At 38.8% G+C, this 144,179-nt stretch overlaps 3 protein-coding genes across 9 annotated transcripts in view; all 3 read right to left on the bottom strand.

Annotated features, from left to right (window-relative positions):
• Positions 1-270, bottom strand: part of TMEM174 (transmembrane protein 174) — a 2,041-nt gene extending 1,771 nt beyond the window's left edge. The window contains exon 1 of the mRNA XM_037372618.1: positions 1-270. This exon is cut by the window's left edge and continues 377 nt beyond it. Within this exon, the coding sequence (XP_037228515.1) occupies positions 1-255 (255 nt within the window). The 5' untranslated portion in view covers positions 256-270.
• A 6,635-nt stretch (positions 271-6,905) lies between these two features.
• TMEM171 (transmembrane protein 171) lies at positions 6,906-20,618 on the bottom strand. 4 transcript variants are annotated; one of them, XM_037374472.1, is made up of 6 exons: positions 20,489-20,618; positions 19,039-19,300; positions 14,660-14,788; positions 13,466-14,185; positions 11,616-11,757; positions 6,906-7,230 (listed from the first exon to the last, which is right to left on the bottom strand). In XM_037374472.1, the coding sequence occupies exons 4-6, from the start codon at positions 14,094-14,096 to the stop codon at positions 7,002-7,004; spliced, it is 1,002 nt and encodes a 333-aa protein (XP_037230369.1). In that variant the 5' UTR covers positions 14,097-14,185; positions 14,660-14,788; positions 19,039-19,300; positions 20,489-20,618; the 3' UTR covers positions 6,906-7,001. The 4 variants fall into 4 exon arrangements, with proteins under 4 accessions (XP_037230369.1, XP_037230371.1, XP_037230372.1 ...); XM_037374474.1 differs by having other exon boundaries at positions 14,660-14,784; XM_037374475.1 differs by lacking the exon at positions 19,039-19,300 and having other exon boundaries at positions 14,660-14,784.
• A 16,875-nt stretch (positions 20,619-37,493) lies between these two features.
• On the bottom strand, positions 37,494-137,188 carry FCHO2 (FCH and mu domain containing endocytic adaptor 2). Of its 4 annotated transcripts, none has more exons than XM_037372991.1 (27): positions 137,011-137,188; positions 126,380-126,471; positions 119,943-120,017; positions 118,447-118,588; positions 118,203-118,355; positions 114,030-114,134; positions 106,189-106,287; positions 104,977-105,073; positions 83,432-83,476; positions 81,566-81,638; positions 77,351-77,375; positions 69,313-69,367; positions 66,554-66,732; positions 65,982-65,996; positions 65,546-65,570; positions 64,791-64,833; positions 64,012-64,106; positions 56,873-56,976; positions 54,780-54,909; positions 53,163-53,222; positions 50,813-50,924; positions 50,060-50,215; positions 47,837-47,969; positions 44,908-45,107; positions 42,708-42,772; positions 40,034-40,198; positions 37,494-39,790 (listed from the first exon to the last, which is right to left on the bottom strand). In XM_037372991.1, exons 1-27 carry the CDS (start codon positions 137,038-137,040, stop codon positions 39,768-39,770), a joined length of 2,496 nt encoding a protein of 831 aa, XP_037228888.1. In that variant the 5' UTR covers positions 137,041-137,188; the 3' UTR covers positions 37,494-39,767. The 4 variants fall into 4 exon arrangements, with proteins under 4 accessions (XP_037228888.1, XP_037228889.1, XP_037228890.1 ...); XM_037372992.1 differs by having other exon boundaries at positions 65,982-65,993; XM_037372993.1 differs by lacking the exon at positions 53,163-53,222.
• Positions 137,189-144,179: the final 6,991 nt, after the last annotated feature.

Here is a 144,179-nt window from a genome sequence, read left to right as displayed (position 1 = left end):
AAAAGTTACTCCAACAGACAGCAGAATAGGCCCTAGTAACTGAGTCCACTCCAGGTGAGTAATGCCGTCGTATTTTATCCATCCCATCACAGTGAAAGTGATCCCCACCAGTCCCAAAAACACACCTGAAAAGAGCAAAGTGGCACCAGCTTTATCCCCATCTGACACCAGGGCATCGGATCTGTTTGGCTGATAAGGAGTGACAGAAAAGACATTCAAGGAGAAATCTTCTACATTGTTGTTGTTCTGCTCCATTACTGAGTGTAATGTATCTTCTGCCTCAAGAGAAAGGGAGCTTGTAAGGGACTTGGCAGAGCTTTGAAAGTCAAAGGTTCAAGTTAGTTATACAAGAACTGTGTGTGTGTATGGTTAACAGAGTCCATCATGTGAAAGAATAAACTTTGCTTAGAAGAATAAAGGTCTGAGAAGTGAAGCCTGAAGTGATCACTAAAGACTCCTTGAATTACCACCGTTGCTTCCAAAATGGCTTCATCCTTGCCTGGCTGCTTATCTCTTTGTTTGTCCTCTTCTTTAATTTGGCACCCACAGATACTTCCTCGCTGTGCCCATGCCAGATGGGAGAGAAAGGAAGCTGCAGCCACCGCAGCTTTTCCTAGGCCCCCTGCCAGCTGACGCATCCAACATATGGACAGCATACGTTTAGTCAACAGCAGTGTGGTGACTCTCGCTGTCCTTTGGCCACCACATCCAGCTCCATTTTCTGCAGGAAAATGTGTGGCCATTGCTGGGGGTGCTTTGCAGTGCTCTGAAGTGTGACATTTATAGCCATGCCTGGACCCCTGTTGCAGCTTGTTCTGCAGCCCAGAGCTTCCGTGGTTTAAAAAATATCAAAGTAGGTTTTCTGATACTTTGCCAAGGGGGAGCAGTAGGTGGGTGGGAGGGTAAGCGGCAACAGGGTGGTGAGTGCTGAACAGCTTGGGAGAGCTGCTGGTTGTGGGAGAAGTTATTTCAAGCCAGCCAAAGCTTTCCAGCTGTTTGAAGGTAGCGTAACTGCTCTGTAATTTCCCCTTAATTATGGACATTTTTTGTTGTGGGGTCTCCACCCCTTCCTTAAAGTTTACACTGAATGAAGCCCACATACACTGAATAGCACACTATTGCAGACATGAGAAAGCATCTTCCGTAATCTTAAACCTGGTGCAGTGAGGGACCTTACACTGTACTCAGAAGTACCTAGAATGTTTTTTTACATCACAATGAATCGGTCTGTTGAACATATGTCCCATATATTAAACAGACAGATTAATTGAATGTTGAGATCTTCTCTCTCCTAACAGTTTCAGACTAAAGTAACTGCTGCCAGAGGGTTCTGGTAGAATGCCTGTATAATTCCTTAAGGAGGAAAAATCTCCCAACTACTCGATCTGTTTTGACTAGCATAGCAGGGGAGTACACGCAGGACAGAGATTACTACTCGGGTGGTAGAACATATAGTGCTATTTCCTGCTACCAGCGGCTCTGGGGAAGCAAGCTTATCCTCAGATTTGTAAGATAAAAATAGCTCTAGAACTAGAAAATCCACCTTTCAGACTGCTTCTTCAAAATCAGTAAAGGTGCCTTTTTAGTCTACTGTGCGTTCGTTCATAGCACAATGTGTGACAACAGCTCACTTCTGAAAGGGGCTGCTCACCAAATTTGGCACCTTTAGCTGAAGCATCAACTGCTGCTGAATGCAATTGCAGATGTGTTTTTCTCATTTGTTAGCAGATAGACCTTGAGGGATTATTAGTGGTGGACTCCTTCAAAAAACATCTGGGAAGTTTCCGAAGTCAGTATTACGTGTTTTCTATCACCAAGGGTGCCAACAAATTCTCTAACCAGCCTTTCCCAGAGCACCAAGTCTAGTCAGGACAGTCCGCACCACTTGAGCAGTGTTAGGGCTTGCAATGCAGTGGGTTCCTATGATGACAACTACATCAGAAAGTGCTGAAATACTAGATAAGCTGTCCTTATATTAGTAATTATAGCTAAAATGTAAGTCACCTTTAGCCTTGCATTTGGTAAACTGAATGGAATGACTTGTGTTACTGCTCCCCACAAGTCAGGTTTTTCCATACCATGAATCACTCTTGTCACTGAATGCTGAATCTTCCAGGCTTTCCAACATCCTTTTGAAAGCAGCACTGTATCACCATAGCTGGGTAACTAATGGTATGTACAGATGTAGTATCACCTTCCTCCCCTCATTCATTCAAGAACTCTGCAACTGCTATTTGCAACAAGCTTGTGCTGGAGTGCTTCCTTGGTCCTACACAATGGTCCTTAGATGCTGGCTGGAGTCAGAGTTTTCCAAATTGGGTGTTGCATCATCCCATGGCTGATGCTCTTTGCCTCTGGCCTAGGACATGACTTCATGGCTGTTAAGCAAGCCCGCAGCACAGCTGGAGAATACAGGTGGTTTCTTCCAAGGCTACTTGTCTCTTGAACTTTGAAAATGGGATGGAAAACACCTTCTGTTTGGTGCAGCAGGATCTAAATTGAAATTACACCTTTCCCTGTAAACTGCCCCTCTTTGTAAGATACAATTTATTCTAAGCCTCCCAAGATTTCTCCCATTATTTCCAGACACGGTGGCAATGCTGCATTCAGGCAATCTTAAGAGATCACTGGATCACATTGAGTTTTTAAGGCCAGTACTTTTCTTTGCCAAGTAAGCGTACGCTCTGGGAATTCACTTAAACATGCTGATTTACTAAATGCATCCCCTTTTACCTGAAATAACTCTTAAACAAAGGAAAATACATTTGTGAAACCTTAAGGAATTGGTCAGAGCAAGGTTTTCAGAATGGGTGCCATTTTGAGATCTCACTACAGTTTTGCTCCCATCTGTTTCAGTGACCTTACCCCTGAACACAAGTGCTTCTTTGCTTTCTGTTCCTCTACACAATTTTCTGTCACCAATGCAGTCTTCCCCTGCAGTACTTGCTGTCAGAAGCAGGTTTCCTGCAAGGCTCTGCACCTCCTCAGTTCTCTAACCTGTTTCAAGAGTCATCCTAGTAAACACTGACAGGCCTACACTTAATCCTTTTCTCCTGTCCTTCTGCTATTTATTTTTACATAGTTGTTCACATTATCAGCCTGTTGTAGTGAAGTTTTATTTTCTTACATGCCTATAATATAGTCAGGGACTCAGTCACAGAACATGCAAAAGATGTTGTATAAAAGAAAATTATACCATGCTATCACATACTGATTGGCTTTAAAAAGAGTAGGTACAAGGTATACTCCATATTGAAACATTCAGTTGAAGGAAGATTAAGGAGTCAATGATTTGACTAAGAGAGACTTTTTCCTAGAGAAAGGCAACTGTACATGGCAACTCCAGTGGAAAACATGCATTACGTGTGTAAGAGCAGAACCTAAATAACCATCACAAGTGGGCCTTGCACTCCTGCCCTGTACCAGCACAGTGCCAGCCTCAAAGCATAAATAAGCTGTGAGGAGCAGGTTCAGCCAGCTGCCCGCAACTGCATCTGCCTGCAAGGTAGTTTTGTATGCTCCCAGGAAATGTTGTCTTGTGAGCAGGCACACCAAATTGAAGGTATTCCCATACCTAATGATCCACATACACACGTGTGATAGAGGGAGGAGCACCATGCTAGATGAAGGTTGACATGTTCGCTGCAGAAATGTGGAGATATTGACAAAAATGTCTGCCTGGACACAGAAGTGCTCCACGAACCATGACTCTGAAGAGGCAGGATAGAAAAGGGATAGATGGATACAGCGCTACTAACCACAAGGGCCAAGGATGGGGTGGGTGCAATCCAGCAAGTGCTGCTGTCCTAAAACCAGCATCATTGCAGAGATCTGTGCAATCTCAAGTTTTTCAGATGAGTTAGCTTTCTATTTATTTTTAGCTGCTGGTGATGCAAGAAGAAAGATTTCTGCCAGAGAAGAGGTATCCATTTATATTTTAGTAAATCCTTCTCATATCCAAAGGATTGCAGTGTTGCAGTTAGAAGCAGAGCAATGTCAGTGCAGGCAGCAAGGAAGAGAGACTTTAACTTCACTTACAAATGCTAAGCAATCCTTACCTCCCACTTTGCCTGTTTAAGTAAGTGTGAATCAGTAACCAACTTGATTTGCACCCTAGCATTTGTATGTCAAGCACTTAAGCTAACCTTAGGGCAGAAAGGGGGTTATAGCACCATTAGTGTGACAGTAAAGTATCTCACTTCCTCAATAAAAATGCTATTCTGTATTATTTTAAGCTACTTTTATAGTTTTACAAGGTGTTGCTTCCTTTCTAATACAGACATTTCACCCCTACTCCCCACATCAAAAATTCCTCCCACTAATGCTGTTCGACCAGTGGTAGCCTTCAGTGGTGGAGGCAGATCTGCTAGCCTCTTATATTTTCTGACCTTGCTGAAACAGATTTTGACAGCACAGTAAGCAAATACTGTTGCCCTGGCTATGTTAGCTCTCTCTGTGCTGAGCAGGTTATGGAAATGCAACCAGCTCACCCACCAAGTTTTCAAGGAAAGATTCTCCAAGTCAGAAATGGGAGATACTAATACAGCCATAACTTGAACTATTTCTTAAGCATCTTATCAAGATGACACAGAGAGAACCAGTTTTCAATCCTCTTTTTCAGAGGTAAGTTAGCACCTACCCTTCCCAGGAAATTCAGGTACTGACTCCAAAGAGTCAGGTCAGCAGCTCTCTAGAGCATGCTTTCCATGAAGACTGCTTTTTCAGAAATAAGGTGATCTGCACTGGAGACTCTGCAGTAGAAGATCAAAACACAATAACCCTGAAGAAAAACAAGATCATGTTTCAGTTCCAGAGGACTCAGCTTAGAGTCAACATACTTGATTTGTCTGGTCTCCTGGGTACATCTTGGGAACAACTGATTGAGCAAAGTGCAGGCAGCACAAAAGGTTAATACCTTTACAGTTAGCAATCAGACATGACTGTAGGTTTTTTTTTGAAGACGGTACCATATTTCAAGATTTATTTGTTTAGAGTAAATGCTTTTTGATGTTTAACCTTTTCAGCAAATGAGTGTTCACTTGTAATTCAAATAACAGAACAAACCCAACATTGATCTTTGCACAGGTAAAATACCCCAGCTTCTGTACTTGCTATATAACAGCATGATAAATCCAGAGACAGAAAGAAGCTTCTTTGACATGTGCAAGGCCTTGTAAGCATGAACCATGCAGGGCAGTGGGCACCACTGCTTCAGGTTACAAACAAAAGCTTAAAAAAAAATAATGAAAGAGATTGTACACCATAGCTTGGATTACAGAAGGCATTCAAGGAATAGCATCCTTGAAAAACTCACTAGGTAAAAAACACTTGAGAAAAGAGGACAAAATACCTGCTGGCTTTTGTGGATCCCCTTTCTTCATACAGACATTTCCCATGGCTAAGCCATGCCAGTTTAATCAGCTCCCACACACTAAATCCCTCTCTATGCTGTGTTTGCTTATTACTCTGCACGCTTAAACCCCTGAGCTCTGTTGATGGCTAAATATACCTCCCTTGACTGGCTGGTTTGTTTTTGTGTGCCTGCACAAAGAGCTGCCCTAGCATGACTCAGGGAACAACACAGAGGTAGAATTAAATGGCCAAATGCAGGACCTGAACATCTCTCCGAAGAACTCTGCAGGTGAAAGGCATGGTCATAGAAAGATGACACAAGGCAATCACCTTTCCCCAGGCACAGGAAGGAACTTCAGTGCTTGATTCAAAGCTTGGCATTCTGCTGCAGCCAGGTTCCCTGAAATTCAGCATGGCAGAAGACTAAGTCAAGCTGTAGCTGAGGTCCCAGAGCACACAGGTGTTCAGAGACTCAGATGATTAAGACATAGATCGCTCTTGCAAGATGTTTTAACGCCAGTAAGTTCACCACACTGAACCAAGCCCAAACGGTAGCTCTGCCACCTTCTGGTTTTGGACACAGCATCAGGTTCAGAGCAAGTTGTAAAGCATTAGACAGCAGCAACTCAGTTGCTGCTAATTGTCCTTACCTACTACAAGCAAATCGTTCAGTTTGGGAATGGGTGCAAACAATCACAAAGTCAAACTAAAGTCTGTTGTCACCCCATTGTGAAGGCAGGCAGCTACTGCTAACTTAGGGTTAGCATAGGGACAGAGGAGCTGAGAGGGCTGTATTTCTGAAGGGTCTGTCAAGTTCTGTGTCAGTTAAAAACGCCTGTTGCATGGATTTCCGTGAAACTGCATCTCTTGCATTTGCTGGTAATGTCTGCACCTGGAAGATAACATCGCTGAGTGGCACTCACTCTCACAAAACAAGCTCTCCTTGTATAAAACATGAATGATGATATATAACAGTAGCTTAATCCCCCTGAAACAGTCATTGCCACAGTTAAACTGTTAGCCTATTAACTATCCTCAGTGCTGCCTTAGGGCTCTTAACTGCTGGCTAAAACTGATTTTCATAGGGATTATACTTACATAACGACCAGAGAGGGTCTAAATTAAGCTATGGAGTGTTTGTTACTAGGCAGACCAAAAAGTAACCATTTAAGTTCTCCACAATATACTTGGTCCCAATATTCAACACCCTATTTGTAATGCTCTCAGAGCACATATAAAGTCAGTAACTTTGCAAACAAGTATTTTCCATAAAAGTCATACAGAAATAAAACCACTTCCTAATTATTTCTTTTTTGAAGCTCCAAATGGATTTAAATAAAATAAGCAAAAAAAGTTGGTCTCTACTTAGCACCTCCCATTATATAAAGCACAACTAAAAATAGAAACTGAAGCTGTAATAGAAGATGAGCATTTAATATTCTTGCAGGGAACTGAATCCCTTCAGACTGCTGGCTCAGGAGACCAACATTACCTAATACTTCTTGAAACCCAGATTCATCATTTATGCTTTTTAATGAAAAATGAGACACATCCAACATTATTGGTTTTATTACAAAATGTAAATAAATTCAAAAATTCTAAATCTGAGTGTACAATTTAATTTAAAATTAAATCTAACTGACAGTTCTCTATGAGCTGGTGTCAGTTGTGGCTAAGGAAATAGATGATGAAGATGAAGAAGAACATGGAGAATAGTCATTACTTGTTATTGATGCTTTTTCTTCATATTTTGGAGGTGATTCAGAGGAGAGGTAAAGCATCGGTAAAATGTCTGAAGGCGAGCTGCTTCCAGAAATTGTATATATGGTTTCATAGTCTCTAACAGCAACTGTTCTTTCATCATCTGCAAGCTGTGCTCTATAAAACACAAAACTGCATATTAGCATAATTCATTTCTCTACAGCGAGTGAAATGCTACTTGACTTATATAAACATGTATGTAGGCACACACTCTCTCTAAAAATCCCTGAAGCAAGGAACTTGCATAAGCATTAGGATTTCATTCTGTGGGCTACATTATGACTCATAGGACAACTCTTTCTTCAGAGGGGAAGGGCAAACATGCTCCCTTCTAACCTTTCACATCACTAGTCACAGCCTGGCTTATGGGTATCAGCTGCTTCTGGCAGGGCTGTCTCACAATCTTATTAAATCTCTTGATCCTCAGCTCCTAATGTATCTTTCCTTCTGTAGTCGTATCACAGACACAGTCCCCCTCCCTTATGAAAGACAGTTACCAGACTTAGAATTGTATCTCAAAAATCACAATCCTTGGCCATTTGAGATCTTCCAGGAAAGGCAACTTGAAACTTTTATTAGGCTTTCCAGCAACCCACGACAGACATAAGGAGTAGCAGTCCTGCTCAGAACTAGAGAAACAGAAGCAACTGGGCATGACCAGAATGCTAAGTTCCAAATGACAGTCAAGGAGGGCAGCAAAGTATTCACTGCTCTCCTCTGACCATCATAACTGGATCCCAATCGGTTGCACCCGCATGGTTCCGGTACCCTGCTCATCTCGCCCTGGAGTTAGCTCTCAGCATACCGCTTCAGCTGCTTCCTAAGGGAAGGGAAGACCTCCTCATTTCTCACGACTCACTCTGAGAGCTGACTCTTGCTTTTGTGCATACATCTGTAATCCCACTAACATTCTGTGAGGAGCAGGAATACAGAGCATAGTTAATTCATTTTCAGTGCTGTTACTGGTGTGTGAGTGTGTGTGTTTAAAGGAGAGAGAGAATATACAAGAAAAATGCTGAAACACTATATAATAGATTGCAGGAAAAAACCCAACCACTTCTGGGATCAGACCATGACTCAGCTTCCTACAAGCTCTCTCATGCAGCACTGCCTCCACCACAGCACTTGTTGACAGAACATGGAGCAATGCACTTAAGAGCAAATTATATTTGCCTGTAACCATCCACATATAAAATGGGTATTCCCTTCCACCTTTGGGATCTTCAAGCATGGCATTACATTATGAGGAATGAGGCAACTGCTTCTCAACGAAAGGTCTTGGGAACCAATCTGCACTAGTCAAGATGCTGTGGCTGCTACCAAGTGCTGAGCCATGGGAGAGTATGATTGATTGAAATAGCCAGAGGTGGTATCAACTCACAGGGTCTCTGTGAGGACCCTGGGGAGCATGGATGGGCACAAAGCATGCGCACCCCCAGCCACAGAACACCAAAGCAGGAGGTCAGGGTTTCTGCATCCAAGTTTGAGGTGTTTTGTCCACTCTACTAGAAACTGCCCCAACAAGCTGGGCTACAGCTGCCTCTTTGTGTACATATGCTCACAAGACGGAGAAGTCCAGACAGACAATCAACAATGATTGAGTTGATGGGATCACACACACAAGTTTGGCGCACCAGAACTGGACGTTTGTGGGTTGAGGCAGCTGATCCAGCTGCAGGGGATTTTGTAGCAGAATGGATGAGGGAAAGAGGGGTCCTCTGGTATGTGTGCCTGCAGGGAAAGCCCACAAGAAGTCTGATGAACTAGCTTTTGTGTCGTTTTCCCACTGCCCTTTATTTCTTCTTTTTCAGTGCAGGATGCACTCACTGTATTCTTTAACTCCATTTGATAATCCACACATTTTACCAAGCACATGGGCAGGCAGCCCACATCTGAACTCAGGGCCTGAAATACAGGGTAGAAAGGAGCTGTGGCCCTCAGTTTTTTGCATCGTACTTTTACAGAGTGGTGGTACATGAATCACTGTCTTTCAGCTGCTTGCAAGGCTACAGGAGAACATGCATATTCCTGTATTTCTTCCAGTCATCCACTCCAGCCTGGTCTTCTAATTGTGTTCAAACTGAAATGGTTTTTGAGGGTGCTCATGGACTGTATTTGAATTGGCTGTTGCAGAGCTACCAGAGGTCCAGGTTCACAGTCAGGGCAAGTAATTTCTCCACACACATCCATTTGCTTTGTATGTACATCTGGGATGTACATGCCAGAAGGGAATACAGCACATGCTGGAGTTGTAGCACAGACAGGCTCAGTGTGGTGCCTAACTCCAGGACTAGCAGCAGCTGGTATGAAACACCTTCCAGCTGTGGACACCTTCACCCAGCCTAGTTAGAACACAGAGACCTCATGTAAATTCCTTCTTTCAGCAGCAGGAGTTTATTTTCTCTCCTGCTTGCTCTGTGTATAGCTCTGAGAGCTGGTAGATTTCACTTACAATTTGAGAACAGGCAAATACATTTATACTTAAAATAAAATATTTCTTCACACAATGATTTGTGCCAGGTCATAAGAGCCACTGCTCTCTGGAAAGCACTTTTTCTTTATCAGTCCTGACATCTTCCCATCCCTGCATCTGCCCTTGTCATCCTGAATTGGCAGGTGTTTAGGGCAAGGAATAATCAACAGATTCTCACAAGCTTTGTAGAAAAAGTACTTGGTCTGAAAATTTAAGTGCAAAAACAGCAGACTGCATGAATTATGGGTGTAGCTCAGGTTTATTAGACATTGCATCCTTCAGCACAGGTCATCAACCTTAAGCTGAACCTCAGTCAGTGGGAAGCAAACACTGAGCGTCTCCCTTCCCTAGGTGGTATATACATGATCGGTTTTTCTGTTTGGGAGCCAGTTCCTCTGTGCACTAGAGAGTGTTGCACTAGTAGCAAGTAAGAGTGAGTAGGGTTTTTGATAGAGGTGTTTATTTTATGTTAAAAAATAAAGATATTTTGACAGGAGGCAGAAGGACATTCTGGCTTGTGATAAAAGCAACAAAAGGAGGCATCTGCTGTGTCCAACAAACACGGGGAGAAAATGTTTGAAGGAGGGCACTAGGAAATGGAAGACAACATGAGTAGTTGTTGATGGTGACTGCCTACAGAACAGAATGCTTTGCAAGCTGGGGCTGAGCCTCAAGAATCCACCAGGTATACTTCAAATTATGACTAAAAACCCACAGACATGGCTGCTCACAGCATAGTAATAAGTACCACTGCGAACACAAGTATCTTCCTCCTGTGTCATGTAGGTCTTCGAGCAGGAAGAGGGTTCGTGCTTGCTTGCTTGCTTCAAAAGGAAGATTAGTACTTGAATTTTGAAGAAGTACACAGCATCAGGCACACAGCTGGTACAGCTGGTCATGAAACACACTGCCTCAAGAGAGCAGAGAAGTCTGGAGTATAGCAGAAAGCTATTAAAGCAATGGCACAACAAGTACTACAATGGAATACAGCCAGGCAGGCTGGGGCTTTTGTTGCAGTGATGGTGCTTAGGATGCTGCAGGTACAGTCTTGTAAAATAAAGTCATCCAATGAAAAAAATACCACACCACCTACTGACTCACAGATCAAAAACAAGCTGACATAGGATCTACCAGAAGATAAACCCAAGTCAATTCTGAATCATTACCGGCCTGAAAAGTATTTGGGGGCTCTAGGCATGTGGCATCTAGCTCTCCTGGCCAGACCTACTCTCGGCTCCTAGTATGGCCCTTGCAGTGGCAAGTTAGCAGCCCACTGGTGGTAACCCACAGGGGCTAAATAACCCTGCAAGTTCTTGTGGTGCAGACAACTCTGTCAGTTGGCAGCTCTTCCTCCCTGAGCTTGGTGGTGGCGGCATCTAGCAAATCAGCTGTACTCGTGTATGGAAAAGTGGCTGCATGTGTCATGTACAACATCCTGAGATGAAGCTGGCATTGCAACCTTCCCTTCAAGCTCTCTGAAGACTCCTGCAGTATCAAGGTATCCTTTTATCTTGACACAGCAACAAGACAAACCAGCATGGCAGGTCTCATTTCCTCACGGTGGAGAGATAAGGGTCACAGGGAGCACAGAACACACTAAAGTGGCATTCCCAGGGTCACAGGGCCTGTAGATAGTATCATGTAGGGCTTGCTGCACTGGTTCTACAGAGGCTTCCTAAAATCTGGCAGTGTGAATATTATGCCACTGGAGCATTGCTGTCAGAGGCACCTTCTCTTGGACAATCTGCGTAAGTGTTTAAATAAGGCTTTGTTTTCACTTCAGAAGTTTTCAGTCATAAACTGGTAAGAATTTAACCTTCATAAAGGACACACAGTGGCTTGTGATTTCCCTTTTATACTAGAATATTTTAATGCCATTTCAAGTAAGGTATGTGAGGTAAGTTGAGTGATGCACTAGAAAACTTTGCAGCACCTAGTAAAGTTAATTCACAATGATTATTTAAGAACATTGTCTCTGATACCTTAAGAAATAGTTCAGATTTCCAAAGACAGAGAAGAAAAGTCTTACCCATTACTGAAGATAGAGTGGTATGGTGGAGGACTTTCACTTGTAGGCAAGCCGCTTGACATAAGACAATGTGTCACAGTTGGTGACACAGGGTCAGCAAAATAAGGAGGCGGTGGAGGTGGGAATACCATTACAGTATCACCTAGGGAAAAAAAACCCCAGCGATTACTACCTCTGAAACATTAGGCACCACTGTTTATTCTAACTGTATCCTAGAATATTTTCTGTCTTTGGAATGACAGTATTTGTACTTGTCTGCCATTTAGGATAAAGTGCAATGATCCCACATACAGAACTCTTATATTCTGCGCTGTTAAGAATACATGGAGGTATGTTCAAAACCAAAAAACAAAACATGCAGCATATTGATAAACGGAAGATTTCATTTAGGAAATACAGCTAGGGCAGGGGAGTGTTCCATCTAGGGAAGAGACATAAACCTCTCGTTGCTGTCTGTCTTCAGAAACTGAAAGTGCAAAGCATACAGTTGTTGTTGGCTCATTTTAAGGGTAGCCAAGTATTTAATTTTCCTCACATAGCCAAAACAGGACAGTTTAAGTTTCTCCACATCTACTGCAGTGTTATAACAAAAGTCATTAATGGTTCTGATGACTGATTGTGTGCCTTGACAGTTTCCCTACTAAATTACTTGTAGCTGAAGGCACACTATTAACATTAGTACCACAACACTGATCTATAACTCACTATCGTACTGTGCAGCATATATCTGCCAATTTCAACTTCGTTATTGCGGAGTTTCACACTTATTTTTTCTTTAAGCAGAAAGTTCCTGTTGGCCACTGAGCTTGCATAATTTATATAAATATTCACAGCTGGTTGGCACTTTTTTTCCTTTGTAAATTGTGTGCAGGGACAGGTCAGGGAGCATCAAGAGTGCTGAGTGAGGAAGGGGTGTTTTCTAGCTGAGTCACCACTGTTCCAGAACGTCACTATGCCAACCAGACCTCAGCCTTTCAGTTTTACTTTTCCTGATGGAAGTATAAAAGGAATCCACTGATTTTGCTTTCTTGCCTTTAAAGACAATCCAAATTCCTTTCTCTGACCCTGTGATTTATCCTGGTGGCTGGAAAGCTGACTTTAAATCCTCGCATTTTCTAAGGATTACCAGGCTACAGGTCTGTACATTGGTTTGACAGGCAGAACAAAAAAAGCTTTGCATAATGTATTCCAAGTCCAGTTAGTCAGATGATAGTCAAGCAACACTACGATTGACTCAAACCTTTCTGAGAGCTAGAAAGTTATCAGAATAATCTATGCATAAAATGTATTCATGGGGTATTAAAAGTAGCACTATATGCAGGGGAGCATTCCCTGCTAACTTACATTTATCCAAATAACTGTGCAATTAACAGAAACATTTTGTAATTACACCTCTGAGTGATGGAAGATGTGGCCATGATTAAAAAGAAATACAATACAATGCTTATGAGTCAGATTCTTCTGTTTAAGGGGTCAGAGCTCAGGACTAAAATAAATCTTAAATATAGTCACAGAAGTCATTAGACCTGTGATTTGCAGTGTCAGCTATACCCTTTGGGAAAGGAAGTGGGATTGGACCCATTTGTGTCAGATTACATGGCTTCTTTTGCACAGACCATGAGACCTTTCCTTTTTATGCCAAAGGAGAGGTTCTGTCTTTAATAGAAAGGTAACCCAGCTGACCATACAGAAAACTTAAGTGACAAAGCAACATTTTTCAGTTTTGGATAGTCTGACATGCCAGAACGGACACATTTAGAGCTCAAACAAGTAATATTCAGAGGCAAATCATGAGTGGGAAAAAACCCCTACTAACTCTTAAATGTAAAGTTCACACATTTTTTACCCACCTACTGTAACCTGAAAAGATTCAGGGCTCTGAGGATGTTCTTCACTTTCGCAGGATTCTTGGTTGAGATTTAAGGTTTGTTTCTTTTTAACATGAGCTATCACGAAGAAACACAACCCAGTGAGCACAATCAAAGGTCCCATGATTTGAAGTGACAGGAATCCACAGCCCTGGAGGTCCACATCAGAACTGCCGGTGTGGTTGAGCTGTATGGTGTGCCAACCGGGGCTGCAGCCAGGAACCCAAATGCCCAGGATGCTAATTAGCATACCACTAGTTAAAAACAGGAATCCAAATATGAGAAACTGGGCAAACTGACAGCTCCCTTGACAAAAAACAAGGCTGTACACCTGCTCATTTTGCAATTGTCTTTGTCTTATATACAACCTGGCCCTTGATCGTGCCAGTAAAACACAAACCAGTCCAGTTACAGCCAGCACAGGCCCAGCAGCCTTAAGGACCTCATTACAGTCACTGAAGGTTCCAGATGGGCATGACTGGAGAATAAAGACTGAAAGCAGGAATCCAGCACAAAGCAACACAGCTCCAAAAACAAAAAGGAAAAAAATAAGTTTCCCATGTTGTCCATTATTTCCTTCATCTCCTGATGCAGGAACAGCCACTGGATACATTACAAGAGAATCTCCTCAAGCAGATGAGTTGGTTTTTTTTGGATTTTTTTCCCCCCGTTACCATTAAGTGGCAGAAAACTACAGTAGATCTGTGAACATGAAAATACACGAATCAAAAGAAGAAAAAACAATCAGTGGAATTAGCTACATTATAGTATTTACTTCTGCATTTGCTACTCTCCTTGTATTGTACACTCGTGGTGTATTTTCTGTTTTGTATTACCTCCATTATGGATTTAAGGGCCTAACCAATTTTGCTGCCATTGAATGCTGATGAAACGACAGAATTTGCTTTACAGTTAGACTGGAAACAACTGTAAATGCTGTTTCACACCTAAATGATTTGTTTCTTCAGATAACAGTCTTACTATTAAGGGTACGTAATTTTCAAAGTCTGAATTTTAGAAACAAGGACAGGGTAGCTTTCCCCTTGAAAACAGAAAGCTATGGAAAATTTCTGTAGTGAATGGCAGGAAGTGACAGCTCTTGAGAGAAAGAACCTTACTGCAAATGAGTACTGCTGACTATTGGACTTATAACCAAGTAAATCTTCTAATACATACCTTTTCAAAGCATATAAATCTTGCTTCTCCTTCCACCGGCTATGAAGACTTTTCTGTTTCTCTCCTTAAATCAGTTTCCTGTCCTATACAGCTGCAAGAGCTAGTACACAGAAGATTTTGGGCTTCTCTCTTGAAAAGACAGAAAAAAAAAAGGAAAAAAACATACTAAGGACCATATACTTTAAGTCTCACAGATTCCACAGTTAGACTTGGTAAGCATACTGCTCCCACACTTCCTTTCAACTTCTTCTAATTCTGAATCCTGTCTATGCTCCAAGAAAGCTTTAAAAAGAAATACCAAAGGTGGCTCCCAGAATGCCCATAGGAGTCTAGATTCAGAAGTAAAACAAAAGAAAATAGTGCTGAGGCAAATAACAGTCCATATGGTAGTATGGATGAGAAATGCACTGGATGTGGACAAACTGTGGCAGTGAAAGCCTGACTGAAAGTTAGGACAGAGTGCCATTCAGTGAGCTGTAGGGGGAAAAAAAAGTAATAAATTCTGCCATTACCCACAAGGAAGTTTGTGGGATCCTGACCTAAAGGACTCAAGACAGCCACCTGTACTCCATACCACAGTGACTAGCAACTACAGACATCTCTGCCCCAGTGGCTACCATCCACCAAAAGCCAACCTGAAACCTGCGGAATTTCAGACTATGGAAAATAACAAGTCTGAAGAGACCATGAGAAAGCTGTTCCCTACCAAGTGTAAGAGGTACTTCAGTGTACTCATCTTGCAGCATTTTAGCATGACCTTCTTCCCCTCACTAGTCGCCTCCCATGACAGGCAACTTCATCTGTGATTTGGATATATCTGGAAGGATATATAGGGACTGCAGGAGTCTGTCACAGATGCAAGTAGAGAATTGGTTTGGTCGCTGCTGTTTGTTGGTTAACCTTCAGCCTTTCCTCTACCAGCTTTCACTGCCCTGCCACTAATTCAGATGACTGTAAGCTAAAAGTCAGGTTATACTGCTTCCTCCTTACGTACGCCCCAACAGTTAATCCACAAGAAATACAAAGTATTATGTAATTTCTGGAAACAAACTGTTGAACATGTGTCAGCCACAACAAGCTTTGCATGACTCCCCTGTAACTGCAGTGCCCCACTGAGATAAAAACAAAACACATCCATAAAACCCACTAGTCACTCAAATACATAATTATCTGTCTGCAACGCAAGGCAATCTATTGAGTCACTTTACTTAGCCACTTGTAAGTGTAGGACCCAATTAAAGAATTGGCTGAGCAGACACACGAATGATGAAGTTATTAGATGTTTTACTGCTGAACATCAAACCAGACCCCCAGCAACAAGGGAGAAGGCAGAGAGCTGCATGCTGGTAAAAGGCACAATAAGCATAAGACTTGACGGGCAAGGAAAGAGCAGCACCACTCAAAAAGATGGCCACTGCAGGAAGCAACAAAATCTCCCAGCTAGCCATCTCAAATATCAAAACTGAGGGACCTCCCTTAACGCACTCCATTACTATGGTCAGTTAATTTGTAAACTATGTCTGCTAAGTGTTTCTTCCCTGTTCTGAATTCAGTCTACCCCTTTACTAACACTGGTTTGAAAAACTGCTAAGGCGCCCTTGGTAGAAGAGTCATAGTCTGGAAAAAAAAAAAAAGGTTACGAAGAGCACTAAAGATAGGACAGTATGTCACAAAACCCCCATATATTAGACATTCTGGTAGACTTCAAACTGAAGACCTTTAGCCAAGTACACTTTCAATATTGTGTGAGCTCGAGTCAGTCTGAAGGCACTACCAAGCACAGAAAGTGGGATTAGGCTGATTACTCCTCCTTCCTCAATTTTACTGGTCTTTCCTAAATTAATAACATAGTTTCTCATAACTGCATATGCTCCTTCATATTGAAAAATTTCTGTTTTCATAATTCATCTGAGGTGGCTCAGATTTTCTGACCTACCAACAAAGGCCCAAAACTGAGTAAGGGTCACCCGAAATACAAAAAAACCCCAACCCCAGCAAAGCCCAGTTTCAAACACAACTGTCTTGAGGTATTTTTCTGCTAAGGCACATTAACTGTTATAACAGCAATACACTATAATTAGAAAGAACTCTGAATCCTTTCTTTGCCGTTCCCTCTAGGGAAGAAAATATGGACATAAGTACAAGTAAATGAGGACAAAAGGAAATAATGTGAAGGAAAAAATTTTCAAACAATTAGCCCTTAAGAAGAAAAAAACTAGAGATCTGTTCTTATTACTCCAACAGTGCCCGCTTCTCTTCCACCAATCTTGTCATGAGATTAAATTAAAACACACATTAGAAATGAAGCATGTGCATTTTTTCTTAATTCTTTCAGGCCACAGAAGAAGGAACATTCAGAACAGTCTGTTGTGGCTTTGAAGATGAAAGCCACAGATTTTATGCTGCAAAGTCTAAGGGAGGACTACTTTTCATTTACACTATCACTAAATTTTAATGGAAAGCCCAATGCAAGATTAAGCTTTATTTCTTGTGTTTCAAGAAAAAATATTTTAAGAAAGCAGCCAGCCTTATATTGAGCATGTGCTTGAAACAATTCCATTAGATCTGGTATCTCCTCTGGAATATTGATATAAGAGAATTTGCCTTTCATATTGACCCCAAGTCTGAGACCAGACATGGAAATACCAGGTCAGAAACTGCTTAGAACAAAATCCAGTGGTGTAGAGGCAGCTAAGTATGAGAGAAGAGGGAATTGGAAACATAGCTTGTAAAGGAAGTCTGGTTATGAGCTTAACTTAGATGATATAGTGCTTTACCCTTTTGTAAGTTTGGCCCATGCCAGGTATATAAAACAGGAAATAACATCACAATTCCTTGTCATTTTTCTGTGTAACACTTGTATTACAACTTTCATATTATGAACAACTCCAAGGGTTTTAAAATAAAAGTTTTAATGATGAAACTGAGACTTCTTGCTTTCTGCTTGAACCTTCAGAGAGTTCATATTGTCCAGTATTTCCACTGCAAACTGCAGGGCTATAAATCTACTCCCCCCTACTCATATGAAATTTGATAGCCTCATGCAACCATATGAATTCAGGAACTGAGCATTAAAAGAAAAAAGCACTGGAAGAACGAAACCACTGCTGTCCCTCTGTTTTATGCTTCCCAGAGTAGGCCCCATTCCTGTTCTTTCACTTGCAAAAGGACCCAAATGATTTCACGTAGAAGGACCAGGTCTGGTCTGTGTTATTATTTCAAGAACTACAATACCTTGCCAGTTGTAGTCCACAATGGAAACCCCCTTAGAAGTTACAAGCCACCCTTGTCAAGAGTTTTCCTTTTAGGTGTTTTCACCCATACTTCCAAGTTTTGAGCTGCTACTGGGAACCACCACCACCACCATTGTGTGATTATTTTTTTATTAAATTTTTGATTCCCCAGCACTGCCCCCTGCCCCCCCCCCCCCCCCCCCAGGTTCACTTTAAACCATGACTCTTGACAGGACAAGCTACCTGGAAGGAAAAAGTCCTCACAACTTCATTCACTTTAACTTCCATGTCAAAACATAATGGCTCTCCACTTCCCCTCACTCCTTATATCCCATTTTCTCCTCCATTCACATCTGCCTCTGTACCTGTGCCATTTTTCCGGTCTTTATCATATCACAATTCCCCCCTGGATTGCACTCTTCACTTGACATTCAGCAGAAGCACCCAGCCATGAGCATAGCTGGTTAAATTAAACTAAATTGGAGCTTGCCACCTTCATTCTCACACGCTGCCCTCCCCACAGTGTTTTTAATCACTTATGTGAAGAGCTAAGGCGAAATGCTCAACAGGATGTACTTCTAAGTTTTCTACTTTCAAGCAACGTTAAGTCTACAAGCACTAACAAGTTTTGAGATGCCAAATACCCAACCTGACCTCTTGTGTATGCAGTCTCTAATTAGTGCCTGACAGTGCTCTCATCTCACTGAGCATAAACTCTGATATCCCAGGGAGAAGGACTTCCAAGATTTGGATGCTGCTGTGCAAGAAGATTCCTATGCAGGGAGCAGATGCCACAGAGGGAAACTCTGCCCATATCGGTTGAGAAAATGATTATGTTAGCTCACAGTATAAGAAGGGTAATGTTATGCTGTTGTTTACAACCACTGCAGGTGGGGCAGGAATCAATGTCTGGAGAAGTGCTGGAAAGCAGCTAGGGTAGGAGTTTCCAGAAACTGGGATGAATCCTGCCAGTCTCCAGGCACATGTGCACCAGGGATCCTCCTTAACACAAACCAGCAGAGTCAGGGATTCTGACCTGTGCCAGACAGAACTGTGCTCTGAAGAAGCTGCCAACTACTATCCCTGTGGGCTACAAGAGAAAAACAGCTAGAGTAAAAAGCTGGTCCACAAATGTTTCCCACTCACTTTGGCAGGGGGAAGAGTCCTGATGCCACAGTTGGATGCGAGGACACCAAAAGCGTGTCTGGACACAAAGAAAAGCTTGCAAAGCAAAGTCTGGTAACTCATTGGTTGGATGCCATGCAGGCAACTAAGACAGCATGTAGCTTCAACAACAGGCTGTGAAGGGTCCCACACATGTGGGTGAGATGCTTTGTACACAACACACTGGTGGTATAGAAGAGCCAGGACAAAGCAGCTCCTATTTTCTGTAGTACCTGCAGGGAGACTGGGGAAAAGGTAAACAGACACAGTTAAAGCCAGAGTTGACTTTCTTCAAAAAGCTAAATCAGGACAGAGCAACTTGAAGCCTGTCCCATGGGGCTGATGCACGTCAAAGCAGCAAAAGGCAAGTGGCAGAGAGACTTACACAAGTCTTTGAGACAGATATGACTCAAGATGATGTAGGACCCCAAAAGCTACCCAAAGCCTTCCTGTCCCAGTTTCTTGGGGTTGGTCTGGGGCATTAAACCACTGCTAACTCATGAGCAAGCAAGTAAGCTCTGCTCCATGTGGAAAATGCAGCATCCCATGTCACACCCCTCCTCATGCACCAGCCTGTCAGGCACGCTCTCTTCTAAGTCACTAAGCCTTCCCAGTCACCCTATGATCTTCACAGGATGGACTATGCCCCAAGCGCACATGCTGCAGGGAGACAGGGCAGCCTGTCCACCGGCTCCCGTGGGGGAGAGGGGCCCGGCCCGTGCGGCGCCAGCCCACCGCCCCAGCGAGAGAGAGCCTGCCCACCAGCGCCTGCTCTGAGGCACGCCACCAGCAGCAACCGGGGCGTTACACAGCAACGGAATGGTCTGTAGAGGCCCCTTCAGCCACATCCCATCCTCCACAGGGATGGCATAAAGGTCACTGCGGGGACGCAGCGTGGGGAGCGGTGGACTCTCCAGGGAGGAGATAAACTGGCTTTTCTAACCCCACAGCATTCGTGCCTTAGGTCAGTGCCACGCAGGGGCGCAGCCCTAGCCTCCGCCCTTGCGGGCAGCGACAGGGGCTGAGCCGACGCCAGCCGCTGGGACACACGGCACAAGCCCACCCGCCCGCCGCGGCCCCGCCACGGGGCGGCCGGAGGACGAGCCGCCCCCCCGGCAGCAGGCCTGCCCGCCCTCCCACCGCGCTCTGCCTCCTCGCACCCGCGCTTCCCTCACCGACCCCCGGAGGAGCGGCCGGCGCCGCCCGCTACTGCTGCGCCCGCGCGGCGGCTTTCCTCAGCCCACGGCGGGCGCTGCGCCGGCCCCGGCGCCGAGGGGCGGCGTCCCGCCATGGCGGCGGGCAGCGGGGCGGCCACCCCGCAGTGCGGCGCGACACGGCCCGGCCTCGGGACCCGGGCTGGCCGGGGGCGGGCGGAGCGCAGCAGGTGCGGCAATCGGTCGCCGGCGAAGGGCGCCTAGCGCCCGCCCCTTACCTGGCTGCGGCGCGAAGGACTGTGGCGGCGCGGCCGGCGCCGCTATTTAAGCACCTGCGCCAGGCGGCGCGCACCTGGGCGGCGGCGGCGCGAGGCAGGACTGAGCCGCGCCCAGCCGAGCCGCCCCGCCCCGGGGGGTCATGGGCGCGGCGATGGCTGCTGCGGCGCCGCCTCCCCCGGTGCCCGGCGCCCTGCCCGGCGGTGCCTCGGCCGCCTGGCGGCGCCCCTCCGCCCCGGCGGGGACGGCTACGTTGTCTCTCGCCCGCAGGCCCGACCGGCCTCGGGGGGCCGTGCTGGCGGCCGGCTCCGCGTTGGAGCCGTGCCCGCTGCCCTGGCGGGTGAGGCGGAGGAGGCGGTGGGGGGCGACGCCATGTTTGTCACCCTCCTCGAGGCGCTGAGGCAACTGACCGCCCCTGGGCGCTGAAGGCCAGGAGAGGGCCAGCCGGCTCCGCGGCGGGGTGGGTTTGCCGCCCGGCTGGGAGGCTGTCAGGCCGATGGGCTGGACTGGCAGGAACAGCCGGGCCATTGTAGGCGTCTCTGGAGGTGTGTGTACGTGGCCGAGGTCTAGTGTGCCCCTGAAATACCGGTGGCTTCGAGGTGATGGGGGTTAGCAGCCTGCTCAGGGAGGCTGTGCCACGTCTTCTTATAGTCACTTTGGGCTTACCAGCGTGAGACAATTCGGCACAATTGGGAATTAAAGACAGGCCAAGCCTAGATGTGAGTGATTTCCTTGAGTGGTGAGCCAGTTCAGTCACTGGAAATGGGAGAAGATGCTTTTTCTCTTGCTTGCTAGGTGCTGGCAGTGTGGAGGAAGAAGCTGGCTTTGGTGGTGGAGATGAGAGAGCTGCGAAGTGCAGGAAGCAGCTGATGAGGAGCCGGGAAGGAAGGTCTGGATGTGCCATTCGGATGTGTGTGCAGCAGCGGTAGGACCTGACTGACAGTGGGACTAAAGCTGCCCCACTGGTTAGGCACAAAGCCAGTGAGGTGTGAGGGAAACAAGTTTATGTGAGTTGAGAGGAGCGGTAACAGGGGTGAAAGGTGGTGTGGTGCACAGGAAATAGATGGCAGAAGGGAAAGGAGTGGGTTAAAGTGTGGTTTGGTAAGAGAATGATATTGGGGGGGAAGTGGGATATGTAGGATTGGGGGGATCCGGGTTTGAGTAGAGAACTAGGGAAGACTTGGAATTCAATGAAGAAACAAAAAGTGTATGAAAATACATATGGGGTGTAGGAAGGAGCTTGTGATTGGGGTAGAAGGCTTCAGGCTTGCCAGAGTTGTGGATTCCTGGATGTTAGTGACCCTTTGCTGTCTTGATTGTTTTATATCGCAGCTCAGCTATCACTAACTGGAAGGTGGGCTTCAGTTGTGAAACACTTGGATACTGTTGTGAAGAGTCACATGGTAAGGAGAGACTGGGAAGTAATGATTCCTGTATTCTGTGAAGAGTGAGGTGTTTCAGCAAAGAAAAAAAGCAGAGAATTAGAAAAAAAGCCTGAAGAGAACAAAAGTTGAGCATCATTACAAACACAAGCTGAAGTCAAGCAAAAAGTGAAAGAGCATCAAAATGTATAACCACACTACTTTGTGGAGTGTGACAACAGTGACACAAGAAGATTTAATTTTGTTTATATACCAGGTTTCTATTATCTGATTCTGTTTCTGTTGTTCTTTCAACGTAGGTCGTTAAAAATAATAATAAAAAAACCCCAACCAAACAAAATCCCCATTTTCCTTGATGCTCCTTTCTGTACGAAGTATTTTGTCAGGCTAAACTTTCTCCAGTTGTCTGATACCATGAAATGATTGGACCACTGCTGTGATATACATTCTCTCTCTTTTCCAGTTACCTAAATACTTTGTTTCTTTTTGTGGAAGTACTTTTTTTAAACAAAAAGTCAGTCATGAAAAAAGTTAACAAGCTTGTTGACTTGCGTCTACATGCAAATGATGTCTCTCCCCAAAGCTTGCAATCAGTTTTTCCCCTCCATCTACTACTTGGTTTTCTTGTAGTGTTGGGCTTCAAGATTTGACACCAATGATGAAAGAAGGGGTTTCAGGAATGTCATTCTTCAGGTTGTGAGATTCTGACTCAGCCTGGTATGAGTTTTCAGTGGATTAAGTGGATAATGGTTCCTGTCATATGACTGTAGTCATAAAACTAATCTTGAGCCATATCTTGTGACTTAAGATAAGAAGTATTTTTTAACTTTTTTTTTTTTACTTTTAACATAGTAACTGTTTAACTGTGAGCAATGCATATTTTAATTCCAGACCCTAAGTGGTAATATTTGGCAAAAATGGAGCTAAAGTGTTTTTTGCCATACAGGAGAGTACTGAGAGGGTTGTTTGTGTTAAGTCTGGACATAGTTGTATGACACTGTTTTTTGGACGTTTATGCTAAGAAAGAAAACAGCGTGTTTTGAACTGGCATGGAGAGCAATCCTAGAGCTATGGAAAACCACAGTGCTTTGCACCTGGAGTATGACGAGGGACCCAGACCTACCAGAAAGTCAATGCTTTTGAGATTATTTCTGGAGTCACAGTAATGCTTGTGAAGACACTGACAAGAAGAGTACCATTTGGGATGATGTGCAGAGAAATACGGTTGTTGATACTTTATTGGTTGGGTATTAGTTGAAGCTGTTTTGATGGAAACCACTAATTACAGCAGTAGTCTGATGAAATATAAATGAAGTTGATTAACTTTGCATTCCTCTTTTTCTTTAAATTGTCAAACATGCTTATAAACAGCAAAGCCAACTACGTGGTTTGGATTGTTTGCCTAACGATGATGGTGTCTAGAAATGAGGGCAAAAGTGCAGTAGGACTAAATGCTGGTCACTTCTGCAATAAAACTCCACTGTGTGGAAGAGGTGTTAATCTGTTATGGGCAATATGAAACTGGTCAATAGAATCACAGATGTTAGAGTAATATTTCTGTTTTGAGATTAGACATGCAAAATACTGGATGTCCCTGAGATTGTGCTTCAGTTCAAAACACTGAATATGATCTGCAGAACTTGTTCACATGTTTGAAAACACAGTGAGAGAATCCAGATGTGCTAAACTGTCCTGATGAGAGTGTAACCACTAGAGAAATAGCTAGTGTTTATAATTCACAGCACACTTGCAAGATTTTCCAGTCTATTTTTCTGAAATTGTACAAGATCCCTGAGTCAAGGCTGGTGCTACTTGTTTTGTTTCAGTGAGAGCTGACCTTTAGTTAGTATACTTTGAAGCAAGAGCTGCTGAAGAATGCATGGAGGTAACACATTGAAGATTTTACTTTATAAATTGCAACTTGCTTGCTGTGATGGTGTGGACAAAATGAGATGATGGTGCAGAAGTCAAGAGTGACCCAATTCTCCAACTTCCATTAAGTTATGTATGACCAGTTCACAGCAAGTGTGCATAGAAACTGCAAGGCTCAGTTGGGTAGCTAAGAACTGTGTGTTTTGGTTAATTTAAGTTCTGGTAGACTCAAAAGAGCTGTATTTAGAAATAAGAGGATATAAAAATGTTTGTTTTATTAGAATTGTCAATTCATAGGCCCAGAAATGACAAAAGCATTGCTGCCAACTTTCAGTAAGCTTTTGAACCAAATTTAATTAACCCTGAAATAGTTGTTCCTTGCAGTTTGGCAGATAGCTACAAAAGAACCACAGAAAAGAGTATCACGCTGGCTGTGCTGGAAGGGAGGGTGAACGTTGACAACCTCCCCGCCCCCAAACCAGTAGCCCCCTGGGTCTGTGGGGTGTACTCATGCAGTGTACCCTAGTGACCTGTGAAGGTCCCTCCTCTAGGAGGAACTGAGAAAACCCCAATAGCAAAACCAAGATCACTGCTCTCTTCAGGGCCTGGGCATGCCAGGAGTGTTCATGACTTGGCTGGCAGTGACTGCCTCCTCTTCATAAACCTTCTTCCCCACCTGCCCCACCTTCCTTCTAGAAACTGTGTGAATGCAACAGACTCCTTCAGTATTTCTGTTAGTAGATCATAGAATCACAGAATGTTTTGTGTTGAAATGGACCTTTAAAGCTCATCTAGTCCAACTGCCCTGCAATGAGCAGGAACATCTTCAGCTAGAGCAGGTCGCTTAGAGCCCTGTCCAGCCTGACCCTGAATGTTTCCAGGGATCGGGTGGGGCACCTACCACCTCTCTAGGCAACCTGTGCCAGTGTTTCAACACACTCATTGTAAAATATGTCTTTATTATACATATCCTGAATCTACCCTCTTTCTGGTTTAAAGTCATTACCCCTTGTCCTATCACTACAGGCCCTACTAAAAAGTCTGTCCCTATCTTTCTTATAAGCTCCCTCTAAGTACTGAGAGGAAACTGAGATGTTTAGAGAGAAGTGATTAATGATTCAATTTATGATTCATTATTAATGATTCAAAATTAACGATTCAAAGAGATCATGCATTAACCCTAATAAAAATCAAATAGCTTTGTTTTGGCCAGGAGAGTTAGAACCGTATCTCACATCTGTATCTTAATTTGTTGGGTTTGCTTATCGTGCGTGCATTTGATTTTTAAGAGGAAGGTGGGACAGATACCTCAGGTGGTGGCGCTGGTAACCCTTAACCTGTTGCACTGCACTGTGATGGCACCGGGATCAGGAAATGGAGGTGGGCCCTGTGAGTGCTCCTACATGCTGCACCCACCAGCGCAGGGGCTGGTGGCAGACACCCCTTCCATGGCTGAAAGCTGTGCTGCCTCTTGTGGTCAGGAGTTGAAGCCTGGAGAAGGGCAGCTTGAGTGTGCTGGGGAAGGAAGCAAAGAAGGATGCAAAGCAGGATGCAAAGCTCCTCCATTTCTTCTCATCCGGGCCACATGGAGACCCCATCTGGACTTGAGGAAATCTTTCCCTGTGTAAGCTGCAAGCTTCTAAAGCAGTCTGAAAAAAGCTGTGATTTTCTGTTTAGGCGTTTATCATCAGTGCCCTTATTTAAAAGGAACACATACACTTAACCAGGAGAAAATACACATTGATGGTGTGTCATTGATTGAGTTCAATTAACTTTTAAATGTAGATGAGTAAGTGGCTCCTGGCCAGGAGAAAGGACATGCTACAGTGAGGCCTTTCCAGGAGAAACCCCTCACTACAAGGAAGACATTGAGGTGCTGCAGCGTGCCCAGAGAAGGGCAATGGGGCTGGGGAAGGGTCTGGAGCACAAGGCTTGTGAGGAGCAGCTGAGGGAACTGGGGTTGTTTAGCCTGGAGAGGAGAAGGCTCAGGGGGGACCTTATTGCTCTCTACAGCTGCCTGAAAGGAGGTTATAGTGAGGTGTCAATCTCTTCTCCCAAGTGACAAGTGATAGGACACGAGAAAAACAGTCTTAAGTTGCTCCAGGGGAGGTTTAGATTGAATGTTAGGAAGACTTTCTTCACTGAAAGGGTGGTCAAGCATTGAAAGAGGCTGCCCGGGGTGGAATCACCATCCCTGGAGGTATTTAAAAAACTGATAGAAGTGACGCTTAGGGACATGGTTTAGTGGTGGACTTGGCAGTGCTAGGGTAAGGGTTGGACTTGATGATCTTAAAGGCCTTTTTTAACCTAAAGAGTTCTATGATTCTATGACTCGGAAGGCTGAGTGTTCATTTCTAGGCTACAAGGTCCGACTGCTTACTTTCTGTGACCTGGGAGTACTGTATTTCGATTTGCCAGAGGTCTGCATCCACGTGTTTTTGTCTCCCATCCTATTATATTTTCCAGAGTTGTAGGTGCTGGTTTTGCCCTTGCCCAAATTACAGCAGAGTTTGAGTAGAGGAGAAACCTTGAACTTCTCAAGACTGAGGGTAGGTCCCAGTTGTGAGATTATTTGCAGGAGAGGATCTGTTTGGAAGTATACAATGAGTTCTGCCATTTAGAGGTGTGCACTGTCCCAAGTGCTTGAGTTGAGTGGCCAAAATGTACTGGTTTACCTCTGTCTTAGTGAAAAGATGAATGTTTATATGAGAAAGATGGTAACCCTGTATCACCAGTGTGTGATACCAGAGCTAAGGATGCTATACTTAGCCCTTATGGATTGACACGTGTTGAATGGGAAATAAAATTTCTTAAGGTTATAGAGCAGAACCTTACCAGGTTGTGTGCCAAATGTTATTGGCTTGATAAATATTTTAAGCATTCCTTTAATTAATCTTCTGTGGTTAATATTAACCACAATTACCTCCTGAGTACAGTTTTGGAAAATACTTTTTAAATTCAGATGTGCAAGTGGTGGTGCATAGCTGCTCATTTTGTACTTTGTGTCTTCTCCTGTCAGTAAGAGCATTGAAATTATTATTAACCTTTTGACTAGATAAATTTATCTCTGTAACATATACCTGTAGAGCTTTTTGGCTGGAAAACCATTTGCAAAGGTAAAATTTTGTGTTGTAGTATGAACAGTACTGAACTTACTGTTTATAATGTATTGAAGGCTTTTCACGCATCTGACTCATTTCTTAGCTAAGACTAAATAATCGTCTGTCATCTGATACAAAAAATTAGAGCATTTAATTTGATGTTGTGACACTGCAACTTGAGGAAGGACAAACTTCCTGGAATATGAAAATTTTTTCCCGGGGGAGGGGAATAACAAGTCTTAATGAACTGTGATTATTTTAGCAGTCTTATTTGGATTTTTTCTTAATACTTCTAATGAAATCTAATTTATTTTAAGGCAGAAATTACTAGGCTATTAGATCATCAGCTTTAACTACTTTCACCATAGCAGCCTGTACATTTTCCATCTAGATTCTATTTCAGGGTCTAATCAGTTCTTACACTTTCTAAGTAACTTTTATGTTCTGAGCTTCCAAGGTGATATTTAGCTTTGTTTTGATAGTTTCACTCATATAGGGGAAAGTCCTCTTTGAATTTGGTTTCATTTCTCTCAAAGACTGGGGCTTGGATATATTTGAAAACATAAACGTGGCTAACCAGTGAACTGTGGCTGGGCAGGATAACCAGGTTGTTGTTGCTGTTGAAGCTGCATCTCCCTTCCCTCTCCCTGTGCTGAAGCAGGTGCCGTTTAGGTGCCTAGTGATTGTAACAGCCAGGTAATTCAAAGAAAGATTTAGGTCCTGCCAGACATACAGCATGCAAGTGGGACTTGAAGGAGATGCTTTTTGATTTATGAACATTTTTTTCTCTAGTTCTTTACTGGACTACTCCTTTTTTAAGCGAATCCTGAATATTCAGAGAGACACTTTTAAGTAGAACATACAGAATGTGTTAGAGGCATGCCAGTGCACGTTGTGATTGCAGAGGTCTTTTGCCTCCAGCTGTTAATATTTATGAAGTTCCTGAGATTACAGGCTTTTGCATGGGATTCACTGCTTCGTGAACTAACCAAACAGTTGCATGAGTGATGTGTGTAGGTGGATTGCTCTCAAACAACAGAAATTTCCTCTTAATAAGTCTACTTAGTATTTAGAGAGGAGGACTTCTGTAGTGAATTTCAGATTTCACTGTGTTTCATTGAGCAAGATTAACCGATCCTTGTGGGTAAATGAAACGAGCCATATAAAGTTCAGTTTGCCTGCTGATATCACCAGGCCACACAGTAAATGAAGGTGTCATCACACTGGGCATGCTTTCATGTAGAGCATATCCCTGAGAAGGTTTAATGATGCCTTTAATTAAATATATAGAGAGCTGAAGGAAAAGTAAGAATTCTGTAACTAAAGTACAGTTTACTGTCTGTTAGTAATGCTATTTTGACATGCTATGTCTTTCTCTTCAACATTTTTTTCTTGATTAATTTTATCTAAAGCAGACATGTGCATGGAGTGTAATGTGTTTTTGTTGTATAGGTGATCAGTCCAAACTTAGGATGATGCTTTCTAATACTGTTTGTCTCAGCTTGCAAGTTCTCGTTTTGGGGTAATATTTGAAGGATAGGCATCTTCAGTTTCAAAATAAGGATGGAACTCCATTCTGATGGATCCACAAGTTAAAAAATAAAGTAAAAAAAAAAAAAGGGAAAAAATCTACAAGCATTTGTTTTCTCATCCTTCAACACAGAGATTATAGACCTAGAAGACCTGTTTATTGGAATTGCATTTAAGGCAATTCCCAAGATTTGTTGTTCAAACTCACAACTTTCAAAGCACTGCAATTTTCTAGTACAGCCGGTAAAGTGCAGGCCATGGAATATTTCTATGTGATCTCCTTAAATTAGAGCAGATGTCTTAAAAAGTTACACAGTCTTTGTTTTAAAATTCAAACTAAAGGATCTAGCATAAGCCCTGTTAGTCATACCTAAGTTCAGTTCACCTTTCCTGTACAGTGCTGTTTTTCTACCTGTGTTCATATCATCTGTAATGAAGTCACTCCTTAGACTTTGACAGTATAAAATAGACTCAAATCATTGGTGTCCTGTTCCGCTGATTTTGCAAGTCCCATGGCTTTTTATTTTTATTTTAAGACTCTCAATATTGGCTTTAAAGTAAGTTAAATGGAATAATACTATTTTTAGTGTCTCTGCCTCTGGATTTTACACTTTAGTACATCTTGTTTAAAAATAAAAATTGAGAAGCAAGGAGTGGTAGCTTAATCACAGCCAGTACTTTCACATGTAATTATAAGGTTTTATCTATTACATTTTTTTGTTTTTTAGAGGGACCTTGCCTGAGCTGATTTTTTGGTGATGTTTTGCTTGCTTTATCTGATTATTTTGCCATTATAAATTATGAGAGTTAATTTCCATGCAATCTCAAAGTTTGTTCTCCTGTATTGAAATTAATCATCACAGAAGAAAGGCAGATTACAGGTTTTTCTGAGTGTTGTAAGTACATGCCTATGCGTGGATGCATCCAGGCACTGAAGCCGAAAGCCTTTTTCTAATTAATGGTATCTATGGGATACCACTGTCACACACCTAAGCTACTTGTCTCCCAATGCGGAAAGTGATTTAAATGGCTGTGCAGCACCACAGATAGTTGGATTCTCTGACAGTTGGATTCTCTCAAACTTGTATTTCTCTTACTTATTCAGGAAACTCAGAGCTAGAGGTAATTTTGAAAACCTTGAGATAGAGAGAAAGGGAAAGGGCTGGGTTATGTGCCGTGAAGAAGAATTTCTGAATACAGATCGTATCTTTTTTCTGACATGTGGTCTACAGGCCTTTTCATACCATGAGTGACTCCAAGCAGGTAGTCACTGATAAACCTTGAATTATCTGGATAAAGATTCCAGAAACCAGTGACTAGGAGAGTGCTCCCCCAAGCTTCGTGTCTTCTCTGCACGGTACCTGACTATCCTATAGTGCATAGAATTTAGATCAGCTTTGTGGGTACAGCTCTTATTTAAGGGATAAGAACATTTGACTTGGTCCCATAATATGTGCTTGAATCATATCAGACAGCTTAATTGCCTTTAAGGGCCTGGTAGGGTCTGACATGGACACTGGAAAAACATGGGTGGAGATTGCAGGAAGATCCTTGGAGAAAGCAACAACAGCAATGTATTCTGTCCAAATAAAGAAAATCTGAGCATGTAGTATGAGGGTAGAGAGTGTTGCTTTTGTCTTGGATCAACAAGACTTAGGACAGGATTCAGGGAGGGGTAGTTGCTCTAGGTGAGCTCAGAAATTATCCTCTGGTAGGAACTTTACATCAGTCTGAAGTGAACTTTGCCTCCAAAACTCCTTTGTATAGGCAGATCTGTCACACTGGCCTATGTCTTTTCCAGTTGCTAAAGTAGAAGATGCCAGGTATCAAGTTTTATTGAGGTGGAAAAGAATAAATAGAAACAAAGGCTTACCTCACTATTCCTTTGAGATCAAGAGAGTAAAATCGAGCTCTCTTCAGGGAACTTGTTTCTTTATTGAAAGAAAAACTCAAAGGAGGGTGTTGAGCATGGAGCTTCAGTCAAGTGGGGTAAAATGAGGAAAAGAGTAAGGCGAGAGTGATACTTAAATAGATGTTCACTGAACTAATGGAAGGTCCAGAAAGCCAGTATCACCTGGAGGAGGTTGTACTGGTAAATGAGGGAACAATTGGTTCCACAGTAATCACTCTTTTTTGGACCTTTTTGTTGTTAAAACCCACATTTTAATTTCAGAAGAGTTCATTAATTTTGTAAGACTCCAGGTCTTTGTCCTGCTTGGAGCAAGGGAAATGGCTAGATGATCTCCAGAGTTTCCTTCTAGCCTCAGCTTTTCTGTGATCCCATGAAGATCTGCAGATTTGTCAGCAGTTCTAGCCCTGGATGTCTTTTAAGAATAAGTTCAGAAAAGTCCTTAGTTATCCAAAAGTGCTATGTTATTTTGTCTTTATTTATTTGATCCTAAAGTCTCTTCCTACTATTTTGTGTGATGATTAAGTGGTAAAAATGGCTTATACATGAGTTGTAGCTTATTAGTTTTCTCCCCCAGTTTTTTGTCATCTGTAAAACTTCAGTATTTTCAACATCAGGTAACTGGAAAGATAGTAAATATTATGAAGTCTGCAGGAATCTACAAGAAAAGTGCTTAAAGTTGTTTTCCTGTTTAGATACATCTTAAGACTAATTTTTAAATGCATCATGTTCTTGCATTGCTCTAGTTACAGCCCAAAATGTCATGTACTGCTATATTGGGTATCTTACATAAATCTTGTTTTCTTTTTACCCTATTACTCTTATGATCCAGATTTTCAACCTAATCCCAAGTTAGTTTAAGACCTATATTCAGTACATCCATGACTGACACTAATTGTCTTAACTGTATTTTAGTTTTCTTACCAAGTTCTATATTACAGTTATTTGGATTGTTACCTTTTCTTCTCTTTGTGGTGGTACAGTGTTAGCTTTCTCCTAATCTTCTAATACTTTCCAGCATTTTAGGACTCACTGAAGTAAAAATTAATGGTCCATAGTATGGCTTATTCAGCTTCCTAAATTCTTGGATGTTGTTTATCTGATCTGGTGGTTTAAAAATATTTAGCTTTAGATGTGTTAACATCTCTGTTTACATACTGCTGGATTGCAAAGCATTTTCACCATGGGACTACATAAGCTAGGTATCCTTTAAGAAATGTGACAAAATATTAATTGAACATATTTCTTTCTTTCTGTTTTGTGTTCTTACTGATTCTGGCATTTTCAGCTAGTATGGGTCCAGTAACACAGTAGAAGTTAAGTATTTTTGTTGTTGTTTTTCAGAACAGACTCCTTTATATCACCCTCAGTTAAACTATCTAAATGAACTTTCCTACCTCCTGTGTTTATTTGCTTTTCTTATCAATCTCTCACAGTTTATGACTTCAGGGTTTATAGCCACTATTAAGAGAAGTCTTCCATTATGTCATTGGAGCCAGCTGCTTTCAGTTCCCCTCTCTGGCTGCAGTTTAGTGAACAGCTGAGCTGGGTTGATGGTGTGTTCCTGCCAAAATTCCCTACCCCTTCCTGCTCTTGAGTTGGGAATTCCTGTGCCTGATGTTTGCAGCTGCAAGCTGGTTCAGTTGGCTTAACTTAGCACAAATATTTTTTTTCCTCCCCACTGGGTTCGATGTGTGTCTGGTTGGTGAGTTGACTCATAAACAGACATGATGCATGGCCAGAACTGGTACAAGGTGTGGTGGGTGAAGATGGAGAGCGTGGCCCATGTCTTTTGGCAGTATTGGACTGTTCAGCTGGCTCATCATGAAGCTGCAGCCTAAGCCTGTTTGGCTGGTTTTAATTAGTGTAGGCAACACAGTCATTGATTATTGCTTTATGAGCATCTAGAAAATCTAAAAGCTGACCTTTTCAAGTACCACCTGCTCATACTTATTTGAACCTGATTATAAACAACAAATGCAATCAAGTTATGGTGACCTGGTTGTCACTAATACTTGGTTGTGCAGTCCAGCCAGGCAGCTTAAGATGAGGTATAATTTATGATTCTTTGTTTGGCAACTGCATCAGAGAGTGTTTAATTTATGTTCAATTCTTTTCACAACTTCTATTCTCCAACCTTCAGTTTTGAGCCCAGTTTGGAGCACTACAAATGAGTTGCTCATAATCTACTCACAGCCAGCAAGCATGCAAGTTTCTGCAGAGTTTAGGACACTCCTACAGGAAAGCAGTTGTGCAGCATTTCTTAACTCAGGAAGGTGACAAGCCGAAGGGGGTCTCCAAGATTAGATGTGGCTGACAGCAGATCACTTGAATCCTAACAGTATCTCTCAAAGTCAAAGTGTGATCAGGCTGTAAGTAGTTCTAATATGGTCCTTACCAGCAGCCCTGCACGTCCTGATTTGAAAGTACATCTTGACTACAGCAACGTTTCTCGAATCTTGGTGCAGTGTGCTTTATTCTGGAAGGATGGCATCAGTTTATTCCCTACAGAAATACTCCCACATTGTTTTTAACAAATTCCTTGTCTTGACCCAGTCGCTACAATTACCATAGTTGGGTTACAGAGATGACAGTGGAGTTCATGCAAGATGCTGAGAGTATTCTCTGTAGAGCCAGTAAAGTCTGGGGAGAACACTGAAAGACATACCTGATGTGACCTGACGTTCATTTGAATCATTATTTGCAAATGTCTGGTTAGATCTGGTTGTGTATCTACTGTGAACATGACAATTCATGTGTGTCTTTAAATATAGCTAATGGCAGCAGTAACAGTAAAAAACCCTGCCTTGCTGGGAGAGAGGTGAAGGCGGCTTTGCTAAACATTCATGGCAGAGATACAGAGGCAAGTACAAAATGCTCTACAAAGTCTAAGAGAATAGAAGATCCTTTAACTAAAGGGAAGTGTCCAGAAGAGACTTAACAAGAATTTTAATGCAGTTGGATAACCCATCTTTGGACTGGACAGATGGGTGATGGCAGATACTGATGTTCATTATGAATACTAATCAAGTTCTTAAAAATATTCTGTTTTCTTAATTCCAGAAAAAAACAATAGAAGAGATCACAGGGTTTCAAATATAGCAGCAGGAGATGCCCAGTGTTACCAGTTAACTTTTACAAGGTTGATGTAGTAATCTGTCTTGTGTTCAAAGTGTGTTGTATATGGCACAGTATGCTGTGAATACAGCTTCTACGAGGAGGATGTAGCAGGCTACTGGTGCTGCTGGACATTGGAGCAAGGTCTTAAGATTTGCTCCAGATGCTAAAATAATGGCTTGTAGATTGTTGTGAGTAGCTGAAATAGTGAACATGTCTTCTAGATACTACTGCACACTTACCTTTACTGATGACCTGAACAGGAGGTATAGCCGAGTCTATGCTCCCCTGGGCTGGGAATGGCTCTTCAAGGGTGAAACTTGGCACAATTTTTGCTTACACACTGGTGTTGAGGTAATACTCACCACTTTAAGAAAGATGCATCATTTTTTGAAAGTTTGTTTTCAACTTGTGACAACTGTAGTCTTTTCCTAACCATCAGCAGCATGAAAAGCAGGAGACTGCACTGTTGGTGCCTAAACAGGGGATGAACCACTTCCTGAAACACAAATTATGGTTTTACTCTTTGACCAAACCCAGGTTATTGTAGGACTGTTTTAAGATGGATGATCCCTTGGATGAAATGCTAGAAGATGCTATTTGCCAAAACCCTCTGAATTCTTAATGCCTGTTTTTGTGGCATCTCCTGGGGATCAGCTGGCAAAAGTGCTGCCACCTTGAGCAATCTGGAAAGGTCAGGGAAATGGGGGTACTTGTTCCCCACTTCTCCCTCTTGTTGCCTGGAAGCAAAGGCAGATGCTTAGATGAACTGTGCTCCCCATGTTCAGTCAGCGGAGTGCAGTAATGCCAAGTTTTAGCTCACAGCTCTGTGGACAGAACAGCACTTCTTGCAAGGGAAGACATCCTGCATGCTCTCCCACAGTATTAAAGGTACAACTTCAGTTTTGAGAAGGCTGAGGGCCACAAATAAATTGCAGAACACCAAAAGAATAGCTGTAATGGCCCATCACCCTGACTTTTTAAAAATTTTCAACTCCTTTATGGGGAAGTTATGTCAAATACCTCTTCTACCCCTTAATCTAAAGAGAACACTGGAGCCCACATTTGTTTTTCCATGTAATTTCCTTATTCTGTCTCCTGTGAGAGCAGTGTTTGCTCTGTATTAACTAGAGAAATTACAGCAAAGTAACAGTGTGTTTGCCTGAGGCTGTTTCTTGTCCTAGGTGTGCAAGATGCAGTTCTTAAATTGAGAAATCTTCTGCATTTTAGACCTTAAACAAAACTAAATTCAATCTATCTTCTCAGTAGAAGTGGACATCCAGCTTACTGTGTTATCAAGTGACTCAGAACATGGAAACGTGATTTGAGCAGGAGAAAAACTGCAGCAGCATTTGGTCTGTACATGGGAACAGGCTGGTGAGACTTTGGAGAGATGTCAGCTGCAGAGATGGCAGATCAGAGACTGTGACACTCCTGTGCTCACATACTCAAGTACTTGGTGTGTGATGTAATCTAGGAACTGCTCAGAAGCAAGAAGAGACTTATACACAGAGGCTGAGGGATACTGGCGTGTGGAGGACAAGCTTGTGTTCAGGAGCGAGGTGAGGTGCTTAGTCAGAGGCTGAAAGCTCTGTCTGTTTGGACTTTAGTTCTCTGTCAAAACCCACAGTCCTGTAAGGCTCCAGAGAAATTCGGTGCAACAGAAGTAGAAGGTAAGTAAGTAACAGTTTCTGAGCTCTGGTGGTTGTGTTTTGTTTTTTTGTGGGTTTTTTTCCTTCCCAAGTTGTATTGGTGCATCTTGCCTGGATGCAATGTCTTCTCAGTACTAACACTGGGGCAGCTTTAGTATTTCTGTATTAGTGATGACTATTCATATAACCTACTGATGACAGTAGCGTGAAGTGGAAAGGAAGGCTGTGGGGATTATATAAGGAGTTAATCTAATTACAAAGCATGGGGGGACATCTGGAGGGGACAATCAGCAATTGTTGTAAAAATGGGCTGCTTCATTTAGCCATGATGAAGAAAGAACTGAGTCATCACTGAACACATTACCACTGCTTTCTGGAGCAGAAAACATGACTTCGGAAACAAGAACCTCAAGAAGGCAGATGATGCTAAGGGTGATGCTAAGAGAAGAAGTTGAATTGTAATCAAAGTGGTGAAGTTAGCATGATTTATGGCTTGTAATTATTAAACCTATTTTTTAAAAAAACTATACCAGCTAGGTTTTAATAATGAAAAAATAAAAGCTAAGTTACAGAACAAGGCTTTTTGAAAGAAATACAGCTGGGACAATAGCAAAAAAAATCATACTTCAGTTATAATAATTAAAATAGCCATCCCAGATTTAAAAATGGAAAGAATGGATTCCAAAGGAAGTGCAAGCAACTACAGAAAATGCAGAATATGAGTATTAAATATTTAATAAGTAATCCAGAAAAGGCCTCTTGTGTTTTTAAGATTATTTTATTCTTTAAAGACTGTTTGCTTTCTGTTGGTTATTGAATGAGCTAAGGGAGAACTTAAAAATCAACATGTTGGTAAACATGGAGGTCAAACTGAGTTGAGAAGGAATACTCAGTAGCGTAATAATATGCAAACTGGAATATAAGCATTAAGTTTTAAATGAAGAGGCCTGGTTATCAGTCCCGTCAAGGGCACCACACAGTATGTTATTTGCTGCTTTAGTACCTTGAACTGTTTTTAGCTTACTCTATCCTTGGAGGAATTCCAGAGTTTTTACTTGCATGTTCTAAAGTAAAATTGCCCTTTCATGACAACTGAAATGGAAACTAATTATGTAGCAATTCCAAGAAAACAAAAGGTACACAGATATTAAGATGCCTATCTTAAGCTTCTCAAACACACAAGTTTTAAAATTTAATCCTTGTTGGCATGATGCAAGACCTTCCTTTCTAGATAGATAGCAAACCCCAACACAGCTGTAACTCCCATGCTGTTGCAGTTGATAATCAAATATCTTACCTCCTTCAAATACCCTACATAAATTTGGCAGTGGTAGAGGTAGTCAGTTACCCCTGAAAAACTACCTGATCACGTACTCAGATAATCACAAACCTGCCTGAGCAGTATAAATCCAGTTTACAGTAGTTGTGAGTAGTATGTGGGCACTGGCTTACAATAACAAAAGTCAAATGTTAACAGAAGTCCCAGAGCAGAGCAATGATCTCTGACACTTTGAAGTTCAATGAATACTAGAAGAACTGAGCAGCTCTATACTTGTTTACATCCCTATCATCCAGTAACTGAGGATGCTGGAGGAGTAGAATGGAAATGGCTTGTGAGCCCTCCATGCCACAGTCTGTTCTTTGGCCATTGTTGGACAGGCTGCTGGGCTAGATGGACCATTTGGTCTGACTATCAGGCACTTACATTCTTCACTCCTGCCTTCTAGCAGAAGATAAGAATCAAGCTCTTGGACTATTGCCTTCCAGCATGACAAGAATGGTACTTTGTGCAATGATATCTAGCCAGCTGAGAAAATGAATCTAATGTCATGACTGACTAAACTTACATAGGCTGTGGGATTAGTAGGAAAGCGACAGATTCAAACACATTTATTCAGTTTCAACTTTTGTTTCTGTAGTTGCAGCTTAGAAGGACTACTCTCAGGCTGCTGTAGTAGTACTTAAATGGTCTACTTTTATAGACTGGTGGAACAGAAGAAATCAGAAAGAATTACTTTAATCTTGCTACTGATTTTCCCCCTGTGCACTCAACAAGATACAGGCTTAAGGAAGTTACGGAATGTACAGCATTTGATAGCACAATTTACAGAGCAGCTCATGCCTATCAAGTTGAGATTTTTCTAATAAATGTATCTACAGTTCTGCCTAATCTAAGTGGTTAGTTAATCATAAAGGCATAATCCATTTTTTGTAGACATCTCAGGCATTCCAGTTTAGTAAAGCTGCAACTCTTTGCAGAAGTCATCTTTCCACCCACATTCTGTGTGGTGTTTTTTGAATATGTAAAAGACTTTGTATATTATCTCTACCCCTTATCACTTAAAAAGAAATTAACATTTTTCAATACAGGTATAGTTTTGTTCTATTATCGCTTAGAAGCTCTGTGGGACTATGCAAAAGTACAGGCAATATAAATCAGTATGTAAATTATATATTACATGTTTATTATGGGTGCATATTTTTAAAAATTTACATTTTATGAAAAATCAGAAGTATTTACAATTTTTGTAAGATAAACTTGTATGCTCTAATTTACAGTCTGATGTAATAACAATTCATAAAATTTCAGATTCTTTAGAGTTGTGTTTACAAGTTAATTTTCTTAGGAGGCAGCTACAATGGATATTGTTGTACATACAAGCAAGAACCAGCTTGCTATGTATGTTTTGTTTTTGTTTTTATCAGATAGCTACATGTGCTTTTTACATTGTTTTTGAATTTCTTTACAAAAAGTCTATATAAACTTGTATGGCTTCAAAATTGTAACCTGCACCCAATGCAAAAGTATGTATAATTACCTGAATGAAGGCTAGTTTAAAAGTGCTGAAACATAACTACTTCATTTAACTTATAAAAGAAAGTAATACTTGATTAAAAATAGCAACGCAGTTTTGGGTTTTCATTAATAAAATATTGTCTTGTTAAACACAGTTTGATTGCAAAGCAGATTACAATTAAGATTCCAGTAAAAAGACTGTACCATTTTATGAGTTAGGAATTTACCATTCCATCAGATTAGCAAATTAAAAGCCAAATATACTCTTCCCATCAAATCTACAGTACAGTATGTGCTTAGTGCTAACAATAGAACTCTCATCTGCGAAAGTGTGTAGTATACATTAGTATTTACGCAGCTTCTACAAAGCTCAATTTCTTGTAAAGCTTCATCAGTCCATTCATTACTGGTTTTGCATTAATTAGTTCAAGCACGTTTCACTGAAAACATATATATAATACAGAACTTAAAATAGATACAGGTATTCAAAATAGTCATATATCCCCATGGGCAGGTTACTGTTTGCCCCAGTACTTTTGATTTCAGCACTGAAAAAACACTTGATAGAAATACGTAGAAGATTTTCTAAATTAGTGACTTGCTTTAAAAAATGTTACTTATGTGTCACTTCCCTGTGCTTAGGCTGTGGCAAGCAGATTAGGTGACAATACAAATATTAAAATTGGTGGTTACAGAAAAAAATTAAACTAATATAAATGGCAGTACTTGTCATCCTGCTGCCATAAAATATACTTCTAAAATGCTATTCCTGCCAAAGTATTAAGTTTACATTCACATCATATATCCCAAAACCACTCACAGTCTGAAGACCTGCAGTAAAAGTGAAGGGAAATGCTGTTTGCTTTTGAAAGTTTGCTTTTACCATCTTCGGAGATTTTTCAGGATTCTCATCTTTGGTGACATTAAAGTTACTATCTCAAAGTTTCGAAGTCCTGCATAATGCATCACCCTTTACTACAGCCACATTTATTGGAATTACTTCATGAGGAAGTAATCCAGTATTTTAAACTCCTTTTAAAACAATCTTAAGTCTTTGCAAATGTGCCTTCTAAATAAATCCCAGTCAAAGAAATTTTTATAAAGTTGTGTGTATTATACAAACACTGTGCTTTCTTGATGAAGAGCCAAACTTTGAAAAATGAAGTGAGGCACATGAATTACAAATTGGATAGGCACGGGCTTTTTTTAAAGGCACAAATGTTATGCAGTTCATATAAAAATAAATTAAATCTACACCATTAATTAAAACAATCACAATGCCCATAAAATTTACTAACTGCAGAAGTAAACCTCTGCTGTCTTTTGCAATTTTGTAACACATTGCACTTAGGAAAAAACCCTATATGAAACAACTTTTATGTTAATAATATATGATACATGGGCATCAAGGTACATTTCTTTTATACATCTCTAACTCAGCTGGTTTTGTGGCATGAGTGGATACAAGAATTACATGAGACTTTGCCTCTGCTTTCTTTAAAAACTGGCAGTTGAAGAATCTGAAAAATTAATATTACTTATGGAAACCTCAAATATTTCTTAATCTCCTACATTTTTAGGTTTACTGCTTACAGTATAACATACAATTTTATACTTCCATTACAACTATGGATTACTGTTTTGATTTCATCTATAGAAATTTACTAAAATTTCAGCAAATTTTCCCAAATATTGCAGTTGATCATTTACAGACAGTGTTGAAGTTAACTTCAGTGCTATTATAAAGTAATAAAAAGTTCGCAAAATGACTTTTAAAAGTGCATTTCCTGTTCCGTAGTTCAGCCTCAAAGTAGGTCAACATTTTAAAAAAATTAATGCATATTAAAATAGTGTTTGACAAGTAAAGAGGGGCAGAGTGAGCTTCTTGCACTCCTTTGATCCAATGACTTTCACAGGTACATCAGCAATCTGCCATATACCGTCCTGAAAAAAAAAAAAAAAAGCAGTTTTTTTGTAGTCACTAGACAAAACAGATTTTATCAGTATTTTCCTGTGAGCAGTTTGAGTGACTATGGAGAATAAAAAAATCTGTGAAACAGTTTTCAGCCACATTTTAATAAAAAGCAACTATTTATGCATCACTTACTTAACAGTTTCATGTTTTATAATTCAGCACTATAGAATATGTAATATTAACTTGAATATATAAGCATGTCAGTGTCTTACCAGTGGCAAATCTCTTCTTAAGGAGGGAAAGCCGATAGCCAGTGCCTACAAGCTCTACATCTACTCCAGAAAGGGTGCTTCCTTCACTAATGAATTGCACTGCAAGTGTTGCTGGTTTACTGGGCCCTTCTGAAAGTTCAAATTTTGCCCTGAGGGATCCAGAACCTATAAAAATAACAAAACCGAAAAGCTGGTTGTTTTGCAAGAACAAGATGATGTCCCAAACTTTTTAGCAGTAAGAAGTGAAACTAACATGGTGACCTTTGAGATCTATTCTTAGCAGCAGTCCTACAAAATTTTCAAAAAAGATGACAGTGAAAGTCTGTTTTTTCCCCAATACTCTGTTTAAGACAATGACTAGCGAATAATTTAAAGAGAAATTATACACATTTCTGCAAGATTATAAAGAATGTGTGTATTAGACAGCCTGGTAATCACTTATCACTTGAAATATCTGATTGGTCCTTAAATAATCACTTAAGCTTTCTGGTCTGTAAGTACTTAATAACACCTGTCTCGTACTTTTCATCGGCAGATTTGAAAGTACATCAGAATATTTAAGTGTTGTCACAATCTGTCTGGATGAATGTACACAAACAAAACCACTGGAAGAAATGCAGCTATACAGCAATGTACCCAGATGAAAAATTCTTTTTTTTCTAATAAAGACAAGGTCTCATTAAATACTTTAACCCAGAAATTTCAGTTGATTTTTCAGAGACAGTGGTGAAGTGTCATCACTTTGATGCTGTTATAAAGCAGCAATATTTCAAAATAATTTTATGTACATTTCTGTAGTCAATACAAGGCACTTAAAAAGCCCTCAATGTTGTTACTAGATTCTTTTTTCTAGTTCTTAAACAAGACTTCTTGTTCTTGCGAAATATGCTGGGAAGAATGAATTTTAAATAATTAATAATGAAATAATGAAAGTCAAGTATTTTTTCTTTACAACAACTTGCTATTCCAATAGGAACTGCTAAATGATGAGAAAAGTTAGTAAGTGAAATGTTACTGGGGTAAAAGCCTGAATTAATGAATGAAACTCTTTTATGCAATGGCTTGCTCTTGATAAATTTGGCTTAAAGTCCATTTCATTTCCTCAGTAGGTCTGCCACGGTTAGGGTAAACTGGAACTTCTTTCCACTCTAAGTATAGAAACTCATATATTCAAGTGCTCTGAAAGTTTGTTCTGTTTTATCTGTCTGCAATTGACAATTTACATAAATGTGTTTGAGCATAAAAAAACCCCCAAACACTTTACCACCCTGTACACTAGAACAAAGAAGACTTCAACACATTTGACCTATTATTAACAGTGTTTGTGCAACTTCTCCCTTTGTTTCTGTAAGTGTAAAACCATCACAGTATTACTTCTTCTTAGACAGCGTATTTTGAGTACTACATGTTTATACTCAAAGAAAAGGGGAAGAAAGATGGTGGAAAGAGAAGGGAATATATCAGAAGCAGTGGGATATGTGCCAGTCTGTTGAACGCACACAAGATGCAATCTGCATCACTGGCAGTCCATTTTATGCTGCTCTGCAGGTATACAGTAGCTGTTCATCTGGCTGCATTTGTGTTTTAGTGTAATTTTTCTTAAAAGAAGCTCACAGTTTGGAAAAGAAGATAGCTATCCCTACATAATCATAATGGAAGACAGATGGCAAAGAACTGTGAGGTCAGTGAAGGACAAAGTACACCAGAACACAGCAACAACTTCTGTCACATAAAATTCTCTCTGGTTTTGTTTGAATGATGACCACAACTCTGCAGCCTTTGCAGGCATACAAGAGGTCTTCCCTTCCCAGGATTGTGGTTTCCACATGAAACCAGCCATATTTATAAGCAAATCTGTGCTCTCATAATGCCCTACACTAAATTCTTAAACAGGGCTTAAGGACCGCCCTTTACACCATGAGTTCATTCTCTACAGAGGCTTTGAGGATAAGATGACTCCCTTTGCCATCTGTTTTCTGCTTCAGAAGAACATTGCACCTGCGTAGGCTGTAAGGGCTGCAACATCGACTAGACCTCAGGGAAAGGCAGGTGGGCAGAGGACAACTATTGATACCTTATAAAATGCTATATAAATTACCACTCTCAGCAGATGTGCATAGATTAATTTTTTTTCTGGAGTCGTACATATGACCATATACAACATGTGACCAAAACAAAGACCCTCAAAATGCTGGTCAAGAATCATCTATTGTTGAGCCTACCTCAGCACAGGACTTTTGGATCTTTTTTTTTTTCCCCTTCTCCACAGTCCCCTAGGTCTTCCCTGTACATCTTTCTACTTTATTGCTATTGTTAGTGTGTGGCAAGACACAGATATTGAACATATTTTCCTTTGAATAACTGCTCATTTCCAAATAGCATTAATGTAATAATTTCTCACTAAGTCTAAACTCTATTTTAGACCTACCAACTGCTTTCAGGGGGCTTCATTCATTTTTTTTCTTTTATAGCTAATTAATACATTTATATTTTGACATCTCACTGTTAATGGAAACTCTTCAGGAGGAAGTTAGTTGAGAACAAGGTAAACTGGTAAACAGGATACAGCGTGAGATGATGTGTAAACAAGCGTGAGAGTGTAGAGGCTATAATAATTACCTTTTTACTGTTACAATTTTTATGTACAAGGAAACATAATAAGAGTTCAACTTGCCTCCATTCTCAGACTTCTCTGAAATGCTAGATATTTTCCAATACGCTTTCATCTGGTCTGCATTCCTGTAAGAGAATGGCAGGTTAGTTATAAGCACCAGTTTTGGCATATTATACCCAGATTTACACTGGTTACAGACATCTCTAAATGGAGGTTTATAAAAATATTACACAAGGTATGTTTGTGGGAACTATACAAAGCAAACAGATGAAGAGAAGGGTGTGTCTGCATTGCCCCTGAGCAGCAGAGCTCTGGACCTTTTGATACAGTTCATGCTATCTTACGGCCCGGCTGTGTCTCCACAACTCAACCCCCTCCATAGTCTCAAAGGGTAAAGACAGGCCAAACACTCTGCAAGCAGTTTGAAAGCTATGTCTTTATGCCTCATGATGATGGGATGAGATACTCCTGGCAGCATGAATGTTAGTGTGCTTCCACTCTAGTAAAACGAATTGTTGTAAGTGATACAGGGTTTACGCTCACTTCTGAGCTGTAAAGGGGCAGAGGAGGGCACCAAGCACCAAAGTACCTAAGCTGGCAGGGCATTTTACCTCCTGGAGCACTTTGCAGCAGTTGCATTGAAGGAAAGTCAACAACTCAAAGCTGTGAGCAGCATGAAGCGCTGACAGGTTTGCAGTTGCCTTTGGCATTGGTGTAGCAGGAGTGAAATGCTCACACAAGTAGCACAGATGGTAGTGGTTAGTTGCAGGAGGTCAAGTCATAAACCATTTATTGTTAAAAAATCAAAACCCCACCACCCAATCCACTAGACCAAGCAGGTAGCACACCACAAATACTACAGCTGCCTGGAACATGACTGTATTTTGTTTTGTTTGGGTTTTTTTTTGGTTTTTTGTCAGTTTTCCAGGCTCAAAATTCTGGCCTTGGGTAGTTACCTAGGTGAAAGAATCTGGCTCAAATCCTTTAATCAGATGATCTGTAATGAAACTGTCACTCAGATTTGAGTCTTCCTAGCTAACACTAGGTGTGCTGGGTCCCGGGCATTCCTGCTCTCACTCAGGCGTCATTACAGAAGGTTTTGTGCAAGGAGCCCGGGCAGGGAGACTGGCTTCACCAGTCATTCTAGTCACGTTGTTCAGGCAGGATACTGAACCTACCCTCGCTCAGAATAAACTTAAGGTGATTTTGTTAAAGGTATTGCTCTCTTGAAATACCAAGTCAAGAAAGATTCAGTCCTGCCAGGATTTTTTCCACTTAAAATGGTATTACCATTTTGTCCAATTAACACATTTGAATGTTTTCCCTCCATAAACACCAGAACCTCCCTGATAAATGCATGCAGTTTATTTTTCTTCTGAACCTTGCTTTATAAGGTAAACTGACCTGTAAATAACAAAGTTAAAAAAGCCTGGCTTCCTTGAACTTGGTATTCTTTGCCCTCTTCAAATTAAAAAGACTCTTCTGGGAATTAACAGTCCAGGAGTTACCTTACAGCTGGGAAGGTACCTATGTGCTACCAAACCACAGGTGCAGTGGTTGAAATCTGCTCACCTTCTGCTTTACCTATTCCCACTACCCTCTGCTTGTTTTCATTAACTTCCAGAAACATAATTACCCATGGTCTGTGTCTCACTTTCAAGTGCTGCTGTACATGTAGGCTTAGAAGGTGGTGGCTGGTAGCTGCTAGTCAGATAATACTCTGCATGATGCTTGAATTGAGTGACAGTGCTACTTGTCTTATGAAGAGTTCCTCAGTTACTCAGGTTTGGTTTAAACCCATTTCAATTAGAAGCTAATTTTTAAGCTAGAAAATCAAGAAATTCTTTCAAGAACTGCTTTTCTTCTACTCTCTCTCTCTAATCCATATACATAAATATATTTATATAAACACACAAAATGTGTTTTAACCATTAAGAGATTATGTTTTCAAGTTACTGTATTAAAAATGTCTATCCTGTCTATTGGCCAAAAGAAAGCAAACATTGGAAATTTCATAAAGGCCTGTTTATTACACAATTGGAATGGGTGTATATTGTCTCATTTTAGTTTATTCAAATTGGCTGCACATGGTCTGTTGTGAACCAGAAAATGTCCTAAATATCTGATACTATGCATTTTATCACAACAAAACAAAAAAAAATCAGCTGTTTCTTCCAGTGAAAATTTTCAGGCTGTCTATGACACTAATGAATACCCTGAAATGAATCCAAAATAATAACCTCAAAAGTATTAATATTACCATTTTGCAGGTGGAAGTGATTGCATGTTTGTTACTCCTCCATCTACTGGTACCACAACCTGGACGTTAGAGAGCATACTAGGCACATTCATAGACTCTGGATTGTACTTATAATCCACTCTCACATCAGTAGTGCTAGCATTACATTTCCAGTAAGTTGCAAGATTTAAGGGAGTGGACTGGATGCCATTTGAGGATACCTGTAAAAGAATAAACCATTGAAAGTAGCTTAATTAAAATATTCCCCTTTTGGGCAGAATGAGGTAATGATACAAATACAACTAAATCCTGACAGAAGATCAAGACAACAATTGACCTCCGAGTCCTTAATTGCAGAATTCTGAAGACCGTCGCAGCCTAAAGTAATTCCTCTTCTTTTAATTTTAAATTAAAATAATTAAAGAAAAGGTTTAAACTGCCTTTGGCTCATGAAGCTCCTTCCTGTTCTGGCTTTTGTAAGTCAAAATAATTTTGTTTTAGTCTTGTGTTCTGCCCCACACAAGAAGCATACCTGCAGCAAAACGCCTTCATCTTTAGCAGTTGCGTGCCATACCAATTCAGTTGCCCAAGCAGCCAGCAGCAGAGGGCAATACCTGTCATTATGAGACAGGCAGCCAGCAAAACAGTTCTTACCTATTCAAAGCATTATCTCCCTGCTGCAGATAAGCTGGATGCTGCTTCTGTGGCTGAGCTTGTGCTACTGCCCTGCTGCATCTCTACCACCCTCCTAGTGTACCCGAGGATACTGCTATGTCCTAGTGTCCCTTCTCACCTTTCCTTGGCAGCCCAGAACCTTTTCTATTTGTCAGGGCTTCTGCGTGCCAATGCCTCATTTTTTCCCCAAGAGTAAAGATCATAAATAGATATCATTCTTCCACAGTACTCATTTCTCCAATCCAAAGAAATGTTTTGCTCCTTCCATCTTTCTCAGGAATTCTGTGTGCCTAACATGATTTTTATAGATTCAGTATGCCAAGATTTTAAACTATATTGGGAGGATGTGGAAACTACAATGGTATTAATAGCTGGACTAACAGGTTATTTTGTTCTCTGGTGTAGACAGTTGTCTCTGATGTTCAATGATTTCAACGGCGGCCTAGCGAATCCCTGTTCTCCCTTTGGAATGAGTCTGTCCGTCTTGAATTTTCAAGATTTTTTATTGACAGCCAGAACACCTTCTCACAGGTTCACCAAATAGTTGAGGTTGGAAGGGACTTCAGGAGGTCATCCTGTTCAACCCTGCTGTGCAAGCAGGGCCACCTTGAGCCAGCTGCCCAGGACCATGTCCAGGTGGCTTTTGCTTATCTCCAAGTATGGAGACTCCCACACTCCTAACACTCCTATGGGCAACCTGTTCCACTGCTCAGTCACCCTCACAGGAAAAAAAAGGTGTGATGTTCAGAGGGAACCTCCTGTGTTTCTTTTTGTGCTCATTGCCTCTGGTTCTGTCACTGGGCACCACTGAAAAGAGCCTGGCTCTGTCATCTTTACAATCTCCCTTCAGGTATTTGTATACATTGGTAAGATCCCCCCTGAGCCTTCCCTTCTCCAGGCTGAACAGTCCTAGCTCTCTGAGCCTTTCTTTGCAGGACAGATACTTCATCACCTTTGTGGCCCTTTACTGGACTCTCTCCAGTATGTCCATGGCCCTCTTGCAATGGACCACCCAGGACTGGACACAGTACTCCAGGTGTGGCCTCATCAGTGCTGAGAAGTGAAGGATCATCTCCCTTGCCCTACTAGCAATACTTTGCCCAATGCTGTCCATGAGACCATTTGCTGCCTTTGCAGCAAGGGTACATGATTAGCTCCTGTTCATCATGGTGTCCCCCAGGACCCCCAGGTCCTTTTTTGCCAAGCTGATTTCCAGCTGGGCAGCCCCCAGCATATATTGGTGCATGGGGTTGTTCCTCCCCAGGTATGCTTCTCCTTGTTGAACTTTATGAGGTTCCTGTCAGCCCGTTTCTTCAGCTGGTTGAGGTCTCTCTGGAGGGCAGAATGACCCTCTGGTGTATCCAAAAGGTCCTCCCAGTTCAGTGGCATTAGCAAACTTGCTGAGGGTACACTCTGCCCTACCAACCAGATCATTAATGAAGCTGTCAAACAGGACTGTAAACTCAGTATTGACCCCTGGGGTATGCTGCTAGTTACTAGCCTCCAACTAGATGTCATGCCACTGACCATCACCCTCCGGGCCTGGCTATTCAGCTAGTTTTCAGTCCACCTCAGTGTCTGCTCATTCAGCCTGTACTTCACCAGCTTCTCTGGGAGGATGCTATGGGAAACAACATCAAAAGCCTTCCTGAAGTCTAAGTAGACAATATCCACTGCTCTCCCCTCATCCACCAGGGCAGTCTCTTTATCACATAAGTTTATCAGGTTGGTCAAGCATGACTTTTCTTTGGTAAATCCATGCTGACTATTCCTGACGACCTTCTTGTCTTTTGTGTGCCTGTAAATGGTTTCCAGGATGAGATGTTCCATTACATTGTGAGAGGTCAGAATATCAGACGTTCTCATATATCAGAATTCATCAGCTACAGCATCCAAAACTTGGGCAACTATAATCTCAAAGACAGTACCACTACAAACTCAACCAACCTCCCACCAAAACTCCTAAATTCAAGGAAAATTAGGCTTTGCTAACAAATACCTAAAGAAGCAATGTCTGAAGCTTGCACTTGTGAACTAGAGTGATGTGTGAGCAAGCTGAAACAGGTCATGAATCCAAGGGAATGACATAAGTGTAGCAGGAAGGCACTAAGTCTAGGCAGAGCCTATGCATTGTAAACAGTGACATACCCAGGACTGGTCTAGATGACAGATGACAGTTCATCTGCATGCTAGCAGGCAAAGAACAATTCTTTTAATTTCTGTGTACATACCAAATATGCCTTAAAATTTCCAAAGGGGAAAAAAAAGTGTTTACCTGATACTTTAAAACATCCACATTGTAATAGGATGCAGATGGATTCTGCTCTGATAATTTCTTGAGGTAGACGGTTATAGCTTGCATGTTCATCCAAAAATCCTTAGTACTGGAGTCACTTTGTGACTGATCACTACAAGGAAGAAAGGTAAGTCAAAAGGCAACAGTGAGTTATTATTTTGGATCTCTAAAAATTAAGATTAGATCTTTCCTCTTCCTCACTATTTCAAGCAAGAATTTGTTCTAACGCTTTATTACACATAATTGTACCTTCCTAAATATTAAGACAAATTAACTGTTTGTTTTATCTGGTAAAAGTTCTGCTTCCAGGTTGTGGAGCAGTGAGTTTCCTCCAATGATGATCTGTATCACAAAACGGAGTTAGTGCTGAATTGGGATTTTACACTTAATAAAACACAATTTTAATAAAATTAGGTGCCTTAAGGATGTGTGGGACATGGGGATGAAAGTGGGATTTGAAGAGGAACATTATCCAATTTGGAATAAATCCTAAAATCATAATTAGCTTGGGTTATAACATATGCACTGAATTAAGATGTGCTGTATGTGTAACCATACTGTCATATATTTGTACAGTGTGAGCTTTCAAAATCTGTTCAGTTAAAAGTGATTTTCAGAGTATTATAGACAATTGTTTCTCAGATACTTATAGTTGCATTCAATCTTAGTAACAATTTGTATATCACTTCTATATGTAGGAAAGAGTGTACATGACTGCAAAAGCAAAATCCTGTTTGGGAGGTACTGGAGCATGGTGTTCTGCAGATCGAGAATATTTTCAGCTCTGGTTGCATCAGCCTTATTTTGAATAAGGATGAAGCTTTTAAGAAAACGATTCAAAACCAAAATTCACATCACTTAAGAATCAAAGACCTCATCTGAATGTCTACGGATACAGTAAGGAGCTACATTCATCCCTAAAGAGGAGTACAGAGTGTGTCTGCAGAGTAAAAGTAAATATGACTGCAATGTGTTCAATGTCCTAGAACAGTAACTTATGTACCAGTATTCTGTCCAATTTTCCTAGAATTTGGTTCTCAATACACTGTTGCAATTAATGAAATTTCCATTTTCAGTAAAATATAAACATGTATCACTACAGAGGCCTTCCACAACTTAAATAAATGAAGCCAGTAGTACAATCTTACTGCTGCTCTACAACCAAGTTAAATTCAAATCAGAAATTTGGACATCACCACAAATATCACTCTCATTAAAAACTTTACAAATACCAAGCAAATGATACCCTTTGCAATATATGATGAAAAGTCAAATTACTATTATTTGGGTTTAACTTTGTAAATATCATTACATGCATCCTCTCTAACTAATGAAGTGTTATTGCACTCACACAAGAATACCATTTTTATTTTTTTTTCAAAACGTACTTTTTCAGTATAATTCACCCTGTCATATACAGCTCTGCTAACATTTCAGTTATAAACTTTCATGTCAAAAAGCAATGAGGTTTAAATTTGTATGAATCATTCATTATATTATGAATGATCAAAATGAAATTAAATACAAAAGAATAGATGCATATGGTTTGAGTCTTTAATTCAGTAATTTATAAAATGTAGCATCTAAAAGTATTTGTTTTCAAATAATTTATCCCATAAATAAAATAGAAACTGCTCAGCTGAAACAGATGTCTGCTCAATAATTACAGCTTTTAAGATTTTTTTAAAAGATCTCCAAATGCTGTGATTTCAACACTTATTCTACTCAATTGGCAAACATTTTTCTTAAGACTTCTCCCAAACATGCTGCTATACACCTAGGAGATACAGTTATGTAGCTGATCTGATCTACTGTAGAAATGACACAGTTTAAAAATACACCAGTAACTGACAAATGAGATTAGGTGTAGCTCCTACTACTTGTTTTCCATTTAAATCTACTGTTTCATCATTTAATCTTACCAGTTACTACTGTAAAAAGAAATAATTCATAAAATGCATGTAAAAACACAGCTACATTTACAAACTAATTTTTATGGCTGTTAGCAGAATTTTCAAGTCCAGTAATCACTGAGATTTTAAATGGTGGCAGTGGAGAGAACTGAGCTGAGCAAGACTAATTCAGGAAATTAAATTATGTATTACCAAATCAACAAGACTGAAGAGAATTCAGATTTACATATATAACAATTCAAATTTTACAAATCACGTAGTTTGCTATTATATTAAAAAAATACAAAACCTGTATACAAGTTGTGCATTTGGAAGAATCTGCTCTAGTTTGCTTGTGTTTTTCACCCTGAAGCAGAGCACAGCTGGAGATGGGTTGCTGGTGAAGACTTTAATAATCCCACTTGGGAATGATACAGTCATATCACCAGTAATCTTCACAATGCATCTAGAAGAGAAAGAAAATATCAGTTTCATTGCAACTCATTAACTGTCTAATTTTAATACTAATTTTAAAGTAATCACTGTGCTTTCATAATCTGATGACTGAAATTTCAAATATGGGTAATGTGACAATGTACTGTCATTTTCATCTTGGAAGTCAGATGAAATAAGTAAAGAAAAAAGTTTAGCTGGTTAAGCATACAGTAGTCTTGGTGGATATTTTTCAGGCTTTGAAAACATGGCACAACTATGCTTAGGCGAGGTCTAAGTAGCATAGCAAGGGATGTGACAGAGGGAATGAAGTGCTTTTAGTTGCCCAAATATACACATAGCACCTACCTGACTATGATAAAAAACTTCTCAGTTTCAGTGTTCTCATTGAACACATTTTTGTAAAGCAGGGATATATGAATTCCCAGTGGGATGCCCGCCAATACAGAGCAACAAGCCACTGTTGTCATTTACACAGGGGACAAAAAGACCCCTTTGAATCCCCCTTCTAATATATATATACATTTTCCCCCAAAAATATAAAAAATAAACCCGGTGTGTTTTTTTATTGTAATTTATTACATTCAAAACAATTCACTATTTAACTAACTTTGTGGGATCTGCTCCTTTAAAGTAGGCGTTAACAGATTCAGTAAGGGCTACTGCAACAGGCAAGGTGTCCTGGTTTCCAAGGCTGACAGGGCTGGGACCACGTGAAACACCTAGAATACATACATACAGTGTATAGGTTTAATTTTCAAAGAGCTTAGCAATAGATTTCAGAATGGTTTACTACATCTGTAATTTTCACAAGAGGTTACTACCATCAAGGTCACAGTAGCATCTGAAGTATTACTCGATATATAAGTAGAAAAATATAAACATAGTACAGTACAGTTGTACCATCAAAACACTGCTTAGCAGCCTAAGAAAACAGGACTATCAGTATGACATTATGTAAATGGACACAAGGAAATACATATGAGACAGAGCAACACTGCATTAAAATGGCTACAGAGGAGAGTGAAGTCAACAGATTCAAAGAAAATTAGACATTGACTAAGATACTTTAAAAAAACCCCTCTACTGTATGCTTATTGTACCGAAGAATGCATGATAACATGGCCAGAGAAATGCAAAGACTTCACTTAAAGTATGCATGAATTTAAATGCAAATGCATTAATATTACCCCACATAAACAAACTGTTGAATATTCTTTTGACTATTTCAGCCAACAAAGACTACAATTCCCCAGGAGAAATTGCTGGAGAAGCCTTCACAGAAGACTATGCCAAAACAACACAATTCCAACGCATGGCTATAAAAATCAACTCTGACCTCATGCTACAGCTTTTTGAAATATGTGCGTACAATTGATGAAACCAGTTGTCACGAGATTTTACTTTTTGCCAGTGTTTTATATCTGTACTGAATATAAAAGACAATACTGGAAGTTCCATCTTTTTATTAGTGCAGCAGCACAGTGGAGAGCATCTTACTAATTTTTTGTACCACTGCTGAAATGGCCTGTATCACATAATATTATCTATCAAAAAGGAGGCGCAATCTTTTTCTTTTCATGAGCAAAATGAGAAATTTTTCTTTCATACTGTAGAATACTTTACAATACATATAATCCTGCTCATCCATATAATACTGCTCATGGCAAACTAATCCTAATTACTCTAAAACTGTGGCTGTGCCTCCTCAGCTCTTTCAGAAGCAAAAAGGAAGTCTGGACGTCCTTCACAGGTCTAGTATCTGAAAATCATGAAGAATAATGCCAATATATAAATTATATTCCTATCAGTGAAAGACAAAGACTGATTTCTTGAGTGGCGAGTGAAATTTATTGCAAATAACAACACTACTTACACTGTTTTTGGGGAACACCAAAGCAAATACACACACACACACACACACTCTCTCTCTTTCACACACTTCTCCGAGATGTATTTGAGGGACTACAAATGAGATCACTTCTCTCTTATTTGCTTCTGCCCTCACTGTTCATCACTCTTTGATTCATCAAAGATCTAAGCATTCTCCTAAACAGCAATAAATTGAAGCAAGCATAATTGTTTAACCTAACTCTGGAAGTCATTGGTTTGTTATCTGGCTGCTGAAAACACCATGCGATGCAGTGATATCCAACTTCAGGGCCTTCCATGCCTGATGCAAGCTCTCAGAGGGACGGGACGTCACAGAGCTGCACCAAGGTGGGCTTGCTGCATCTCAGGCTGCAGCCGAGCTTAAGGCTGCAGTTCTAGTACCCTCGGCAGTAACAGCAAAACTTGCTTTGATGCCCTGCTACCTGCCTCCGCCTCATTAACAGCCCCTGAGCTGAGCTGACACAACAGCCAGTGATACAACCATGCCAACAGTTGCATTGACACACTCAAGGAAGATGCCAAACTGCAGGACAAAAGACTTTATCATTGGTCATAAAATGGGCAAATAAATAAACCTGATCAAATGGTTTTACATCAGTTTAGGAACAGAGATTCAGGCAATTTTAATATTGGCTAAATCGCTGTCATGAAAACGAAATATTTTTTGAAAAAGACTATCTTTGTTATCAAATATTTGTATTACATGTAAATACAGAAATATTTTTACCTACTTGTCTTATGAGAATAAGGATTGTCAAAGTGAAAATGTATTCACTTTACTTGAAAGAAAGTAGTTAATGACAAACCAAAGAAGCGAGACGGAATTTCAGCTTGTTTTGGGGGGCTGAGGAGCGGGGGGATAGACAGAAATTACATAAAAGCAGTTATATCAAGTTTTGGTGATTTCAGCAAAATAAAACGTGTTAAGTAATTGAGAGTTCAAAATACTTGTATCTCCCAGGTACCAGGAATAGCTGGAGAAACTTATTTCAAAAGAAATACAATTTTATTAGATGTAGTGTATTAGGATGATTAGTTAACATGTAAATCTGCTTTGAGTACAATACCTGGTGGTGTCTCACAAAGCTTTTCAATTGTGGGAAGATTTCCAATCAAAAGATCATCCTCTATTACATTTAAATGAAACAGAACATTGCAAGAAAACAAAATATTTCAAGCAAAAATAGATGTTAAAAAAATCAATGTATATAAAAATACTTTGCAAATTAAAACAAGGCTAAAGCATAAAAGAAACATTCAATTATGCATGCCTTAAAGTTCGCTTGGAAAATTAGAGTCTCCATTAAACTTTCCATTATTCAGAACAAATGGGGTAAGGGGAACTCTGGTTTGTGCAAAAGCCAAAAGAATAGAGAATGGAGTGCAGAGTATATCCTCATGTGCCAAAGTCTTTCAGCTGTTTGCACTGTCCTTCCCAGCCCTTCAGGACTATTTAATTCAAACAGTCAGTGCAGATGGAACTGGCTTTGTTTATTTTTGCTAGGCCAGGTTAATAACCATGTCAAACCTTGGTGTCAGCACATACCTCCTTATGTCCTCCCTCATCTCATGATTTCACTCTGTCACTGTCCCCAACAACACACACACTCAGAGCTGGTGTTATTGATGCTGCTGCCAACTGCTGGTTCCTTGCTACCAGTGCTGAGGCCTGAGGATGTGAGCCCAGATGGACTTTGGCAACCAAAATACCAGTTATCTTTCTGTGATGGTTCTTCTCAGCATTTGGAAAACTGGTGTACACTGAACTGTAGCACCTAAGGCTGGGCAGACCTTACTAGTTCTGGTCCTGCATAGGGTGGCAACTGCTGCACTGCTTTCACTGCAGAACTCCCACTAGAAGCTGTGCAGATGCTCTCCTGAGCTGCTGAGCCTGGGCAAGGAATCCTTCACATCAGTAACATTCACAGATAACCAACTGAGTGCTAACTCAAGAATCTGATTTAATTTGGGGTTTAAGTTGTAATAATGTCCAGGAACTAAATACTTTTCTGCTAAAGAAACAAGTTAAAACATCTTAAATAAACCCACAACAAACCAAAAGACCCTAATAACTCTCCTTTTGATTTGTTATAACCAAATACCAAAACTGAAGGACTTTCCTTTAAAAACATGAAATTAGTGGCAACACATTTGCTTTTCATCATCTTTTTTGGATGTTTGTTTTGCTTTTACTAAACACCTCTGTTTAGCCTATATACTTCACTAACTTGAAGAAAAAGATGCATTAGTTTAATTTTTTGGAAACTGCAATTACAGGATAACAAATAAAATAAAAAGAGCATAAAAGGACTCCATTTTAAGAACATTTGTATTCATTTAAATTTATCAGTATCCCAAAATATTTCTGCACCTATATAATAATATCTGAATAAATACATGTTAACATTTTGTGCTTGATGAATGGATATACAAGCATACCAAATAAGAATCCATGGAATACTAATTTTGAAAAATATTTCTCTAAAGAACATGCCATAATTTGATCTATGGTCTAATCTAATTAATCCACTCTCCTGTCTTTCTGTGTCATTTAGAAGCAGGTATTGCAAAGGATGCTTGAAGTACCTAGACTGGACTCACATATGGAACAACTAAGTCCAATGGAACCTAGTGGCAGAATTATGCTATTTCTAAAATAAGTTAAAATGGTTACTTTAACTTACCAACTGTAGGTGTGTTTGCTGCACTGAGGGATGCAGAAGAGGATATTGAGGAAATGCTCTCTGCACGTGCCAAGGGAGCTGCAGGAGGTGGACTTGAGTTAGAAGTCAACGGAGGGCTGAATGGCCTAGGCTGAACAAAAGAGATTACAAAAGTATTACATAATGTGGTTTTAAAGAGATGAAAAAAAGACTGTAAAAAGAGTCTTAATTTCATGCCCCAGTCAATTTCACAGTGTTTCTTAACACAATTCCTTTATTGCTTTATCTACCCTGGGGTTTAGAGTAAAACAGAGAATCCACATTTTCCATTGGAATCAATTCCATTATTTCATAGATTACCATTATTAATTTTTTGCCTAGGTAGTTAAGTCTAATATATTTGATTATGTAGCAGCTGGTCAATAATTGTGCTGTAACACTGTAGCGGAACCTAAGCCTACAGCCCTGTGTATGTGTCAGCAAATGTGGATTTACAGAGCTAAAGGAGAGCTACTAACAAACTGGAACTGAGTCCAGCAGAGGGCAACTAAAATAGTTGAGACTGGAGTAAGTGAGAGAGAGGGACAACCTCAAGAACCTGGGTTTGTTCAGCCTGGAGAACAGAAGTCTAAGGAAGGATCTACTAGCAGTCCTTTACTAGCTAAAAGGGGGTACAAAGGAGGAGGAGACAGGCCCTTCTCAGAGATGCAAGAGCTACAGCAAAGGAACTCAGGGACAAAATTCCTTCTTGTAACCTCATGGTTAGACCCTGGGACTGGTTGCCTAAAGAGATATTAAGATTTCCCTCTCTGGATATTTTCACAACTCAGCATGTCCCTAAGCAACCTTCTTTGGACCTTCTTTGAGCAGGAGGTTGGCCTAGAGATCTTCAAAAGTCCCTTCCATCCTAAATCTCTGGGTGGTTTTATGATTCACTTAACTGTTTGGTTGTTTGGGGTTTTTCGTTTTTGGGTTTTTTTTGGTTTTTTTTTTTTTTTTTTAAATTTTGGTTCTGTCAAGCTTGTTGCTGAGTATGTAGCTTTTTATACAGACTATGGAAATTGTAATAGGAGTGGAAGACGACTGACAAGCTTCAACTTGTATACAGGTAATAGCCAATTTCTAAAATAACAGTATAAAATGAATGCATCTTTGTGCAGAATCTTACTTTATAGCAGAACAGTACCAGCTAAATTTGTCTCTTTAATTATGATGACATGAAGAACAGATTCCTTGGTTTAAGACCAATTACTACAATTTTATATTGGAATGAGAAAAGAATGTCAAAATGAACCCTATTCTGAACTTACAAAAATACAGAACAGTTTAAAATGTTTCAGTTTTGTCAAAGCATAAGACCAGAATTTTGTCCCTAACAAGAACATGGTGAAAATACCTTGCTACTTTGAAAGAAAGTAAGAGGATCTTATCATGGTAAGATTTGTGCAAGTCAGTAAGTCAAATGAAACCCAAAGAACTCTAATACTAGCACAGCTTGGTCTGACATGCTGTCTGCGTATCTGCATTCTTTGCCACACTCCGTATCAGCAGGTGGACCTGCACTGCGGGCCGTAAGCAGAGATGCAGGCAAGTGTGTAGCCTCTCACTATCCCAACGGGCAGCTGCTGCAGCCTGCCACTTCCCTTCTCCACCAACCCGCACCAAGGGCAAGTGCAGGGAGAAGTCACAGCAGGGCTACTTGTGTCAACACACGACTGATAAAGATCTACTTAATGCCATGCATTCCACAAAGCTTTGGTGATATCCCTGAATCAATGGAGCTTTGTTAGTAACCTCTCTAGTATTTTACATTTTGAAAACTTCAAATTCATACACTTGCTATCCCTTCATTATCAAATTACTGATTCATTCAATTAAAAACATTCAGCTGATGCAAAAATTATGTTTTGGACCTTCATAGTTCTGTTAAGAATTACTTTGTTATAGTAATATAATTATCATGAACACCTTCCATGCCTGATTGCCAACGGTGAAAATCTGCTTATGTGATTCTTTGAACATTAGCTGGAAAATAACTCCACTGTAACAGTGTAAATGAAAGGTAAATCTAAAATCAAGTTACAATGGAAAATTAATAAACAATCAATACATACTATTTCATTAATCCCACTAAGTTTCCCAGTAGACAGCTTTGTTCTTGAAGCAGGCCTTGGAGGGGGTACAATGGTGCCTACAGAGAGAGGAGTTGTGGGTCTTGCTGGAAGAAAGCAAATTTAAGGAAACAAATATTAGAAAAGTCACACTGAACATAAATACATACTCACTTGAACAGAACAACTGGAAGTTAAGTTTTGGTTAGAAGTTCCTATCTTACAAGCTCCATTCTGTAAGATTTACTACAAATCACAAATGCTTTTAAAATGGGACCATGTGATACCCTGAAAAGTGACCCTAAAAATGGCATCATGGGCTTTCTCATTGCTCTCAAATGATTTTATACCAGCTTTTCTTGGAGGTTTGTATGCAAAAAGATGGTTTAACCGAGTTTCCTCTTATGTATAATTGATGTGGATTCAGAATATAGGATAGTACTTAATGTCTCACCACAAATGGAAAATTCAGTGGAAATTCATATTTCATCCTGGCTGACAATGGCATAACTGCTTATATAAAATTTTGCCCACTGAAATACCACTGACTTCAATAAGTATACACCAGTGTAAGAGTTAAATTACTCTGTTGATTGTAAGAACACACTAACTTCTACTTGTTTTTATTAATATATTAATAATTGTTTAGCTGAGCTATAAGATGTTTAAAAAACCACCTGCCCCCATGTCCTTCTAAACCTAACAAACAACTAACAGATGGTGGCAGCAGTACAAAGATGCCACTTTTACAAAGTCACTTTTCTGAATTGAACGAATAGAACTGTATTTAAAAATAAATGTTAGATCCTATCCAATGAGTATGCCAGATATAAAATTAACTCCAAATCAAACTGAAATCCTAATATATGACTATGTTGTTGCAGCACATCCTGTTGTCTCCCTCAAATTATTCTGGATGGTTCTTTTTAAATTAAATTAGTTAATATTATTTAAAAGGCAACTTTTAAGTGGGGAGTGGTCTCAGCCATTCAGCACAACTCTGCTGTCATTTAAGTACAGGATTTTCATCACTGACTTGGGAAGAAGGAAATTAGGCTAATACTGACCACATCCACCTTATGAGCTGCAAACTCAAATGTCCCCAGATAAATTAACTTCTAAAATATCAGTCATTCCTGCAAAATTCTTATTATGCCCCAAGACAACAGTGCATACTAAACACTGAGTAGTCTGTGGCAGTACCAGAGGTATTCAATGAGTCATGGCATGCTTGCCCAAATGCACTTTCCTTTGCCCTCTTAGTATGTAGCATTACCATGATTCTGTGCTTCAAAATACTGGGTGTTAAAAAGGAACAGTTTTAAATCCAATTTATTTAACTTTATTTAATATGAAAATATTTATACAAAGCCATCTGGGAACGGAATTGTTTTTGCAAATTCAATCACTTAAATCTTTGACATCTCGCTGCTGTCCCACATCCCATAGACATTCCTATTTCTAGAAAAGTAAAGCTCTGCACAGTTAAGAGAAAGCAATGCTTTCAATTGAATAATTTGAATTTTTATTATTTCAAGCTGAATATTTACTACATTGTCCTAACTGTCAAGGAAGTTGGTGCTAACAAGCAGTTTAGTATATTCAAAGTAAGAAGATGAGTTAATTTTAACATCAGGTGAGCAATAATAACAAAAAGAAAAATAATTCCAAAGCTTTCTTTTTGGAATCAGCTATTAGCAAAAAGCAGTACACAATGCATGCTTGTCATACCCTTATTTGTATGAGCACAGGAAGACACTAAACTAAAGTCCAGTAGTGCTGAAGATGATGCAGAAGAAATTTCAGCAGTAGTGCCAGTTTCTTCAATGAGTAATTGTTCATGGCATATAGTATTATTGAAAAGGTCACTTTGATCCTCAGAAGCACAGCCGCTGGAATAATTCCCAAGCAAGGCAGAAGAGGCAAGGCAGGCATTTTCAGGTTTAAAATGCAATCTTTGGGGGTCCTTCTTGTCTGTGCTTGTGTGTCTAATTGTAAGAAGTTCATCAGCAAAGGAAATCCACTGACTCTGAGACCAGGACACAGAGGATAAAGTACTGGTACTCCCTGATGGCGCTCCTGTAACACCAGATTTGCACAAAGTGCTAATGGTAAAATCTGGTGAGGATGGGCTTGTAGACCCAGAATCTGTCTGGCGTCCAAGCAAAGACTGAGATATTCTACACCCAGGCAAATCAGTGGTAGATGAGGAGGAGTTCATATTGTGTTCTTTTAGTGTAGCTGAAGGAAAAGGATAGAATTGAAACTAGGACCAAAAGATAAAATTTTCAATATTCAAAAAAGTATTCAATATCCACTGCAAGAGGATTACTAGCCAGCATGAAAAATAACTGCTCTACTAGGCTAAAAATCCCATCACTTACAAATGAAAGAAAACATCACAGGTACTTCACGCATACTGCTAACCATGTCACTTCCCATTTTTCTAAGTAACCCAAAAAGTAATTTACTGTGTTTGTCTCCAGGTAAGGCCCTACATCTCATGACTTTCCTTATTCCTCCAACTTCCTCCCTGTCGTTTTCCTCTGATCTTTGTCTTCTTCTTGCACCCTACTCTATTTTTGTTTCCTGTACATAGCTTTCCGCTTTTAATTTCTTTCAAATTTATTTAATCAAACCTATCCTATTCCTGTTCCTTCCAAACTTTTTTACCCTTTTACCCTCAACATTTGTAATGGGAAGGTCCAACATAAACAGCGGTCCAGTGAATGAATGAAGGCAATGCAGTCATGAGACACTGTTTGAAATTCTTCTATCTGTATTAACCCATATCTAGTAAGTAACTTTAAGCCTGAGGCAGTTTATTTCCTCTCCTATCCTGCAGTCTTCAGGCTTCTGGAAAACAGGAGTTTCCCCAAATATCCCCTGCACTTGGCTGTGCCTGTTGCAGTAGGTGACAACAGAAGCAGGAAATACAAATTCTCAACTCAAAAAAAGTCAATTCTCAACATCTTGCAGATTGGCAAAGCTAGGAGCAACAGCAGAGTGACGTACAGAATCAAAAAAAGAGGGCAACACGTTTAGAAGTTCAGATCAGAAGTATAGCTACCCTCTTCACTGCAGTCCTTTTGCCACGAACAAGTACATTCTCTAAGCCTGATACAGATTTGTTAATAAGTTAAGATTGATTGACTTTATTTGATTTTATAAAATCATTTTTTGATATAGAGGGGTAAAAAAATGATTTTTGGTGAAACTTATACAGTAAAAGCTGTTATGAGATCCTCTGCATAGTCCCATACCAAGGCCAGAAGAATGGGCTAGAATCATTGTTAAAACTTAGGTAATAAATTTAGGGTTTGAAAGGTTTTTTTGTAGTTAACTAGTCTTCCGTATGTAGAAAGTGTATTGAAATGTCTGAATATAGGATTAATGGGAACTGGGGAGAGTCGACTGGAACAGCTTGTAGTTGCCTGCCAAGGAACCGTGAACTTTAGTAAAAGGTAATTCCGGCAGGGGGAGATCGCAACCACCGACTCATATACCACCTACCCAAATCGTACCCCAGACCCATTTCTGGACCCTTCTAACCTTTACTGCGCAGAATCGGATATGGGAGGAGAGTATGTTAAAGATTTATGGGAAATATTATGATTATGCATGAATACTTAATGAATATGCATGAATAAGTTCTATATATGGTGTCTGATTTTGAAACCTGGTGTGCGTCGATCGTGAGAGGACTCACTCACGCACCCGGCCATCAATAAAGAAGTGTCTGCTTATCTACATCACATTGATGTCGATAAGTTCTTCATTCCGAGATTTCGGTAACAAGCCCACATAAACAGTTTTAATGCAGCCTTCCCTTTCTAACAGATATCTTAAATATAATTCAAAAGCTTTAAAATACTACTATAAATCCTATTCAAAACCCAATGTGGAAATGTCTGAAACTATTTAAAAAATACATATGGATGAAAATGAGGAAGATAAATAAAAAGAACCATTTTTACAATATCAATAGCTGGCTGTCCTGGTTTTGGCTGGGATGGAGTTAACCTTCTTAGTAGCTAGTACAGTGCTGTGTTTTGGCTCTGATGTGAGATAACACACTGATTTTTTTAGTTGTTGCTGGGTAATGTTTATGCTAAGTCAGGGATTTTTTGGTTTCTTGGGCCCTGCCAGCCAGAGGGCTGGAGGGGCACAAGAGACTGGGAAGGGACACAGCCAGGACAGCTGACCTGAACCAGCCAAAAAAGTATTCCATACCATGGGACATCATGCTTGGTATGTAAACTTGGTGGGTTAGCTGGGGGTGGGGATCATTGCTTGGGGACTGGCTCTGCATCTGTCAGCAGGTGGTGAGCAGCTGTGCTGTGCATCACTTGTTTTCTTTTCTCCCTTTTCCTTTGGATTTTATCCTTTTCCCCACCTTTTTGTTATAACTGTTGTTATTATTATTAGTGTTATTGTTTTGTTCTTACCTTTATTTTAAAATTCTGTTTAAATTATTAAATTTTTCTTATCTCAACCCTCGAGTTTTACACTCCTCTCCAATTCTTCTCCCCACCCCTCGAGGTGTAGGGGGGTAAGTGAGCAAGTGACTGTGTGGTGCTTGGTTAAACCACGACACTGGCTAAAAAAACTGTTGTGTTTGTTCAAGGTAACAAAGTTAGCTTAAACTTCTAATAAAGCAGAATTATTAATGGATGACCAAAGTTTACTTCTGTGATGCATAAATCACTGTCTGCTGGAATACCATGGTAGTGTAAGTGTTCAATCATTAATACAGAGTTAGAAAACAGTATCTAAAATGTTTTAACAGGAAAAAAACCCGTAATCTGTGGGACATGCTACACCATGATATGCAGATATGCTGTGTACAAAACAACTAATTTAAGTAAATTAAGTTTTAGACTGAGATTTTCAATAGCTTTAAGCATCAGCTTACCTACATTAACCTTCATGTTGAAGATAAAACACTGACTTCAAGGAAAATAAAATCAGATCACTTGTGTATTTTTTTAAGTCTTTAGAACAAAGCTGCAGGTTAGTGAGCATCAGAACTTGATTTAAACAAGAATATGACCTACATTGATCCAGTATTTTTCCCCCCAAAATACATGAATAATTAGTTATGCTTTTGAACACCCACTTTTTACTTAACTACATGGATCATTTCACAAGTCTAAGTATCTTATATAACTCCTGAACGAACAATCCTTTAAATAATTATGTAGCAGATAAAAGTTTGCCAAGGCACAGATGTCTTATATTTAAAATTGACTTATGCTCACAGCACACTATTTTCCTCCAGTTTCAGTGAAATGTAGGGCTCTGTGCATATGCTTCTTTTGGGTATGAAGGCTTGGCTAGATGACTCCCTCCCCTCGATATGGCTGCAGAGGATGTTATGAATACCAATTACCTGCCAGTATTCAACAGCCAGAGACTACTTTCTCCACACTTTGCTGCCAAAGGGACTGTATGAACATTTCCCACCCTGCTTTGACTTCCCATCCAGGAATAGCAATAAACAACTTGATACAATAACAACAACAGCACAACAAATAAAGTGTCCTCTGCCTTCCTCTACAGATTCCAACACCAGACAAAAGCTAGCAAAACATTATTTTGAGAAAGCAGCACTTCTTTTCAGCATATTACAGTAATATACATCTATATATAATTTATCCTTAAATATGTTACAAATTTGGATCCAATACTAACCAATAACTGGGTATCTAAGTGAGGAAGAGACAATGTAATGATTTCTGTAAGCCAGAAACATTACTGTTAAAACCCGTAACTGTTAAGGAATGTGAATTTGTAGCAAAAGAATAAGCTCTACTTAAAACCCGAAGGGTTACATAGCAATGCTGGTTGCCGCTAAAAGGACATTATGAAGGCCAAGAAGAATTAACACTAGCTGTGCAGAATTCCCCTATCAATACAAGTACTCTTCCTTATTATTCTTCAATCAAGTACAGAGAAAAAAAGCTAGAAAGCCATGATTGTGAACAAAGAAGTATAGTCTGTTACAATTTTTTGAACATGAATACCTAGCTAAAAGACATAGTAAACACTTCCTCAGGCATGTGGCATTCATTTCCGTGCAACAAGATAGCAGGGGTTTGAAAACAGATATGCAGTAGGTAGACTGAGAAAAGCTATGGAAACAGCATACCTGCTGTTAGTAAATAGTAGATTGTGCTTTAAATCTGAGAAAATTAACATAAATAATAAACAATTTAAGTAAGTACTTTTAGTAAGCAGGTTCTAACATTGCCATAATACCTGCTATTGTTTCAGTCTCTCATTCCTTTTTCTGAACTGGTTTCTCAACATCTCGTGCTCTCAGCATCTTTAACACATATACCCACTCATATGCTGTTCTGCCTCCCTCTCCTTCACTGCCTTTTGAATGTGACAATCAATATTGACTATTTGTGTGGAATTTTTTTTCTCCCCAAAAACAGGTTTCAGGAAAGCCTAACAGTGTCCTGCCCACACTAATATCTTCCAGAATCTTGCTCCTCAAAATTCCCACGCAACATCTGCCCTACCCCTCTCATACTCCTCAGTCCACCCTTTTCCTCCCAATGCCCCAGCTTCAGGGTCTCCCCTTAATTCTGTTCTCAGTCCTGCCATTTTCATTTGGCTCCCCTTGGATTATGTTCACACATCTGCTAACAGAATCATGGTTTCCTACAGGAAATGAGTTCCTCACAGCAAAGCTCCAAGGTGCCTTCAAACTGCAAAGCTCAATGGACTTTCCTGGAAAGAAGAAACCTGTCCCTATTCACAGTGCAAGCTCAGCTTGTCTCACAGTTGCTGCAACAACCTCCATTTAATCTCCCAGCCCTACCAGCTGAAAAAATAGGATTATTTTCTAGATGGTGATTTTTTTTGGAAAGTGAGAAAAGGTGATAAAAAATGGTAGAAGCAAGACAGAATTTTCCTAAGGCGTCTAGTGTCCCCTCTTCCCCATTGCTCCCTAGCTTGAAAGTCTGATAGACTGCACCTTCAGTTGTGTATTACTTATAAGATAGTACACTCTTTACAAAAGTCTTTAATTTCCATAGTCAAAGCATGTCCCCTTGGCAGTAATTAAAAAAACAACAACAGAACATTAAGAAGCATGTAGAGGAAACATTTTTCTACTATCAATATTCTACCTGAGGAGGATGAGGATGCCAAGGAAGCTGAAGAGGAAGACTCAAGAGAACTGCTGAAGAGCGGATCCCATGTCAGGAGGTCACTGTTCCCTTTTCTACATTAAAAGTTACAATTGGAATATAAATGAAAGATGCACATACTCATAAAAATCAAACTACAACTTCAGTAGTTTGATAATATAACAAAAACAATGATATGATAAATACATTTGACAGATCACCTTTATTAATCTCGCATCTAAAATGTACTTAGAAATTATAGATCAAGGAACTGATTTACATGTGAGGAGAATATCTGAACTGACACCATGGTACAAGTTTGTGTGTGGACAAATTCATAACATCAGTTAAATGATTGTCCTTTTCAAGGAGACATACATCTTCAAATCCATTTATTTCAGTATCTACATATATAAGCAACATATACAGAGCTGTCCAAATTTGGGGCTTGTAAACACTTAAACACTTTACCATGGAACACTATAGGATAGAAACTAAACCTGTTTTATTTAAAATCTGAGATTTTAATAAAAGCAGCATTTTGTAATCATGTAATTATAAACAGCAATTGAGACAGATCACAATGAAGCAAATGCATTAGAAGGGGAAAAATTAAATCACCACTATTACATAATTACTCCCTAGGTCTTATAATACAATAGACGCCCAACTTAAAATAGCAGTCAGCTGGTATTTCCATTGAGTTTCTGAGTATTAGATCAAAATAAGACCAAATTGTGGCAAACCTACATTTCATAGAATTTTAAATTTGAACTTACTCATTAGTTGGAGCAGAAAGCTTTGATTTTGTTAGCTCTTCACCTAAGGAAAAGACACAATATTATCACCAAAGCTGTGACACTCTAAAACAAAAAACTCATCTTCATTAAAAAAATACTAAAATAAATGTTTGCAGTTTGAAACTGATTATTAATTATTAAAATTGAAAAGCAAAAATGCATTTTTTCTGATAATATAAATTCAGACATTCCTGAAATACCTACTGACAGGAGAGGACTACATAGAGTAATGCATTTGGGGAGGAAGTGTTGGACATTTGAAACTTTTTCCTTGAATTATACTCTTTACAAAATACTACTCTTCAGCAAATCTGGCTTGGTTTCCCACTGAAAAAAACCCTACAGGATAGATACTAATGCTCTATCCTCTATCTCCATGGCCACATTTTATGTGTTTGACTATAAAACAGAGCCTGGTTTGTGGATCATACTAAACTTTAGTGGGTGGAAACATTTTAAGAACTTGTACAGGAGTCTTTTCCATGGGATCTCCCCTTTGGCTCTTGAGTATGTTCCTCATCACTGTCACAGACAGCCTCATCTGTTTCCCAGAGTAGGGAACAGCTGAATATATAGAAAAAGAAGAGGTATTTAGAACTGACAAGATAAGTATTTTTTTTCTATTTAAAATACAGATACTTAAGACATTTATTTCTTCAACAATTAAACACCATTTTCATGCTCTGTTAAAAAAACTGACATAAATAGACTAAAAGTTAAAGATTCACACTTACTGGATGAATTTTGGTTCATTTGTGCCTGAAAGAGGACAAAGTAAATTAGCAATATATTCTTTTACCAGCTGTCAAATAAACCACTTAATAGTCCCAGGGTTCTTATTTCCACTCAACTTTCTATGAGATACTCTGTTTCAATGCCTGGCAAAACATTCTGAGCTTGCAGAAGACCAGAACATCAGCCAGGACAGAGCAACCAGTGCACACCCAGCACACCAGTAAGAAAAGGCAGGAACAAACACTGTACAGCTGACAAAGGGAGCAGTATTACCAAATCCCTTTACAGGCTGGGGAAGTAAAATTGAATAGCTTATATATCACGTGGTATATAGACAATGAAACATTCCTAAGGTTTTCCCAAAAACTCCCCTCACATACTACACTTACTTGGTTTTAATCTAAAAATGTAAATATAAAGCCATTCTGTACTTACAGGACTGTGTCTCTGCTTTCAAAATGTGGGGGAAAAAAAGAAAAAAATCATTATTTTAATTTGTTATGCACAATATTTTCCTTATAATCAGAGTCATTCTTATTCTGATCTGAATATTGTATAAGCACACTTTACTACTATTTATTTGTAGTATTATCTCGGGGTATAAAGGATCACTCTGTGGATTGGCAAAATACATCAATAAAGTGGCACTGTAAATGTTACATGTGTCCACATGATATGATCTATTTTAAAGGTCTGTATATTACAGAATACTAATTAGTAAGCTATGTTGAAAGCCATGCTCAGCAAACTCTACGATGCATTCCAGTGTCTTGTGGTGGCAGCAGCAGAAAGACAAGGACTGAGCACTCCCAAGACTCAAAGGAAGGTTAGTTGGAGAAGGGAGAATTACTGCAATAACGGGTACCACAGATGACCTAGTGCACAAGAAAAAAATAATCATTGGAACTGAACCTAGAATAAATTCAGAACAGTAAAATACCTGTTTATACTAAAGATTCTTTGCCACTTTTCTATGCATTAAAAATACAAGAAGCAAAGGAACTTACAGATATTGCTGGAGAAAGGGTGATGTTCCCTATAGATACTTTTAATTCATCCAAGGAAGGCATGGTATATTGAGAGCTATTATTTGGCTGGACAGGTTTTATTTCTACATGGAACCTCCTGGGTTCATCATCGTCGGAGTCAGAATCACTGGATGAATAGAAATGGTTCTCTTTGGTATGTTTTTCTCAGTTAAGATGGAAATACTTCATCTGCTTAATCAATGTTGTAATTACACCCCACAAAATGCTTATATTAAGTGAACACCACAGATAAACAATGCTGCCTAACCTCTTTGTGTGCTTATACAGACACTTCAAATATATCCACTGTCCAAAATTCACAACTGAGAGTTAAAATTTAGTTTTTATATTCCAGTCATCTTCATAACAGCATTCTGTTCTGAAAGGCACTATGTCATCTAAATGAACAACTGCAGTGTCTGTCATATAACTGAACTGCAGTATCATGTAACAACTGCATATATGAAGGCATCAGGATAAATTAAAGATTCTACAGCAGCAACATTTCTGCATCTTAAATTTATGATTTGTAAGATTCAATCATGGATTCTAACACACATATGAAAAATGTGGAAATCCTTTTAAACCAAGTGAAGGAAAGCCCTAGGCTTTTTAATTGGAAATGAAATGCCCATGGTACCTGTAACAAGCATTAACAGTGGAGGAAGCAGCGGTGGCAGCCACCATTACTTGCCCCTTGTGCAGAGTGGCACTGAAAATTTTGCAAGAAAGGATGTCAGTTACATAGAAGGCTGCACAGTAAACTGAACAATGTCAGCTGCTTAAAGCACTGTCATCCTTGGCAAAAAAAGGAATCATAATGACAATTCAGCCCTCAAAATAAGCAAAATATACAGACAAATTTAGCCTTGGTTCTTTATATGAATGGAGCTGCACCAAACAAAAGCTCTGAAAATGGCTATGCTAAGTCTTAAAAGATGCATTTGTTTTGGTAAGAAAGAATTTGAAAATTTTCCTCTACTTCAAGTTTTGTACCACTTAGGGGAGCATATATACTCTATACCTTGCTTCCATTATTTTCACTTGGAAATATGCCAGCCATTTGAATGACATTTCTTCAAACTATTACCTGACAAAGATTAAAACCTGAACCCTAATGAGATTCCAAATCCTTTTCAACTGTAAGAATCCCTAAGTCATGGTGAGGAAAAAGTCAAGTGTTCATCTTACAGCCTACCTGTCCTCCCAAATGGATCATATCTAGAAGTGAAAGTTTCAAAGCAAGTCATTTTTCATTTCATCAAAAGTTCTCTTGTTATGAACATTATCACCAACTTTCAAGATTGATTTTCTCCAAATCAGGCAGCTCTTGTAAAGTGTTTTTCAAACACTTAATACTGGACTTATTAAGACTGACTGCCATTATGGTAAAATAATGTCCTCCAACAAATCATCTCAAGATTTTCCATCAACAGAATAAATATCCACTCCTGGAAGGTAAGGGAGGGGAACAGGAAGGGAACTGATGACTTCCTGAATCTGGTCCAGATTTTCAGAAGCTGAAGTACTACCTGGCTGACAGGGATTGCAAATCACTGAGCTATTTCACTGTATGTATGGCCTTTTCTATTGTTTCACAACAAACAGGATAATGCAGAAAAAGATGCTCAGATGAATCATTTACAAAGCATGAATGTTGTTCATGCCTCCTATAAATATATGCAAAGCACGAAACACTGTCCTTCTCAGAACTGGATAAAAGTGTTCCATTTTTATATCAATTTTGTAAATAGAAGATAACATGAAATGCTTTTATTGGCACAAGAATCTTCACCAGGGGTAATAGCGGCATATTCTGCGAAGCTGATGAAAACAGAGAAGCTATGATGATGGACTGGTCCACTTTTAAAGTGCTGTTAACTGCTTAAAAGTTTCACAATTTACATTAACTGTAAAGCATAAGTTTACTTTTTATCTGCAGTGCCTAAAGAATTCAGTGAATACATTTTAAAAAATGAGCTATCTTGCTAGCATATTAGACTTGCTTAGATATACAGCAATTATTTCCAGCTCAAGTACAGCTTCCCTCTGTTTTTGATGGAAAAAAAGAGGACAAGAATTTTTTCCTTCAAAGGAAGAGCAAAGAAAAATCACAAGCATCCATAAAAAAAGACCCATAACAAAAATCTATTCTGCATATCATAGCTATTTTTAAAAAGACAATAGCATCTATGAGCATCAGTTAGAAACAGCATGTGGTGTAATGACTTCATTAAGTAACAGAAATTATATTTCTAGACTGCTGGAGCTCCCAGTCTTTTTAATGGTGTTACAAAAAAGTGGAAAGATGCAGGTATAGAACAGATAACCACTCTGTATGCTTAAAAAAGTTTACAAACTTCACTTTAAAAACTCTCTAAGAGCTTTTCAAGGAGAAAGATCTGCATGGTCACCTTAGAGCTTTTGTTCAGACTTTTTTTGGTTTATTTTGTTCTTTTACTGTGAGACAACCCCCACCCTCTTAAAGGTCCCAATACACCTAGATCTACTTAAAGGTCCCAATACACAAGATCTAATCTTTTGACATTTGCACACACACAAAATCTAAGACAAAATATTGTATATTTTGTAAAAGCTATGAACATAAGAATACAAGGTTGCAACATAAGCATGAATGTAATTCATCTTCCTTTACATAGCATTTAATTAGTAATTCCTCTCTCCAAAGAATTGTAATAACATCAGATAACTTGGCACAATAACAGTGAAAAGGATATCCTGTGTTGTTTCCGGTTTAATGCTGTATCCTTCATCATCTACATCAGGAATGTTCTAAAACAACAACAAAAATTATTATATTGACAAATGACTGAAAAAAAAGTGTTGTTCTTAAATCAGACCGAATTTTGTATCATTGACAAATTAAAACTTGATTATGAACACTCATGAAAGTCATTGTTCTTCACCATTAATTATTACAGTTACCTCAAGCTATGATCTGTAATTCAGAAATAGTGTGAACAGAATCATTCTGTCAGGAACAGAATACAACAAAACAACCTGAAAATTTGCTATGAAAACTGGCAAGTTTGAATGCATCTGCTTTTACTGGTGCTCTTACCAGAAAGGTCAGAAACCAACAGAAGCATTTCAGCTTTACTATTGAGTGTTAAATAAGCCTACAGTTCTCTCAGCCCCTATTTTCCCGATTTCTACATGTAACTCTTTTCAGTTAAGTTGCTGGAAGCACTGATGGTGCAGGAGCAAAATCCTTCCTAAGTACTAGTCAGTACTTTAATATGTGAATAAAAGCATTCCAGGTTGCACAAGTTGCAATTTCCTCTTCCCTCTTGAAAAGGCAGCAAGCCTGCACTTTTGCTTTAGCAAAGAATATCCACATTAATTTAAGGGTGTGGATGAAACTTAATAAAAGTGCTCAAAATTAGGTTCCAAAGTTTTCCTTTACACACCTCCAGCACCATCCTGGATTTTCAAAGCTAGTAAGTACCTGAGAACTTCAGACTAGTTCCGTTTTTTGGGTTTTTTTGCAGGCAATTAAATATAAATTGAAGAGAATTATGTTTAAATCATTCAGAATGCTTAGAAAAGAACTTAGTTTCATAAAATAGCTTTGGGGCAGAAAGGAACAAGTCTCTAATATAACAATATAAATTTAAAAAACATGCAAACCCCCACACTCATGTATATTATATATGAAGGGATAAACTTGGATGCACAGATACTCTCCCCATTCTGAACAGAAAAGCCCACTCATGACTTTGGAGGCATAGTTAATCTATGTGAGCAGCCGAGATGCCTCAGTAAGTTTATTATGAAAACCCCACAACTCAAATGCCTTCAAAATGCAGTGATTTCACCAGTTACAAATTCCTTATAAAAATTACAAGATTCATATAAAACAGTGATTTATTCTAGTGTACCAATCAGTTTATTTTACCAGAAAGTAGGTACTGGGAAGCAGTTTGATTAATAGAGGTATGTACAGTATGGCCAAAATATACCTTGTTGTTGTATGTCACGAGTGACTTACACTGGAGACTTCAAGTGGACTAGCAAGGAACCACTTGACTTCAGCTAAAATTTGAAGCCAATTTTAAAGAGATTAACTTTGAATAGCTTTTGAATTACAGAGGAAGATAAACAAAAACATAGTAGTCCCTCTATTCGTTTTACAGATACTACAAATGGGATGTCTGATATTTTACTAAGAAAGATTCTCCTCTATAAAGCTCTCTAAATCTAGCACTTCTGAATTAAATGGAATGAATTTAAACATAGATCAAATATTTCTGCTAAATACAGTAAGAAATACAATCCTGTATGTGGGATGTAATACCATACCCAATTAAGTAGCACATTAAACTAAGGCCAAAAAATAATCTTTAAGCTCAGATCTTAAAATATGGAACATACAGATGCAATTTCTTGAAATACTTGTAAGACCTGGACTTCACCACTATTTGATTAAAAAAAACCAAAAAAAACCAAAACAACAAACCACCAACAAAAATAACAAGAAGAAGAAGAAAAAGAACTGAACAAAAAAAAAAGTAATAAGAGAGGATCACACGGTCCAGTACCTTAGCTCTACTTGCTCAAATCAGGGTTCTTAGCTACGCTTGACCTCAGGTCGACCTTGTTTATATACCAAAATACACTAATGAAACTTGACATCAAAGTAAACAGAACAAAAACATATAGCTAGAGGGTAGGTACATTTTCCTACAATACTACAACTTCTGAATTCTAAGATTATTTTAGTTGTCATACTTGGCAATTTTCAATAGATCAGGATCATTCATGGTTAAGATGAACTGAAAACCAACAAAAATCTTTAAATATACAACATTTAGTTTTTCTTCCAGCTGGGCCATATATGTAAAGGATATTATTACAGGGCACACACAGCATGAACAAACTAGCTGGCAAATCTGACTTATTTTGATACAGAATTGTGAAAGAACCTAATTTGCAGAAGTTATTTTCACAAGTTATTTTCACTGTTATTTTAATTTACTGAATAATCCCTAGAATCAAGTAAATCCTTAGCAAGCACTAAAATCTTAAAAGTTCTTAAGTATTAAATTTCTTTCTTAATACTTTCATGTAAATTATTTCTGATCTTGAAGAGATATTTGAATGATCTATTCCTCAGGAATGGCACTTTACCATGTAGCTTATATTTATTACTTCAGACAAAAACTCAAATACATACATAACACAGATGGATGCTTTACAGCTTAAGTTCTGAACACAGCAACTGAAAAATCCCTTGCTTCTCTTCCAGCAGGGCTACCTTATCACTTCTTTCTAACACTGTGCAGAAAACTGAATTTGTAATTTCTTTTTCCCATTTTAAAAATTTAAATATACGTAACTTAAAACATCTGACTCTTCACAGTGTATACAGAGTCAGGAATCATCCTCTTTGTGTATCCAGCTTTGTCAGTGACTCAGATTGGTCTTGTACCAATTTATGATCATTCTTAAAACACCTGCTTTAATTAATGAGATTCTGAAGTAAACCAATTGTAGAAAAGGGTGGAAGAGGTATCTGGGATCATAGAATCATTTAGGTTGGAAAAGATCTTTAAGATCATCAAGTCCAACTGTTAACCCAGGACTGCCAAGTTCACCACTAAACCATGTCCCTATGCACCACATCCACATGTTTTTTAAAAACTTGCAGGGATGGCAATTCCACCACCTCCCTGGGCAGACTGTTCCAGTGCTTGACCACCCTGTCAGTGACAAAATTTGTCCTAATATCCAATCTAAACTTCGTGCAACTTGAGGCCTTTTCCTCTTGCTCTACTGCTTTGTATCTGGGAGAAGAGACTGACCCCCACCTGCCTACAGCCTCCTTTCAAGTAGTTGTAGAGAGCAATGAGGTCCCTGAGCTTTTGCACTTCAGTACAAAGTACTTAATCTACATTTGTACTGACAAATTGTGTCACATACGAGCAAGACGTTACCTCAAAATCTGACTTACAAGTTAAGCAGTAATTTCAAAATACTTTTTTCAATATTTTGAACTGGTAAACAGGTGAATGGTTCTGCTTTCTGAAACATCAGAATTTTATTTACTAATCTAAATTTTGTAACAGTGGTAGAGGACACAGAATTTTTACAGAGACACATTCACAAATTTGATGTTAATGAAGGCGTTTTCATTTACTTGACTAATTCTTACTCCCTTCTCCCCACTCCTACAGTTACAGAACTGTATGTTATGTCATGGCTAGTGTGTTTTTTAAGTATCAGCAGGCACAGCATGCAGAAGAGACCTGATTTGCCTACCATGCTGATCAGAGGAAAAAAACCCCAACCTTACCCCAGCCTTCACATATACCTGTGTAATTTTTGAACTTCAACACAGGAAATAAGATCTTTGCAAACTTAGGGTTTCTGTTGAAAGAAGTAGTTATTAATAGAACAGGGATGACGGTCTGGTCTAGTCCCCTACCCAAACATGTTACTTATACTCTTTGTAGAAGAAAAAAAAAAAAAGCAAGCTCAATATGGATGTGAATTGAACTCTGTGGAAGTAACTGGAAAGACAGACTTCTTTGGAAGAAAGTTTCACATTCTCAGAGGTTCTGTTAAGCAACTAAACATACAGCTATAAACCCCACAGGTTTCCCTGTGTTTGTAGATGTAATACAACACATTACAAACTAAGGTATTACATAGTTTTAAATATACATTAAAAATACAGGGTTCATAACTCTGTCTTTGCATTAGTATGTTCTATGAACTTTCTGGGGTGAATAATTTTTTAAAGAAATAAAACATAAGGACATAATAAATAGTGAAGTAGAAGTGGCTATACAAAAAGTGTGAGGACTAAGCATTCTGTTGCCAAAACTCAATTGAGTTTTGGAGAATGCTTTGTCTCAGTTTCCTTTTTTTGTCCCATCTGTCACCCAAAAGCAACAGAAAAAGTCACACCATTACCATGTCATTAGTTCCTCTGGGCTACATACGAGAGAGGAACATGTGGAGCATATTGCAGTCTAGCTACTTCATTTGGCCCTTCCTCAGCAATGTCAGCACTGCTTACAGGCTGGGCATCGGTCAAGAAGCAAAGCAGCTTCACTACACTTCAGCTTGATCTCTCTCCATTTTCGCTTCTCCTGGGATATCTACAGCGGTTATGAGAGCTCCTTATCAAGTTTTCCTCAGGCAGTGCTTCAAGATACAGCACAGCTGAACACCATTTCTTTTTCTGCCAGATGAACTTTCTGCTGTTTTACTGAACTGGACTGACTTCCTGTAACTCAGATGAGGACTGAAGTGAACGCAAAGTAAGCAGTTGAAGCTCATAGTCTGGAACAAGAGAAAAAAGCCTCTCTACTTTTAACATATTTGAGATGTAGATTTGACTGAGGTATATCCTTAGGTTAAGACAGAAGTATTACATATTATCAGTCTCCTCTGCTTAGGGTGCCTATTAACCCAAAAGACATGAAAGAAGAGAGTAGCCAGTCAGTTTCTTCCATGGCCAGAGATGCAGGAAGGAAGAAAGAAAACAGATATTCAAAGTTCCCCTGTCCTGTGCTGTAACTACAAAGCCTCATACCCTGTTATCAATGGCAGCTGTTCAAAATATGCCAGAACTAAACATTCAAAATGCAAATAAAGAAAACCATTTGAATTTCACTAAATATAAGGTTACTCTTGTCTTCCACTAATTAGAATTCGGTGGTTCCAAATTCAATCAGTCCCCAGCAATATATATTCTACACAACTGCAATTATGCTACACTGATATGTAAAGAGGTTAATGGCAAGTTTTGGATGCCTCAATACCTTTGTTTGCATTCTGGTTTCCAATGAAAAAAAAGTTTCAGCATTATGTTCCATGTATCTGTGGCTCAATTCTTAATTACTTTTGAACTTACTGGACAATTTCAAATGGATCTGACAGAAAGAACAGAGGACTCAAAGATAATTACATTACTACAGTCTTCATGAAAATAGGCAGTCAAGTAGAAGACCTGCAAGTATCCCAACCAGTGGAAGGGTTGCAATCCAGATTCAGATCTTGCTGGATGCAAGTGGAACCTTGTAAATGCCTCCCCAAAATAAAAGTTTTTACTACAGCTTTGATCTTCCTATAGACCAGCCCTAGAGACATGACAAACCCATGGGAAACAAGACAACTAGTTCTGCCTTTAGAAAAACTTTCTAGGTAATAAGCATATACAGAGCCAGGTTTTAGTTGCTATCTCTTTCTAGTGCACACACAGTTGCTTTCTACGTTTCTTAATTATCAAGGCTTTGCTTAATGAAAGTTACATGCATAGCTTGTCATATAGTAACACATACTGTCATCTATATTTAAACAGAGACTGCTTACTGAAGTGGCCAATCTTTTTAATAAATACCAGTTCTCAGTTCACAGCTGCCTTCCTACTCACGAGCACATAAAAACCTCTTTTAGCAGTTATAAAAAAATATTGATAGGAATTAACAATTTGTTCAACTGCATTACATTTTCCAATACGTACAATCTGGCAGTTAGGAAAAGAATGAGCAAAAGCAGATGGCTTCCCACAGATAAATTTGAGAACTTCCATTTTGGTACAAAAGACATTTTTTAGGACCATCTCACTGTTTTGTTTTCTGGAAACCCAGAGAACAAGTTTGAATACACTGCATTTTACATTTTGGACTAGTGAGAGCCTTAATGGTATTGGCTACACACCGTATGTCCAAAGATCCACAATACCATGTAGAACCAGTAAGTATTGAAGTCAATTCTTACTGGATCCTTAACTTCTAAAATTTCAATACAGTTACCTCAGTGTTTACAGTTATAAATAATTGCAAAATGGTTAACTCTTACATTCCTTTCACACAATTAAAATTATTGACAAACAAATAAAAACCATCTTTTAAAAAAAGATTATGTTAATAATATAAAAGCCAGACAAATTTTCTGTGAGTGACCAAAGCTGACCAAAATCATAATTGGAACACCTTAAATAAGTTGGATTTTCTGAGGGCTGGTCCTTAGTATTTTCTAGCAATCAAACACAAATGATAATTGCTTTCAAAAACACTTTTTTGACAACTATGATTTTCCAGGTTCAATTTCTTGAAATGTGTAATTTATTGCAAAAATCCATACAAATGAAATCCTCACAAAGATAACAGTACAGATAGCTCTAACTTTTTAGATCAAGTTTCAAAAATTAAACAGAAAGGAAATCGTAAAAGTAAATGACAAGAAAAATGAAAAACATTTGAAATGGGACCTTCCAGAAAAGGACATAAAAGCACTCTGGGGTGCTTGTTTGCAAGGGGTGAAATGAATCTCATCTATGCTATGCTGCATTATTTTTCATGAGAATGGTAGCTTCTGCTATTAAAGCATTCCACCATTCAGAATAATACTGTTGCTTGTAAAAGGCAAGAATAAATGGCAGACCAAGTTTTAAGTTCCAAATGCAGTCATAACATGTTGGCCATAAAAAACCCAAACCAGAATGCAACAAAAGTATCAGTTTTGTTGTTAGACACTATGAAAGTTAAGGGTTTTTTTAAACCAAATATATATTTCATATAGACAGAACAATTAACTTCAATGATCATATGGCATGCTTCATGCAGCCAGAAAGAATGTCAAACACATTTAGAGTTGATTTTTTGAACTAATTATTTCTTAAAAATGTAGAGACCAAAATAAACACAGAAGAAAATAAACATTGCAAGTCAAACCCAGTTGTGGTTCACTCCAGTGACTCAACCTGAACTGTCAAAAGATATTATTTCCATGAAAAGCCTGATAATCATGGGGATAATTCTAAAGTTACTTTACTTTAAATGTACCCTATAGAAGAAATTTCTCTAAATCAAGATGACTTTGCACAGGATATAATAACTGTCTTGATGTTCCATTATGTGGCAAAAGTTACTTTTCCTTATTCAGAAGAATGGTTCCGACAGATTTTTCAAACCAAGTTTCTCAAAAGAATTTTTAATATTAGGTACTAGAAATCCCAGATATTAAATGCAAAGAAGAAATTCCACAAAATAGGTGAATGTGGAAACTTACATTGTTTAATATAATTAGCTTATAAATAAATGAACTGAAAACCAAATCAGTCTACAGAAAATAATTTAAATTATTCTATAAATTATTCCCTACTATAGCTGTGGGGAGCTGCAATCTCTGTTACATATAATTCAAGACAACATACGTGTTTAAATAAAAAAGCTCAATTAAGGAAATAAAAAAGCATTAACATAGCAATTTAATTTGCAACTGTCACTTATTTGAATTTAATAAATAAAATTGTAGGACATATCACAGATCAAACTGATGAAAAACAGGCCATTAATAAAGTGCATCTAGAAAAACTGCATTTAAAGTTATATTTTAATAAGTATATTAGAATAATTTCTCAAAGGAAACAGTAGTAAGCAGAGGAATATAATGACACAAAGTTGGGTCTCTTCAATAAACTGAATGTTTTTCTTACTGAGAATCTATTAGGCAAGCAATTTAAACTATATAACTTGAAAAGTAAAGTAGCAAATACCCGCAGTAAAAACACCTTGTTTAGAACCTAAAAATATTAGGAAATATAAATGCAGTACTGACACATATTTGTATATACCGCTAAAGATTATGTACTGAGCAAAATTAATACTTCAAGTGTTATCAAAATATTAACTCCTCTATCAGATAAACAATCCATTGCAGGGACTGTATATGTTAAGTTTCATCAGACTGTAGCGCTTGACAATATCAGCATATGCATGTTTTGGAAATAAATCTACTTACAACTGAGTCTGCATCCGGACACTCCCTGTTAAAAAACCCAAAGAGAATATACAATTATAAAATGCACAAATTATTTTATTCATACAGTTCTGGTACTTCCTTAAATATTTTCAATTAATTTGAAACATTGCATTTGACCCTTTTGCTTCTCAGACTCTGTTAAAATTTTCACTGTAATCCACATTTAACTGAATGAGATTTAAATAAAAGCTGAAAGTTTATGCTCAAAACACCACAGAAGAAAACCTCAAAAGAAGCTCTGAAAAAGCAAACTCACATACAATGAAAAATTAATAATAAAAAAAATAATCAAGGGAAGCCAGGAGTACCATGCTGTATTCTGCATGAATATCCTTTAAGAGTCAGGTCTCTGTGGTTGATGCGCACAATAAGTAGAGGTCACCAAACCTAATGAAACAGTCCACATGCAATTGCAAAACATTTCGGACAATAACCAGCTCCCCAAGAAATTAAGACTATTCTTAGAGGTATTCAGAGCTTCCCTCTTTTGGAATTTCACTCTTAGTTTGTGTTTGTCAAGCACAGTTACAGTCAAACACTAGAAACTAGATGTCAGAAAAAATAATGGAGCACCCTCTTAATAAGCAGTTAAAAAAAAAAAAAAGGTGTCAGCAGAAGGGCAGTGATTGTAAGCACATTATTCACAAGTGTTATATTTTTCTGCTATAACCTCAATTGAAGCAGTAGTATTTTAAAAAATTAATGACACCAATTATTTTTGACGTCTGCAGAAGCAGAAGCAACCACATTTACAGACTGAGGGAATACTTGAGTAGCATACAAGTCCTCTCCAATTTTCACCCTGAGAAATAAAGCGGCAAGTGCCAGTGTAACTGAACAACAGCGTTTTTATATAATCAAATTGAACATCCTAAACATGCATTTACAGAAAAGAAGAGGAAAAACCGTCAAATTTATTGCAATCTAAATCATCTTCTCTGAAAGGCTAAACAGGTTAAAAGTAAAAACTACAACGTCTTTAAAAACAGATACAAAAACTTGCTAACATGAAAGCATTAATATGAAACACAGTACGCTCTTTTAAAGAATTGACAGTGAGATGAAGGATCCCACCTCCTCTTAAAGGCCTCAAACAAAAGAAAACGCATGTGACCTTCCTCATTGACTTAACGTCTTTACCTCCCTCTGCTGGCTAAGCTGAATTCATAGCAATAGAAACTGCTACTGTAACAGCTATTTTACAGCAAGACTTCTCTCAAAAGATATAACAAACAGATTTCCTGAGATGGTTTTAAAAAGTGTCTGTATGTGAACAGGACAGCTTGTTAAGAACTGTGAAAGATGTGAGGCAAACCACAGCGAAGTCAGCCTAAAATGAGGATTTTCAAAACTAGCGAGCCGATAGATCTTAAAAAGTAAGGGCAGATCTAGTATCATTCAGAGGAGCACCAACAGCACTTTCCAAGATCTGCTCACCAGACACAAAGGAAAACTCAATAGTTTGCAAATGCTGGTGAATTGGAAAATGAGGACATCAGGTTTTGGAAAGATGTGCTTTTACGTCACTAGATGCATGATCTTCTTTCAAGATTAAAGAACTAGGCCATACTTCTAGTATAAGGTAACATTTCAGCAAATGGGGATTCTATAAAGGAATTTAAAGACTGTAGATAGAAACCAGAGCAACCAAATCATGCAAAGCAGTGGTTAGGAAAAAGAAGGGAAATTCTTGACTAACTTGTATAGCAATATATAGTAGAACACACTGTGTATGGTATCTCACTGTGTAAAACCACTACTAGACACAACATCCAGCTTAGGTGTCAACACTTTAAAAACAGTACTGATGAAATGAAAAGCAAGCAAACCTTAGGAGTTTTTCTAGATGTGGAAAGCTTTTCCTACAAAAACTAAACAAAATTACAGCCTAATTTAACAAGAGATTAAGAAAGGACTTGACGTCTATGTGCAGCAACATTTCTGATGATACAGTTTTATCATTACAGCCTATAACAGGATCATCAGCTAAAGATTAAATCACACAAAATTTAACTAGTAATAATTTTTTTTAAAAGAAATCATAAATAACTGTTGGAGTATTTCACTTAAGCACATAATGAATTCTCTGGTTTTTTATGTGTGATGTTCTAGTTTATTTAGAAGTCATGGATTATTGCGAAAACCTCTGTAAAAGACTATGTCATGTGTTAGACAGGAAGTCAATATCATGCTGTCATACTGCTTTCTGACATCAGAATCTACGTATTTTTGTATTGTGTGTAAACATAATAACAAGTATAAAAAAAATAAACCAAATTTCAGTCCAGCTTGTTGAAAATAAGGCAAATCCTTTTCCCATTTCGGAGTAGCTGAGCTGATTTATATTTTCTGATGACATCATCGTGCTATGAAAAACAAAATTATTTCTAGACAGAGACACTGATATTACCTTTCATCATTAAATAAAATATCTTTGGGAAGAAGCACCTTTCAGGAAAGGTATTCAGATCTACAACAGGTAAACATTTCTACAAGGTAGAAAGTATTTCACATAGCATAGAAGCCAGTTTTCAGCCCTCAGTGCCAAAGGACATTTTCTTTCTCTTACACGTCAAAGAAAAAACATGATCTCTAAGCAAGGACACACTGAGTCATACACCTAGGAAGAGTTAATTTGGAGCTTCCAGGTCTTTACTGGCTCCAGAAAGCTACTATTAAGAGCCCTAAATCTTTGATGGGGCCAGATTATGTTTCATCATCTGTCAAAGAATGGATGGAAGGAGATGCCTGGTTTGCAAGGAGGCTTATAACACACATGACATGAGATTAGCTTGCATAATAACCCAAGTGATGGCAAAATAATTATCTTGTTGGACAAGAAAAGCTGACAGCTACAGAATTCAATCATACAACAGTACTCAATACTATCAAAATCACTACTTTGTAAGGCATAAAATGCAAATGATTGAACATATTTTTTGCTGCTATTTGATACTGCAACAGTTTTGCAATCACAAAAAATGTAGTAAACAAACTCCAGAGAGAATGGATTACTTTCAAAAAGGGCATTAAAGCTGTTTAAAACATGAGTATCATAAAATATTTTAAATATTTTAATTATTTTAAGCTAAACCTCATCAGAAAAAATAATTCTTTGTAAAAAAATAGTATTCTCTGATTATTACTGGCCAAAATCACATGATATACAACACTTCTGTCACCATTTACTCCAGCTTCATAAAGTACAGAAGAGAAGTTGGGGGAAAACTAAGTCACAGAAAGAACAGAAATATAGAGGAATGGATTAAAACCCCAAGAGCTTCAAGCACTAAAGGCATCATGACAGATATGAAAAAGCATGGTTTAGGAGTATATCACTATTAAAGCTAAACACCAAAAGAAAAACACGTATAAGGCACTTTGTATAAGCAAATAATTAGCAACTGCAGTTCTTAGGCCATTAGTTTTTCAGAATTATATTAAAAGCTAAGGCTGCTAAAATATTTTTTAAAAGTAACTTTAAAAAGTATGTTTGCAGATGTTGCCTTTGAGAATATTTCTATATTGTTAAGTTTGTCAAATTGTAAGCTATTTTCTTCTAAAACAAATACTTCTACTGAGAAAACACATCTAGAAATTACAAAGAAAACATATTGTAATATAGTGACCATTAATAATATGCAGACTTTAACCTATCCATCTAAGAACTTTTATTCAAACTCACTTTCTGGAGAGTTTTAACTCTTGAGAGACAGAGCACAGGCAATCAGTATGGCAAAGGGCACAGCTGGGACATCAGAGTTAAAATGATGGTCTTTAAAATGAGTGTGCACATGATATAGTACTGAAAAAACACTAAAAGATTTTTTTGTCCTCAATACTGTACACAGAAGTTTTTCTAATAAAAGAATAACTGGAGCTTCAATTCTGCAAACACAGACATCCAGTACTTTTTCCATGTACAGAGGTCCTATTTCATTAGCAGCACACATGAGAATCACATTATCTACAATGTTCAAATGTAAAACAAGGGAGAACTATGCATCAATGCACAGGAAAGAATGAAACATGAGTAGACTACTATGTTACTTCCTTAAAATCCTTAAGTTATAAAAATGTTCAATAGCTGTGTTTTCATACTCATGCCTTTTGTTAAGCATCAGCTAATGTATATCCCCATACTTTCACTAGTTTTCATACAAGACAAGGCTTCAAGATGGAAAATATACTTACACAGATTCAGCATCTTTTTCCTTTTTCATGATTCCTGATAAACCAAAAGGCTTTCTTTTCCGTGGTTTTACTCCTATGGAATAAAAACTTTTCACTTAAAAATCAAGGAGATAAGTATGTATTGAGCCATGTCAAACTTAAGTGCATACCAATGCATACATTTTAAATGCTGCGGCAAGTGATACAAAAATCTAACAGTGGAGATAAGTATGGAGCCAAACTAGGGGAACATTATTCCAATTTGTTGTTAAGTAACAGGCAAATCAAAAAATTAAACTAAAATATGGTTCAACACATTAATAACATAAGTCCTTATAAAACTGACTTGCATTGTACTTCCAACTCTCCAAGCTGGGTATGCAGGCTATCACTTTTTAAAAAAAAAAAAAAATGGGTGTACTGCCAGTTTTCAGAAAAGGGACTCGGCTCACAGAAACTCAGTGGCAGCTATTGCTCCTGCCAGTTCTGAATAGCCAATGCGCTTGGATCAGAAACTGAACCCTGCCTCCCTCAGATACTGCAGTTCAACACCCTGTTGCTATTTCCCTGCATGTTCCCAGTAGCTGCAAGCCCCTGTCTTTCCTAAGAATTAGGATCTTGGTCCTGTAAAAAGCCAGAGAATCTGTTCTGGCTTCCCAGCTGATGCTGAGCTCATGATTTCCCAGTGCTGTAGCCAGCTCTAAGGCTGGCTCTCACTGAGTCTGGAGCCATGCCTCCCCTCTGTTGTTTCTTTCCTGTTTTTAGCACCAGATACACGTAGCTATAATACAGAAAAAAAGTTTGCTTGCTTTCATACCTGTTTAATGTACTAAAATTAAAGCACATTTAAATATTCTACCAGACTTGCTGCAATATTTGCTTTGCTCCCCAATTTTTGCTGAAGCAAAGTAGATTGCCAAACAAAATTACTAAGTGCAAACATCATGTCCAACTAGTCTACAATTTGTTTTGACACATGATACTACTGACAGCATGCTTTTGAGCAAAATGGTGGAAATAATTTGGTATCCAAAATGTAACAACTGACAATTCAAGAACATCATCAAAAAATCCCAAGTCATTATATTCCCCTTAAATACATTACACAGCACATAAAGAATCTCTCTACTCTTAGAAATTTTTAAGGCTAAATAACTCAAAACTTCTCAAATCAGGTAGCTGAAAACTCAGCCACATCTTATATTTAAATGGAGACAGAATTTGCTCCAAAATTATTTTTAAATGCTAGTCTGGGCTTTATTTACTTTGGTGCTTTATGCAGCCCAAAACAATGACAGATGGAGTATGAGAGTAGTTTCTGAATATGGATCGTCTCTGCTTCAGTCAAAAAAGATTTTAAGTCTCTGCTGCAATGTTGGCAACTTAAAAGTTGTCATCTGCTATAGTTATACTGTCAGCTCCTCTGTCCCAAAAGTAAATACATAGCTTATGCAAATAAAGCAGTTCTTAACTGCTTAAAACAATCCCCTAAGCAAAATAAGCTATGACAACAAAGAAAGGCTTTGCAACCATAACACTGCAATAAACTTGGTATAACTAACATGGTAACAATGGAAAGAGCCTGGGCCATGTTTTGACACTTGCAAATTGTTACAACACAGTCATAAATGAACCATATCCAAACCTCTGCAAAGGCAGGATCTTAGCCAAAGTGTATTTATAAGAAACATTAACATTCTCCAACCTTCGTGCATTAGGCTTATAAAGTATCATAGGTCTTATTGTTTCTTAAAGGAAAACTGCTTTTTACTCCATTGGAGTACTTTAAAGTATAACAGATTCACACAGTGACTATACCCCCCCCCCACAGTTTCAGGTCCTTATCTGCAGCATTCTTATGTAAATAACTATGCCACAACAACTCACCTTCAACTGCACTGGATGTGTTACATTCTTCAAATTCAATAGAGCCTTAAAAAAATTACAGTGAATATAAACATTAGGTCAAATTTAATCTGAGATACTTTAACAATTATTACTATTTCCTGAAAATACTAGATAATCTAATTATAAATTTAGGTGGAAACTGGAAAGCACAATTACCCTGACAACGGTCAAGCAGACTGCAAAATCATACGTATGCAGCAAACAATTAAAAATTTTCACTCTTTCACAGTGGAAAATTAAAATGCTAGTGCACACTATCCAAACAAAATTAAATTGCCTATGTTATTACAACCACATGAAGCATCTCTAATTGGTGTCCTCATTCAAAACTGCTTCTATGATATAGTATTAGTGTAAAATTTTCAATTTCTCTTTAATAACAAGAGTTATACATAGAAAAATTGAAAAGGAAAAAAGCACTGCTATAGGCCTAATTTTGAGGTTCACACTTCTGCTAACTTGTATCGTTAATTCTTCTGTTTCCTCTTCATAGCAAATTAAAAGTCAAAAGAGGCATGCAGCATCCTAAATATAGCAATAAAGATTAAATAAATTCATTATTATAGCTTTTGATTACAGCTGACAGGAAGTAACAGTAAATTGTCCTTGCAAAGTGAAGTCCTAACCCTCACTCCTTCAGCCTGGCCAGGTCTAGAATTTATTTAATCCCAATGTAAGCCATTTTACAGAGCAAATGCGCAGAAAAAAGTGATCTTCTTAGGACCCTGTTCAGGGAACGGCAGAATCACACCAGCACTTGTGCAAGTGCAAAGAAAACAGAGTAAATGCAGGCAGGTTTCATTACTTTCAACCCATACTAAGAATGAGCCCTTTGACTCGTTTGAAACAGTAGCTTGTAAGTGTATCCACAGAAGAAAACCCAAAATTTTAGCATACTAGCACTGTGACATAGGGGTTATTGCTTACCCTTCTGTAACTATTTTGAGGGCGTGCACACAAGTTTATATATAGGCACATTAGAGATAAAATGGAGGGGAAAAAATCCCATTCTCAATTCTTCACCCAAAGGCAGCCAACATTGTCCCCTGCCTCCACACTTGTGCAGCTACTTCAAGTGAAGAGTTTAAAATCTTGAAAATTTCAATTAAAACCAACTGGCAATTAAGTGATTGTGAAAACCTCAAACAGAAACTACTTTCATTGCTGCCCCAAAACACACTTGCTAGTAACTGCTCTGATTTATTTATCTTTAGTCATGATTATTCGTGAGTATCCACTATAAAATCAAGAGCTGTGCAATTTTCAGGGTGTTTTCACATAAAATAAAAGCTGTACTTGAAAATGTTTTCCAGGATTTTCATTTGCATTCTTCTCAAAATAAGCATGTGATACTCTTTGCTTAAAATAAACAGTTGATAAAAACAAATCTCAGATACAAAAAACTGTAAGACTACAAGCTTCAGTTTGACTTTAAATTGTACGCCATAGCAGTTCAATGTGATGCAATTGGAGATGCCACAATGAAAGTAAAAAAATAATGTTGCTGTAAACTAGCATTGTAAGTTATACAACTGGGATTAATTTGTATTTGATTCATGCAGTTAAGTACCTCAAACAGTTCTGTTTGTAATATAATCCCCAGTATATATATTTAACTCTTGCAGTGCAAAATTGTGTTCAGCTCTGTACAAAAGCTACATTTTGATAGCATTTCTCAAAACTGCAAATGAAAAAAATTATGCTTATGTCAAACAAATAGAAAGACAATTGAGAAACTGATGTTGTAACTCAATGCTCACCAATGTTAAGCAGCCTGAATTATTTTAAACGTATTAGATGAAATCTACCAGGTGTTTTCTTTGAAATTTTGCAGACTTCTAATGAATTAAAAAAAAAAAAAAGGTATGCTCAAAGTAATGACTTTTATTTCATGTTATTAAGAATGAGTCTGCAAAATTTTCCCTGCCAGTCAAAAAAGATCTGTGTTGTAAAACTACCAGCAGGATGAGAATCTGGGACTAGAATCCATTACTGTCCCACTTACCATAATGTAATTGTTTGGCCTTCAGATGAAGCTCTTGAGAGCAGAATATCAAAAGACCAATCTCAAATGGCAGTCTTAGACTGCCCTTTAAATTTTTATTTTTAAATAATATCAGTTGCATGTCCAATTATTCAATATAGTAAGATGAAATATAAATTCCTAACAGCTCTATCTGTTGTAAATACTAAGTATCGTAAATACATGGGTATTTTAAGCTGGTGTCCCAATCCCTTCTCCTTTGCTCTCCATTAAACTCACAGTAAACCAAAGTCAGCGTGCTCCAAAAATCAGCAAATTTGGGTATCTCACAAAACAAAAAACAGCAAAAAAGTCCAGAAAAATTATTTAGACAACTGTAAATGCCTACATCCTTACAACGTTTTCATCGACATTTTACTTTAGGAATTTAACCTCTCCTGTAGAGAATATATTGAGCAGCAAATTCAGAAAAATGCCATAAAACATAGAAGCTGAAGAACAAAGACATTACTTCTTCAGAATTACACTTCAGACTATATATTTCTCATCACTTTGCTAAGGATCCAACTACTTCTGTTTCTTGCTTCTACACATATTCTCATTTGGTCAGGGAAAAAAAATCCCAAAGCCAAAGCAACCACAAACACATATCCCCAAAACAAAAACAGAAGGGAAAAAAATTGTAATCAACAGAGACTTAAACTTTTTTAGAGAAAAACAATACTTAAGCTTTTTCAGACTACCCTCTTTTTCTTTATCCTTTCCAGCTACTAAGACTGATCCCCAGACTTTCAAGACTTTTACACTAATGATTGAAATAAATATTCAAGGTTCATATAAAACTCATCCTTATTTCAGATCAGTATCTTTAATTTCACTTCTAACATCAACAGAAAGCAAAGATTTTCTTTAACAACATATCCAAGTTCCTGTATTTTATCCATTACACTTGCATAACAATAGTCTTTGAAGGTGGGTTTTTTTTACAGCTTGCTAACTTTTTATTTGAAGAGACAAACATTCATCCTTAGTACAGAAAGGCATAGATAGGAAGATCAGATTAGTATTTTTAATTAATTTAACTAAAGCTCATTTAATCTCCCAAAAATTCACTTCACTCTTGCAACATTCTTTTTTCATAGGGAAGAGTATAAAACAGGACCAGAAAAAAATCTCAGTTACTGAAGTATTGCCCAAGATAGTAATGAGATGGAAGCTGTGCAAAAAATTTCAGTAAGCAGGTCCCACCTTTCACTAAGGCCTGTGAAGTTAACTTGGAAATTTTAAATATTCTTAATGACACCTATCAGCTTATTTTATGCTTCACCAAAGTGGGCAGAGTTATCATAGGAGTCCCTTACTCCCACATGTGCCCTCTTTCCTTCCCCTGCATCTACCACCTGCTTTACCGCAGGAAAGATGAATAGCGATCATGAAACCAGCATTTTGTTACAACAAATTGTGTGCATCGGTTACAATTTGAAAGCATCTTTTGATCCTAACTTACTTCTCCCAGTTAACTCAAATTTCTATAGCGCCTTTCATCCTCTGGAATCTCAGAAGTTCATGTTGCCAGAGGCTGTCCCTAATGAATCTTCAAACATTAAAAAATTAAGTTCAGCATGTTCCTCCAATGCCCAAAGATGTTTGCTGGTTTTGTAAAACTTGTACTTAACTCACCCCCCACCAATATAAAACACGTTGCATTATTTGCTTGCAGCAAAGGCAAATTCATACATTTTGCCCTTTTGAGCAGAGAAGAGTGAAATTTGTAGCTGTTTTTTATTTTCCTAGAGTTTTGTTTTGTAACTTCAGATCTCCCAACAGATCTGCTTCCTATATGCCTGCTGTAAAGAGTACCATGTTTTGCCTGGGGAGTAGTATTTTTAAATCAAAGTAACATTACAGAAATAGACATTTTCTGTAGCACTCTATGGTGAACCAGTTTAGAAAATGGGATAGTTGTGATGAGCTTTTGGTAGCCCACATAACAGCTAGAGTCTTCTGTGGGCAGATGTCTTCGTGCCCAAAGAGGTAATAATACTATAGCCCAGCCAAAAGTGTGTACTGTGACCACATTGCCTCCTTCTAGAACCAGCTGCAGTCTCTGAGCCAGGCACAAGGCCTCAGGCGCACATATTGCTATGGGAGCACAGCATCAACAAGGAATTCTGATGCTTTCTGTAAGAAGTTCCCTTGCATTGTCCACTGTACTTATGCATATGAAAACAAAAGAATCTGCACTATCCCTGAAAAAAACACTCAAAAAGCATTCTTCTCTGAACCACTACAACATCTATCTTTCTGATTCCTGATTCTTTCATCATCCGATGGTATAGTCAAAAGCTCGCAGTGGGCTGGCATGAATGGAGAATGCCAGACAGGTAAAATCTACAGTTGCAAGTCAAAGCATGCAAACTCATGTGCTGATATCACAATAATTTTTGTAACAACTACACAAACATTTGAAGGTGAATGCCCTACCTCTTCTTTATGAGGCAGAAACGTTTTCTTGATGGACTTGTGCCCAGTGATTAAAGTATGGACAAAGCCTTAGCACCAACAAGGATTTCAGCTCAAAATCTGAGAGTTTATAATGGCCCAAATTTCTGAAGCAAGCACACAGATTCACCATCTGTTGCAATATGCCAAGAAAGAAGAGTGGTTGTTTCACATTTAGGAAGTATTGCTGATATTGGGGACTGAAGTAATTCCCCAAAGCAGGCTCTACAGTCCTGCCACATGATAGCCCAAAGCACCTAAGACCATCTACATGTTGCCATACTGCAATGAGGACAGTAACATTGATGATGATATTCTGTAGCACTACAGTCAGAGCACTGAAGTTTACTTTTTTCTTTTCTTCATGACAAGAAAACAATGTGAATTGAGGAGGAAGCCTATTCTCAAGCATTCATATGAACACAAAATTAAAGCAAATACTAGAACTAAAGCAGCACTGTAAAAATAAAAAATACATTTTAAGACATTTATCGATGTAAGTAAAAAGTTATAGCTGAGATCTAGTCCAGCCCTTGCAAAAGTCTCTGAATTACTGTTCTGTTGGGTTAAGGATGGATTGTTTCAGACTCAAGATAACTTTTTTACAGTCTGGTCAGCCTGTAGTTACATTGAACCATACAACGGTAACTGTGGTTTAAGCATTTCAAATGCCTGTACATAGACTTGAAAGTATCTGTTATTGTTCACACACGGAACGGAAAAAAAAATACAGTACGTAAATGAAGAGTAGCCTTTATAACAGGAAAAGATACGAGTATCTAGTGGGATTTCAGTCACTTAAGGATCCCTAGCTGTCAGGTTGCTAATGAGAATTTAGTATTCTACAAAGTGAGCAGGCGTCAAAAATCAGCAAGCTCCTTTACTTGTATGTAAACATTCCCACCAAGCGCCATCCTAAAGCATTTTCCAAGGCAAGCTGCTGCAGCTCACAGCATTCTACCAGCTGGGACAGATACAGACATGAAAAAAGGGCAATTGGATGAGGGTTTTACATGCACATGGAAACAGACAGCTGCTATTTGACAAGAGACTGAAGCAAATAAATCAGCGGTGGGTCAGTTCTCAGGCTCCTGAAAATGAGGAAGCTTTGGTTTGCTAGAACAGAAAAGGCAAAAGGCAATTTTCCAAATGAAATATTTTATTTCAATTAATTTAATAACTTAAAATAAGTAACACTGGCATAAATTAAGCACCAGTGAGTCTGCAGCTCAGGATGCATCTCCTAGACTGTTTGGAAAATACATGTACTGTTTTTCTTGTTACAAAAGGCATGTAAGTATGTGGGCTTTCATGACACTATGAGGCAAAGTGGATGGCTAGCAATAAGGAGATACTGATGTTATTCAAAGATGAAAGAAGATGTAATTACACTGTAAATTATATTACAGTATCTACTACATATTTAGCTCCCATCTATGGGAACAGTATTTTCAGAGTATACACGAGGCAACTACAGAAGAGAGTTTATAAATAACCTTACACCTGCTACTTGATCTATCTACAAGTGACACTAATTATCTTGAAGACAGCTAAATTTGTTGTCAACTGCCTTGAAAAGAGCTACAAAACCTACCGCTGCAAAACCCTACAGACGGGTTTTCTAACCTATCTGTATACTTATTACACAAAACCTCTGTGAGGCAGACACTTGGAGAATGTTTTGCTAAGGTCAAAACAATAACATAATTTGCACTTTCCTCAACAAAGTCATAAAAAAAGTTATACTGTTTGGATTCTTAAACAAACAAGGCAAATATAAAAGCCAACTACTATTACTAGGAAGGAAAACATAATATTATGTCATACCCTGAAAAAGAGCCCCCAGTAAGTATATCAATGAACTGGAAAATCCTGTGGAGCTAAAAAGGTAAACAAATCAAGAAGTCACAAATCAACTAAAAACTGCGTTACATTTGCATCTGCTTTTGGAAACTGTCTCCTTTCTAGTTTAAGGGCATATGCATGACTGAAAGAAACATCATCCCACCTAAGCATGTATTTTTACTCACGATGTTTAATTGTTAATAACCAGAAACTCTCACACTCAAAAAACCCCTATCTGCCCTTCCTCCCATCCTGAGGAATCAGTTCATGCATGCACACATATAAACATTAACATATCTGTTTCAAGCAAAAGCTTTTAAGAAAACTCTGTAAATCTGTACTTGTAGTTACAAATGTGATAACAAACCATATTCTTGTATTTGATAAAAACAGAACTTTGTCTCTAAGTGTAAATCATGCATGAAAGGAGGACAATTTTTTTTAAACTACATATGCTTCACATGCTGCTTCAAATGGCAAAGCTTTGCGTGCCTGGCTCAGTGCCAGTTGACAGCTCAGCTGGATATCAATGCACATTCTGCCCCCCCTTGCAGCGTGTCACTTCTGAATTGTTTCCGCAGTATAAAGTTTATTCAACCTCTCTCTCAAATTCAGTGGACCGACCATCATTCTGCTATTTAATCATAGCAGAACAGGTTATTTTTCTGACAGCACTAAAGCCAGACAGCAATTCCTAACGAACAGCTTGATACAAGTGGAATTTCGACTGTTTTAGCCTCAATTAATTCTGCTGTTAAAACAAATGACTGCTTTTAGTGTTTAGATGTCAAGCTGCATCACAAAGGTCAATTATGTATGTACACAAACACATAAGCAATCTTTTTCTTGCTATCATCTGATACTGTGACACGTTTATAAAAAAATTCAAGCTTTCAAATTTAGAAGCCAGGAAGCCAAAATGTATTTTCTCAACATTACTGTTTCTAACACTAACTTGTCATTTTTGTTGCCGGTCAAAAAAAAAAAAAAAAAGAAAAGAAAAGAGTGATTTTTACAAAAGATAAAGATAATTTTATTTTTCCCCTGAAAAGGACTTATTCTAAATTTGAAAAAAGAAGAAACAGACCCAAATTCAAGCATAGCTTATTTGCAGGAATGCAGACTAAAGATGAATGGCTATTACTGTCTTTGAGGTAAAAATATATTTGTGATATATTTACCATGCTAGTACCAGACTACTGCAAGTAAACATTAGTTTGTGGATTTCAGTCAGCTCAACTTTGCCAAAAAGAGGTTAAGGGACAGAAAATACAACTGGCCTGTTAACTGGCCAGTCTAAGGGAAAATACTTCAATAAGACTGGTAAAATGGTATCCTTTACTCTGATTCTACAAATACACAGTTCCACCACAATAACCACTGAATTTCTGACTACTCTTGACCGCATCCTCAGGATCATATATCAGCATAGCTGATATATAGCCTCTAGAGATGCTTAAGACTTGACTGAATCCTCTTTTTAAAAACAAATTCATGTTGAATAAAGAAAACTATAGCATGGTGATAGTACTCCTTTCGAAAAAGAAAAGATAGGGGTGACAGTGGCAGCATAAATAACTACAATTATCAGTAGCAACATATGTAGCACTTCCAAAGCAAGTATTTTTTTAGATAAAAAAATTAACATACAAGGAGAGCATCTACTAAATAAGCAATCAGTTCTAACACTAATTCTGTTACTAGGCTTCTAGTTCTGCACTCAGTTCACTGGATCAAAGGAAACATTATTCATCTCATGCTCTTCTGACACAAGCTGTATGAATGCTTGCAAGCACACTGCTCTCAAGGAGAAGTATTTCCATGTGGCTTACAGAGCAAAAACAAAGCAGAAAAGGATCATAATCTGAGTAGCTTTAAAATAATTATTATCAATTAAGATGTTTATCAGCAGCAAGTAGAAATATTTTTTTTTCTCCTGTAAATGAAAAAAGTGCCAAACATCATCTGTTACAAATTAAGTATTTTTAGTGCTCAGGTAACACAAGGATTTTTAACAAGAGACATTATACACATACCCAAGACAACATTTCAAGTAGAGATCTAACTAGCCTGCAATACCTGAATATGACAACAGCACTGGAAATTTCAGCCACAGTTTATGAAAGCATGAGGTGTGTGAGCCGCAAAATTAAAGTCAGCTAAGAGACCAATCTGCAGAACGTTATGTTCCCTGTGTCCCATCCTCCACATCACTCCCAGTCCCTTTTCTCTTCCATTTCTATTCTTCTTCTGCTTTATATTTGGAACTAGATTATCTTTAAGGTCACTTAGAACTAAACCCATTCTATGATTCTATACTTAAGCTTCACTCCGTATTTCCTTTCTGGCTGCATAAACAACAGGGTGTGACATGTGGCTGGGTTTGAAGTATCCACAGTCTTAAGTCGGTGGCTAACACACACACATACACACACAAAACTGTCTGCCAACTCTCCAGGTGAGTAACTTACACCATTACAACTGCCCTTCCCTTACAGGGCATGACTAGTTTGGGTCCTTCTTCTCTCCTCAACTCATCACTTTTATAAAGTCTTTGAAACCTCTACTTTTCTGTCAGATTGGGTTGAAAGTAGTGAAGTCTTGCGACAGGGTGCCTGTGGGAAAATCCTGCAAAGCAGCAGAACTGCATAAGCCTAGTGTATAAATATAAGCATCTGCAAAAAATGCCTCTGCCTGACTGCATGCTGCGTGATTCACCTGCTGAAAACAGACCATGCAAGTACAGCGATGAAAGAAATTCAGAGAAATGTTCCAGTAGTTTTCTTCTTAAAGTCAGCTAAGATTTTGGAACACTAGACATTGTAAATATGTTAAATTATAGCCCTCATCTTTTAAAGACCACTTGAAAGAATCATGTCTTTGTAACAGTCATACATTGCCCCTGTAAATGAAGAGGGGAATGGTTTCTTACTGATGTTCTGAACTTAAACATATGAAGTCATCAGAAGTTAAGATGTTTAATGGGACCTGTTTCTTCAAAAGAAGAGGAAAATACATTTTATAATACCCAGAATTTTTCAGACAGAAAAAATCTTTTTTCAATTAAGGCAAAATCCTCTCCATGGCAGCATCTTCCTGCTTTGTAGTGCTTTGAAAGTGTTTACTTGTACAAAGATTAATTTTGTAGGGAAAGGAAGAAAAGTATACATGCTTAACCACCTCCACCCCAACTGTAAAATGGGAAGTATCAGTTTCCATACATGTGCCATCAATAAGCAAAGAGAGTGAGGGTGAAATTCTTCCTGGTTTGCTTTTTCTGCTTTGTGGGGGAAGAAAGTTGAAACTACGGGCACAACAAGACATGTTACTAAGGACTACCCTAAAATCTTTCCCCATGTTTATGCCCAAAGAGCTACTTGGAGCCCAAGACAGTATAGGTTTGACCTTGAAATGTACCTCAGCATTTAAAGACACAAAATACGCATACTATTATCCAATATTATCCATAGTAGTATCCAACTTGGTGGTTGCAAAGAGGACAAATCCATGTAACAAGACCCCAGTTTTCCACTCCTGTCCGTTCTTCCTGAACCGGGCTATCAAAAATGACACAGAATTACATAGCCTTTTAAAGCACTGTATCAGCTATGACAGTAAAACAGAGAGGGACTCTCTGAAACTCAATTTCCAAGGCTTAGGAAGAAGTTTAATGACAGTTACAGCATTTCTTATACTGTTTTTCTGGTATCGCTTTCCCCTGAAAAAAAGCAACCAACAGAGAAAATTCTTCAAAACAAATTAGTTACAAAATTATACAAAGAATTTAAATTACAGACACTATTAGTAAAAGATAGGAATTTGGAATTTTATTGCTGTGGTTAAAACTGGGCTTGGGTCTGTGCAGCTAGCTCAATTAGCTACTGCTTAGACATTTTCCTTTTTCCTACCCTCATACTATTCAGGCAACAGGTCAGGGGGTACCCTACTGTACCCTACATTACCAAAATGCAGACAAATCAATATACATCATTTAAAATGGAATTACTGACACTGAAGGTCACCCAGGTGATCTATAACAGTTAAGACCACAATAAAAAGATAATGAAGACAAAGCAGAAAAGATCCTGCACTTCCGGAGAACCACCATGGACACAAAAGGTCAAATACAAGTCAAGTGGGAATTCATTTTTAAACGCCTGAATAAATATTTGTGTTCAAGAAAGAGTATGACATACAAATGTAGTTGACCAGGCAGTCAATTCAATGCAGATGTTGTCCAATAGTAGTTTGTCCTGGTATAATGTACTATTATGCTGCAGTATTATCATCAATGAAATTCTGAGTTAATTAGAAGCAGAAACCTGTGCAACACAACTTAGTGACTACTAATACTAGATAGACTATTATATGCAAGGTTTTGGATTTATTTAAATTTTATTAGAAAGGTAGACTATTAGACAAGATAGATGGTTTTAAGTTTGTTTTTAAGTCCAACTTTACCCTCCTGTGTTTGCTTCCTTAGTTTAAAACCACATTTTTCCTCAAAAAGCTTGTGTTAAAAGTCAAGCCACTGTTCTTCTCTAACATTGCAGTCTACTATGAATGAACTACATGCATATATGTTTACAAACAGGTTTCCAAATCTTTCCAGATTTAAGGAAATATAATTTCTTGTAAGCTTTATCTTCTGATAGAAAAAAACCCAACCCCAAACCCAGAGAAAAGAATACAATTCTTCCTTCTGATTTTGATAAATATGCTTCATGTGAAAATCTTGTGTTTGAAAAGGCCATTTAGTTAACGGCCTAGTTAATCCTGTCCAAAGAACGTTTCCGATCTTAAAAAAAACCAAACAAAACCAGCCTCCAACAAACAAAGTAAAAACCCCAAACCTTTCCCTGAAAATTCATCCTATGTCAGGTTACGTTACTTTATGTAACTGAAGTAGAGGTCTTATTTTCTTTATTAGCATAAAACACATCTCAGGATGTTATTTCTATTTTCAGGTGCATAAAAGCTCATAGCACCTATCCTGCATGCTACTGCATCTTCTGACAACTATCACCTAATAATATCTTCTTCCTACTTAAGTTACTGAAATGGACATTGCTTTACTCCCACAGCCCTGAGAAATTATTTGCCTCAGGCTGCAACTGTTTTTGTTTGTAGCAAGAAAATTCAAGAGGACCCAACAGTACTTCATCTTACTGTGTGTCCAAGATCATTCAAAACGCAGCTTTTGCCCTGTTGTATCTACACACATTGTCCAAGGTATTTTCATCAATGCTACTAGTCTTCCACTTGCATTAAGAGACTTTCTGAAGAAAACTTGTACATTTATAACTCTCCAGACCATTAAAAATAAATACATCACAATCTAAAACAGGTTTGCAACGTAGGTATATATGATTATTAAAAATCTATGCTGGCAGATGAGACTTCCTTAAGTCCACATCAGTTTTGGGACATTTGTTGGTTATGAAGGGATGCAATTTTTGCAGGTAAAATAAAATAGATATCTAGGACAGGAATTAAGACACATTTGATGGTCCAGCTCTTGAGCTTGCAGCTCCTTATCAAAACCAGATCTCTACAGCACAGAACCCTTAAATACTTTTTTACCTGCCTCAAGCCCAGCTTCTCATAAAAATCCTTGAAGATATCCACACTTAATTTCTTCCATTAACTTCTGAAGTACAGCAATGGTCTGCCTTCCTTTACAAACAATACTTTTCTGAACTGCTTGGATACTGTCAGTGTTGATAAATTAAACTCATTCCTCAGTCAGCTTTCTGTGTGGAATTACGCATGGGCACAGGCCTTCAGAAATCGTGACACTTCAGGCTATTTATGCACCTAATTACAAGTGTTGGAAATACTAAAATATTCACAATATTTACAGAAAATACAAAGAAAAATAATTTATAGGAACATAAAATAAATACTTGCTTTGTTACACTTCTCTGTGTAAAAGAAGCTCAAATGTCATGCAGAGCTGTTTAAAACTTAGTATTAACCATTTTCAGCATTTATTTCCATCTGTTTTGTTGCTGTTTAGTGTCCTAGAAAAGCATTTTCATAAAAGTTATAAATATATTTTGTTATCAAACAAACCCATGGAAAAAATAAATGCCATACCCAGCACTTTTTCAAATCTTTCTCTCAAAGCAGAATTCATTATTGAAGGACATAAAAAGCAAGTAGCTTCAATCAAAGAAAGCTTCAATACACCATAGCCTCTCAGTGTCTGGGAAAGGATTAGTTTCTAAAAATTCTTAGCAGCAATACAATTACAGTTATTCTTAACCCTTTTTTTTCCCTACTTTACCCTGTTGTACATTTCTTCATTATATAGAAAACATGTAGTTTAACACAACACACTAACTGAACAGGAATGTGCACTTGCAGAAGGAACTTGCAGCAGGAAGACCATGACATAGTCGCCATCACAGAAACATGGGGGGAAACTCGCATGACTGGAGTGCTGCAAGGGATGGCTACAGACTCTTCAGAAGGGACAGGCAAGGAAGGAGAGGCAGTGGGGTAGCTCCGTATGTCAGGGACTGTTTCCACTGCTTGGAGCTGAGTGATGGGACAGTAGGGTTCAATGTTTGTGGGTAAGGATCAGGGATCCACCCAGCCAGACAGGCAGCTGAAACATTCTGCAAGCAGCTGGGAGAAGTCTCCCGATCACTAGCCCTTGTTCTTGTGGGGGACTTCAACCTACCGATGTCTGCTGGAAATACAGCACAGCGGATAGGACACAGACCAGGAGGTTCCTGAGTGTGCGGCAGATGCCTGCCTGACACAGCTGTCAGTGAGCCAGCCAGGGGAGATGTCCCGCTGGGCCTGCTGTTTGCACACAGGGAAGCGCTGGTGGGGGATGTGGTGGTCACAGGACAACTTGCACTTAGCGAGCATGAGATGATAAGAGTTTTTGATTCTTGGTGAAGTAAGGAGGGAGTGTCAGCAGAATGGCTACCTTAAACTTGGCCTGTTTAAGAGCCTGGTTGACAGAGTCCCCTGGGAGATAGTTCTGAGGGGCCAAGGGGTCCAGGAGGGCTGGGCGTTCCTCAAGAAGGAGATCTTAAAGGCAGAGGAGCAGGCTGTCCCCGTGTGCTGGAAGACAAGTCAGCAGGGGAGAAGCCCAGCCTGGCTGAACAGAGAGCTTTGGCTCGAACTCAGGGGAAAAAGGAGAGTTTAGCATCTTCGGAAGAAGGAGCAGACAACTCTGGAGAACTATAAGGATGTCACAAGGTTATGCAGGTAAAAGATTACAAAGGTGAAAGCCCAGCTGGAACTCAGACTGGCCACTGCTCTAAAAGATAACAAAAAATGTTTTTACAAACACATTAAAAACAAAAGGAGGGCCAAGAATAATCTCCACCCTTTATTGGATGTTGGGGGGAACACTGCCACAAAGGGTAAGGAAAAGGCTGAGGTGCTTCATGCTGCCTTTGCCTCAGTCTTTAATAGCAAGAGCAGTTGCCCTCAGGGCACTCAGCCCCCTGAGCTGGAAGACAGGGACAAGGAGGAGCAGAATGAGGTCCCCACAGCCCAGGAGGAAAAAGTAACTGACCTGCTGCTCCACTTGGGCATGCACAAGTCTATGGGGCTGGATGGGATCCACTTAAGGGTACTGAGGGAGCTGCTGGAGGAGCTCGCCAAGCTGCTCTCCATCATTGATCAGCAGTCCTGGCTAACTGGGGAGGTCCCACTTGACTGGAGGTTAGCCAGTGCAACACCCATCTACAAGAAGGGCAGGAAGGAGGATCTGGGCCTGTCACCCTGACCTGGGTGCTGGGGAAGGTTATGGAGCAGATCATCCTGGGTGCCATCACATAGCACGTGTGGGTCAACTAGGGGATCAGGCCCAGACAGCATGAGCTTAAGAAAGGCAGCTCCTGCTTGACAAACCTCATCTTCTACAAGAAGATGACTGGCCTAGTGGATGAGGGAAAGGCTGTGGATGTTGTGTACCTGGACCTTAGCAAAGCCTTTGACACCATCTCCCACAGCATTCTCCTGGAAAAACTGGCTGCTCGTGGCTTGGACAGGTGTGCTCCATGTTGGGTTAAAAGCTGGCTGGACAGCTGAACCCAAAGAGTGGTTGTGAATGGAGTTACATCCAGCTGGCAGCTGGTCACAAGTGGGGCTCCCCAGGGTTGAGTAATGGGGCCAGTTCTGTTTAATATCTTTAACAATGATCTGGAAAAGAGGATCAAATGCACCCTCAGTAAGTTTGCCAATGACACCAAGCTGGGGGGAGTGTTGATCTGTGGGAGGGCAGGAGGCTCTGCAGAGGGGTCTGGACATGCCGGACCGATGGGCCGAGGCCAGCTGGATGAGGTTCAAGAAGGCTCCGTGCCGGGTCCTGCACCTGGGTCACACCAGCCCCACACAGCGCTACAGGCTGGGGCAGAGCGGCTGGAAAGGGCCTGGTGGGAAAGGGCCTGGGGGTGCTGGTCGGCAGCCGGCTGGGCATGAGCCAGCAGTGTGCCCAGGTGGCCAAGGAGGCCAGCAGCACCCTGGCTTGTGTCAGGAGCAGTGTGGCCAGCAGGGCAAGGGAAGGGACTGTCCCCCTGCACTGGGCACTGGTGAGGCTGCACCTCGAACCCTGTGTTCAGGTTTGGGCCCCTCACTGCAGGAGGGACGTAGAGGGGCTGCAGCATGTCCAGGGAAGGGCAGCAGGGCTGGGGAAGGGTCTGGAGCACAGGGCTTGCGAGGAGCAGCTGAGGGAGCTGGGGTTGTTCAGCCTGGAGAGGAGAAGGCTCAGGAGGGACCTTATTGCTGCCTACAACTACCTGTGAGGAGGCTGTAGGCAGGTGGGGGTGGGTCTCTTCTACCAGGTAACAAGTGACAGAGTGACAGGACAAGAGGAGATTGCCTCAAGCTGCACCGGGGAGGTTTAGATTGGATATTAGGACAGATTTCTTCACTGAAAGGGTGGTCAAACATTGGAAGAGGCTGCCCAGGGAGGTGTTTGAGTCACTGGACTCAACCTTACTGGAGGTATTTAAAAGACATGTAGGTGTGGAGCTTTGGGACGTGGTTTAGGGGTGGACCTGGCACTGCCAGATTAACAGTTGGACCTGATGATCTCAAAGGTCTTTTCCAACCTAAATAATTCTATGATTCTATGATTAACATGGAGTAAGCACAACTGTACATTTACATATTTGCACTAGCTATTTGCACTAGCTTTCCAGTTGTGCAGCTTACTTTAAGCTCTTCGGAAAAAACACAGAAGGAGTAAGTCCCATAGGGATTTAGGACGAAAATGCCCACATAAGCAACATAAAAAAGACCTGACAGCACATCATAAGTTCACACCAAAGTCTGCACTAACTCCCCAGCACAGCCAACAGACAGCCACATAAAACATTATTCTAATCAAATAACCAACAATCCAGTTGGTTTCATGGAATCTGAAATCAGTTGAATTAAAGCCTAGGTAAAATTTGGTTTTGAAATGTTTACTAAATTGAAGCTTTAATGCTTTATGATTCTGCTAACAGACAATGCTGGCAGCATTAATGAACTAGTAAGGAATCCAGATTAAACTGCTTTGCTTGCCATCCAAATTGTTAACATTATGGTTTACCAATAGTTCTGCACCCTGTGAAAAGTCCACAACACTTTCAGCAGGAATGCCATACCTAAATAAACCATTACTGTTTAAGACTTCAAAATACAAAATGAGTTAGCTCTGCAGAAACAGAGCTCCCAAACGTGTTCCCTCAGAACAGACAAGGATCACTAGCACATTGACAAGGATGCCAAGATTATTTTTTTCTGATATGTGCTACATTCTGAGGAAGTGGAGATCTTGACATTAAATCTGTCCTAAGTCACTGATAAATTTTTCAAGTCTAGACTACTCAACAGCCTTCCCAGAAAGAACTTCAACATTTAAAAAAAATAATAATCCTGAATAAATGTCCCCATTTGACATCTATGACCTTAAACTTTCCCATGACTGGAGTTACCAGCAGCCTTGAGACAATTTTTTCTGCATGGGCAAATAAACCAAAATAGGTTTCATTAGCTCCAAAAAGCAACAGACCAAACATTTTTTTAACCACCATCACTGATCAATTATTGACCAAATTGCCATTTTTTTGATTTTGTGGAGAAGGAAACGTATAGGAATTTTACATTTGTCCTTTTCTGAATCTTGTTATCTGTGGAAGCACCACTTGATTAAAAGGACTTACACTATTATTCTTAATATCTAAACGGATAAGGAGGACAAAAGTCAAATGTTTTAATATATGTGCAAGAGCCAGTGATGACTGACCAACAACAACTGTGGACAATAAATAGTGTAAAGTACTTTTGTTATCATTTAATCCAAAGAGCTGATGGATTGCAGGCACTAATTTTACAATGTTTTAAAAAATGCGAACTTCTTCTAGACTCTCCATAAAGTTCAACTTTATTGGATGGATAATGAAAAGAGACATGCAGTATCTTTTTGGATATTGTGTTTTCCACAGCTCACATTCTAATGCTTTTACTAGTATACTTCAAGGACAACTTGCATTTGACTATTCCTCTTTACCAGATCTTCTCTGCCTACTTGTGTGTTCCAGTTGCAAATCTTGTTCTGGCTTCTTCAGACTGTGCAATTTTTAAATTACAGTTAAAAGATGACTCACCACACCTCCCACATTGAATAATGGCACAGCATATGTAGCAGTTGCTATCTGCAGATCATTGTTTTATTGGAGGGCACAGGAGCCAACAAAGATTATGGCTTTAATTTTTTTTTAATATTATAATACAAAATTTTATTTCTTCCTTATTAGATTTTTAAGAAAAAAATGCAAAAATAAGAGGAACAACTTAATAGATTACCAACAGCCACTAACAATGACACCAGAACTAATTAATGAATTTGGCCTTCATTCCTGGTTTTTTGGACAATGCAACACAACTCATTCTTCTTACTTGGCCTTCAAGGTACCTTCTGGGTAAATTGTATAGTGGGCAAAAACTAATACAGGGACAAACACACAGTTAGCTCCCCACATATGAGAACAGGGTACAGTAATTCAGTAGCTAAAAATTAGAAGTAATTTGTGATAAACCACAGCTATAAAGGCAATCAAATGCATTAGATATTATCATGCCAATTTCAGACATAAGATCTAGGAAGAACATGAGCTCATACTTCCTAGCATTTGTATTTCATGCGGTATCAACATTTCATATTGGAACAAGCCAATTTTTTTGATGGATTCTTAGAAGATTAGGTAAATAAAGCTAGCACTCATTGGTATATCATTAATCTGGACTAAACATAATCTCTGTTATTGATTTAACATACACTTTGGGTGGAAGAAAAGCAGACATTTTCTGCCATGCAATGAATGAATTTTCCTAAGAACGTGGAGCAACAGCCTATCACTAACAGAAAATTGATTCGTCCGAAGTGAGCAACAAGTTTTGATGAACACTGCAAGACCATGTGTGTGACAAAACTTTCTTCCAACAGATGGTTTCAAACCTACCATTTATTAGACCTAACAGCAGGAACATATTGCAGAATCATAAAATAGTTTGGGCTGGAAGGGACCTTTAAAGCTCATCTAGTCCAAATCCCTCCTGCAACGAGCAGGGACATCTCCACTTAGATCAAGTTGCTCAGAGCCCTGTCCAACCTGGCCTTGAATGTTACCAGGCATGGGGCATACTGTTCCAGTGTTTCACCACCCTTATTGTAAGAAGTTTCTTCCTTATATCTAGTCTGAATGTACCCTCTTTTAGTTTAAAGCCATTAGCCCTTGTCCTATCATCACAGGCCCTACTAAAAAGTCTGTCATTTTTCTTATAAGCCCCCTTTAAGTATTGAAAGGCCACAATAAGACCTCCTTGGAGCCATCTCTTCTCCAGGCTGAACACCCCCAACTCTCTCAGCCTTTCCTCACAGGAGAGGTGTTCCACTCCTCTTATAATTTTCACGGTCCTCATTTGGACTCCCTCCAACAGATCCATGTCTTGCTTGTATTGAGGACTCTAAAGCTGGATGCACGCCAGTTGAGGTCTCACCAGAGAAAAGGGGCAGAATCACCTCCCTCAACCTGCTGGGCACGCTTCTTTTGATGTGGCCTAGGATACAGTTGGCTTTCTGGGCTGTGAGTACATATTGCTGGCTCTTGTCCAGCTTTTCATCCACCAGTAACTTCAAGTCCTCTGCAGGGCTACTCTCAATCCCTTTATGCCCAGCCTGTATTGATGCCTGGGATTGCCCCAGCCCAGGTGCAGGACCTTGCCCTTGCCTTGTTGAACTTCATGAGGTTCACATGGGCCCATTTCTTGACCTTGCCCAGGTCCCTCTGGATGTGAGAAACAGTTCAGAGAACACATTAAATTCTGACCTGAAGCCTTAATGGTTACTGCAGGTCCTGCCAGCTCTCTTTCTGTTCTAAAATGTTTTACAATAAGTGATTCTTTCTTCAGTTAAAATGAAAAGATTTGCAACTGGATGTATGTGGCTATTACTTTTACACTGAATGGAATTGAGAAAACAAATAATGAATCCAACTTCTTCAAATACTGTATTTGTATATATAATATATATATAGTATATATACTAAAAATTGCAAACTAAAAAATAAACTAAGATTTTAAAAAAATTAATGTAAATTTAGTAAGAAGGTGATAAAGCTGACTAGATAAGTTGTTTAGGTAGCAGTTAAAAAAGAGCCATTGTAAAGTCCATAAGTGAAGTTAAAAAAAATCACAAAGCATTACTGCTTGAAAGAAACGTTATTTGTACTAGAAAAACAGTGTTAAAACTAAAACTCTACAAGGCCCTGTATATTATCACTTCAGGTGACAGAAATTAGCCACCAGAGGGAGCCCATATAATCCGGTACAAAGGAATTTACTGCACAAAGAAATTTCAGATACACAGATGAATGTTTAAGAAAAAAATTGCCTATATCTAGAAAATCTTACTGTAAATTCTTTATAGCCCATGCAATAAAACATCCCTCCTCTGTACTTAATTTCAGATTAATTCTTATTTTTACAGATTAAACAGAAGCAAGTGAGCTATAAGGAACTTTAACTATAGATGGAATATACTAAAATAAACTACTTCGTTATGTATTATCATTTTAGTTTATTTTGTTCTCAGAATTCAGTATTTCAGAAAGCAACTCATCATCTTAGTATACTAGCCCACAAATAACATGGAAGGGAGAAGACCTACATAGTCCTGGGGAATTTCAAAGCATTTCCTTCAGATTTAGGACTGGAATCTTAAGCATCCGTAAGACCTTTTTTCTGCAGCTGTTTCATACACCAAGTCAGTGTAATTTTTACATTGCACATTTAGATTTATCTGAGGAGCTATGTTCCTCCAGCCTAATTAATAAATACATCACACAGAGAAAGACTTTCAACATTCGTTCCATGAGTTAAAATACTTTGCTATGAAGAAAAGTATTTTTTTTAATCAAGAAAAAGCAGTGTTTACCACACTGGACATTTCCATTTCATTCTTAGAAGACTGATACCTCACTTTGCCTCCCAGATTTTTGTAATTATCAAAGCTGCATAACTCTTAAGTTAATAAAATGAGTATAATAGAAGCAGTAACTGTAATTAACATCACTAGCAGTTGGTGTCTCTAGTCTTTGACACTTCATAACTTCTTGTTAATTGATTCTTTTACTGCTGAATTTGCCTGTGCTTTTCCTCTGCACCATGTTATAAAGTTGATATCAACACAATAATTTAACACTGTAAAGAAAATTAAAGGTGCAAACACTTCCACACTAAACACACTACCTTTTCTTTGAATACTTTGCTACTAAAAGAGTTGAAGAAATTACATTTGCTATTGCAAAAGCTTTTATTTGGCCCCAGAGAATACAAATAGGATTTGAAAAATCTGTAAAGCAGCAAGTACAGAGTTTGTATAACTGCTCCCACTAAATTAAAAAGCAAAGTGTTATTTTTCTTACAATTACTATGTTGTCTAGCAAAAAAATCACACTAATAACATAAATGACTTGAAGCGCACAATGCTCTAGGACACATTAGCAAGGGTCTTTGGAACTCAGGGACTCAGAATCCTAAATGCAAGATGGAGATTCCCAGCCACAACGTCTCGGCAATAGCTAGTCCAAGAGGTCTGAACACTGAATTTTCACACCTTTATCCTGATCAGACCAACTGAATTTGAAATCCTAAGATTCATACTTTTCCTTTTTTAATCTTTACTGGAAAATTGCAAAATACACAGGAAACATTTGAAAATTGTTCCATGTACAATCTTACCTCAGCCCACTCAGATATCAGCATTAGTGGATCACAGAAAGAACATGAAACAATGTTATGTTCAAAACACCTCGCAGAGGTATTGTAAGATACCTGCTAAACATATTTAACAATTTAATATAAATTCTCAAGTTCTACTCTGTTATGTAATACATCCTCACTCTGAAAAAGCCTTTGTGCTTCTATAGCAGAAGACAGAGATACTAGTCAAGAGTCCCAGTGCTGAATAGAAAACAGCACTACTGAAATTCTGTATTCACACACCTAGTGACTCTGTATTCATGCCCTAATATTAAAGTGAACTCTTCATTTTTCCTATAATGCTAGATACACAGTAATGTGAGATTGTCTTTTTATGCTAGTCCAGGAAAGTCATATACACCACACCCGAAAAGCAATACTTTCAGAAAGTACTACTCAATTTACTGCTTAGTAAAGAAACACTCCATATACAATCTATTAAAATGGGTAATTTTGTAAGATAACCAAATAAACTCATGCAACTGTTGCAGCAGTTCAATAACCAGCTTTATAGACACCTGTTCTAAATATATTAATAAACTTCTATTAAATAAAGTTCTGAAATAGAATTTATACAGAAACACATAGCAGACAACACGTAGGTTGTGCAAGAAACTGAAGTTTCTTGACAAATTTCACTGTCATACCAAGGAACAGTATAGTTTAAAAGCTTCCATGAAGGTCTACTCAGAGCTACAAATTGCCACGTTTTATGAACACAAATGTTATATGTACATAATAATTTGTGGATTTCTATGGATTATTTAATATTAAACCTAATTAATTTTGAAAATTTGAAATAAGTACATTAAAAATATAACAGATTAACAAATATTTGTTTGTTTGACCTTTTATTAGGAGTGGAAATCTATAATTTCAAAATCAACATTTCCTACCCTTATTTTTAATCTCTTACCAGGTCTCTCCTTTCCAGTTCCTTTTGACTCAGCAAATTTCTGTATTAAACTCTCAACTGTAGTATTTGTCATGTTATTAATAAACTCTTCATGTACCTTCAAAAAATAGACACCACACATAAAAAGAACTTAAAAAGCAGTAATTGAAAAAAATGTAATTAACTTTAAGAAGTGGTTTTCTTTAGAGTTAAGGATCCAAATACTTCCCTATAAAATATATTAGAGGGCTTCCACAAATTAACAGGCATTTTATGAAGGAAATCCCTTCTTTGTTTCAGTATTAGCAAGTGTGACTACAATACAGATACAAATTAAGAATGGAAGAATATAGCTTGATGACAGGTCTAGGATTTACATCCATTTCTTCCATGTAAACAACTTGTCTATGTATCATATTCTGCATTTGTCAGCAACATGTCTATGTCAGGAATATGAACAGTCTCTTAAGCCACCACCAGTTAAGGGTGTGAACAGTAACTACTGTATTATCACAGCTCCCACCTGCTTGAGTAAAAGCATTACTATCGTAATGTTTTTGGTGTGATAAAGGAATAATCACATGTTGTCAATAAGGAGTTTTTCCAACAAGACAGTATGCATATGCTTTAGAAATAAATAGCATGACCCTTGTGACCATCATTCATTAGCAGAAAACCTCAAAACTGAAGAGATTATCGACTCTTAAGTGTATGCAAATAAAATTACACACAAAACATCTAAAAATTAAGGTCTACTTACAAGGATTAATAATTAAACCAACTTACAGCTAAAGAAAAGATACTACAAAATCTGTTACTGAACGACTTTTGTTCTTAAAACCCAAAGTGTGTAAAAAAATTTAGAAACTTTTCAGAGAGATATAATCTCAAGTTTTAGTCAAAGAAAAGCACAGGTACCCTAATTGTGTGAAATGAGTGCTACTTCAGTATCTAGGGAACAGAACTTTGAAATACACTAAAAGTTCTCCAAATTGTCAAAATATTTTGTTTTCTGTTAAGACAAAATTTATTCAGACTGACTCTGTAGATTTTGCTATACTGAACTTATAAATGGAACAGGAAGCCATCAAAATTTGAGTTTATCTTGAACTCACCATCATTTGAAAGATGTGATCTTGTAATTAACACAAAGACAGTAAGAAATGTTCCATTTAATGGTTAAGAAAACTATGTAGCATAATTCAAACAAAGAAATGATAATATAAAAATTACCTCTCCTATTTGTAAATGAATTTCTTTTATGGTATTTGACAATGATTCTATAATGTCTTTCATGCGAAGAAGGTGTGTTTCTTCAATGTCTTGAAATTTCTGTAAAGCAATACAAACAGTTAATCATAATGGAAATATTTCTTGAAATACTAAACCTGAAATTCTAGTAATTAAATACACTAAATGGAAAAAAGAAATCGGCCTTTTTTTCCCCCTCCGGACCTTGATCACGGTATTTACAATGTTTAAGAAAGGAAGGTGTGGAATTCAGAGTTACAAAATAATGTACTTTAAAATATAATATATCGTTTCATAACCATCATCCAATTCTTTTACTTAGCTCTTTAACCGGCCACGTAATCTGACCTATTTCTACCAAAAGAAAACAGGGTTAGAGGATCCTTAAAAAAACCAAAACCTCTTCTTATTCAGGAGTCTCGTTTTTTCACCTAAACCCAGAAATCTTATTTTTGGATCTGCTTTCCACCTCCTTCTTAGCACCCTCTCCTCCTTCTCACAATATACACATGCTTTCTCTTTTTCTAGTTAAACCTACTGTTAAAGAAAATGTATTTTGAATTAAGAAATTTAAAGTGCTGGAGCTACTAAATGGCAGAACCAGGCCTTGTCCCTTTTATAGCCCTAATCCAAGGCTGGTTTAAAATTTAGTCAAGTTAATCAGTAGGAGAATAGAGAAACAATAGCTGATCAATTTGTATACACAGGTGCTCTCAGAAACGCAGGTGTTTTTAAAAAAAATAGTATATGTGAATAGGAATTGCTTGTTCAAAGACTAATTGTGCTTGAAGGACTATGTGAGTTAAAGCAGGCAGAAAGGAGATCATGATCCGAGGAGGACCTTGGAACCGAGGCAGAGACTGGAACCGAATAGATGAATCACCTGGGACAGTCAGGTGATGGATTTGCAGAACTGACAAGGCCAAAGGGAACGTCTAAAAACCTCTGGACATTGACTAATGATTTTATAAGTGTGTACTAAGCTGTGCTGCATCCCTTTGTTCTCTGCCACTCACTGAGATAGTGGCTCAACTCTGAGTTGTGATTAAAGCAAGCCTAGTGGTACCCACCATCTGTGTGAATTTTTCCTTTAACACTTACATCCTTTGCTTCTTTACATATGATTCATTTTTTTGATTTTTAAACTCACCATATATAACCTTTGCAGACTTCCAGCCAACAGCCATTTCAAAATCTCTTCCAGTGTTTTCAATGATGCCTTCCTAGCCAAAGATCAGAACTAAAAATGTCCTCATCCTCCCCAACAGACAAGTATAATTGTCTTGAAATCTTTGTTTACTTCTTCTCTTTGCTAGTTCTCTTCCTACTTCTGTAACTGTCCTTTCAAGTGTGTCCAGACTTTGACGCACCACTTAATCCTCTGTCTGGTTTGTACAGGGTTTTCTGAAGACCATCTCTCCATGTTTCACACCTCCTGCTACTGTGATTCACAAACACAATTCCATACAGACAAGTACTTCTAACTTCTGAACCCTCAATCTTCTGCCATATTTACGTGCCTCTCTAGCCATCAATCAAGGGGATTAAAATTAGTTTTTGTCTCCAGCAGCCTTCCCCTTAATTACAGAGGATACGGTCACCCTCTGTGATATTAGTTATTTTACTGATTGCCTTATTATATAAACTATATTCCCTTGCTTTCAAAACTACTTATGGTACTATCTGCTGTCAGTCACTATTGGTGTGTCAACACATGTACACAATGTGTCCTTCCAATGTGTACCTGTTTCCACTACTTAATTTTAACCCAAACACAAAGTCAGCTTTTGAAATTATGCCAATGATGTTTCCTTCATGTTTGGTCTGAACTCCCTATAAAACTCATCAAAACAGAGGTACCAGTCTCCTTTAAACTCTTCTCTATAATTTATATCAAAACAGTTGGCCATTCAGGGATATTTTTGGTCTTATGTCAGTGGAAAGCATCCCCCTTCCCCAACTGTTTCCCTATTTCTTATTTATTGTTTATACTTAAGACTGAAAATCCTTGAAGCAGAGCCATCTTGGCCTTGTACAGTATCTAATACAAAAAGGTTCTGATCAAAGAATAAAATGAGCTACTATAACACAACCATGTAATTCATATCACAGATATAATCACTAACCAAATTGTTTACTTTCACTTTTGAATGACCAGTCCATTGAAAAAAGATGTACTAAAATAAATCTGTAATGTTAATGACACCACAAATGCAAGCCACTGAGTGTTTTAAGGTACAATACAAATGAGAAATCATCATCAACAGGATCTTTAGCTGTCCAAGTTTAAGTAAGCGTTACTGCTGTTTATAAACATGCATGTTTTCCTATAAGTTTTACAATGTTTTTTAAAAAATCATTCTTGAACAGACTGCTCAAAAGCAGAATCATCAAAACTCAAGTCTATGCAGTTCTAGATAGGACCGAAGACTGTTGGAAGAGTAATTTAGCACTTCTAGCTGTTTGAGCCTTTCCAATAATTGACTGGGCTACCTGATTTTAAAAAAAGCTTCTAGCAAGGTGAAAAATCTGGCAAATAAGATATACTTTCTTAGCAACTGCACAACAATTGCATAAGACAACCTTACCCAGAAGAATCTTTCAACGTGAGGAATTTCTGTCAAATCCAATTTCTAAACAACAGTGAACTATATTTTCCCATGTCATGGTTTAACCCCAGCCAGCAACTAAGTACCACACAGCTGCTTGCTTAGTCCCTCTGTCCCAAAGGGATGGGGAGGAGATTTGGGAAAAAGGTAAAATTTGAGGGTTGAGATTAGAACAATTTAATAATTAAAATAAAATATAATAATAGTGATAACAACAACAACAATTGCAATGAGAAGGGGAGAGAGGAATAGAATCCACAAGGGAAAAAAACAAGTGATGCACAATACAATTGCTCACCACCCACTGACCAATGCCCAGCCAGTCCCTGAGCAGCAATCGGCAGGCCCTGGCCAACTCGCACCAGTTTATATACTGAGCGTGATGGTGTATGTTACGGAAAATCCATTTGGCCCATTGGGGTCAGCAGTCCTGGCTGTATCTCCTCGCAATTTCTTGTGCCCCTCCAGCCCTCTCGCTGGCAGGGCCTAAAAACCTGAAAACTCCTTGACTTAGTATAAACATTACTTAGCAAGAACTAAAACCATGGGTACGTTATCAACATTATTCTCACATGAAACCCAAAACATAGCACTGCACCAGCTACTAAGAAGGAAATTACATCTATGCCAGCCAAAACCAGGACATGCTGCTTCTTTAATCACAATAAAACCAGCAAAAAATAACAACCTGCAATTCAAGATTAGGAAGATAGTATGTTTCAAAATTCAGCCTCTCAAAATCACATATCATGAGTCACTTCAGCTGATAACTGCAGGTGAGATTGTAAATGACAGAAGAGGAACAATAAGTAAATTTTATACAACAAGATTGGTGGAGTTTAACTGAGAAAAGGAACAGCTAAATGAGGACTACTACATGATTTCTGGCGTAACACCACTGCAATTCAAAATGTTTGTCCTCAGAAAAACAGAATGTGAACAGTATAAGGCAGATTTAAGCTAAGCCTACTGATTTTGCACTGAGTCAGCTGAGAATGCTCACACTCCTCATTGGTTTTCTTTTCTGAACTAGTATGTTTCAGGTGAAATGTACTCTAAATTAAGATAATCTAAGATGTGTTTCATGTAGAAGTGGGCTTCCACATATTCATGGGCACTGTTATTTTTCCTACTGCATCATCTTTAAAGTAGCTCTCCTACAACCAAACTGTAGATGCAGCTACACCATTATACTTAAAACAAATTCCACAGGTATGACTTTTACTGGCAGAATGGCAATTTTTATTTCCAATGTGGCCAGCTGTGGAAAGTGACAAGGTGTCCATTATCATGTTAAGTGAAAATTAAAATTTTAATTAAAAGGGCTGCTGCAGTTAAGGAAGTAAAGATATTTAGGTAAGCGTGGTCTGTAGAGAGAGGTAACTTTGTACCACTTTTGTACTGGGAAACAACCCAACCCAACCAGATCCTAACCAACTTCCCCATGCTCCCTGCTTACCCACTCCCCCCCTGCCCCCCCACCGCCACCTCCCAAAAAAAATCCAAAACAACAAAGCAGCCCAAAAGCATGGTGAGGTTTCCCCAGCTGTAACATCTGATACAGTAAAAAGATTTTTTTTTCCTCCTCTACATCTCAGCCTGGTTTAAATACATAATACCTACCTAATAACACAAATAAGAAAGCTGAAGAAAGAGCACTTTTATATTCTGTCCCTAGATACAAAATAAGCTGTTACTTTTGTCTTCTTCTGTTGTAGATGATTTTCAAATGGATATTTTTTTTAGTACATACTGAAGAGCTCAGCTATTCTTCTTGCTGAAAGCCCCTACATTTTCCTCCACTAATTCACTGACAACAAAACCCATTTCATGTTTATCTTCTGTCAGTTCTAAACAGGAACTCCTTTTCGTTACTTGCAGCTTTCTTGCTTACTTGGAACAAGTTTACAGGGCAATTTAGCAAGGCCAGCTTATTGAAATCATACTTGTTAAATTTTTTCTTACTGTTTCAAAGAGCAGTAAGTCAACTGCTATAAACACATTCTCCTTCTTGTAAGGTAAAAGTATAGACTGCAGACAGCTTTTGTGAGACTATAAAGATTTAAAGCCACCTGACTGAACTTGTTCTGCAGTGGATCAGAAGCATTCACAGGATCTGCTTCAGTGGCGGTTCAGTAACTTCCAGAGCAAGGCAAATAACAAACAGGGTGGGAACTTCCTGATCCAGAAGAGCCACACACTATACAAACCACACAATGATGGAGTTACTGGAATGCTTACTGAGCATATACAATAGCTACACTAACAGGAACACTACAAAAAATGTTACCATTTTGGGTAGCAGCAGTATGTATTCACATGTCAGTTTGATCCCACCTACTATTACTTCTGGAAAACTTCCAGGAGGAATGTTACACTTCAATGATTCTTTTGTTGCTCTTATATTATACTTGCTTCCAAGAATTGTTTTAAGATACATATTGGTTAAGTTTAAAAGGTTGCCTAGACTAAAAATTCTCAAGCGCTTGTAATCATACATGCCAATTCCAACCCTAATCCTAGTCAAACTGCCCTAGGCATTTTTGATACCATAATTGATATAAAAAAGATAACTGATATGCAAATGTTTTTACTTAAAGATACACAATGCTAAACAAACTGCCACGTGCAAGTGAGTCCACACCAGTGTCACACATTAAACCAGCTTAAAGATGCAGTTCTCTCCTCTTGGTACTACATTGCCTCTGCATTTGTGCCAGCACAAATGATTGTGAGATCTCTTAATTAACCAGACCATAAGTGTCTCGTCTCTTCTGGGTTAAAGCCAACCTTCCTTCAAACATTAGTTTTAGCTGGATTAGTTCTGCAAGGTAGTTCCTCACACAAATAAGTGACAAAGGAAGAAGCATGGAACTAGGACAACTGCTGTATTTATCAGCAGTACTCATTTAAAACATACTGAAAACACAGCTTCACACATCAGAGATGAGAGAGAAGTACAACAGGCCGTATGGCCTCAACCATGGTACCCATGAGTTCTCTTATTGAATTTTTATTTTAAATAAAGTGTTATTATAGCAGTGAGTAACTGCAATCATCACTGTTTTACACTTCAAAATAAATTCTGAAATAATATTTAAAAGGGACAGATTTTTTAAAAGGAATGAAGAATAATCATAGAATCATTTAGGTTGGAAAAGACCTTTGAGATCATCAGGTCCAACTGTTAATCTGGCAGTGCCAGGTCCACCCCTAAACCACGTCCCAAAGCTCCACACCTACATGTCTTTTAAATACCTCCAGTAAGGTTGAGTCCAGTGACTCAAACACCTCCCTGGGCAGCCTCTTCCAATGTTTGACCACCCTTTCAGTGAAGAAATCTGTCCTAATATCCAATCTAAACCTCCCCGGTGCAGCTTGAGGCAATCTCCTCTTGTCCTGTCACTCTGTCACTTGTTACCTGGTAGAAGAGACCCACCCCCACCTGCCTACAGCCTCCTCACAGGTAGTTGTAGGCAGCAATAAGGTCCCTCCTGAGCCTTCTCCTCTCCAGGCTGAACAACCCCAGCTCCCTCAGCTGCTCCTCGCAAGCCCTGTGCTCCAGACCCTTCCCCAGCCCTGCTGCCCTTCCCTGGACATGCTGCAGCCCCTCTACGTCCCTCCTGCAGTGAGGGGCCCAAACCTGAACACAGGGTTCGAGGTGCAGCCTCACCAGTGCCCAGTGCAGGGGGACAGTCCCTTCCCTTGCCCTGCTGGCCACACTGCTTCTGACACAAGCCAGGGTGCTGCTGGCCTCCTTGGCCACCTGGGCACACTGCTGGCTCATGCCCAGCCGGCTGCCGACCAGCACCCCCAGGCCCTTTCCCACCAGGCCCTTTCCAGCCGCTCTGCCCCAGCCTGTAGCGCTGTGTGGGGCTGGTGTGACCCAGGTGCAGGACCCGGCACGGAGCCTTCTTGAACCTCATCCAGCTGGCCTCAAGCATTTGCAATGCACATAACCAAATTTAACTCAAACTGGAAAGAAAAAGCATAGGGAGTACAGCTCCTTCAACCAGAACCACGTCAAGATACTGCACAAAAAGATGCCTTCTGTGAACTCTTCAGGGGCAGATTGTCAAGACTCCTAATGTAACAGTCATGTCAAGAGCAGAATTTTGCAGTAGCATGCCTGTGCAATTCTTTGCTGCAAATGCCTGGATGGAGGGGTGGGAGAGAAGAGTTCTGGTATGTGATATATGTGGCTTCCTTTCTCTAACAGCTGTGTTGAGCATCTATTCAGAGATGAATTAGATCGGATTCTAACGAAGTTCTCGAAGTAGGAAAGCAGTTTACAGTTTAGGACAGGGCAGCTTTTTACATGCCAACCTAAATAATACTCATGCTGTGAAATCTTAATTTCCAAGGAGTTACGGAAAACCCTAACAATTAGATGTCAAAAATACAAATATGACTGAATCTCTCTAATAATTTCATCTATGCCTAAAAATTGAACCTTTGAAAACAATGAAAAGTGCAAATAATTTTCAACTAAAAAGAAATTTCCTATCTTGTAAAAGCTTTACTAAACCAAGAAACATGTAGAAATAAATATGTCAACCATAAAAATCAGAATGATGATGTTTGCTTTTTTAAATCTGGGGCAGTAAAAAAAGTCTGGTATCAACAGATTTGAAAGAGAAACTTTAAAATGTAACAAGCAGCAGCATATGAAATGATACAGAGAACTTGATACCCTCTGGAACACAGATCAAAAGCCTTTAAAAAAAACCCTAGAAACTTCAACAGATATAAGGACTTTTTACAACCTCAGGTAAACCCTGGGAAGACACTTTAGCAAATAACTAAATGTTTTGCTGCAATAATAATGAAAAAACCATGATGGATCCCAAAACGTAAAACTCCTATGAATCAGTTCTGGAATTAGAGCAATTCACAGGATTTCCCACGTGATCACAATGCATCTACGATATTTCCAGGAGTTCATTTTGTTTTCTTCCTGACAATATCTTCAAAAAGTCTTTCTAGACTGCTAGTGCTCAACTGTGTCGTTCAAGGCCAGTGCCATCACAATATACATGGTCAGTGTTTGCCCTTCAAACATATTATTTCTGACATAATTGTTCATATTAATTTCCAAAGGAGACCATTCTATCTTGAACCACTTTTCCAAAAGCTTTGATTTCAGATGCCTTCATAGATGAAATAGCATATATTCATCTATTTTAAAGGTAACTCATTTAATGTAACACTTACCTGTGCAGTTTCTGTCATTTTCTGTTCAAAATCAGATTTAAATGCAGCATATTTCTCCACATACAGTTTATAAGTATCTGTAGCTTTTTTTGTTTTAACTGCTGCCTGCAGATCAGTAAAAAAAAAAAGTGTCAAATGTCACACATACAATCTGACCCAAGGTTTTTAAAGTCACTATTAAAAGAAAGCCTGGGATGATCTATAAAAAGTAACCAGGGGCATATCAAAACAGTTAAGTGTCATAACAGAATTTCACCACCAAATAACTCAGATTCAAGCCATTAGAGATTTCTATTTAAAGGTATGCATAAACCACATAAAACAGTAACCAAGCAATTACTTCATTTAAATCTCTTCCCCTTATCAGCAATGACAAATCTGTAATACACTTACTTTGAAATCAAATTTGTATTGCTGAAGTTAACAAATTAGCTCCTGTCAAATATTTAGATTTGCAACAGGAATGATGCAGGGTTGTGCAATTCTGAAAGACTCAATGGTTAAAAACCCAAGAAGGTACAGTTCTCTGCTAGAAATGAAGGAAGCAATTTGTAAGTACAGACATTACATCAACGAGAGTTTTAAGATTAAGAGGTATTTGAAAGTGAAGCTAATGCAGAACACACTGATGGCCAAATTTATGCAGCACGGTGTTGTTTATAATAGTCCTTTTTGTCTTTATAATTTATTCATTTTTTTCTCCCATTATTGGTTACTAATAATTAAAAAAAAAATCTTTCTGGGAGTTTCTCAAAAGACAAAGCAAAATACAGGAGAATCCCAACATTACATGCAAAACAAAATTAAATGAAGTGATTGTTCGTGTTAGAGAAGAAGTTATTTTCAAAGTTTACAGCATGACACAGGATATGGATTTTTTCAAACCTTCGATATTCTTGCTATTTCCTACTTAAAAGCCAATGAAAATAAAAATAAACTTGAACACCAGCATTTTTCTAGCCTCTTTGTTCAACATGCCTACTTTATCTCATTGAAATTTCCCATCAGTTGTAACTCAGAAGAAATCCTGAGTAGTTAATGATAGCAGTAAAGATAGCTGTGTATTTACTATTTGTTCTAGCTCTGAATACCTCTCCTTCCCTCTTTCAAATTAATTTCATCTCTCCCACAGTAAAAACTGTTTATCACTTGCAATGACTTGCAAAGCTGACCACTATCTATTAACTCAAATTAATTAACACAAAGATGCCCTCAGGAAAGAGTTATATTCTGCAATTTCCAAGAGAAAAATAACTGAAACTCATGAGCAACAGGATAGTACTAGCACTTGTTCACCTGGGGAAACATCAACCAGGACTTCAAAGGAAAAGGAACCAAACCTGCAGTTCCATTTTTCCAGTTACAAAGAAAGCTTAAGCAGATCTTAACCATGTAGTCTTCTAAACCCAGCGTAACAGAGCCTGAAAACACTACACTGCATGAAGAATATGGATCCTTCAGGCATTAAAGGGAAAGCATGACAGGTTGTATCCAACTCACCAGTTACTTGTTCTGAATTTTACTTCATGATTCCTAACTTTGCACATTCACACAGGAGAATTACCAAGAAGAAAACAGTCCCAACTTGCTCTCCAAATGCCATTTACTACACTGCAAGTACAAAGTGCTCTATGAACACTTCCTTTAAAAAATAATTAAGACTACTTAGCAATAAGGTTATTTCAAACTTAACCATTTAAAAGGAAGGAAATGCCAAGTTAAAAGACTTCAAAACCAAGGGGTTTTGTAGAGCGTTATGTAATTGAACGCCATATGCATAGTATTTTGACAAAATCAAAATGTCCTCTGTCTCTTGTAATGTTTAATGAAAGCAGAACCTAAGTGTTATGTGCTGAAGAGCACCTACAAAAACCAACTACTCAGCAGGACAGACAAAATGATAAAACACATGAACACTGTATGATTAATTAGTAATCTCTTCTGAAAACAGGACATGTCTATTCTCAGGTGCAGCAACTGCTAGAACTCTATTTAGCAGATTTACAGCAAGTGAAATAATAGGGATCAGTCAACGAATTTTTGTCAAGTCACTATAAATAGAGAAGTTCACATGTCAGAGAACAACAGGAAATTATTACACAAGTTCACACTGACTTTCAGCTGCAATGAAAATTGCAAGGTCTCAGATATCTCAGATTATTCAATAAAGTATTTTTCCAAATATTTAGCTTTGTGATAAGCTCTCAGCATATTGGTGCAGATCCTCTGCTTTCTGATTAAGAAGTTATTATGAGATTTTGACAGAAAACACTTCTCATGTGCTAAAAGTAATAAACCTATTCTCTACCAAAAATAAATGAATACAATCTTTGTCACCGTGTTTCTGAAATTACAAGTGTAAACCTGAATAAAGACATGACTGAAGAGATGTGAGGGTCATGGTCACCTGCTCACACTGGAAACATTTTTTAAGTATCTGCAAAGCATTAAACTATGGCCTATTGCTCAAACAGAAGTATTTAGGGGATACGCATAAAGCAGTAAAAAATGGCCTTCATCCTACAGTGCTTCCTCTTTCTCCCTTCTCATGTAGACATCAGGAAGACTGGACATTTTTTTGTTTCCAGCTGAAAAATGATAATGTTACATTTTAAAAACAAACCTTCTATCACGTCAACTTTTTCTACTGAAAAGTTTCAATCTATTTAAAAGAATTCAGAAAAATTATACTTTGAATACACTGGTAGGAAAACACCTGCCAACCCACATATTTCTGATTCATGTCTAGAATCCAACAATGACTATCACTCGAGACAGAAGCTTGGAAAAATACATCTATATCAAAGACAAAACAATCAGAAGAACATGGTCAAAGGATCACTTTTGTCACCAGCAAAAAGACAATAACCAACTCTATCGCTCCATGAAGACAGCGGTATAAGAGGCACTAAGACCATTCTAACAGGCAGGGTTCTACACAGATCAGGCAATTGGAACAGAAATAGGCAGAGGTATCAAGATTTAAAAAAGAGAAGACATCATTACAGACAGGGAAACATGACCTCTTTTTCTCTACTATTTAGTTTCCTGAAAACAGGAAAAAGTTACAGTGATGCCAGCAAGGTCAAGGGAGGTGACCCTTCCCCTCAGCACTAGTGAGGCCACACCGGGAGTACTCCTCCAGTTCTGGGTTGTCCATTGCAAGAGAGACATGGACATACTGGAGAGTCCAGTAAAGGGCCACAAAGATGATGAAAGGACTGGAATATCTCCTCCATGAGAGGGCTGGGATTTTTCAGCCTGAGGAAGCGAAGGCTTAGGGAGGATCTTATCAATAGATATGAATACCTGAAAGGAGGGTATGTAGAAGACAAAGCCAACCTCTTTCCTGTGGTGCCCAGTGACAGGACCACGGGCAATGGGCACAAAAAGAAACACAGAAGGCTCCCTCTGAACATCAGGAAACACTTTTTTCCTCTGTGGGTCAGCAATGGAACAGGTTGCCCGCAGAGGTTGATCTTCGGAGATATTCAAAAGCTCTGGATATGTACTGGGCAACTGGCTCTAGGTGGCCCTGCTTGAGCAGCAGAGTTGGACAGGATGATCTCCAGAGGTCTTTTCCAACCTTAGTAATTTTGTGATTCTGTGAATGGATTGCACTCCCCCAAAACCCAAGGACAGTATTAAATACAACATCAAGATACACATCGCTTGGGTTTTTGGTCCATAAAACTGGAACCTTCTAAATTAGCACTGAAAGTAAAGTTAACTTCTTTTTCTTCTCAATGGAACAGACTTCAAATACTCATGTAATTAGCTACTTTGTTTCACTGAAAGGACAACACAAAACCTCCTACTCCTCAATTCAATACCAAGGCATTGAATATTTACCTAAGGATATTTATCCAAAACCATCATAGATGCTTAAAGAATTACATGCAATTTCTGTAAAAGCCACTAAAAAAAATTATCATATGATGCAAATACTCAAAAAATACAGGATTAGAACTGCAGTGCAGTTAGAAGAGATAAGGAGTAAGTGTAAACAAAACATAACTAGGTATTCAAAATGTCATGCACATTATGAAATAGTCACAATTACTACTTTTAACTACTTATAACCCCTTCTGAGCATTTCACTTACTAATACAAGGTGAATACAGGTTACTGATTGACAAGACTACGAATTAAAGTAAGATGTCACAGAACTACCTTATCAACTTCTCTCTGTGTTGCTCCTTCCTTTTTCAAACGTTCTTGTTCAACACACTTTGCATTGTAGTTTTCCTTTGATTTCTGTAAGGCCTGAGTGATACTTTGAATATTTTGCACTGCTTCCAATGTTCCTGAAACATCTTCTTTAGTCTGCCAAATATCATATGATTGTCAAAACCAATCCATTTTAATTTTAATGTTAACTAGTCACTGGACATATTTAAGAAAAAAAATTAATAACCTTTTTGTAAGCTTTGATTTGTTCATCTCCATACTTGTGAACTTCTTTTATTAGCTCTTGTAATCTTCGCACAAGATCCAAGTGACAACTTGCTAGTTTTTCTGTTGAGGTTTTGAAAACATCCCAAACCGGTGCAAATGTCCTAGATTGAGGAAAATAGTATTTAATGTTCATTTGGATTTTTTCCTTTTAGCTGTATATGATCTATTTTTAAAATAGTGCTGAAGTATATAAGTTCACAGAAGTTCACTTCTGTTTCTAAAACTGCAACAAACAAAACCTGCAACAACTGCTACATATTCTTATTAAATAATTTTCAAATGTTTTTGGAATCCTATCTACTAATTTTTCCATGGTTTATGTTTTACCTGTATTAACTCTAATGAGTAAAACACAGCACAGGTCACTTAATCTTCTCTATCATCAGCACACAATAATGCCAAGTGGTATTCCTAAAGATGATGCAAGAGCAGCTCAAAATACTTTAACATGTAGAAGTACTTTTATGCATATACTTGAAAAGTGCAAACAAATCAGAAATTACTTGGTTAGTTAAGTTTCTAGTTATCTTACATCATTACAGCTACAAGATACTGGGAAAAAAAATTGGCAAAGATGGTCTGCCAGTAAAAGGGATTTACTTATTAACAGAGATTAACTGTATGGGACAGGGAGGTGGGGGACAGGTCATTCCTCAGATTCAGATTTCTATACTGAATGGACTTCTCCAGCTACGGCTTCTCTACTAAAGACACACTCTTACCTCAGTTTCCTAGTTAACACTGCTGAAAAATCAGTACTATACAGTTTTTAAAGCACTGAAGTTCAAACTAACATGCAGATACAGAACCTTTGAAGAGCAGCAGCAACTGGTATCAAATTATGCACTGACGAAAGCTCCCTTTCTAGCTGTTATTACTACAAATAAAAAAAAATCTAGCCTCATCTAAGAAGTCTGAGTTCTTGTTGGCATCATCTTTCTAATGAAAAAACAACCATCAATCATTCAGTTTTTAAAAACATACCTCACTTAGAAAGCTTTAATTAAACTATGGAATAAATCTATTGAAAACTCTCATTCTTAACATCTCTGAGGACAGAGAAGACACTCCAGAAAGCAGAAATAATATAAATAAATAAATTTATTGCCACATTTGTGGACCACATGTTCCCTCCTCAGAGTAATTACCATAGGGTTGGAAGCACAGAATAGAAAGTCACGTTCTTTATTATGTCTGAAAAGAACTCAGCTTTAAACACAGAGGAAAGACAGTTCCTCTGTGTTTGGGCTCTGGATTTTTTCAAACTGTGAACAAAGAACTGTACTGTCTTTGTTTCTGTCATAGCTGCATGATATTTTGCATGGTTACTGAAGAACTAACAAACATTTTTAAAGGTGACAAAGTTATGGTACCTGATTATTTTATTGATGATGTTGAAGAATCAAGCTTGAATCTGTGCAGTTATGTATTTCTTTCTTACGTACACCTACTTACCCAAGTTGTGTGTAATTGCTCGCTGATTTGGCTAGTTTTGTCATTGACCTTGAATATGCCTCCTCTATTGTAGCCCTGTCAAAGAAAGCCATCAAAAGCATAATGGAAATTTTGAAGATATTTGAAGACGCATGAATATGCATTCTAAAGGTCCAAAACAGGACTATTTTCTTTAGCTGAAAATGACTCACTTTAATGACACCTCAAACACCACATGCAAAATCACAGAAGTGTATTTTAAAAATAAATCAAAGAACCCTGTGACAGAATGTTGCAGGGAACAGAAAGAAGTAAAACCTAGGGACTCAAGACTTGAAAAAGACTATTCCTTCCTTCCTATACTCTGCTGTTCCCCTCTGACTTTAACATTCTTTGGTAACAGTCAGAACAAAGTGACATAAAAATCACCCACCTAACACTGTCTAAACACCACAGATTTACAGAGCAACAAAATCAAATATATTTGTAATAAAAACATTAACATAAACAAATGGAATGCTTACCAAGAAATAATGTTAAATAAAATGCGGTGTTTTGGGGTTTTAAGTTCCCCACATAATGATATTGGAGTTTGGAAAACAGTAAAATAACATGCTATGAAAAGTATTGCGTTCTACTATTTATACTCGTCTTTGAAGAAGGTTGTCTCAATATATTCTGATCTTGGAAAACCTCTTCCATACATAAATTTTCATTACCCTTTCCTGCACTCAAACCCACAATTTTATTTGTCTTTTGGAAATTCAGAATCCAAGGGTCAGCATAGATTTCCTCTTTACAGCCTCTGCTGGGCCACTTGCCATGGAGTAGCAGTCACACACAGGGTATCACAGCAGTGAATCCCTGAAAGTCCCTCCTCCATTAATCTTCCTCACCCTCCTATTACTAAGGTAAAGAGTAAACACTATTTTAATTTTCCACCCTAACTCAGTATTCAGTACATAGTCTCTACTCAGATTTAGAAGCATCCTGGATTTGAGTATATACTGTAACTGCCTTTTCCTGAAAATGCAAAAGCTTGAAGTGATTTCTTTCCTGCTATGTAGTACCTTTATTCCGGGGCTACTGAATAAAAAGAGGAAAAAAAGGGAGATGAAGAATTCACCCCTTTCAAGTTATACCATGGCTATAACTAGTTATTGCTGAGGCAAAGGTTTTTATTTCTCCTTTACAGCAACACTTTCCAAGCAAAAAGAACAAAGCAGCAGTGGTCACTTGAAGCAGAGGGGTGTGCATTTAAACCTAGTGAACTTACAAAATAACCATCCGATCAGTTGGACCATCAGTTTGGAAAAGGGTATTAAACTGTAAAATGCAGTAACTCAATTACATTTTAAATACCATCTACAAAAAAACACGAAGTTATTCACCATAAAAGAAGTCAATTAACTTTATCCTCCTTCTACATATGTACATATTTTAATGATAAGAAAAAGTTCAAGTTTCCAAAGTTTGGAATTCTTGCTCGCTGCACAGCAACAAGCACATATACACAGACACCCAGAAGACACACTGACAGGTTTTTTAATTTCCATGATGAACAATATATTTCCATTAATTACGAATAGCTTCTGTAGAAGTTTTCCAAATCTGATAGATCAGTGCCTTTTTTTTTTTTTTTTTTCTTTTAAACACAAGATTTCTGACCAAAATCCACACCTTTTTTTCTTTGGACCAATTTACAGCATAGTTACCTGAACAGTCTCCAGAAAACAGGAGTTCCACAATCTACCACATAATATCAACAAACAACAGTTACAAACACTAACAACTGCAAGATGCTCTTATTGACCAGTTGGGTACATGTATCTACATTTGTTCTATTGACTGACCTTCCAGAGTACTGTGGTGCACAATGTAACACTGTATAAACGCCTCAGTAAATTAATTTTTACCCACTTGAAAATCTGTCTTTGCTTGGGATCTGTTAAACATTTAAAAGTTAAACTGGAATATACCCACTGCCAGTTTCTTATGACCCAGGAGATTCTTTTTATGACACTCACAGGCAAATGGTGCAGAAAAATGTTTGAAAGACTTCTGGAGAAAAGCTAACACAATACCTATTCAGTCCCTAGCTGAGCACAGTGGCTTCTCACATGTAAACAGTTTAGGTGTTAAATACACACAAACACAATACAGTTCACCTACAAAATCTTCCCAGTATTTAAAGAAAAAAAAACCTGTGGGGACAGCCCAACCTTTTCATATTTTTACATCTTTAAAAAAATTAAAATTCTACATGCTTTACCAAGAATAGAACAAAGATATCTATCTTCCAACAGATAAGTAGATAACCTGCCCCACCCAAGATTTATCAACATTGAGCACATTGCTTGCCACAAAATTCACTCCTTCAGGTGACATATTTCTGAACCAAAGATCCAACTGTGTCACAGTTCTTTTAGTACTTAACCATTAACAAGTACTCAAAAACACAAATGAAAAACTATTAAAACACTGTTGAAAACTAAATTGGTATTGACTAACTGAACAGAGCCAAGAAGGTAAACTCTGCTCCTTCTTTGGAACAGCAGATACAGTACAGAAATACTATATTATGTACACATTTCAAAGTTTGGGGTATTTTTTCAGAGGAAACAACCATGTAATTTCAGAGGTTCTTATAGAAGTTTTGGAAGAAAAATCTTTAAAAAATGCTTAAACTGTCTATAAATTTAAAAAAAAAAATCCCACATCCTATAGAATTTTTCTTTTTCATTACTATTTCTAAGGAGAAAAGGGAATGATAGATTCTTCCCCTATGAGGCTGCATACAACCAAAACACAAACCTGAACAGCAAAAGTAACAGGTTGGCCTCATACAGATGTGTCCTTTGTGCCCTAAGCAGTCTACACATCCAAATACACTCAGCCATCTTTCCTTTCTCTGTGAGATCACTCCATAAAAAAAGCAAATTATCTGGGTAGTCTGGAGACTCCAGCAATCCTGACTGAACAGGTGACTACTGTCAAACAGTACATACAAAGGTTAAGTACTCTAACTTGTTGAAAGTAGTATCACCAACTCTGATCTGTCTCTACTTATTCAGTAGTTTTCACTCTCCTGTGTCTCCACTTCTGAAAAAAAGGTGGCCAATATGTTCAAAAGGACAGATGTGAAGAAAGTTCAAACGTATGTGTTTAGTTTTCATAGGCATTAGTTCAGAAAATCAGGTATTTAAAAGCCAGGGCACAAACCCACTAGATTTAGGAGGATCCTAATGTTGTTCATCCAGTCACATATTCACACTATACTCTGTGAAGCAAGGAGGAGAACACATAATTGTGTGCAACATATCTTAATCTCTTTGAAATAAACAAAGATGCAAAATAGAACATACTCAAGAGACAACTGGGCAATGTTGTAAAATATTGTTGAAGTACTGCTCAATCTAATTTCTTTTGAGATCAAGAATTTAACCTATGGCAATAAATGCATGCTACTGCCCCAGTTTCAGCTAGGACAGAGTTAATTTTCTTCTTAGTAGCTGGTACAGTGCTGCATTTTGGATTTAGTGTGAGAATAATGTTGACAATACACAGATTTTTTTAGTTGTTGCTGGGTGATGTTTATACTAAATCAAGGACTTTTCACATTTCCCCAGCTCTGCCAGAGAGCAGGTCCACAAGAAGCTGGGAGGGAGCAGAGCCAGGAGAGTTGACCCAAACTAGCCAAAGGGATAGTCCATAACATGCTCATGCTCAGCATATAAAACTGAGGATGCAGAAAGAAAGGGGGGATGTTCAGAGCAATGGCATTTGTCTTCCCAAGCAACTGTTACACATGATGGAGCCCGGCTGAACACCTGCCTGCCGGTGGGAAGTGGTGAATGAACTCCTTGTTTTGCTTTGCTTGCGTGTGCGGCTTTCGATTTACCTATTAAACTGCCTTTATCTCAGCCCACAAGTTTTTTCACTTTTACTTTTCTGATTCTTTCCCTCAATCCACTGTGTCCAGTTCTGGGCTCCCCAGTTCAAGAGAGACAGAGAACTGCTGGAGAGGGCCCAGCGGAGGGCTATGAAGACGATGAGGGGAGCGGAGCATCCCCCTGATGAGGAAAGGCTGAGACAGCTGGGCCTCTTTAGCCTGGAGCAGAGAAGACTGAGAGGGGACCTTATCAACATCTACAAATATCTTCAGGGTGCATGTCAAGAGGATGGGGCCAGGCTCTTTTCAGTGGTGCTCAGTGACAGGACAAGGGGCAATGGGCACAGACTGAAACCCCAGAAGTTCCATGCGAATATGAGGCAGAACTTGTTTACTTTGAGGGTGACAGAGCACTGGAACAGGCTTCCCAGAGAGGCGGTGGAGTCTCCTTCTCTGGAGACATTCAAAACGTGACTGGATGCAACCCTGTGCAACCTGCCGTAGGGGAACCTGCTTTGGCAGGGCATTAGACTAGATGATCTCCAGAGGTCCCTTCCAACCCTGACCATTCTGTGATTTCCTGAGAAACTGACTGACATCCTACAGTAACTTCACAATGGTAGTGAACGGCTTCCCTGCCTAGCTACAGGCACCCATAAACTCACTTAAAGTGAGGATACCAAATATTTAAAGTCCATCTCTTTCTTTGAAACTACAAACTATATGCCACAAACATAGTCATTAATCTCTAGTCTTAAATGTTATTTGATCTTGTTTAACTGTGGAAAAAGAAAAGTCACCTTCTTGACAAATCACTAGAATTAATTAACAGAAACGTCAGCTGAAATATTTTTAATATGTGGAGAAAGGTCCAGATACTTTATTGATTGATTGCAAAGGCAAATTTTCTTTAAAATTTAATTTGGAGGAGCTTATAGAGTGAAAAAAACTAGAACGCCACATTCTTTTTACTAGGAATGTTATAAATAAAACTTGACTGTTAATTCTACATATCACTATAATAAAGCAAAGAATCTAAGACAGATATAGCATCAAATTATTTTTACCCATTTACTTAAGACCCTCCTCCTTAATATCAACATAAATAAAATGGAGCATGCCCAAAGAATACAACATAAAGGAGATAAGCAGAATGAGTGAGAGAGCTTCTGATCTAAATATGGAGGTAAATCAAAATGCAACAGATGTAAAACTAATAAAATTAAGTGTGCCCAGGTGATACACAACTTAGGTCTATGAGCTACTGCTATAAAAACTGAGTGATTCCAAAAATTAAAGCATGTTTCAAAGGAAGGATCCAGGCACTCACAAAGATAACACAAAGCAAACATTTTTAACAGTCAATATCAGAAGTACAAGCTTCTGATTGTGAACCTTAAGCATTTCAAGGTAAACACGAACAGTGCGATATCCCTCTGCTTAACCCAATGCAGGATTTCACTGGAACCCTGTCTGACTTCATAACGAGTTCTTTGGAATTGGGGATTCCTGAAACATAAGATTCCTTGGGTGGTGTAGTCTTTACAACAGGAGACTGCCCATCACATATGGAGTCTGGAACTCACTTGTTTCTTCTTAGTGGAAAGATTTTTCTCATTTTCTCCAATTCACTTTGAAACTATGCAAATGTCAGTGCAACAGAGTACCTTCCAGATCTGTGGTGGTTACATTTTGTGGAAATTTAAAAGAAAATCTTTGTTGAGTTCTATTTAAGACCAAAACAGAAATTTTGATGGAAAAGTCCAGAAAATAAAAGCTGTTTTTTTGGTCACCTTTTATCGCAAGAAACTGAAACAGGTCCTCAATCAGTCTCTTGCAAGTTTTTTCCATGTGTCACCTGATGTCAGTAACTGAACTAAGACAAAATTTTAAAGTAGACATACAAATAATTTTGTCCAGAATTCTTAAGTTCAATGTAACAGCAGCAATCTTCTCTCACCAAGAACGAAAACCAGCACTAGGTCATCTGTTTTGGAAGCTGTCACATCTGCAGACTGCAGTTCTGTCCCGTCCACCCCATAAAGAAGAACCTCTACTATTTTCTGCATATTATTTTCTTGTCCCTATGTATCACTGCCTGTCTTTAATGAACCTAGTTTCTCAACATCTTAAAAAGTATAGTTTTTATAAGATCATACTAGCAGTCACTAATACCCCAATTCTACAGCTATGGTCAAAAACTTTGTTAAACTGATAATTTCTGCAACTTTATATTATTGCTTTTCTACCAAACATGATGGAAAATTTGGATTAATTTGAATAAAATCCTGGACACCTAATTTGACACTTCTAGCTTTTCATTCCTGTTTTTTAATTCCAATCCAAAAAATTAGAAGCTTGTTACTAATCAATATTTAAGAGTCACAATTCGGTTCTAAGCGAATGGAATAAAACTATAGATATTCTTGTAGGTTATAAGAGATATTTTAAAATGCTTATTGATTTTGACATATTTGGCATGTTACTGTTAAAGATAATTATAAACTTAAATGAAAACCACAAACAATATATTAAAGAGCCAGGATTACCAAGGATGAATACTTACCTTTCTCTTATAAAGTCTGCTAAGTCTTTTGTTGACAAATGTCCATGTTTCATGTTGTGATAGAGGACATCAAAGCCATTGTTCCTTTCCCCCTAAAGATTAATGAAAAGAAAGTAGAACTATGAAACACAACACGATAAAGCTATTACAGGTCAAATTACAGAACCTACGCATTTTAATAACTGATCAATTTCCATGAAGTACATGATTTCTAATGCTTCAGCTTTTTACCAATTGCTGTTAGTTCCCTTCAATCCCCTATAAGTAAAACAGTCTAAAATCACCTCAGCAGCTACTACGGCTCTTCTAATGGTAACTCTTCTATTATGTATTTCTAAGCTATGTTCAAAGTAATTTATTTTCTAGATTTCTATATGCCTTTTATTCTTTCACTTCCCATCTTAATAAACACATACTACATATTGTAGTCTCTCTTCATTCTCTCATATCTTTCATTATTTTCCACAAACTAAAATGCACACTTTGGGATCACTGGATATTCTAACTCTTCACACTTCATGCATCTTCCTCCTCTCTTTTTTTTTCTTAAATTGGTAAAAAAAAAACCCAAATCACTAATACCTTCCTTCTCACAGGTAGCTTCCCTTTTGAAAGTTAAAATATTTTCCAGTGAGTAAGGTGTACCTCACCATTAAAACTGAGACACTGCCCTAAACACTGATAATAAACGCAGCCAGCTTACCACCACTGTGATGAACTTCCTCTGGACAGGAGATAGCAACAATAGGAATGAAAGGAAGGCATGGCATAATAGCAGTGCTACTATAGAATTTTTAGTATCAGACTACTCATTCCCCTCCTGCCTTCCAAAAGCGATCTATAACACTGCCGATATAAAAGATGCAGAAGGATGCCCTCAGGAAAACTGCATGCATGTTCAGAGTGAAATGGAACAGAATAGAACAGAACAGAATAGAAAGGAATAGAATATTTCAGTTGGAAAGAACCTACATCAATCATCTAGCCCAACTGCCTGACCACTTCAGGGCTGACCAGAAGTTAAAGCATGTTGTTAAGAGTATTGTCCAAATGCCTCACAAACATTGACAGGCCTGGGGCATCAATCGCCTCTCTAGGAAGCCTGTTCCAGGGTTCGACCATCCTCTCAGTAAAGAATATCTCATATCTGAACCTCACCTGGCACAGCTTTGAACTGTTCCCATGCATCCTACCATTGGATCCCAGGGAGAAGAGATCAGAACCTTCTTTGATTCCTCTCCTCAGGAAGCCATAAATGAACAATGAGGTCACCCCCTCAGCCTTTTTTTCTCCATACTAGACAAACCCAAAGTCCTCAGCTGCTTCTCATACAACATTCCTTCCAGCCTTTTCACCAGCTTTGTTGTTCTCCTCTGGATGAATTCAAGGACCTTAACATCCTTAAAACCATGGACCTTTCACAATGGCCGCTCTACATCTCCAGTGAGACGAGCCTGAGGATTTGGCCACACACCGCTCCGAACATTTATGTCCTTTCTCTTCTGGAAAAACATTTGGGTTTGCAGCCATAAAGCGCACCTGATCAGGGAAATTATATAGCAGAAAAATAAAGCTGGCAAATAAAAAAAAAAAAACTGGTGATCCAGATCACTATGAGGGCACAAACAGTTGCACTGCTCAGCAGAATTGGTGACAGCAAGGAGAAGGCAGACAGGGATCTGCCAGCTTAAGTAGGTGGAAGCAACCACGGGTGGATGGAAGAACTTTGCGGCAGCCACAGTAGTAGGCCCACTACACTGAAGTGTTAACTGCACTAGAGAATACACCCGTCAATAATATAGCAAGTTGCCTTAAAGTACATCATGCACAGACACATACATTTACAAATAGCATATGATGGAAGGCAATTTGATTCAGATTACTAGCCATGATTATTTGCTCTACTTCTTCCAAGCATGTGGGAAAACAAACACAAACAAAAAGAAAAAACACCTATAAAATCACAGTTTTCGAAGGCTGCAGCAAGTTGTAACCTGAAAAGTTCATCAAAATGCAGATCATTTTGGCGTAAGGGCAATTAAAGAAAGGTCTGTAAAAAGTAAAAGCTGAACTAAATGGGTGAAAATACAGCAAACTAACAGGTCTATGGAGCAAGGCAGAATCTATGTTTGAAAAATAAAACTATATGAACATCAATTAGTAGGAAATGTTTTGTTTCTTTTTAATATGCTATCTTATTATCTCAAGTACCAGTCTAAACAGTTTCACTGCCCTTTCACTTCTATGTAACCATTACTCCTTGTAGTTTGAAGCCCACAATAATTTTGACTACTTGTGCACTAACAGGTAGCTTATTAACCTTCTCTATTTACACAGAATAAACCCTGAATGCCACTGTATTTTGTAATACAAAACCACCAGAATAACTCCATAATTACAACATCATTGATATTTTCAATTAGAATACAAAATAAAATTTTTACTTAACTACTTCGAAGTTGTTACTGTATCCAAATTTGGAGACAGACAAAGAAGTGCATTTCTTCCGGAAAAGCTTACAGAATTCTCCTTTAGGAAACGTTCTTTCCCTTTGTCTTAAGGCATTTCTTCTAGCTAAACCAACACATTGATCAAAATGTGCTGAACACTGCTTCTGAACTTTTCATAACGGGACCTTTAACAGGGACTTTTCTATATTGCAGCTCCATAAATTTCCTGCCACTTCAGAAATACAGGAAGGGTAGCATAGCCATGACCTAGTCTCTGGCTGCAGCCTTCCTGATGGCTGATAATCTATCAGAAATCTAACTCTGCAAACCTTTTGAGAACAAAATGAGCCAGAACCAATTCCAAATATCATGTGATTCCCTAACTGTAACTGAAGGTTACTGCAAAGGAACTCATCTTTCCACTTAAATCAAGTTTTCTAATCAGTCTTACTCTTGTTCCTGACATCATATTGCATAGCAGAAAGTACAAGAGAAACAGAATAGATACTTTCCTCAATTAAAAAAAGTCCCCTGAAAGCCACATCTTTTATGCATTATCAATAGTTATCACAGGATAAGAGACTATGTGAAAAATATATTAAGGTTTAAACAAAGCAGGAAGTCCAAAGCAGGCTCCCAGATTTGAGGGCCTATGTGGTTTAAGCTTGCACAACTAAAGGACATGTTTTCATTTGTGAATATAATGTCAGGCATAGCCTACCTTACAAATACCAGGTTCTGCCTATACACACAAACATCTAGATGCCAAAAAATTTACATGATCAAGAGTTCTGATGATTAACCTGATGACAATTCTATAAACTGAGTTATCTTCTACTTGTGTTTGGAGACATATGTGTACCTATGTCAAATGTAGTGTGGTATCTCAACGCAGAGAGCAGACAATTTTCTGCTTAGGGAAAGCTATATGGCCTATCCACAACTCCTTCATAAAGCAGCTACGTTCACAAAGAGTAGCTCAAGTAATTCATACAATAAGCACCAGAGTTAAGGCTCTGTATCTAGGATAAACACAATACATTAGGATAAATAGAATAAATAAAAACAGAGATTTACACTATGCCTAAGAGGAAAAGTAGTTCAATTTACAAAAATCAGGTATGTATCCTCTTACGTGCACATATGCCATCAACACTGTTTATTTGTGTTTTGGTGGTTTTTCCTCAAAGCTGCCCCTCCCCACACACATAAAATTCTGTATGTGGGAATTGTGTGTCTAGCTAATATTTCTTCGTTAAGTATTTTTACCTTCTCCTTCCTGGTGGTGACAGTAATGGCGGGGATCACTAAAAGCCCAGTACTGGCCTACTTAAAAATAAATGCACCACATAGCAGAGAGAACAAATAAGACCTTCCACTCACATTCAGCAACAATTACCATCCACTGCTATGACAGACAGTGAAGTCAGATGGCGATTCTTCTAGAAGTTGCATCTTGGAGAAAGAGGAACCTCTGTTTCCACATAAAGCATCAGGTTCTATTGAACAAACTCCCAAGATCAGTTTGAAAGACCACTCTGAATGTCATTTTGCAGGTAAAACACCATCTGTTGAGGATGATTCCATCATTACTCAACAGAAACAACTGTAAAAGTGTGTATGAGAATGCAAAACATTAAGTGGTCCCCTTTCCATATAGGCTCAATTTAATTACTTTGAAGTTCATTAGCAGTTTTCTCCTCCTTCCCTAGAGCTAACAAAACGCTCTCTTCAGAAGCTAGTGTTCTTGTTGAGATGGTTTCCCATTTTATAATGCTGTAAAAGAGCTCTTTTGTATATATAGTATGGACGTCCCCTGACAGCAAGCTGTACATGGAAACAAGACTTCAAATACAAGTTAATATTTCAATATGACTACAGTAAGGCATTACTGACCAACTCTATATACAAAATAAATTATGTCACAGAAAGCAAGGGCAGACAGTCCTTCCATTTCCCTTCATCAAGAACGAACTGCAATGATTTTCTCATGGAAATGAAAGCAACCCTGTCAGCAAATGTGAAGTCAGAATTCAGCATTTCCATGACTTGTGCATAACAGGAAACAGATTACAGGAACTGTTTTACTGAGCTACTTAACAGACTTTGAAAATTGTTAAGAATAAGTTAGTTTGTTGCATATCAAGATAATTCTGAATTTAAAATCTACATTTGGTAAAGTAGCCAGAAATTTCTAGGCAATCTGCAGCAGTATTTATTTCCTAGATTTCTGATCAAATTACCTAAGCGCAAGTGCAAGCTGTCTCCTTTGGACTAAAACTGTTCAACGCTAATGCCTATTGGTGTTAAAAGTCAATACTCTCTATAGTAACACAGTCTTTCTACCCAGCATAAACAAATGTTTCTGAATTATTAAGGTGATTTTAAAGTTCCTATGACTGGTCAAATACATACTACTCATTTAGCTAGTGTAAGAAGCAAGAAAAGACAGCTGCAGATTTTGTTTTCACAGCAAAACTAAGCACATGAGACAAGAGGAGGCACATGCAGTTCTTAAATATGTTTTGATTTTTGGTCAAACTTCAGAAGCTTGATGACAGTTCAAATGAAGTTGATTTTTTTCCTAACTCACTTCAGTAATAAGTGAATTACTGTCGTTTCAAACTATGCTTTTAGAACCTGCATCAGCAGTGGTTAAGCATGCATGATCATTCCTTCAACCCTTTAAACGTGACCACGTTGCCACATTACAAAGAAGAAACAGATCAGACTGAGAAAACTGTACTTTTAATTACAAACCACTTAAGTTATAACTTGCCCAATCCTCTTTTTAAAATAGCCTACCAAACCCATAACTTATTCCCCAGGAAACAGGCAGACAAATACTCAAACTACAACATTTGGAAGTGGTACTCCAATTTAACTACAGGATTTCTTTTTAACCATAAAAAAGCGTAGGTCCCTAATTTACTTCAAATTGTTATAAAATGAAAACTGGATAATGTCCAAATTAAGTTTTCAAACCCTAGTTAAACTCTAAAACTGCTTTTGGCAAACATGATACATCAATGAAATATGACCAACATCTTCCCACCTTGTTAGATAAATGCTAAATAGGAAAAGCCTAGAAAAGAGTGAATGTGGGAAATAGAATAGCTTTAGTCTTGGGGGTAAGAATAGAAAAAATTGTATCCTTTGCCTCTTGTTTTGGTCAAGTCCAGAGAAGCTGTCCTACACAGCTAGTTTTACACATGAATTACTGCTCATGCTCCTCTGTCAGATACAAGTATGTAAAAACCACAGCTCTGATCAGCAGATTATGCCTGCAAGAATCCTAACACAAGTCATAAATGCCATAGAAGTCCTATTGGTAAAAAAATTTTTGTAGCAAGAAAATTTCAGAGTTGCACTGATATGCCAAGTAGTTACTGTAGATAATCGATTAATGGAGGGGTGGGGGAGCACAACTCCTTCATAGGGGTGAAATTCAGTATTTGCTGAAACAAGGTGCAACTGTTCAGCAATGATAAGATTTGACTTACTCAGTTTAAAAGACATCCTATCGTAACAATTAACATACAGATGTTAGTGCAACAGAACAATAGAGCCTGGGTGTTCATTCCTGCAATTCTAAAATAGAATTTCCAAATATGAACCAAACCCAATCTTTTCTTTAGCCACCAACTTAGAAAGACATATATTATTCATTATGGTTTGTCCATTTGTACTGTCGACTTTTCAGTCACTCATACAGGAGTAACACTTCAAAGAAATAAACAGAAGTTCCCCCGACTCCAGGGATACGTAAACTCAGATGTGTTGAAAAAATTTGTCATCATTTTCTTTAAACTGTTATGCCTTGTTGCAGTTTCAAATAAATAACATGTGTTTCATCCTTTCCACCTAGGCAATTTAGTTAATTTAATGGGCCCCATATATGGGAAAATACTCTAGTGATTAATATTATGGTGTTACATTTTTGAAAGTATATTTCAGTATATTTCAATCTCTGGGTGTCTGAAAAAGCTACAGAAAATTGAGAGCATCAAAACATAGAACGAAGCAATCACCTGATGTTTACACAGGCAACTCAGTTCTGAAAGTTTTGTGAAGTTTGAAGACAAAAGCAACCTGGCAATTTCAATTTTCTTCTTCCAGCTTCAATGAATTAAATAAAGATCTGCTCCAGAGAAGCTCTACACATATTAGGAATGACAGAGTTTCCGCTATATCTTGATAATGAAAAATATTTTTTGAACAAAAAGATGGAAAGTTGCCAACTCATACTAGATGCAGACACGCAGAGGGAGGAGACTAAGCCAATATTGCACCACAGCTCTCCTGAAAGTGAGCATCCAACTGCATGCCAAGCCAAAGAGCAGCACTGCGTAAACATGAACGGAACTCCAGATGGAAGCATGACAAGTCTCGGTGTCACTCATACCACGTAAGTGCATAAGACAACACGTCTTACACTTACCAGAGCAAGCCTCTTCACAAAGCTAAGGTTATCAACCCCTGGATACCACCAGTGCTTACATGTTAGAAAAGCTCTTGAAAAGAATCTTCCTTTCTCCTCAAAATTCTCATAGCCATTCTCAAAAGCTACAGGTAACACAAGGAATTAAAAAAAATTAAATAAAAGAAGTTTGTCAAAGCCACTTTAAACACACATTTTCATATCCCAGAACATTCAGAGTTACCAAGAATGGCATTACAGAGACCAGTTTTAGCTATACAAAGAACTTCCAACAGCTTAATCAAATCAATTTAGAATGATTAATAAAAGAAAACACTGACAGTCTATGAAGTGGCTTAATTTAGTTGACTTGATAGACTTACAATTTACAGAAGTATCACCTGCACCAGTCACTTTAAATACAATGTAAAAGCTTATGCAACACTTCTGAAGCAGTGTAAAGAAAAGAGTAAGTCACTGATAACAAATGCTTTTTACTCTACATAGTAGTATACTGGTACATACTACTGTACCAGTATAAGTGTACTCAAAGTGACAAAACATATAACGGAAATAACTTATGAAAGTGTTCCCTTTAAATTACGTCATGGTTTTGATGTAGCACATACATAGCAGCAAGCACCCAATGTTTTATGACAACATCCGAACTAGGAGTTGGGAATGTTTGGCCATGTGACTTGAATGACTAAAACTCAAGAATCAGAGCCATTTATAGCCTGTACTGCTAATTTATAATTTTTGATACCACAAAAAAAGTAACTGTATCCTACTGGCTTTGAAAACTGCTGCTCTAGAGTGCTGCACTAGTCTATTAACAGACGCCTACATTTTTCAAATTACAGCAAAAATTTTCAAGTGACATTACAGGTCTCTCTAGCTCAACTTTACACATCCTGAAAATTAGTCTTGCTTATCTCTCAATGACATCTTAGACGCAGTCAACAGATGGCAAGCCCATAAAACATCAATTTTTCTTACATTCTCTAACAAAACAAAACAAAATTGCAACTATTCAAATACTTTTAAAAGCAGTACAAGATGAAAGTCTCACCATAGACTTCCAGATTATCACCACAAAGAAGCTAAGATTTGTTTTCTTTATGTGAGCACTTTAATGAAGTTCTTAAAAAACAGCAGCCTAAAGAATGTTCAAGAAATTGATACGCATTCACGTACATGTTACTTCCCTTTTGTGAAGGAATCAGTTAAGTCCCTTAAGTTTCTGATGTTTTTTCCTATCAGTTACAGCAAATTAACAAACCATGAAAGAACATCCTACAGCTCAGGACCCAGAATTCCATTTCCAATGCACAATTTCAGCTGCAAATTAATGACAGCATGTACATCGAAATTAAATATTAATTACATTTTGGATTAATTTTCACATCAGTGCTTTTAGAAAGTGTAATTTCTCATTCCATAGGCGACACAATTATTTTGTGTGGCATTATCAAGAATGGCAAGGCAAAAGCAAAAAACGGAAGGCAATTGTTCCAAAGTTCTACACAATACCACCTTTCCTTCTCCTTACGGATTTCTCTTGGTTATTTTTAGTCATTATGCATTCAGTGCATTTTAACAGCAATCTTTCAATTTCTGCCTTAACCTTCTCACCACATTTCAAAGCATACATAGCTTGTACACCAAGTCTTCCAACGCACTGCAGTAACAATTCTGAACAATAACTTGTTCTGAAAAGTTAGTAGAAATGGAGAAGCCTAATGATTTAAAACACACAAACCTATAATTTATGCTTGGTTCTGAGGATACAGAAACTCAATACCTTCTGATTTTAAAAATCCACCATATTTAGATACTACAGTTAATCTTGAAAAATATTTACCCACAACAGCAATGAAGGAGCAGTTCCTATTCCTTTTTATTTTACTTCTCACAAAATAAACACTGTCCATGGTATTATAAAGGTTTCTCAGTCAAGTTTTGCAAGATTAAGACCCTGTCTAATGTCTTTGTTGCAAACTGCAAGACAACAAAGAATATACTTGTTTTTGTCCTACTTAGTGTCATTTTTGGAGGCAGGAGAAAAATCTGCAACAGAAGAAAACGTCCTTCCCCTGGCACACATTGCTGACCCACACTAGGAGTTTTGCCAAAAGAGCTATAAGGCAGAGACTTTGTAGAGCACAAAGAGGGAATGGGAAGTTTGGGTAGATGTCTGCTACCTCACATTTGCTGATAGCATTCAGGAAGACACAGACAGGAAAACACAGTGTATGGGAATGGCCCATGGCCTTCACTACATTAACAAAATTAATGACTTAGTAACAAAATAAAATACAACTAATCAACCATGAACACGCCACAGTACCTAACATAGTTAAATATAAAAGTATTTGATTTCAGTTGAGATAACTGAATAAAAAGCTTCTACTTTAATCTTAGGAGGAGATAGTTACTTTTCCGAAGAAAATGTGACTTTAATATTAATTTAAGTCTTATTTTTATGAAAGATAAAAGAATTTCCATATATTAGATTAATGCTGATCTCCCACAGCAAGGCTTCAAACTAAACAGATTTGTATGCCAGGAGAGCAAAAGTAATATCTTGTTTCATTAAATCTTAATATTCTGTTGACAGCAAAACTTACAGAGTTGAAATTAAACACAATGCTGCAAACAAGGCATGAAAATTGGCTTGACCTATGCTTTATGTTCAAGAATAGTATAGCGTATTTGTGAAACTACTTTTTCCTAAATATTAACTGTTGCTTACACAGAGAAAGCTGACATTTAAAAGATATTTTCACCTTTTTTGGCTTCAGTCTCAACAACCAACCATTTTTGTGTTTCCCCTATTAGCTGTTAGAGATGCAGATGAAAAACTAAACATGCAAAGAAGTAGCAACATTGTAAACAGCTCAGTGGCTACAATAACACTTAACTTTAACGTTACAGACCAGCCACGGTCACCATGAAAAGTTTCATTTCAGGTGAGGCTCCGTAATAATCCAGATCCGTATTTTTATTTTCTCCCTCTGCGTATTTACCTACCCACTTAAAAACATACACATCTGCACAGAGGTGGCTGAGCAACATCGTTCCCACAACAGGCTGGGAGGTCCGCTGTCCCCCCAGCTGGCCACCGCTCGGGCTGTCCCCCTCTGACATGCGGGCACGGACAAGTTACCGGTACAAAGGCGCAGCGCTGCGAGGCGCAGCTTTGCGTTTGCGTGATACAGCTGCCAAGTTCTGCCAGCCGGTGCCATTCCCCCGACCGCTGCGTTCTGGGAGGCTTCACCACCACAGACCGCCCCGCAGCCCACGCCGCCCCCACGCACCGCGCTGCCTGCGGCACAGACCCCCGGGCGCGGGTCCCCCGCTCGTGCCCGCGCCCCCCGCGGCCCAGCGGCCCCTCTCCCCGCCGCCCCCGCCCAGCGGACCCCGGGGCACGCAGCGAGGCCGGGGGCGGCGCAGGGGCAGGGGGCGGCGGTCCCCTCTCCCCGCCGCGGGCAGCCCGGGCGGGGGCAGCGGCGGCGCAGGCAGGTAGCCGCTTCCCTCACGGCCCAGCCCGGCCGAAGCGAGCCGCGGCGGGCGCAGGGGGAGGCGGCAGCCACCGTCCCCGCGGCCGCACCCTCCGCGGCAAGGCCCCGGCCCAGTCCCGGGGGTGGCGTAAGAGCCGAGGCTGCTCCGGCAGAGGGGACCCCGGCTGCACCTTGCCGTGCCGTGCCCTGCCCGCTCCACCCGCGGCGCGGCGGAACCGGCCCGCGGCGTTTCCCTACCCAGAAGTTCTCCACGAAGTACGCCATCATCACCCCGCCGCCGCCCCGGCCACCAGCGAGCGCGGCCCCGGCCGCCTCAGCCGCCGAGAACGCAACGGAGGAAACGGGCGCCGCGGCGGCGCGCTGCCTTCCCGTTACGGTGCGAACGCCGCCCTCCACACAGCCCCGCCGCCCCGGCCTCGCGCATGCGCCCCGCCGCCGCCGGCCGCCGCGGCCCCCGCGCAGTCGCAGAGCGCCGTGCGCCCGGGGCATGCGCGGGGCCGGGCCCGCCGCGCCGCAGCGGGGCGGGGGGGGCGGCGGCCGGCAGTTCCCCCCCACCCCCCTACTCCCCACCCCCCCCGAAATTGTGAGGAAAATTGCCCCCGAAATCTTGAGGAAAGCCCTTCAAAGGTAGTCAGTAACCGCTAGGGAACGGCTGCGGTGGGCGCCGGCGCGCACGGGGCTGAGTGCACGCCGTTCGGCTGGCTTCGCGGCCGGGCGCCGCTGCAGCCCGGGGGGGTGCGGTCCCCGGTCCCTGGAGCAGGCGCTGGCTCGGGCCGCGGGAGCGTTGCGGGTCCAGCACAGCCCACCCTCCCCGCGGCCTCGGCGCGCAGGATTTTACCGTTTCAGTGGCATGCTCCTAAGAATGATGCTCGTCATTTGAAGCCATGGAGGCTGGAGAGCGGTTTACTTCAAACCTTCATCTTCCTCAGCGGCAGTTCAGTTTCCAGACCCTTCGTTTACTCGGTGTAGGTTATCAGCCAGTGGGGTGATGCTGATGGCTGAGCACATCTGTGGTCAGTCTGTACCTGCAGTCCTGCTTTTCAGTGACCGTATTTCGGTATTTTCTTCATGGTGGAGTCGGCACCGCTGGGATCCTTCTGAGACCCCAGAGAGTCCTCAATGAGGTGACTCGTTGCCCAGTACAGCAGCGAGGAGGTTTTCATTACTGAGGGCCCTCAAACAGAGGGGCAGGTCTAAGCAGTGTTGGGGGGGGGGGCCTGCAGTTCGTTGTCCTGTTTTGTGGTAAGCACTTTATCCAGACTTTTATCTATGGTTTTGCCAGCACAAAGCTTTATCCAAGATACAAAATGTAAGCAGCAGATATTCTGTGCTGGGTGTTCAAGGTCCTGCCTTCCCCCTCATGGGAAACCCTATCTGTTCTGGTTTGAAAAATCTCATCTGCCTCCACCTTAATACTGATGTCCTTCGGCCTTCATTCTTTAAGATTGTAGGTAGGTAAGGCATAGAGCAGAACATTCAAGTCATCTCTTAAGAACCTTATGAATTCACCAACTTAGATAAAATTTATGCTGATTAAAGACATCTGTGAAAGCCAAATTAGCGAAAATGTAGTTCAGAAGTTTACAGAGCTATAAAATTTCATCAAGCAAAAAATTACAAGTTCGGGCAAACAAGACAGCCAAATCTGTATTATTCATCTCAATATACATCAGTGTGATTCTGCATTACAAACTTTCAACTACCTTTACTAAAGATACTTTCATGGAAGATAAACATATCATTCTGAACTGGTATTACAGTAATAAGTAATTGGCTGTAACTTTAATCCATCGCTTCCTGTAGCTCCATGGTAAGTTTAGGACTTCCTTTCTTTCTAGCAGTGTCTCCCAAAGTTTCAGTATATGCAAAGCTTGCCAAATTGCTGATCCCAAGACAGAGAAAACTTTTGGACCTCCTTCACAGTCCAAATTTCAAAGTCCCAAGACTGTTAGATCTGGATCAGTCTCTTGATAATAGCAGTAAGCATGTGCACCGTAATTCTAAACAGTAACGACATGCTGTACGTCTACATTTAAGAAAAAAACTACTTTATGTATCTGTTTACTTGATGTAAGCAAGCAGCCTGCATTATGATCTGAAGGATACAAATACAGTACCTGTGCATTGTTACCTGTAAGGATGTATACCAGGGCAAACTGAGATAAAAGCTGCATGATCAAAGCCGAAGGTTTTTATTCCGTAGAAGATAGAAAAATACTTTCCACAGGGACAGATACTATGCTATGATGGATGGAGAGTCGGGTTCACTTCCACATTTCATAGAGAAGTTCTCATCTTCCACATTTTCAAAGCTATGTAGTAAAGGAATTCCTTATCTACTGCTGCATCTAGATGTGCAGTAGCTGCTGCAGTGCTGCAGCAATCTATCATCACACAAATATCAAACCCATCCTCAGGTTTTCAACAACAGCTTCCCACAAAAATTCAAGAGAAATGCAAAATTATAAACCTGAGCTTTAATGCAACCTACAGCATAGGTACAGTTATATAGAAAACCACTTTGATAGGGATGATGATCAGGATCAATAGTTACATTCTTAAGGCACACTGGAATTCCCCAGAATAAAATTAATTTCTTAGGAGTGAACTTTCTTTTGAACTCCATAAAGTATCATAAAATTAGCTCTGCCAGCAACAAAGGCCTGTCCTTAAACTTTACCAACCTGCAGGCTGCGTGCCAATCTTGTCAGTTACCTTTTAAAGTAGCACATACTGAAAAATCCTTACTAAGGACAGTCCTGGTATGCACGCTGCTTCTTTGTAGACCGGCCTAGATAAGGAAATCCTAGATTGCCGATTACCTTGCTTTAGGTGCTGCTGGGTATTATGTAGTGAGCATGAGTGAAGAAGCAGTTCATGTAGCGTGCCAGTGCCATGGCAATATCCAGCTGGGTATTTCTACACTTTTTCAGTAATGCTTGCATAATACTCAGCAGTGGGTTTTAGTAGATGTCAGCACTCAGGATCTTGCATTTGAATTTAAGTTTTAGTGTAAAGAAGCACACAGAGGTGTGATGGGGGGGCAACTTTATGTGCTGGGTCAATATCCAGACAGTTTATTAAGGTCATTCTAGAAGGTGACAAGCTCTGAGCCATAAATCACATGAGATCTTGATGTTTGTGGGACCAGCTAATACAGTACTTAAAGGCAGAGACTGATGCTCAGTCATACTCAATACAAATTGTTAGGCATATTAGGCAAAGAATCGAGAACCTCATCCAGTGTACAAACCTGTGTGTGTGAATGCCTGCACCATGAATGCTGTGCACAGTACTGGTATGCCTCATCTTACCACCCCCCCCCTAACAAAAAACCCAAAAGCACAAAGAAACAAACAAAAACCCCAAACCAACCAGCCACCTAACACTTCAGAAGGCTTGAGATAAGAACAAGAAAAAGGATCCAAGGTATGGGAACTAACATCCACCACGTAAACTAGAATTCATCAGGCTGGAAAAGAGATGACTGAGAAAGAATACGATACAGAGGACTCATAAGTAAGAACAGAGGAGATGAGCACAATCAGAGAATTCAGTCAAGCTAGAAGGAAGGAGAAACCGGACAAAGTTTCTAGGTTTCTCTAGACTGAGAAACCCATAATGGGTTACTAAATACAAAGACAGTACCACTTACTCCAAAAGCCCCTGATCTGCAAGTCAGTGAAGCCTGTGAGAATACTTTGTAATAGTATCACTTATAGTACTTTAATTTTATCATCTTCCCTAGGTATTGGCTGCTGAAGACAGGGTACTGGGTTAGGTGGACTGTGTTTGACCCAGTACAATTGTTCTTTTGTTCTTTTTTGTTCTCCTGGTGTCATGGCGGTGGACAGAGAGAAACATTATTTTGATAGCCGTAACTACACAGTAAGTCCTGTATAATAAAACAAACCTCTCTGTTCAATGTTTTCAGTAGCTTTCATGGAGGATCCAAGTAGCTTTCTGGATTACCAGTTTTTCAGCAGAGAGCTAAAAGCAATTCCTCTCCCATTTTTGCCATCTACATAAACGTTAAGGTTAAAGAACCACAACAACAAACCTTATAGCAAGGGTATGAGGAGCTAAGGAGGCTTCTTCTTTGCTATACTAGTCAAATTATATTTCATTAATATAATCCTAGTTTTTGAAAAGTTTAGTGCTGCGAATGAAGAGACGGGACGCAGCTTGATGCAAGCAAGATGTCAATTTATTGTACAGAAGCACGAGTTTATATACACTTTCAGAAGCTGCGCTTTTTAAACAGATTGGTTCTTGAAGCTAAGCATTGCAGGCTAGGCAATCCCTGATTGGTGGTTAACTGCCATCAATTAACAGCAAGGTGTTACCTTTCCTTGGTGCCATCCGTTCCTCATTCCCTTAGCTTCTCTCAGCATGACTCACCCTGTTGATTGTTATCTATTCACATTCCTTGCTCTCCCAGGGTTTGTGGCCTACAAGCTCGAGCACATTCCTTTCAGCTAACTGATTGCCACTTTATGGTCCTGATTTGCAGGCCCCCTCCTGCAATTTAGCATTAATGTGGGTGGCATACATGTGCAAGGAGGTATTTAGCTTGGAGTTACCCTCTCAGAAAATCATCCCCGATTCCGCAGTTTGCTCTCGCATCTCAGTTTACCCATCCTCCCATATTTCCAGCCTCTAGTTTTACAAGTGTTGACATTAACTTATTTTCAACAATCAATTCTTTTAAAGGGTGTAGATAATTTGAGATGTGTTATATACACTGAATTGTTATTTGAAAGAACTTGTCAAATAGGATACTACAATTACAGTGCATTTAGACTACAGACATCAGTATGAATGAACAATAAAGACTGTATATTGTATTTTCACCTAAGTTAATTTACGTTATGTTAAGCCATTTGAAAATAGATTATGAGCTCTAGGTAAAATAACTGCATGGAATTATTAGTAAAACCCTTGACACATGAACCTACAACTGAATACGCTAATATTTTAAGATTATAAAAAAAAGAATAAAGAATCCAAATAACTGCCAAAACCGATCCTGATTATTACATTACTTAATTTCACAGTGAACTGCCAAAGACCCAGTTGATATTTAAAACTCTTTCTAAACTAAAGATGAGTAAGAAACTGGATCAGGTAAAATACATAATCTAACACAGCACTTTATTTTTAAATGAAGAAGCTGGTGGAGGTGGAGCCATTTTATATATCTATTTCGTATACCAGATTGAGAATATGCCTTGAAAAATGCATTTTCTTTTTTTACTGTCCTTGTTAAAAGAGCTACACAAAGAATCTTGACGGGTAAACAGGAATTTATACTGCCAGCTGAGGTACATTCCGAAGATTATTAACACCAGAAGGTGATATAAAAAGTCAGAGTTGTTTACCACTGTGAGGACAAAAGATGGGGAAAAGGAAGACTGAGTGAATTGTTAGCTAAATCCCTTTCAAAAGTCATTTAACTTTGGTAGCTACTGTCACGCTACCTTGTAGGATTTTTAAAAAAACAGGATTATTTTCTAATCAAGCAATTGTACCTGAATACTTGCAGACATTACCCAGGGTTTAATAATTCACTTGCTTACAACCTACACATTACCTTCATGACTAGACATTTACTGCAGCCTTTTTGTACATAAAGTGTAATGAAATCCCACCATAGATAGAAGTTAAAGCTAGAAAAGCTTAGGAAAAAAAAATCTGGGTAGGAGAAAGAGGTTATAATGTTAGCAGCAAATGCAGCCAACTTGAAGTAATTTATTCAAAGGATACTGGGAATTCTCCCACACAATCTTAAGAGAGGCTAGGGCCCTTTTCCGAAATATATGCACAAACTCAAATCATGGTCTAATGAGAGAACGCTGGTGAGATTATGGCCTACATTTGGGGTTGGATGGATATTTCTAACATCTTTCTGAGTTTAAGATAAAACACAAATACTTGCACACACTTACAGAGCCACATTTTTTACAGTAAGGTCAAATGAGTTTTTCCCAACTTGGTCCAGTACCTCATCAAAGGTCTTTCAAAGCTAGTAGTGATTTCTGTGTTCTGTTGAAGATTTACAGCAAGTTTCAATGACACTGTTTTCAACATTCCTGGAATTATGTATTCCATTAGGCTATATGATCTGACTCACTGTATACTTAAATGCACAATTCTGTTGATCTAGTCACCAAGCTTGATCCCATCCCTTTCATTACTTCAATTACTTGAATTACGAACCCAGCAGCATTGTTTCACAGTGCGTCACTTGGTGCCAATACTGCACCTTTATTACTCTCATGCTCTGTTGCTGCCAAAAGCATGTTTCATCAAATCAACCTTCAATCAAATGGAAGAATTAGAAAGCATTAGTGAACATTAGTAATGACAAACTGGAAGAGTCTGATGTTTGTAGATTCCATTCTGACTTCAAATAACAGTTCAGCCCTGCATGAAAAATTCTGGGAGATTTCTAAGATATTTAGGAGGTGTGATTTTTTTAATCTGTATTCTATGTAAGATGGGGAAATAGCACTATAAATTATTACACTATAATACTGTCAAGAAGACATTCAATGGTTAGCTGAATTTATACTGTTGATATATCAACGTATTTGGCATTGTCTATGTTTTAGGCACTTACCTGCAAATATGTCAATCAGTGAACTTGAAGCAGCTTTTTATTTACAGTCAACTATTAAAAATAACCTAAATGAAAAAAGACGTAAATATTTAAAGCATTTGAACTCAGAGAAAAGCAAACAAATCTGAAATGTTTAGAAGAGCAAGCTCTGATTGTGTAACTTCACTTAGTACCAAAGCGCTCCATAGTACGAACCACACAAGCAAGTTACAGTGTCCAGACCACAAAGATCTTCTTCACCCTGGTTATAATATACAACAGAAACGGAAAAGGTGTAGCTGGTGCAGAAGGGTCTGAAGCTAAGCTAGTAAGACTAGATGGTATCTCAGGAAAGTATTCTTAGTACAGCATCATGGAATAAATAGTGCTTTTGTTCTTAATTAAACCAAATACAGCTCATAATTATTACTATACTTAAAGAGGAAGTGCAAAGGTTTGGGAATGAGTTTATGGAAGAGAGTAGATTAAATAATGAAAGATATTAGTCTGGGCAGACTTAAGCCGTCTAGGTAAGAAGCAGCTGTTTGAAATACTGTGAAAGGTAAGACATTTGGTTATGCAGGTCCTTCATTAGGATTGCATGTTAAAAATCAGAATGGCAGCATGTGCAGAATGCACAGTGAATGATTTGCGTTTGTTAGAAGCCACGCTATGTGAAAACAACTCTTACCTTTGATTCTTCACAACCTCCATAGATACACATAGCAGTGCTTACTAATGGCAGCCACCAGCTCGAGTGGCTGGAAGAAAGATGTGAACTTCATAGTGTCCTTATCACCTTGAT

The sequence above is a fragment of the Falco rusticolus genome, chromosome Z (genome assembly GCF_015220075.1).
Source record: "Falco rusticolus isolate bFalRus1 chromosome Z, bFalRus1.pri, whole genome shotgun sequence".
NCBI classification, from domain to species: Eukaryota; Metazoa; Chordata; class Aves; order Falconiformes; family Falconidae; genus Falco; species Falco rusticolus.
The sequence above is the reverse complement of the archived record's forward strand: the minus strand, read 5'-3'. Positions and strand labels throughout refer to the sequence as shown.

Coding starts and splice junctions, on each gene's coding strand:
- TMEM171 (XM_037374472.1), bottom strand. CDS start 14,096: ATGTATCCAGTGGCTGTTCCTGCATCAGGAGATGAAGGAAATAATGGA. Junction 11,758..13,465: donor ATCTTTTCAGGTTACAGTAG/GTGGGTAAAAAA, acceptor TTTTTTCCCTAG/GTGATACTGTAATGGTATTC. Junction 7,231..11,615: donor CACTCTATCTTCAGTAATGG/GTAAGACTTTTC, acceptor TGTGTTTTATAG/AGCACAGCTTGCAGATGATG.
- FCHO2 (XM_037372991.1), bottom strand. CDS start 137,040: ATGATGGCGTACTTCGTGGAGAACTTCTGG. Junction 64,834..65,545: donor AATGAACCAAAATTCATCCA/GTAAGTGTGAAT, acceptor TCTTTTCCTTAG/GTGAAGAGCTAACAAAATCA. Junction 40,199..42,707: donor AGAGAAGTCTGAGAATGGAG/GCAAGTTGAACT, acceptor TTATTTTTATAG/GTTCTGGATCCCTCAGGGCA.